We start from the raw sequence: 144,179 nt of genomic DNA, 5'->3' as shown, positions 1-144,179 counted from the left end.
GCCGGAAGAATACAAAACTTGGCCTCAACTGTCAGTCTCGCCTCGTTGTAAGTCGCAACGGTTCCCTCCTTTGTTTTGTATAAGAATTACATTCCTAGAAATTAATTACTTTTTGTGGAGTTCAAAATTCAAAGAATAAAGATGTTAATAGCATCAACTTCTCTCCAAACCCTAATATATGCATAATTATAGAACGTTTTGTGTACAATTTTGCTCAATTTCGAACTTCGATGCTTCAATTTTTGATGTTGTATGTTCTGTTGTGAGCATTCACATAAAGGAAGGGTGAAATGTTGCTTTTGTAAGATATAGGTTAATTCTTCTGAAACAATCAGTTTGTAGCTTGCTTTTGCTTTTATTATTGTCAGCAGAAAACCAAATTATGCTATTTTATGCAAAACCTCACCATAACTGTGTACTTAAGTTTCTGGTTGTTGATTTTCTCGCAGTTGAACTTTGTTGTTTTGTTGGGCATAATGAAAGGACTTTTCTGGTTTTGGTAATGCCAGGATTAGGGATTTCCGACAGTAAGATTAGGGCAGAAAAGAGAAGAATAGAGAAAGAAGAGAGAAGGTTAGAGAGAGATGGAGTTAAACAGAGAATGGAGGGAACAGAGAGAGAATTTAGAAGAAAGAAATAAAGATTTCATTAATCAATTGAATAATGATTTAGAGAATTTGACCGATAACGACCTCAAAATGAAAATTTTCAAGAATTAAACTTATTTGGCATGGAATCATATTCTTAATTTTTCAAAATCATCATTTTTGGAGTTTTCTCTCTCTAAACATTATCTTTCTCATAAAAAACAACACCTAAATGACCTCAAATCTAAAAAGTTGAAGAATTAAAGTTGTTTAAAATATCATTTAACTCTTGAAAATTGTCATTTCGAAGTCGTTATCGATCAAATTTTGACAAAGTGAACTCAAATGCAAAATTTTGCAAATCACAGGGTTGGGTTTGCACAAAAAAAAAAAAAAATACCAGGCACCACATGTTACTTTTTTTTTTTTGTAATTAACCCTATTTAAAATTACTTTAATTATTACCATCACTATTGGTTAACCATTTAATTATTGTTGAATCTTGGGATTTTTAACAAAAATAAATATTTTAGAAATAACAGAAAAATATAAATTTACAAATATAGCAGAATAAATAGAGTATCAGTTTAGTATATATTTGTATATGAGGTATCATGTCGGTATTTAAAGTATATATGCTTAATTTTTGTTTGTTGACAAAGGAAAAAACACAAAACAAACCAAAAGAAAACTATTTGAACATCAATCTTCAAGCAGCAACGTATATATCATTTTCCTATTAGCGAAATTATATTTGTTAAAGTTTCTAAAAAACTGTCACTCTAGCCAATGCACTCACAGCAATGTGCTAGGTTCTTGCCCTGTGTGGTTTTAGGCTTTTCTTTCTTCTCTTCTTCTCCCAACCCGTGTACCATTGGTTTTTCTTCTCAAAACTTGCCTTATAGTCTAAGCTGTTAACCTGCTGTCTAAATATTTCCTTTCACTACATACCAGAAAAGTAAACCCATGGAAAACCAGCTAGAAACATTGATGGGAAAAATAAAACTTACTGACTCAGAGGATGCAGTTTTAGACCTTAAGTCCACACCATCGACCACATTACAGGTGGACAGTAAACCATGCTTATTGGGGAAGGTCTTAACACACAAGCCCCTGAATCTGAGAGGGATGGCTCAAGCCTTTCTCGGAGGATGGAAAATCAAAGGTTTTAATCTTAAGGAAACAGGGAATGGCCTATTCCTCTGCGAATTTGAATCCGTAAGAGACAAGGAGAAAGTGCTTAAGGAGGGGCCGTGGCAGTTTGAGCGGCAACTTGTGATCCTGCGGAATGTTGAGAAGGAGGAACTGCTCTCGGAGATACGAATGGATCTGTGCGATTTCTGGGTCAGAATCAGCAACATGCCATTGAACTTAAGAGATGAAAACTCCATAGCTGCAGTGGCAGGACGCATAGGTGAGGTTCGGGAGATTGACAAGGACGGAATAGGATCCTGGAATAGCTACGTGAGAGCGCGAGTAACTGTAGACGTACTCAAACCACTGCTAAGGGGTGCAAAAATCAGGAATGAAAAAGGAAGAGTGAACTGGGTATCTTTCAAATACGAAAGGCTCCCAAATTTCTGTTACTGGTGCGGAGTTATCGGTCACACCAAAGAAGATTGCGTGGAATTGCCTGAGGAGTATAGCAGGGAAGACTGGCCGTATGGGCAAGGCCTAAGGGCCACTCCGCTGAAGCTAAGGGCCATTGTGGTCGACACTACGGCTCCAAAAGTAGTATCAGACTATAACCAAGGAAGGACAAATGCACACAGGAAACTACAGTTGGATGAAGACCCGATGGACACTGAAGACAGCCCAGGAGAGGGCATAATTCAGCCGGCGATAGAAGGTCCGATGAAAGGAGGGAAGACTACAGTAAACCACAATGGTGACAAGAAGCTGCTAGAAGGTCAAGGGGATACAAACAAACAATTGACTGCAGAGGCTGCTATGGGGATGTAGGAAAATACTGACCCAGAGAGACAAGGGGACAAAACAGGGAGCAAGGTCAGCAAACCAATACCCACATTTAATATCCACCCACCACTAGATGACTTAAACCGACCCATGTCAGCCAATGTGAGAAAATCAAGTCATGCAACTCATGCATTGGAGCATGCATATATCCCACTAACCCAAACCAAGAATCTAATCAACCCTACCTCTCCTGAACTACTTTTCCAAAATCAAAAACCAAAAGAAAGGATCAAAGTCAAAGCAAGGGGAAAAAGAACTGTACTAGACACTGTAGGTGAAAATATGAAAATTGACGAAAATGTAATTGAGAAAATTAAGAAGAGGAAAGCTTGGCAGGAAGAAGAGATGGAAGACACAGAAATTGGGAACAGTGACCATTTGAAGAGAATGTGCTACGATAAGGAAAGATACTGCACTACGGAAACGGCGGAGGCTGAGGTTCAGCCCCGCCGAGGACCATGAAAATCCTCAGTTGGAACGCCCGAGGACTGGGCAATCCTCGAGCGATCCGTGCCCTTACTCACTTAGTGAGGAATAATTGCCCGGAGGTCGTGTTTGTGATGGAGACAAAGCTACATAGAGATGAGGTGCGAGGTATTAGAAGGAGGATCTATGGTTATGATGTTTTCAGTGTAGATGCTAAGGGGAGAGCAGGGGGACTAATGCTAATGTGGAAGGAAGAATTTCGGCTTCGAAATTTTGGATACTCACAACACTACATCGACTTTGGGGTTGAAGACGATGACAAGAAGGTTGTATGGAGAGGCACCGGGATATACGGGTGGCCGGAAGCAAATAGGAAGCAATGTACATGGGAATTAATGAGGGAGCTCAATAGGAGGGAATAGACACCATGGCTATGTTTCGGTGACTTCAACGAAATAATGTATTCCAGGGAGAAAGAGGGCGTCTCAGAACCCGATTACAGGAGCATGGAAGCTTTTCGAAATTGCTTAGATGAGTGTGACCTGTTCGACATGAAAACAGTTGGTTCAGTATTTACATGGACAAATGGAAGAAGAAAGGAGGGAGTCATTAAGGAGAAGCTAGATCGTTTCACTTGTCAAGTCCCATGGGAAGTCCTATTCCCGAATGCAGTAGTGACGGTACTGGCCCGCATAGCTTCTGACCACTCCATTGATCCTTGATACTGAAGGTTTAGGAAAACGCCATGGGAAAATCTTCCGCTACGAAGAGATGTGGGCTCTTGACCCAAGATGCTGGGAGGTAATTGAACAGGCTTGGCAAGCTCAACCTAGAGGATCAAATAGCTCCATTTGCAACAGAATTAAATCAGTGGGGCAAAGCTTACAAAGGTGGAATAAAACAACATTTGGACATGTGGGAGCACAAATAAAATCCCTCACCAAAGAATTGATGGAAATAGAAAATGGTTCTAATTCGGGCAACATGGAGGAGCAAATTAGAAGTCTCTCAAATCAGATTCTCAAGTTACAAGAGATGGAAGAGGTCATGTGGAAACAACGGTCAAGAGTAAACTGGTTACGAGACGGTGATCGGAATACAAAATATTTCCATTCTAAGGCGAATGCGAGGCGGAGAGCCAACACGATCAAGAAGCTAAAGGATGAAAATGGGGTCTGGCAGGAGAAGGAGGAGGATATTGAAAGGCTAATCACACAGCATTATGAGGAATTATTCAAATCATCCAACCCGGAGAGCGTGGATGAATTTATGGAGGCAATTGATATTCGACTGTCTAGGGATCAGATTGAGGATCTCTCTCGACCTTTCCAGGCGGAGGAAGTTGTAGAAGCTCTGAAGAATACAGACGGTTCAAAGGCTCCGGGGCCGGATGGCTTGTCAGGTATGTTCTACAAATCCTTCTGGGAGATAGTTGGAAATGATGTCATTAGCTGCGTGCTGAATATCCTAAATGGCCATCGGATCCCTGAAGGTCTAAACCACACATGGATTACCCTCATTCCTAAAGTCGAAAGCCCTAGCTCCTTAAAACACCTTCGTCCCATCAGTTTATGTAATGTGATATACAAACTGGTGTCCAAAACTCTGACAGGTAGACTTAAGAATAATCTGGCTCCCATCATTCACGAGTCTCAGAGTGCCTTTATTCCAGGGAGACTTATAACAGATAATGCCTTGGTTGCCTTTGAACTGTTTCACTCAATGAAACACAGGATGAATGGACGTACCGGTGTTTGTGCATTAAAATTAGATATGAACAAAGCTTATGACCGGGTCGAATGGGATTTTCTGTTAAACATGATGAAGACTATTGGCTTCCCATTACATTGGACAAAGCTCATTCAGGAGTGTTTAGCTTCAGTCTCCTTCTCGTTCCTTATAAATGGGGTGCCAAAAGGCTATGTAAAGCCATCAAGGGGGCTCCGACAAGGGGACCCACTTTCACCCTTCTTGTTTCTCATCTGTGCGGAAGGGCTTTCAGCATTGATTAGGAAGGCTGAAGTTAACCGGAGTATTCATGGTATTAGGGTAAGCAGGTATAGTCCATCGGTTACGCATCTGTTCTTTGCGGATGATTCCCTCATCTTCTTTAGGGCAACGACTACAGAATGTGAAAATTTAAGGAGAATTCTTAGTACCTATGAGAAAGCCTCAGGACAGCGGATCAATTACGATAAGTCAGAAATTAATTTCAGCAAGAAAGTGGATGAAACTCGAAGGAACAGGTTAACGGAGATTCTCCAGGTTAAGGAGGTTGGTCAGTTTCCAAAATATTTGGGGTTACCGACAATGGTTGGCAGATCAAAAAAGGCCGTATTTGGATTCCTTAGGGAAAGATTGTGGAAAAGGGTAAGTGGGTGGCATGAGAAGCGACTATCTAGGGGTGGGAAAGAAGTGTTATTAAGGCTATTGCTCAATCAATCCCCCAATACGTTATGAGCTGCTTCTTGTTACCCAAATCCTTTTGTGATGAATATCAACAAGTAATCGCTCGCTTCTGGTGGAATCAAGATACAGACAAGAGTAAGATTCATTGGTTGAAATGGGAGAAGCTGTGTCGCACAAAGGGTGAGGGGGGCCTAGGTTTTCGGGATATATATTCATTCAACCCTTTTGACGAAACAAGTTTGGAGGATGCTAACACAGGCAGACTCCTTATGTGCTCAACTATTCAAGCATAAATACTTTCCACAAACTGATATTCTTAAGGCAAAATGCGGTTACAACCCCAGTTTTATGTGGCGCAGCCTTTTACAAGCCAGGAAGGTAATTGAGGAAGGTGGGTGTTGGAGGGTTGGAAATGGCCAAAACATCGACATTAGCCAACACAGATGGATTCCAGGAATACCATGCAATCGACCTCTTACACTCGTCAATACGCCTCCAACTAGATGGGTCTCCTGTTTAATCAACCAGGAAAGGTGTTTGTGGAAGGAGGATCTAATACGGTTCTGTTTCTCGCAAGATGAAGCTGAGGCGATCCTTAGCATACCCCTAAACCAAAGAAGAAGCAAGGATACAATCTTTTGGATGCACACAAAATCAGGCATCTACTCGGTTAAAACAGGATACTGGATTGCACAAACACTGAATGCTAGCTACAATAACCACGCGACAACCTCATCCCCAAACCTCATTTGGAAAATAATATGGCAAACTAGAGTCCCGCCTAAAATTATCCATACCGTCTGGTGTGCCATTAAAGGGATACTTCCTTGCTATGAGAGACTCAAACAGAGAGGGTTGGAGATTTTATCACAATGCAGTTCTTGTGGAGTTCACGAGGAAAGTCTACTTCACATCTTCCGTGATTGCTACTGGGCAAAAGAGTACTGGAAACTTGCAGGCCTGACACAGAAAGTGTATAAGATGGGGGGCAGTTCAGTACTAGAATGGCTAACTGAAGTTGTGAGCAGAGTCACACAAGCTGAGGTTCAAACTGTCTGTATCTTCATTTGGATACTCTGGACAGAACGAAACAAGACTGTCCATGGAGAAAAGAAAATGGGTTGTGTTAGAGCTGCAGAATGGGCTGCACAAATTGCCCAGGAGATGTTGACATACAAAAAAAGGAAGATATCATTTGGCGAAGAACCAAGGACTTCGGTGCAGGCAAACGAGCTAAAATGGTCTTCCCCAGCAGAAAATTTCATCAAAGTTAACTGCGATGCAGCTGTTTCACCAAACACCAGGAATGGTGCATTGGGGTTCCTAATCCGGGATCACAAGGGCTCTGTGCTGAGGTCGGGAGGATGTCCGTTGGTTTCAGTTTGGTCTGTCACTCACGGAGAGCTCCAAGCCATCCTTTTTAGCCTCAAGCAATGCCTGGAAGCAGGTTTCAGGTCTGCGATTCTCGCTTCTGACTGTCTGGAGGTAATACAGATGATATCCAACAAGAAGATCCCTACGAACTGGATGGGAGCTATAGTTGAAGACATTGTTGAAGTGGCTAATAATTTTCAAGCTTTCTCATGTGTGCATGAAAGACGCCTGGCAAATGCTGCGGCTCACCAATTAGCTTCCTGGGCAATGTCTTTAACTCAAATGGAAATCTAGGTTGAAAATGTCCCACATTCTGTTTTTCCTTTCTATTCTGAATGTAATGGACTGATGGTTTAATGCAAGTATTTGATTATCAAAAAAAAAAAAAAGGAAAGGTTTTCTTAGATATTACTTAAACTTGGTCAAAATCAATTTTGGTTCTAAGATATTGATTGTGTAGTTTCTATTATATTTCCTATAAATTTAGTTACAATTTAATATCATATCGTATATGACAAAAATCAATTTATAATTTTTTTCTACCAAAAATAGTTTATCTTATGTATGTGTATATATATTTTTTGGTATACAATATTATGTCTTTTTATATTTCAATAATTATATATTGTTTCATGCATGCTATTAAACAGAGATCACATGCGTGTCTTGATATGAGCAAAAGCATGGGTTTTTTACATTGGCAATTGACAATTGCATGTGCTGCCTTAATCGTGTAATTGTAAAAAACATACCTAGTTTGATGGGTGTGGCTGTGTGTGAACATAAAAGGAGATATTGCTGATTTTTTTTTAATTGAAAGCTTCGAGGTGGATGAAAAGAGCCAATGAATTTGAATATAAATTAGTATGAGAAATCCAATGAAAGCTGAGTCATTAACCACTAACTATCGGAATGCAGGTCAACTTTTATTTCTTTTTCATTAGTCACTAATCCCCATAATTAATTTTAATCACAAGTATTGGAATGCTGGTTATCCATTTAATTAGTTAACATGCTGGTTTCAGTAAAAAACTGTTCTTTCTGTGTCCATTACCATTTGTTACTCACTCTTCACATTCATTCTGTTTGATCTTTTGCTTGTCTTTTCTATTTCTACTACTTTCTTCCTTTCTATCTTCCATATCATCTACTTTTCCTCAGTTCATCCTTTCCCATTAATCTATTTTGTATTCTCTTTCAGTTCAACTACTCCCTTCCTTTTTAACTATCTTCACTTTCTCATTTGTTACTATCCCATTCAAAATGGTTCTGGAGTTCATTCTTCCAATTTTTATGGAGTTAATCACAGATCCCATCAAACAATACATTGTTACGCCTATCACACGACACATTGGCTACGCTTTCAAGTGCAACAGCAAAGTCCAGACTCTTCAGGATGAGGTTGAGCAGTTGAAGAACAAGCAAGTCAGGTTGCAGCAGTCCGTTGATGATGTTACTAGAAACGGCGAAAAGATCTATCCCAATGTGACCAAGTGGCTGGGCACTGCAGATAAAGACATCGAAGAGGCAGAGAAACTTCTCCAGCAGAAAGAAGAAGCCAAGAACAAGTGCTTTGTTGGATTATGTCCCAACTTGAAGTTTCGCTATCAGCTGAGTAAAAATGCTGAAAAGAAAGCTTCAGCAATTGATAAGCTTCGAAATGAACAAGGACTAGATTCAATTTCCTTCCAGTCCCCTCTCAAACAGATAGTCGAGCCTTCTGTGTACAGCCGCGAAGCCTTGCCTTCAAGGGTCTTGATACTCAACCAAATTATGGATGCTCTGAGAGATCCTAATCTGAATATGATAGGGGTCTATGGTATGGGTGGCGTTGGTAAAACCACGCTAGCCAAGGAGGTCCAAGCAAAAGCAGTAGAAGAGAAGCTGTTTGAGACTGTGGTAGTGGTTACTGTTTCTCAGACACTAGAATTGAGAAGGATTCAGGCAGAGATTGCTGATTTCTTGGGCCTGACATTTGATGTTGAGGAACTCCCGGGGAGAGCAAGTCAACTTTATAAAAGGTTGGAGAACTCCAAAGTACTCATTATTCTTGATGATCTCTGGCAAAAGCTTGATTTGTATGCTGTAGGAATTCCTTTTGGGGATTTATTTAAGGGCTGCAAAATAATGCTTACCTCAAGGAACAAATATCTATTATCTAGTGAGATGCGAGCACAAAAACTATTCTCACTTGAAGTTCTAGGAGAAGATGAGACATGGAGGTTGTTCGAAATATCTGTAGCTGATGCTAAAGATCCCAAATTGCATGCCATAGCAATTGAAGTTGCAAAAAAATGTGCAGGGTTGCCCCTTTTGATTCAACTAGTTGCCACGGAATTGCAGAACCAAGAATCTTATGTATGGAATGATAAGCTAAATCAGCTGTCTACCTTTGGCGATGAAGAAATATACGAAAGAGTATACAGAGTCCTTGAATCAAGCTATGAGAATCTACCCGGAAAGGAAGCAAAGTCATTTTTCTTGCTTTGTGCTCTATTTGGGCAGTCCAATATTCGAATCCAGCACTTGTTGACTCACACTATCGGTGTGGGTTGATTTAAACACATTCGTAACATTGAAGCTGCAAGGGAGAAAGTGTTAACCTTGATCGAAAAACTCAAAGCTAAGAGTTTATTGCTGGATGGCGACATTGATGGATGTGTGAAAATACATGACGTTGTTCGTGATACTGCTCTCTCAATTGCATCTAGAGTGCAACATGCATATATTGGAATAAATGGGGTTGGATTCAGGGATTGGCCAAACAAGAATTGCACCAGAATCTCTCTTCCATACTGTGATCTCCATGAGCTTCCTATAGGCCTAGATTGTCAAGAGGTAGAATTGTTTTTACTTTTCACAGAAGATCTTTGTCTCGAAATCCCCGATTCATTTTTTAGAGGGATCGGGAAACTGAAGGTTGTTGATTTTACTGGCATGCGTCTTCTGTCTTTGCCCTCCTCGATTGGTTTACTTACAAACCTTCAGACATTGTGTTTGCATAGGTGCCGGTTGGATAATGTAGCTAACATTGGAGAGTTGAAGCAATTAGAGTTTCTTAGTTTTGCAGACTCGAAGCTTGTTGAATTGCCTAGAGAAATAGAGGCATTGACTCGACTGAAGCTATTAGACTTAAGAAATTGCTCCAATCTCCAAGTAATTCCTGAAGGTGTGTTATCAAAACTGTGCTCATTAGAAGAACTATACATGCTTAATAGTTTTGTTCAATGGAATGCCAAAGGTAATGTGAGACTTGTTGAGTTAGAGAGTTTGTCTCACCTTTCAACTTTAGAAATTCAAATTGTAAATGCTAAGTTGATACCACAAGGCTGCAGGTTCTTTCATGGGTTGAGAAGTTATAAAATATCCGTAGGCGATGAATGGGATGATTGGGTAGAGAACAATAAAAGGCCGAGGACGCTAAAGCTAAAGCTAGATGCAGGTGTTCATTTGGAGGGTGGGATTGAAGTGTTGTTGAGAGGTGCTGAAGATCTATATTTATCTGCAGCTAGGGAAATTGATAGTGTACTGTATGATATAGATCGAGAAGGCTTTCTGCAATTAAAACATCTACATGTTCAAAATGATTCTAGTATTCAACATCTGATCAAGTCGACAATGCGGGCTTCTTGTCATGCCTTTCCCATCTTAGAGTCGTTGCATCTGAATTATTTAGTGAGCTTGGAGAAGATCTGTTACTGTCAACTTGAGATGGGGTCCTTTGGAGAACTACAAATTTTAAAAATCAGTAATTGTGATAAAATGAAGCTGCTCTTCTCGTTTTCATCTGCCAAATGTTTACGAAAGCTTCGAGAAATGGACGTTGAATCTTGTGAAAACATGGAAGCTATAGTTGGCGAAGGAAGCGAAGAAGAGCATTACAACATTAAAGTGATTGAGTTCATTCAATTGAGTTCCTTGAAGCTGAATTATCTACCAAATCTCACAGGCTTTTGCAAAACAGAAGAGGGAACTGCACCAAGGGAACTCCTTTATGTTGAAATGGTATGCACTCCTTTTTTAGTCAAATTTGACGTTTGATTTCTTTTTTCTTTTTGGTTGTATAAACAATTGAGTGGCCCCTATGCTTTTATATATTACACATAGTTGTTAAAGGCGCGCCTCAGTCAAGGCTCCTGGTATTGAGCCTTGAACCTAGAAAACAAGGCTCTGTAGGAAAAAAAAAAACTTCTACAAACACAGAGTCAAGAAGAAACATTGTGTTGATCTTGATGATGATGATTATTAGTTTTTGTTGTATGTTCTTTTTGATTGACAATGAATGGTTATTAATTTAGTAGCATTAGTTATGGTTAGGTATTTTAGGTTAAGACGTTAAGTATATGTTAGTGTCTCTATGAAGTATGAACTTAATTTGGTGTTTTTGACATTTATGATGTAGTATTATATTTTTATGAGTTTTGTTTTGTTTGTGTGGTTAGAAGTGTGTTTTTTTGGTTTATGCTTAACTAGTAAAAGAGTATATATATTTTTATTTTATTTTATGCGCCTCGCCTTGAGCCTAGCCTCCAGGATCCCTTGGCGCCTTAGCGCACCTTGCGCCTTTAACAACTATGATATTACATTAGTCAGTTTTGTGTATTTAGAAATAATTATATAGTCCCTAAGTTTTTGTTTCCATCAACTCTTTAGTTCTTTTGTTAGAGTCAATGATACAATTAGACTAAATAAAGACAATATTTGATGTGCAGGTTTCTATCCCTAATTTAACAAGCTTAGAGTTGTATAATTGCAAGAGTTTGAAACATGTATTTACAGCTTCAATGGTGAAGTGCCTTATGCAACTCAAAAAGCTTGTGATAGAGAGTTCTGAGTTGGTAGAGATAATTCAGAGTAGGAAAGGTGAAGAGATAGAAGAAGAGAGCATCAATACAATTGTGTTTCCTAAACTTGACTATCTTCGACTTGAAAATCTTCCAAATGTGAAAAGATTCGGTGGTGGTTATTCAATTGAATTTCCATTGCTCAGAGAATTCAGTTTAGGAAGATGCAATGCAATGAAGAATTTTGTGTCCAAATTTTCAAGCAATGAGTTTGATGAAGAATACCTCTTCAATGAAATGGTGATATTTTGCTTCTCTTCTTTTCTACACAATTATTTGGTTATTTCTTCCTTTAACACCTGTCATGGTCACGGCGTATAACATTGATTCGACATTCATAATTCACTTGTAATAGTAAATTGAATTCTATTTTCATCTAATCTCTTATTTGGGAAGCAAACAAAATGAAAGGGATAAATTATTTTTGCTTAGAAAAGAAGCTTATCTGAGAGTTGGTCTAATACATGTATTGCAGGTCACTTTCTCCAACCTGGAGACAATGGAAGTCAGTCACATGAAGTTCAAATATATATGGGACGAGAAATTCACAGCTGATCATGATTCATTTTCTAAGTTAAGATCATTGAACATTGAACATTGCTCAAAGCTTTTACTTGTTTTCTCATCCAATGCATGTAGAAGATTCCAGAGATTAGAGGCACTTCACGTATCTGATTGTGATGTAGTTGAAGAGATATATGAATATCAAGGGGTCGATTTTAAAGAAATAAATAATGTACAAGCATTTTCTCTACGAGATTTGCAGATATCGAAACTACCCTCATTGAAGCATATATGGAGTAAGGATCCATGTCGAGCTTTCACTTTTGCAAATCTGCAATCTGTTTATGTTGAATCCTGTAAGCAACTGAAATATGTATTTCCAGCATCTATTGCTTGTGATCTTCTCCAACTTCAACAGCTGGAAATATGTTATTGCAATAATATGGAAATAATTATTGCAAAGGAAAAAGATGAAAGTTCTGATCCTTCCCTTCAGTTTCCTGAATTAACAATGCTGAAACTTTCACATTTGAAGAAAATGAGGAGCTTGTATGAAGGACCCCATACTTTCGAGTGTCCAAAGTTGAAAAGTTTGGTAGTGGAAGGTTCTAATATCTCTGTCGAAAAGGTAGGAAACAAACTTCTCACTTCTCACTTGTTTTATTTTCAAATTTAATGTTTAATACTTATAGGATTCACATTACACTATTTAAAAAAAAATACAATATAGAGCACACACGTTTTGTAAAAATCAATTACTTAGTTCCCTCTCTCTAACTTAAACTTGGTTTTATCTCAGTTTATTCCTAACTTGGAGGAATTGACAGTAGATGACCAAGGTTTTAAAGCAATACAGCAGAGTGGTGAGTGCTGTTCCAAACTGAAAAAAGTTACTCTGCATTCTTTAAAAGAGGTACCATCTATTCCTATAGTATTTGGTTTAGTTAGACAGCTCAAATCTTTGGAAATGCTCGTCTTCAATGGGTGTTCTTTGGAAGATATATTCTTTGAATTAGATGATGCTCTTGATAAAAGACCAAGTGGAGAGGAACGACTTCATCATCTAAGTCTAAAGCACTTGCAGTTAAGCTATGTAACGAAATTGAAACACATAATAAGAAAGAAAGACTGCCAACTGAATCATATTCTTCAACATCTTCACACTCTGAATGTTTGGGGTTGTTATAATCTGATGAATATAGCACCATCCTCATCAGCTTCTTTCCAAAATCTAACAACTCTCTGTGTGCAATCGTGTACAAAGATGACAAACTTGGTAACAACATCAACACTCAAAACTATGGTGCAGCTCATCGAAATGAAAGTTGTAGGTTGCGAAAGGATTGAAGAAATTGTTACAAAGGATGGAGATGACACAGAGCATCATGTGATTATTTTCAATAAGCTGAAGCGTTTGGAACTCCATGGTTTACCAAAATTCAACAGTTTTTGCTCTAACAACCACACCTTTGATTTCCCACTGTTAGAACAAGTAACTGTGACGCATTGCCGTAGAATGAAGATTTTCTGTGGCGGAGTCTTAAGCACACCAAAACTACGGGGAATTCTATTTGAAGATCAACAACAATGGGAAGGAAATCTTAATGCCACCATAGCATCTCAATTAAGAGAATGGGTAACACCACTTTATATATTCTTATTGCTCTTGATTAATTATTAATTTGTCTTTTTTTTTTTTTTTTTTTTTTTTTTTTGCTTTTGAGTAATTCTTAATATATCTAAAAAAATATATTGCAATTTCTTTGTGATTTAAAGGTTGGTGAACAAGTTGAAGAAGGGAGACTCTTCCAAAATATAGAATCTCTAGAAGTGGTGAAAGATGCATTTTGCTCAAAAGCTATATTAGCCAACCAGATGCAGTTCTTGAACAAGTTGAGAAAGATTACTATAAGAGATTGCGACACAGTACAAGTAGTTTTTGACTTGGAAGGACTTTCTGCTGAAGATGGACATGCTTGGCTGCTGCCACAACTAAATGAACTGAAGTTGCTTAATCTACCCCTGTTGACCCAAATATGCAACAAGGCTTCTGCGGGTATTTTGGGCTTCAGCAAACTGAAAGTGCTGAAAATAGACAACTGTAGCAGGTTGGAATATGCATTTACTTGGTCTATGGCTTCATGCCTCTTTCAACTCCAAAGGATAGAAGTGAAAGATTGTGAGATGATGGAAACAATTATAAAGGAAGAAGACGCAGAGGATACAGCACAAGTGATATTTGGGTCACTGGAATCTATAGTTGTTGATTGTTTGCCAAAGTTTTCAACTATTTATTCAGGAAGTGGTGTTTTGGAATGTCCATCATTGAAGGAGATTAGCATAATAGATTGTCCAAGTATCAAGTCATTCATTTCAAGATTGACAAGGGAAGATAGAGAAGGCAAGGAAGAACTCAATTATATTCATTTCAGTCATAAGGTTAGTATGGAGCACAATTTGAAGTATATGTTCTAAAATTTCTACTTTTACCAAAATAATAAGAGAATAAGGGAATGATAACTAATCTGAAAAGATAGGGATTTTAAACTAACTTAATGTTAATTTTGTGTATTACAGGCATTTCCCAATTTGGAAGTGTTGACATTAGACATCAAGTGCATCGCAGCAATACTGCAAACTGAATTGCCCATAAACTTTTTTTCAAATGTCAAAAATCTACAGTTGGGATATTACTCTGCCACAACCAAATCACATGTTTCACTTCTTCATTTCCTTTCAAGATCAATGAACATTGTGGAACTTGGGGTCTTTAGTTCTTCTCTTAAAGAGCTCTTTAAATTTGACGGACTCAGCAGTAACGTGGAAGAAGCTACAACTACACTGCCAAAGATAAGAGTTTTAAGACTACTAAACATTGATTATTTGAAGCAAATATGGCGGAAAAATTCTCAAATACACGACTCCTTATTTCAATCTTTAGAGACCTTGGTAGTAAGTTACTGTGGAAATTTGATTAATTTGGCATCTCCCCCTGCATCCTTCCAAAATCTGACAACTCTTTCAGTACGTGAATGCAATCAATTGAGGAATTTGATAACATCATCAGTAGCCAAAAGTATGGTGCAACTTGAGACGTTAAAAGTTGAATCTTGCAAGATGTTGATGGAAATAGTAGAAGATAGAAATGAGGGAACAACTGAGGAGATTGTTTTCACCAAAATGAAAATGTTGGAACTTGCTGATTTGCAAAGTCTTAGAAGCTTCTCCTTAGGACATTGCACGTTCAAATTCCCATGTTTGGAGCAAGTTTCCCTACGTAACTGCCCCAACTTGAGAATTTTTTGTCCTGGATATATAAGCACACCGATGCTAAACCGTGTAAAAGAGTACGAATGGGTGGAAGATTGTTATTGGGAAGGAAATCTCAACAGTACCATTGGACAAATATACAAGGAAATGGTAAGTTGGTAGTCATAGATCCTGACGGTAAATAAGACCAGAACAAACAAAGGATAAATAAGGAAAAAAATAAGTTTGACCACTTTTTTATTTCATAATATAGTATCAATTACATTTTTCAGTACATATTTATAACAGTCCTTCCAATACAGAAGTCATTTCATATTCTACAAAAGTACTTTTTACTTCTGGATGCAAAAGGTCAATAGAATATTACTTCAACATGCATTTAAAGTATTTGAATATCAAAACAATAAACTAGATATAAAGAGTATTCTGGAAATTCACATTTGCTATGTAGATCCTTCTGCTTGTGTTTTGTTTCTTACTTTATATATTTACTACTGTTGTTTTGTTTTGCACTTTTAGGTTGGGATTAAAGGTCTAAAGGACGTCAAACTCTCTATATTTCCTACACTGAAAGATAAATGGCGTGACCAATTTCCATTTGAGTACTTTTTCTTATTGAAAAGATTGGTGGTGGATGATTGTGCAATAATCTCAAATGCCATATCGTCACATCTACTTCAGCATTTGAAGGAGTTGAAAGTACTGATAGTAGAAAAATGTGATTTAGTGGAAAAAGTGTTTGATTTGGAAGGACTAAATGCTATCAATGGTGGAATTAAGCGAATGGAGAATTTAAATGAACTGCACTTAATTGATCTGCCAAAGTTGAGCCATATGTGGAGCAAGGATCCTCAACAAATTCTGAGTTTCAATAATCTCCAATTGCTCGAGGTTCATAATTGTGCCAACTTGAGTTATTTATTTAATATCTCAATGGCTTTGAATCTTCCAAACCTTCAACATGTGCAAGTGAACAACTGCAGTCTGGTGGAGCATATAATTGCGAAAGCAGAAGAGGAAAAACTTGTTGAATATCAAACAGTTTTTCCATCTTTGCTGTCCATGAATCTGCAAAATTTGACTAACTTGTTGAATTTTTATTCTGCAAGCGGATTTCTAGAGTGTCCATCCTTGAAAATGATTGAAGTAGTTGAATGTCCAAGTATGGTATTATTTGCTTCAGCAATCCCAAACGGACAAGATTCAGGGATGATTGTTGAAGAAAAGGAAGAATTGATTAGCAATGACATCATGTTTCTTGGCAATAAGGTTAGTTTTCTTAAAGAATTTTTTTTTCTTTCACTTGCCATTATTGGAAGAATACAGTTGTTTATGCTGACAGTTCGGTACAAGCTTTGTTGCCATTTTCTGTTTGTTCGGTACAAGTTGACAGTTCGTCTACCCCCTGTTCAGCTTGAGGGGGGGTATTGGAAGAATACAGTTGTTTATGGTTTGGATTGTGTAGCTTGTATTAGATTAGGACTGAGTCTTGAACTTGGTTTCCTTGAGATAGTCATCCACACTTGATGTATATATGTAGGGGGTTCGTGAATGTTAATATGGACTGTGTAAATACATCAGATATATATTATTCTTATAATCTGATATTTCATTAGGAAAATAAGTAAAAAGTCTTCAAGGTTTCTCATCTATCTGAATCATAGAGAGATTCTATAATACTAATGGAGTATAAAAATAACATATATTTGTTTTTATTATACCCTAAAAACTCTTGACAACAACCTCTTTAACCCTTCATTTTATTAAGAAGCACATACACCGGGAGTACACTAGAATTTCACCTGAAACATAAATCCAACCAATTATGTTATATTTTTCAATTTTAATCTGACCTTATAAAAGGTCTATTCCATTCTGCAAAACAGTTACTTAAACATATTTTTGTCTTTTGTATTCACAGGTTGCATTTCCAGGACTAGAAGAATTGAAAGTAGAATGGAGCAGGTTGAAAAGTATATTGTACAGCGACGATCAACTGGAATTCCTACACAGACTGAAGTGCATCGAGTTAACAGGCTTCCAAGGTGAAGAATATCCAATTTTTCCATCTAATTTCCTTCAACATTTTCCCAAATTGGAGAAGCTTGCTTTAAGTGATGCTTCAATTGAAGAAGTAAACCTTCAAGAATTGAGCATTCTCAAGGGCGAAGATGCAGAGTCACTTGTGTTGTTGTCAAAATTGAAGCTATCAAATCTGCCAAAGCTCAAGCATTTAGTCCATGATGATTCCCAACTAGTCCCCTTGTTTCAGAATTTGGAAGATTTAGAAGTAGTTGAATGCAACAGATTGGAGATTCTCGTGTCCTCATCAGTGTCATTTCAAAATTTAACAAATTTAGAAGTGTCAAAATGCGATGGGCTGAAAAACCTCATGACTGCCTCAACAGCTAGGAGTCTTGTGCAGCTCAAAAGAATGAATGTGAAGGATTGCAAAATGATGCAAGAAATTGTAGCCATTGCAACGGATGGAGTGGAATACGAGATTCGGTTCAGTCAACTAGAGTACCTAGGACTCGATGATCTGCCATGCCTCACAAGCTTTTGTTCAGGAAATTATGCTTTTCATTTTCCATCTTTGAAAGAAGTGATGGTTACAGGATGTCCTAACATGAAGATTTTTGCTGAGCAAGTTCCAACCGCACCAAAGCTAAGGAAAGTTAAAACGGGAAGACAAGAGTATGACTGGGAATGGGAAAGCAGCCTTAGTAACACCATTCAAGCACTATTTCTTGAAAAGGTATGTATTCTTCATTGACAATATTCAGAGTAATTGGCAAGTTTATTTCAAAAGACTGAATTTGTTTCTTGCAGGATGTTGAAGAGATGACATGTGCCAACAGCGACTGAATGAGCTCAAACAAGACAATGGTGAAATTCCAAGTAATTTTTTTACATAGGTGCAACAGAATTTTTTTAGTAGCTGAGCCTTCCTGAGCTCTCCTCCACAAAAGATTTAGTAGCTGAGCCTTCTTGAGCTCTCCTCCACAAAAGAACCGCGGTTGCTGCCACCGCAGCTACTTTATTCTGTTCTCTCTTTTTTTTTTTTTTTATTATTCTTCCATTTTAACCTTCTAACAGGTTTACTTAGAGGAGGAACTTCTTTCATCTATGTTTTTGGTTTAGTTTTTAACTTCACATTTGCCGTTTTAGTTTTTTTGGTTTGAAATTTATATACTTATCGAACTTCTTTTTTCCATAATATCTACATCTGTTAGTCATACTTTTTTCATTTGTACTTTTTTCGTTGTTAGTAAGACCAGAAATGGTTCATCTTGTATGTAGATTTATAGATCTGTGTGGTTCTAACAAAAGAAAGGAGAATGTATGAAAGAGTCTAAATGATAAAGAATGAGTTGTAGCGGTTTTCAATAGACTTACAAGAAGTATATGATTTATATCTTTGTTGGGCTAACGGTACCTCTTATGGTTTCTATTGCTCTTTGTAGTCTTTTTTTTCTTTGCGTTGTGGATCTTGTACTGACTATAGTATATATTGGTGTGATTCGTGTTGTATTTGTAGTTTTTCATCTAATAAAATGATATATGACATAAAAAAAAAAAAAATTAATTGAGGCTCATTCAAGAGTATACCTCAAATCTCTAGAAATTATGCAAATTATTTGAGTAAATTACACTAATGGTATCTGAATTATATCCCAGATCACACTTTGGTACCTGGATTACATTTTGTCCCAAAAATATATCCCAAATATGGATGACTTAACAATTATGTGCGGTTTATGTCTGGTCAATGTCTGTTTCACCATTAGTAACTTAAAAAATGGGATCCACCATAGACTCCAACAACAACAACAAAGCCTTAGTCCCGAAATGATTCGGGATCGGTTAACATAAACCATCATATAAAACCATGAAATCAAGTCGTGTCAGCGACACAAATTCTCTCCCTCCACTCTTTCCTATCCATACCATATTTTCTTCAATCCCGAATAAACTCATATCATTTTCGATCACCCTCCTCCAAGTTTGCTTAGGTCTTCCCCTACCCCTCACTATATCCCTTTGCCACTCTTCAGTCCTCCTAACCGGCGCATCAAGCGCTCTTCGTCTTATATGGTCAAACCACTTTAGTCGGTTTTCTCTCATTTTATTCTCAATAGATGTAACCCCTACTTTTGTCCCAACACTGGTGCGTACACTCGTGCATGCTCCCTCATACATGTCCTTTATGATGTCAACATATTTCCGCGAAATACCTTTCCTTATTACCAAAGTACTTCCTTTGGTACCTTATCATACACATTCTCCAAGTCAATGAAAACCATATGCAAGTCTTTTTTCTTATTTCGATAGTGATCCATTAATTGTCTCATTAGGTGGATGACTTCCATAGTTGATCTTCCCGGCATAAAGCCAAACTGGTTTTCCGAGATCTCCACCGTCCTCCTTAGCCTTTGTTCTATCACTCGCTCCCACAATTTCATAGTGTGACTCATTAATTTGATTCCTCGATATTTGACACAATCTTGGACATTGCCTTTGTTCTTATACAACGGGATTATGATACTTTTCCTCCATTCGGATGACATCTTATTGTTTCTCCAAATTTTGTTGAAGAACGTCGTCAACCATTCGATTCCTCTCTCTCCACCATAGACTCCACTTACATAAAAAATATAATAATGCCCTTTAACTAAGATAAATATTACCCTATCTTTTTAATTCCCAAATTCTAATTCTCTCTCTCTCACTTTCCCAGAATCCTTCTCTCTCTAGGGCTGTAAATGAGCCGAGCTGCTCATGAGCAGCTCGGTGGTCGGCTCGATAAAATCTCATCTCGATTCGGCTCGATTTGTAAACGAGCCACACGTGAGCACGATTTACTGGCTCGGTTCGTAAACGAGCCGAGCTTGAGCAGGCCAAAACTCGGCTGGAAAGCTCGCGAGCAGGCTCGGTTAGAACATTTATGAATAAATTTTAGTTTTGTAAAAAACTATATAGTTTTGTGTTAGTTTATAAATATCTAAACTTAATATTATTTAATTTGCTATTAGGTGAGTTCATTCATAAACATAATAAATGAGTAATAGATGAACTATTTGTAAGCATCTTATTTATTTATTCACGAACTTTACTGCTCACTATGATTAAATTTATTAATCGAAATTCATAAGTTGGACCTAATGACCATTTAGTGTGTCTTATTGGTTTTCCAAGGTTTTTCATGAATCTTATTACAAATCTTAGATTTATTACTTGAGTCGGACCAAGGGAAAGTAATAAATCGAGAATGTTTGGAACTAAAAAAACTTAATGATTCTTTGGATTAATTACTTGAGCCGGACCAAGGGAAAATAATTATTCGAAAGTTTAGAACTAATTACTCGAGCGATTTTTCTTGAATATTAAGTAATCATTTTAGCCGGCCCATGTAAAGTAGGTTAAAAAGGTTTAGATTAATAAAATTTAATGCTTCTCTAGATTAATTACTTGAGCCGGACTAAGAGAAAGTAATTAATCGAGAGTTTAGAGTCAATCTCGAGAATCTATTTAGTTAATAAGAAAAATCGTCATCTTAAAAATGATAAAACAACTTAAAAGAGGTTAAGTGTTATTTCCAAACAAAGAGGTTAAGTGAAGCTAGAAGCCTTAGTTTCTTTCAATATAAGTAATCGCTTACCTAATTTGTATAATTTTTATTTCATTTCTTGCTTAAGTCTTAACTTGGTTGTCCATCAAACTCTACATTTCGATTGTTTAAATAATAGATAAAGAGTAAAAAGATTAGTACTTATAATCACCATCCTCGTGGGAATGATACTCTACTTTCATTTTATTACTTGATACACGATTAAGGTACACTTGCCTTCACATGTATGTGTACGTAAAACGCAGTTGCTTAGTGCTCTCATTATAAACTTTACTAACTTAGGCATTATAGTGGGGTCGTCGGCAAATAGCCTCATCTTAATCTTTTTTTTTTGGGTAAATTTCATTAATGGTGTACAACTTTTGCCTTGTTTCACACTTTGGTGTACAACTTTCAATTTGTCTCACTAATATGTATGAACTTATAGGTGACCTCCCACTTTGGTGTACAACGGATAAAAATGACCGGTCAACTCGAAGTCAACGCGCCACATCATCACATTTCATCATATTCATTAATAAAAGTGGGACCCACAAAATGTAAAAAAAATTAATTTTATTTATTTCTCTTTTTTACCCTTATACATCAATTTCTTCATCTTCTTTCATCTATTTCATTTTCTCTCTCCAAATTTCTCACTCTAACTCTCCCCCCCCTCTAATTTCTCTCACTTTAAATCTGTGACTCTAATGCATTTAATATTAACAAGAACATAATTTATAATGTTGGAACAAAAAATAGCAGATAGGCATCTAAACGTAATACATTTTAAATAGAATTAAAATTATAAAATGTAATTAGATAAAAAAAAAAGTTCTTCATCTTCATCCTCAAAATGGCGAATGGTAAAGATGGAGGAATAAAAGGATAAAGAAGAGTGAAAAAATGGCAGCTTTACACACACTCACTGTTTTTCCTCTTCAATTTTCTCTAAAACCCTTCTTCTTCTTCAACTTGATGTAATTCCTCAATTAAACCCTCAATTTCTCTAACCATTCATTTCCCCTCTCTCTCTCTCTCTTAATTGCGCCCCACTATTTCATTGCCTGTTGGTGGGTTTTTCTAGGCTCGTCCCAGATAAAATCCTTTTTCTCACTCCATTTCCAATTTCTTGAGGTTTAGTAATGGATCTTTAGGGGTTGCCGTAGCTTCAAAAAATGCTTTATCTAAGGGATTTTTGGAGAAGATAGGAGGAAAATTCTAATTACATCAGGTGCTTTGGCAAATGGGTATTATTTGTATAAATTATACAATGCACACAAGGAGTAGGCTTGCTAATTTTGAGAGAGAACTTCATAATGAATTGAAAACATGATGAACTCATCAAGGCTCAAAAGCATGCCCATTTCGAGAATATCCAAAGAATAGCTGAAGGAAGGTTTTTGCAGTACATCGAACTATAAAGGGAGAGGGAGAGGGAAGGGAGTTAGAGAGAGAAAGGGAAAGATAATGAGATGAGTGAGGTTGATTTTAGAGAGAGAAATTGGAAATAAGAAAATGGGAAAGGAGGAAGAAGGGTATAAAAGTAATTTTATATTAGGTGAGTCGATATTTGATTTTTTAACCGGTTAAACAGGTCATTTTTACCTGCCGTACACCAAAGTAGGAGGTCACCTATAAGTTCGTACATATTAGTGAGACAAATTGAAGGTTGTACACTAAAATGTGAAATAGGGCAAATGTTGTACACCATTGATGAAATTTACCCCATTTTTTTTATCTTATTTCAAGCATAAAAGGAGTATGTGCCCAGATATCGAGGCAAACCTACTAGGCATGAGATTCACGGGATCAGACATGATTGTTATAATAGATGGATCCTTGATTGGGTCTTTTGAGACTTTCTGAGTCGAGGTCTATAATATGAAGTCGTATTGTCCAGTTTGGCTATGGAGGAGCCACATGTTTCCTTTCCGCAAGTGCTGACTTGGATCTCTTAAGTGTCACATGGTGAGTTCATATTTTCCTGATATCAATTTGTATTAAAAATAAAGAATTTAGGGTCAAAATGATGTATGAATTTTGTAAACAAGATCACTTAGCCCCAAATCAAAAGTTTATATATCAAGTTGATAATGTTTATCAAATTAACTCCAATACAATTAATTTCAATATTTAAATTTTGTTAAAGGCTTAATACATTAATTAAAGGTAAAGTAAAAGAAAGCCCATGTACTATCATATATTATCAAACGGGTATTTGGAAAAAATTTGTCCAAAATGTGACCGAGCCTTTTCATTTTGCTAAAAACAATGCTCTTTTAGTTTAATTTTTTTTTTCAGATACCAGTTTGACAATACGTGAAAGCATATGGTTTTGTTTTTGACTTTATCCTTAATTAAAACCCTCCCGAACTTGTCACAAAAGGTTGATTGGTCCCCTAAACTTACATAGTGTCTTTTTAGCCCTCTCAACTTGCTTAAAATAACCTATTTGCCCTTCAGATTTGTTTAAAGTGGCATATTAGCCCCTAAACTTGCTTAAAATGATCCATTTTTCCATGAACTTGTTAAAGTGATATACATTTCAATTTGTTTAAACCTGTAAAAAACACGTATAAAATAAAGACATAATTCGCGATTCTTAATCTTTAAAACAAATTAACTTTCTATTTCTTACACTTTTATGACATTTTTATAATTTAGAGACTTAATCATAACACAGACTAATAAGACACCATATAAGTTCATTAGGCTAATCAAGCTTTTTGGACAAGTTTGAAAGTGTTATTTGTAAAATATTATCAACTTCCAACTTATTTCTCCACTAGTTATCACCTCCCAAACTTGTCCAAAAAGTTTGATTGACCTCTGAACTTACCTTGTGTCTCATTAGCCCATAAAACTTGCTTAAAGTGTCATGATTAAGTCCTTAAATCTATAAACACGCTATAAAGATGTACAAAATAGAAAGTTAATTTGTTTTAAAGACTTAAAATCACGAAATAGGCATTTATTTTTCAAGTTTTGAATTTTTTTTACGGATTTAGACAAATTGCAATGTATATCACTTGAAACAAGTTAAAAGTGCGAATCGATTACTCTAAGTAAGTTCAGGGGGCTAATAGGCCACTTTAAACAAATTCAGGTGGCCAATAGGTTTTTTAAGCAAGTTGAGGGGGCTAACGAGGTACTATTTAAGTTCAGGGACCGAATCAAACATTTTGGACAAGTTCAGGGAGCACTCATATACTAAGCCAAACTTCTATCATAAACCATTATTTTTTTTATTAAAAGGGAGGCTAACAGCTTAAAAGACACTATATATTACATATTCTTGGAAAAGAAACACCAGCTAAGTCATCAACAATTATATCTCTAACAGTCTGGGAATAAGTAGACAGAATATGACAGCCAAGAAAATTATGATCAGCTAAGTTGGTGAGACAGTCAGTAGCTCTGTTTCATTCTCTATACGAATGACATATTTCCACTACCCACTCCCTTTGGAGCATCGATAACAATGGTCATGTTAGATGTCAATGTTCATTGATATTAACAAAGAATCTTTACCACATTTGCATTATCCATTTCAAGGATCACCTGTCGGCAGCCTAATTCCCAAGTAAGACAAAGACCGTAAAATGCGTCCCATAGCACAACAGTCATGGAGGAGCAGGAACCAAAAATTATAGTAAATCCACTACAACCAGGCCCCATTGTCATCTCTGATTAAGCCACCTATACTTCCCATCTTCCATTAGCCTTAGAGGCTCCATCAGTGTTGATCTTAACCCAATTTTGAGGGTGGAGTTGCCATCCTATAAGGTTTTCCTCTTTGTCCAATTTAACAAAATCTTATCGGAAGTTCTCAATGGCAAAGATTATTTCTTTAGCTTTAGCTTTGATTTGAGGAATAACAGTAGAAAATGTGATTGAAGCATTCCAAATGATGGAACCATTGTGCCATGACCAGATCATCCAACAAGAGACACCGAAGATAGTATTCCAAAGAACGCCATTCACTATACTGCTATTGGCTAGGTTGAACTTAAACCAATCATCAAAATGACTCTCGAAGAATAGGACTTTATCTGGAGTAGGCACAAGCTTATGCTAAACGAAAGAGGCATGTAGACACCCTCGAAAAACATGAGTAATTGATTCTACCATATCATCATAGATTAAACAGATGTTATCATTTGAAATGTGTCGCCTACACCTTTCTTCATTTGTTAAGATAGCCTTATGTAACAAAAGAAAAAAAAGGTTTTTATGCATTCTGGTCCTTCCCAATCCCAAGCCAGTCTCTATTTACTATCCTTACCCTTCCAAAGATGCCTAGTCAAAATCTCAAAAGCTGATGAGACAGAGAACTTACTAGAAGATGAGAGACCTTAAATGCAGTCATGACCATCTTATGTACTCGGGGCCTTGATAATGGCAATAGAGGCTAATATCGAGTCAGGAAGCCAATGTCTAAGAAGTTCCCAATCCCATGTGCCATTGGTAGCAACCACGTCTCTAACTTTCCAAGACAATATCTCCTCAGGAATAGTCTAGTTGGAACAGAGAACAAGGGGCATATTAAGACTAGTCCAAATATCATTCTAGAATGACACGGATGTACCATCACCCAAGACCTAACGCATACCACGTAGCGTAGATTTCCAAACTCTTTTGAACCCACGCTAGAGACTTGGCCCAGGCCTACTCATCAAGTTGACAGGAAGAGTAGAGAAGTTAAGCTTATATTTGGACCGAAACACATAAGTCTAGAGAGAACTAGTGCCATTAAGGAGGCCCCACACTAATTTCATTAGTTGTGCATCATTCATATCCCTCGTTCTTCTCAGTCCTATTCCTCATCCATTCGTAGGCTAACATAAAGAATTCCAACTAATTAAGCTCATCTTGTTAGAAGATCATGAGGTACCCTAAACAAAATGCCAACAAATACCATCAATATGGTCATTTGTTGCTATCGGAAAGGTAGCTGAATGCTTTGTGTAAAGAGGGAGAGTAGCCAAAATCGATTTACAAAGAGTGAAACAACATGCTAGAGAGAGAAGATGCGGGTTCCAAGCCTTAGTCTTCCCTACGATTTTCTCCATAATGCTATTATATGTTGACTTTGAAACCCTGTCATGAACTAAATGGACGCCAAGATATTTCCCCAAATCGTATATGAGGTTAAATTCCAAAAACTCAGATAAGGCTACCTTAACATCAGTATTGATAGTTGTAACCACACAAGGGTTATTTGAAAGTGTATTATCTTATTAAGGCTAAAGGTATTACAAGTATATATATATATATATACAAACAACCATTAATACCCAACTACTTACTTAAATGCCATCTACTAACTATATCTACTTAATATTGTAACACTCCCCCTCAAGCTGGAGCATAGATATTTATCATGCCCAGCTTGTTACAAATATAATTGACTCGAGTTCCTGGTAAAGCCTTGGTGAACACATCTGCTAATTGACTTCCGGTTCTGACATATGGAGTTGTGATTGTACCATCCTCCAACTTCTCTCGAGTAAAATGACAGTCAACTTCTATATGCTTTGTTCTTTCATTAAACACATAGTTCTTTGCAATATAGATAGCTGCTTTATTATCACAATATAACTTCATGGGTTTTATCTGGTCAAACCCAATTTCGCCAAGTAGACGACGTAACCACACAAGTTCACACGTAGTCTGTGCCATAGCTCGGTATTCAGATTCTGCACTGGATCTAAAAACTACACTTTGCTTCTTACTCTTCCATGAAACTAGATTTCCCCCAACAAATACACAGTACCCAGTAGTAGAGCGTTTGTCTGACAAATCTCCAGCATAGTTTGCATCTGTGAAGCCTTCTGCCATGTGATGTCCATGATTTTGATATAACAAGCCTCGTCCAGGAGCTCCCTTTAGATACCTCAGGATGTGAGTAACAGCATCCCAATGCGTTGTCCTAGGTGTGGACATGAATTGACTTACCACACTCACAGGAAATGAAATGTCAGGACGAGTAATTGTGAGATAATTCAGTTTGCCTACAATTCTCCTGTATTTCTCAAGTGCTTTGAGTAAGTCACCATCATCAGACTTCAACTTCACATTGGGCACCATCGGAGCATCACAAGTCTTTCCTTCAATTAGACCTGCATCTTTCAACATATCTAAACAGTATTTTCTTTGATTTAAACAAATTCCTTTCCTACTGCGAGATACCTCTATTCCCAAGAAGTATTTCAAAGGACCAAGATCCTTTGTCTGGAAGCAAGTACCAAGGAACTTCTTCAACTCCTTAATCCGATCAACAGCACTTCCTGTAATTATGATATCATCAACATACACAACCAGTAGAATGCATCCAGAGCTAGAACTGAAGTAGAAAACAGAGGGATCATATGCACTTCTGTGTAAGCCGAATTCTATTACTTTGGCACTGAATTTACCAAACCATGCACGAGGAGATTGCTTCAAACCATACAGAGACTTTCTTAATCTGCACACCTTTCCAGACTCCCCCTGAGTAACAAAGCCAGGAGGTTGCTCCATATAAACCTCTTCATTCAGGTCACCATGCAAGAAAGCATTTTTAACGTCCAGTTGATGAAGCTCCCAATTGTAAGTGGCAGCTAAAGAAATGAACAGACGGACAGAAGTGAGTTTGGCAACAGGAGAGAAAGTATCGAAATAATCAAGACCATAAGTCTGAGCATAGCCTTTAGCAACCAGACGAGCCTTCACTCGAGCAACAGTACCATCAGGATTCATTTTAACAGTCCAAATCCACCGAGCACCAATTTTCTTTCGATCTTTTGGTAAGTCCACAAGGTCCCAAGTGTGATTTTGTTCGAGTGCCTTCAGTTCTTCTTTCATTGCCTCTAGCCAATCAGGATGATCCATAGCCTCTGAAATGGATTTTGGAACTGCAATGGAATCTAAGGTAGCTACAAAACACTTGGAAGGGGGTGATAAGGCATTATAAGAAACAAAGGAGGAGATAGGGTAAGTGCAAGACCTTGTACCTTTCCGAAGAGCAATAGGGATATCAAGACTGGGTTCAGAGGAAGGTGTAGGATCTGGAGCCGAAACAGATGAGGTATCATTGGTGACTGGTCCTGGAGCAGGTGCCGTAACCGCATGCTGCACACGCCTAGAATAAACGTGACGAATAGGAGGACGCGGGACAACCTGTTCACTTACAGTATAGATCAAAAAATCATCATCAGATGTATCAGCAGGAAAAGAGGGTGAAGGGGAAGATGGACGAAAGAAAGACGTATTCTCAAAGAACGTGACATCGACCGACACAAGATAGCGCCCCAAAGATGGAGAGTAACAACGGTACCCTTTTTTACTTCGAGAATATCCCAAAAAGACACACTTGAGAGATTTGGGGTCAAGTTTGGAGACTTAAGGACGAATATCGTGTACAAAACAAGTACACCCAAAAATACGAGGGGCAAGAGAAAATAAAGATTGAGAAGGAAACAGGATAGAGTATGGAATCTGACCCTGAAGGACAGCGGACGGCATACGATTGATGAGGTAACAGGCAGTGGAAACAGCATCTGCCCAAAACACTTTCGGGACTTGCATTTGGAACATGATCGCCCGAGTGACTTCAAGTAAATGGCGATTCTTCCTTTCAGCTACACCATTCTGTTGTGGTGTAACAACACATGACGTTTGATGAATAATACCATGTTGTAGAAGGTATGACTGAAAAGTACTGGATACATATTCTTTGGCATTGTCACTTCGCAAAATACAGATATTTTTATTAAATTGAGTTTTAATCTCAGCATGAAAAGCACAAAAAATAGTAAATAAATCGGAACGGTGCTTCAAATGATAAAGCCATGTAACTCGAGAAAAATCATCCACAAAAGTCACAAAATAACGATAACCAAGTTTAGAAACAATAGGATAAGGACCCCACACATCAGTGTGAACTAAATCAAAAACAGACTCAACACGTTTATTTATTCGAGGAGAATACGGGACTCGATGCTGCTTAGCAAACTGACATGCTTCACACTCCAAAATAGAGTTCCTTGGAAGACTCGGACACATTTTCTGCAAGACAGGAAGAGATGGATGACCAAACTGACAATGAAGCTGCAACAAAGAGGAGCTTGTACAAGCAATTGGTCTTGGTACCGCTTCAGTGGAGTCAAGAACATACAACCCATTCACCAGTTTCCCTCTACCAATATTCTGTTTCGTCCCAAGATCCTGAAAAAGGCAATAATTTGGAAAGAAAACAACACAACAATTAAGGGTTTTGGTGAGTTGACTAACAGATAACAGATTAAAAGGAAATTGAGGAAGACATAAAACAGAGGATAAAGAGATTTTTGAGGTGGGCTGAGCAGTTCCATGACCATTTACAGGAGCGGTGGCTCCATTAGCTAAAGTAACATATGGCAGATTAGCATTAGAATCAAAAGAAGAAAGAATACCTGTGTTACCAGTCATGTGATCGGTAGCACCAGAATCAATAACCCAACTACGGGATGAGGTGGAGAGACAAGCAGCCCGATTACCTGTATCAGCCAAAGCAGTAGAAGTGGACTGGGAGGCACCATGATCAAGAGACAGCTGCTGAAGTCGAGCATATTCATCAACAGAGATAGTGACAGTAGGAGTAGAAGACGAAGATTGAGGGGATGGTAGGATACCATCACCAGCAGCAATGTGAGCAAACTTCCGATTGTTACTTTTCTGAGGTCGACCATGAAGCTTCCAACAATTCTTCTTAATGTGTCCTTCTTTGCCGCAATGATGGCATACTTGAGAACCACTTTGAGAGATACGATGAGTAGTGGAATTCTGACCACTTTGAACTCCATGAGTCGAATTGCTCACCAGAGCCATTGTCTCTTGAGACACCACATCAGACGTCTTTTCAATATCCCTACACACGGGAAGAAGTCGACCATAGAGGTCAGCAAAGGAGGGAAGTGTCCCACTGGTCAATATCTGGCTGCGTGCTATCTCAAATTCAGGACCAAGACCCTCCAGAAATCCAAGAACAAATATACGATCATCATCCTCTTGCATCTGCTTAACATCAGCTGTCATAGGAAAACGAGTTCGCTTCTCCTCACAAATCTGCTTACATTCATTATAATACTGAAAGAAGGTGCGACCCTTTCTCTGAGGACGATAATATGAAGATAGCAAGTTATGGATATGAGTCAAGTCTTGTTTACTAGCATACATAGACTCTAAGTATTCCTACATTTCTTTGACAGTATCACAATGAGTCACAATGTCATCAATAGTAGAGTCCAAAGTATTCTGAATCAGATTAAAAAGTTTATAATCTACCATCATCCATTTCTTCCTACTTCCCTGCTCATCTCTAGGTGGAGGATTATTACTCAAATGATCCCCCAAATCGACACTATTAATGTACCGAGTAATAGTACGTTTCCACTGAGTGTAATCTTTAACTCCAGTCAATTTTCTATCCGTAATGCGAGTGGTACCAACAGTAATTTCAGTCATGACTTTCTTATTATTTTCCTCAGTCATTGTCAATCCAAGCAAATGACAAATACCACAAAAAAAAATTCAATTAACAGTAAATGCACTACTGTGATATTTTAACCAAAAACCAAGGTAAGGATAAAATAGCCCAAAGGAATCAGAATATTGTCAACTTCAATTGAAAAGACAAATCAGATCAGAAAAAATAGGTCTAACCGAACACAAGCCGGAGTAACCACAAAGAAGAAGGTTGACCGGAATTATCACCAAGGGAAACCGACCATACAGATGGGCCGGAACAGAAGAGACGAGACCGGCAGAAGAAAAACGACGCCGAACGGAGCTGCCACGCGCTCTCACGCGCCGGCGAGTGGGTGGCGCATCGGAGAAGGCGGTGGCGCGTGGGGCCAACTTGCGGCGATTCAGGCGACCGGAAACACACGGCCTGATAGATCGGCGGCAGAGGAGACTGATGGAGGGGGCGGTGAGATGAACGGAGGAGTTGAAAAAATCGACTTCCAACCCGGGACCGCGTTAACAGTCCAAACTCCGAGAACTAATTTCCTAGTCCAAGCTCTGATACCATGTAACCACACAAGGGTTATTTGAAAGTGTATTATCTTATTAAGGCTAAAGGTATTACAAGTATATATATATATATATATATATATACAAACAACCATTAATACCCAACTACTTACTTCCCAACTACTTACTTAAATGCCATCTACTAACTATATCTACTTAATATTGTAACAATAGTGAAACTGAGTTTTCTCATAATTGATTCTATGCCCCGATCTGTCATAAAAATTTCCCAATATCCGAGAGATGACCCGAGCCTGGTCTAAATTAGATTCAGTAAAAAGAACAAGATCATCAGCAAAAAAAGAAGATGCGAGACACCAACTGATTTATGACCGAAGTAAATAGGCCTTTATATCTTGTCCTTAACATCCTTCATAATAGCTTGAGAGGGACGTTCCATGTAGAGAACAAAAATGTAAGGGGAAACAGGATCGCCTTGGTGTACCCCTCTAATCGGATGAAACGAATTTGCCAATGGACGGTTCTATAACACTTGCATAGTACTTGTTTGTAGACTACTCATAATAACTTTGGAGATAAAATCAGGAAAATGTGTCAGGGTTAGAGTCTCTTGAATAAAGGACCATTTCAATCGATCATAAGCCTTCTCTAGGTCTTAATTGCCATCCATCCAGTTCTGCCATTCTTCTGATGCATGGAGTGTAGAAATTCCTGGGCAACAATAATATTGTCATGAATGTTTTTCCTTGCCACAAAGCAAGTTTGGGACGGGTGGATCAAAAGTGGCATAATTGGTTAACCTATTGACAATTACTTTTGTAATAATCTTGTAGCTCACATTACAAAGGTTAATGGGTCTTAAGTAACCAAAAAGAGAGATGATTTTGGCATTTTGGGAATCAGGAAATAATAGAACCGTTAATCAATGGGTCAACCACGCTATCTCTGAATGTATTATGGACCAGCTCACATATAGTCAGACCAACCACACTCTAGTTATGATGGTAAAATAAAGTTGTGAACTCATCCAAGCATGGAGCCTTAGCTAGAGCCATGTCGGAGAGAGCTCTAAGGATTTCTTCTGAGGTGACTGCACTTCCCAACTTATCCATAAACTCCCATTGAATATTCTTTCCAATTTTGGTGCATAGTCCAAGCATTGATAAATCTGAAGTGAGTTTGTTGCACGGCCTGCCAGAATTTATTCGAACATGTGCAAGTAGAGGACACTGATCAGACATCACTTTCGGAAGATGAGTGACTATAGAAGATGAAAATTGTTGAAACCAGTCCTAATTATCCACTGCACCATCAATTCTCTCTCGATACAAACCTCTGATGATCCATATGTACTTTGAGCATGAGAAGCCCAGTTCAACCATGTCGCATTTCATTATCCATTCTCTAAAAAAATTACAACCCTGATTTTTATGCTTGGTAGTTCCAATATTTTCTTTTGCGTGGAGAAAATGATGAAATCACCCGCTGCCATCCAAGGTCCATTAAGAGACAGTGCCAAGCTAGAGAGGTTAGACCATAGCTTCTGGCGAATAGATGGATTTGGACTACCGTAAATCTCAGTGAAAAAGAACCAATCACCATTATTCATACTCATTATGGAGTGAATAAATTGTCTGTTATTAACCAGAATAGAGATCTCTACTCCTGATGTCCATAGCAGCCAAATGCCTTCAGAAAAACCCATCGATTCAACTCTGTGAGATTTCCAGAAATGAAGTTTCGCAATAGTTTTCTCAGTTTTCGACCCACTGATTCTAGTTTCAACCAATACCAATATTTTGACATGATGATTTTTAGTAAGAGTGAGTAATACCTGAACAAACTTAGCACCTTGACAGTTCCAGATTAGCATAGGGAGATCCATAATAATAGATTTGAGAGAAGGAATTAAGGGCAACAGACTAGCAACCATGTTGATCGTTAGCCATTTGACTCCTGCTAGGAACATCTTCAATGTGATCGTCAAACTCTAAATATTCTCCTTATTCTACAAGGCGACAAATGTCCTTGCCCCTCGTTGAGTTTTTTTTTTTTTTTTTGCCAAAGATGCATTTGCTTTGAATTTTGCACGTATTTTAACTGCTTTCGTCTGGTTTGTAGATTTTTCGCCTTTAATAGAGTGTCGTGGAGAGGAAGAACTGGTTACAGGGGCAATGTGAAGATCCTATATCACTCTTTGAAATTGGTCGGAGTGTACCACCGCCACTGAATGAAAAGAAGGGTCAATAAGGTATTATTTTTTAGGGAGTTGTTGGATGAATTAATTGGACAAATGGAAATGGTGCAGGACTTAATGGAAGAAACATCCATTAAACAATTGGGATTAAAGTTTTCAATGAGGTATCCATGTGTGAAGGGCTCGTGGTTTAGACAAGGGTATTGAGAGTAATGATTTTAATGGAATTAATAGGTTCTTTTTCTTTAGTCTATAGTATTATTTTTTTCTGCCCCATTTTCTTTGCATTATTTAAAGAGAAATTTATATATAAATTCACATTTGAAAAACTATCTACAATTATGTTAATTTTCAATTATGTTAAACTAATAAAATCATTACTTTTAATCTATTTTAAGAATTGGAGTTTATAAATTAAAGGTCTAGGATATATTGTCTAGGGTTTAGAATTTATGAATTAAAATTTAAATTTTTTAAATTATGGTGTAAAAGCATACTTTATTTGTTATATATAGAAAATGACATATTCAGAATTAAGTTTGATAGTCTGATTTAGTTATAATTGTGTAGTTAATTATAATATCATGTAACTAACCCTTATTTAAATTTGCCTCACTTAAGCTTAGGTCCGCATAGTTCTTAGGGTTGGAATTGAATTGATTTCGAGAGTCATCTTCTAGATTGGATAGGATTTGAAACTTTGAAGCCGCCCCATCGTTAATACATTTATCTTCTTTTTCCAATTTCAACGGAATGGGTCCTCTTGGCTTTGTTGGTCCCGTGTAATTAGTTCCAAAGGGGGATAGGAACTAATGTAACTTTTTCGCTAATTTAATTATACTAACTTGATAATTTTGATGAGTTTGTTAACTCAGCTTTTGGTCAGCACGACCGATCTTAATGTAAGACAGCTTTGGTCAGATGTTGACTAAGGCTGTTTTACCGTGAGTTGGGAATTGACACTTTCTGTGGTCAGCTTCCAACTCAGCACTCTTATTTACTCAGTATCTGCTTAAATGATTTATATGCTGAGTAAATTCAACAGACAACACATGCAAATATATATATATATATATCGAGAGAGTTAGAAATTACTCAGTACGACTTATCCTGGTTCGGCCTCTCTGACTACGTCCAGTCCCCAGAGTCCTCCGGGCTTTTAGAATCCAATACTGAGCTCTTTAAAGGTAGAGCACAAACCGTTTACAAGGCAGTTGAATATGCAAGAGTACCGTCCTCTATTCTTCTACTCAACTCCTACTAAGCACCACAACCTAGTACTTAGATTTCTCTACCACTGAGTGTTTACAACCAAACACTGAGCACAACACTCTCAATATCACGATTGATACAATTTGTTCTTTTTCAAATGAAGAACACTTTAGATGATTACAAACAATCAATCTAGCATTTACACAGGAATAGAAATGAGTGTAAGATATCTTTCTTGTTTTTTAGTGCTTTGAACTTGTATTTTTCTCTCTTGTATTTTTCTTATTGTAATTCGGCAATGATCCAAGGATTTTGATTGTCCTTATATAGACGAAAATCTGGAGGTGGATCATTTGAAATGATTTAGCCGTTAAGTCCAAAACGGCTCTTTTGGGAGACAACTTCTAGTCAGCTTCAGGTGTCAGGCCAATCCTGTCTTCTGATTTCTTCAGACGTCAGATTTGTCTTCTTGCTGCAGATGTTGTCTTCTTGTGACAGTTTGTCTTTTAGCTAAATTCAGTTGTCCCATGTTTCTCAAAATTGACTTTTGCATAATTCCGAGATTTCTATTATTGGTGCAGACAGTTGTTGGATTTGTCTTTTAGCTAACGGAACACTTGTGAATTACTAAGCTTTACTCCGAGATTTATTGTCGGCCAGTTTTCATACTGAGTTCTACTCACTCAGCTTCACTCTGATAGAACCTGTCATTGTTTGCTTGCCAAACTTCCTGCCGAGTCTTCTTTCACTCAGCTTTCCTAGGTCAGCTTCGTTCCGCAAGACTTTGTTATGAAAGCAGAGTTCTCTTCTTTGATGCTGAGTTCCAATCTTCACTTAGCTTATTTGACCCGCTTCATTCTTCAGCAGTTGTTCAAATGATGACTTTATCTTTTCTTATGCCGAGTTGCCCTTCACTCAGCTTGTGTTCTCATGCTGACTTGATCCTGTCTTATTCTTTATTTCTTTTTGCATTTATATTTATACTCAATATTGAACAAACGGATTAGTACAATTAAATCAAAGCACTTAAATTTAATTGTCTCTTTAATCATGGATTAAACTTAAATGATTTTGTCAAATCAAAATCTTGTGGAAAGGTGTTTCAACAAACTCCCCCATTTTGATGTTGGCAAAATATTTAATTTATGGAACTCAGTATTCCCATGATCGAAGTACATTTTATCTTTCTGAAATTACTCCCCCGTAAGGGTTGCATATACTGACTCAACCTAACTTAGAGTTTTGATAGATTAGGATAGTATTTAGAAGAGTTCATTTTGAACTTAGCTTAATATGTTCTGAGAATATTATTGTTTTGATTTTGTTTGTTCAGGTTTAGACATATCAGTATCTCATACAGCTAAGTCACTTTTAATGAAAAGATGCTTAACATATATATTCATGCACAAGTACAGAAGCACAAAACAAAATTAGCTAAGTCCTAGGTTGACTAAGCTATTACTTTCTATGGGCAGCTCGATACAATTTTCCCTTGCCTTTCCGCTGCTTACTTCCTGAAGCCCTTGTGTCCTGCTGAGTTTCATCCTCTTGGCTGTTCTCCCCCGTTTTGCCATCATCAGGCTTAGGAGCGATGAAGGTTTCATTGAGAGCAGCACGAGTTAGTTTTATAGAATAGGCTTTGAAGCACTTGGTGCTTTCAAATAGGCCATCAAGGACAGGAACTCCATCATCAAGAACTTCTCTAGGAGCACGAAGGGTTGCACTGATCATGCTGAGCATGTATTCGTGGGCCTTAGTTAGCCAGGATATGGCTTCTGTGAACTGGGCATACAATTGATGATACATCTTAAGTACTGCATTGTCGTAAATCTCACGTTGGTCAGTTGTGTAACGTACATGCCGAAGTATACTCTGAGTGGTCTGAAGGATAGTATTGGTTTTGACCACATCAGTTTCCATCTCCTCTTTGCTCAGATTCAGAAGACGAACAGCTTCACTTATTTCGTCCATGGTACACTGGGAAGATGAAGAGAGAAGGTCATGAGCACCCGTTAGCTCTGAAGATACTTGTTAAAACAGTGATTTAACTCGGCAGAGGTAACATAACCCGTGGTGATGGTAGGTAAGGCATTGATCTGGCCTTGGAGTGAATTCATGTGGTTCATCAGCATCAATATCAACTCAGTTGGCTTGGCAAAGGAATCTTGCTTGGGTTGCTGGAGTTGGATGGAAGTCATGACACTGACTAAATCTTTGAGATGCTTGATCTCATTTAGAAGCTGAGTGACAGATGTCAATTCTTGTGACTCAGCATGTGTAGTCCCAGCAGCATCGATATGAGATGTGTTTATATCCTGTAGGAGACGTTGAGCCGAGTCGATGATGCGACGTTCGGACTCAGTTGCATTTAGATAGGCAAATTGTGCCTCATGATGTACCTCAGTGGTCGTAATTCTAGTGCCATCGGATTTAGAAGGTGTTTGATGCTGCCCTTCAGTTGAGGTGCCAGTGTGGTCAGCATCGGAATTTTGATGTTGATGAGCAGTAGGAGCTGACTGCTCAATGTTCTGCAAAACAGGATGTGAAGAGATTTGTGGATCTACAGAAGTGATTACCTGCTCAACATGAACGTTAGTGGGTGCAGGAGGAGGCACTTCAGGTTGGGAAGGATTTTCCTTAGCTGGCTTTATTTTTGGATCAGCCTGGACCTCAAGTTCTTGCTCGGCTTGGTTTGGATTTTCTGGAGTTTTGGCGTGTTGCTCGGTATGAGTAACAGAGGCTTGATTTTCCTGTATGGACGGCTCAGCATAGGATGAGAAGAATTTGAAGTGAGTGGTGGTAAGGTCCATGATTTCATTCATTGGAGGCGAGTCATCTAAGAGATCAATGGTGGGAGTTTTGTTCGTCTTCTTCTTGAGCCTCCTTAGCTTTCTTGCCTGTGGAGGAGGTGAGTCAGCAGGAATAGAATCAAGTGATGATTCAATTCCAAGATCAACATTGAGCCCTTCCCTGATGATTTGTTGCTCTTGGAGCTCAGTATCACCTGTCATATTCTGTTCAGCTTGACTTTCAACTCTGTCAGCATGCTCTGTTTGGTCTTGCTCGGTATAAGTTTCTTAATATTGCTCAACATCCTCATCATGATCATGCTGACCCTCATTGTCACTTTGTTCCTCTTCGTCTTCTTCTTGATGAGCTGGAGTTTGCTCAAGGTCAATCCTTGGACTTGTGATGAAGTGAGCATTATCAGGTACAGCAAACCCAAGAGGAACAGCTTCAACTGGACTCAGCTAAGCTGTTTTCTTCTTCTTTTTCAGAGGAGTTCCCTCACTTTCTAGCTCCTCAGGCTCATCTTCCCTTTTTCTTTTCTCTGCTGACCTTCCTTGATCAGCATCGACATCCTTTGTATTGGTTTGGATTGCCTTGCATTTCTTTTCTTGCTTGGTTTGGATAGCAGCTTCGACTACGGCAATATCCTCATCCTGAGGAAGCTCATCATCCCCTTCTTCCAGATTTTCCTCCTCAACTTCTTCCTCAGCTTCCCCTTAAGTTCCCTCAACGACCCCTTCTCCCTTCTTGGGTTTGATAGGTTGATTATAGACTAACCTAAACAGTAACGCAGCAGTAATTTTGGTTCCCACTATTTCTATTTCTGTTGTTACGTCGACTTGGTGGTCTTCAAGGATTCGTGTAATAAGAGAGCCCAGCCTGAGCTTGATAGTACTCCATTGAAGTGCTCCTACCAGAAATACTGGCATGTTGAGAGGGGTGTAGGTCAGTATGTGCCAGATGAAGCACTGCTCGAAGTTTGAGGCGGATGATGCTGAGTTGAACTTCGAGAAGATGAAGTTGGTCAGTATATAGTGCACCATCTTTTGGTTTTGTCCCATGCACGTGCTGGGTATTTCCCCTTTGTGTCCTTCTGGCTTACAGAATGTAGCTACGTGATCCAGCTTTCCTTTGTAGTTCTAAACTCCTTTCCAGTGTTTGGAAGGTTGAGCAAGGTTGCGAGATAGGAAGGGGTAATGGTGCGCTTCTTACCCTTAACGTGAGTAACTAGGTGGTCAGCATTACTCCCATCAACACAGAGGTTGGAGTAGAATTCATGTACTAACCTAGGGCAGGCTTTCCCCGGAAGCGAAAAGAGTCCAGTCCATTCGTTTTTCGCAATCCATTCACAAAACGGTTGCTCATATGATATGAAGCTTGGGGAGAACCACCTATATCGGAGGACCTCATGATTCTTTACTTTCGGGTATACTTTGATGAAGAATTTTTCATTTGGCTATTTAGCCTTCTTCTTCTTTGTTGAAGAGGTTGCTAGGTTGGTTTGGGGGTTTTTGTTTGGAGTTAAGTCGTGCTGACTGAGTTGAGGCAGAGATTTAGGGTTTTCATCTTCATTGTTACCACTACTAGAAGGATTATGGGTTTTCGCCATTGTTATGATCTTTAGAAAGAATTTTGAGATTGAGAGAGAGAGAGATTCGAATGCCAAGGGTTTTCGTGTGTAAAGAGTGATAAGTGGGAAGACTTCCACTTTATAGTGGTGCTAATGAATCCTAAATGTTGAACTATCCTTTTTACCCTCGAGATTGTCAATCGACAGGGATTCTGTCATTTATGACATGTTCGGCGCATGGGTTTTGCCATTATTGCTTACGTTATCCTAGGTGCTATTTATTACACGTGCTAGCATTTAATGGTGCAAGTGGGCTTTAACTCAGTTTTGCTAGAATGCGAAGCGTTTGTGATACTGAGTACCTAGTTCTACGTAGATGAATGTCTTATCTCTTAGTAACACAGCATAAGATTATTACTCAGCATGTACATCTACTCAGCATAGGGTGATTTTCTACGTTTTAAGCTCAGCATGCAGTGGTTACTAATACTCAGTATGGCAATCATTCAACATTCAATTTTTCACATGGAGTTATTAAAGAGGATTAGACATACCGATTGCTTCCCTTAGTATGTTGAATTGTTCACGAGCCAAGGGCTTGGTGAAGATATCTGCAAGCTGTTCATTTGTTGGTACGTAGGTCTGCTTGATCTCTCCTTTCAGTACGTGATCTCTGATGAAGTGATGCCTTATGCTGACATGCTTCATCCTGCTGTGTTGAATTGGATTCTTAGATAGATCAATGGCACTCTTGTTGTCACATTTGATCTCTATTGTCTCTGTTTTTACTCCGTAATCCTTAAGTTGTTGCTTAATCCATAAAACTTGGGCAACATAGCTTCCAGCAGCAACATACTCAGCTTCAGTGGTAGACAGGGCAACTGATGACCGCTTCTTGTTGAACCAAGATACTAGACAGCTTCCAAGGAAATGACATCCTTCTTACGTTCTAGCTTATCTCGTCCATAGTCAGCATCAGTATATCCAATGAGTGTGAAGTCATTTGAGGTTGGATACCATAAACCTGCATCAACTGAGCTCTGCAAATATCTAAAAATTCTTTTGACAGCTATAAGGTGAGATTCCCTGGGGCCAGCTTGATATCTTGCACAATAACATACTGAGTACTGGATATCAGGTCTACTAGCAGTGAGATAAAGTAAGGAGCCTATCATACCTCGATATAACTTGCTATCTACTGACTTACTTTTCTCATCTTTGCATAGGACAGTATCAGTACCCATTGGGGTTGATATGGGCTTGCAATCTTCCATATCAAATTTCTTTAACATCTCTTTGGTGTACTTAGACTGACTAATAAAGATGTCGTTCTTACCTTGCTTGATTTGAAGTCCAAGGAAGAAGTTGAGTTCTCCCATTATAAACATTCAAACTCAGTTTGCATCTGTTTACTAAATTCTTTGCACAAAGATTCATCAGTAGCACCAAAGATTATATCATCTACATATATTTGTGCAAGTAGGGTATGTTTACCTTTTTTCTTAATGAACAAGGTTGTGTCAGCTTTTCCTCTGACATAGTTCCTGGTCAGCAGGAAGTTGGTCAACCTCTCATACCAAGATCTTGGAGCTTGCTTCAGGCCATACATGGCCTTTTTGAGTTTATAAACGTGGTTTGGGAACTTTGGATCTTCAAACCCAGGAGGTTGGTTAACATATACCTCTTCGTTTATAATTCCATTAAGAAATGCACTTTTGACATCCATTTGATATAATTTAAAGTTCATAAAACTGGCATAGGCACACAATATACGTATAGCTTCTAGCCTAGCAACTGGTGCAAAAGTTTCACCATAGTCAATACCCTCTTGCTGACTATAGCCTTGAGCTACAAGTCGAGCCTTGTTTCTGACTACATTTCCATGCTCATGTAGTTTGTTTCTAAAGACCCACTTAGTTCCTATGGACTTTTGATTTCTAGGCTTAGGTACTAAATCCCATACCTCATTTCTTGTGAATTGATCAAGCTCTTCTTGCATAGCATTGATCCAATATTCATCGTGCTCAGCATCAGCAAAATTCTTTGGCTCATGCACTGAGACGAACGCAACATTGCTGAGATACTTCCTAAGCTAATCTCTCATCATCGGCTTGTTGTCAGCAGCATCAAGAATGGACTTTTATGAATGTCCTCTTGGAATTTTTATTTCTTTGGGCAATGTTGAGTTGTTTAGAACAAGTGTTTCTACAATCTCTACAGGAATAGATTGGTCAGCAAAGGTTATTTCCATCTCTTGCTTACCTTTGGTCAGCCCTTGTATTGATGACTCAGAGGCTCCATTTTGATCAGCGGAAGCTGAGCTTGGTTCATCTTCAGTGTGCTGGGTTGACTTTCCTGCAGGGTCAGCTTCATCGAACTCAACATGGACAGACTCTTCTACAACCTGAGTTCGCTTATTATATATCCTATATGCTTTGCTGTTAGTTGAGTACCCCAAAAAGATCGCTTCATCAACTTTGGCATCAAATTTTGCAAGATTGTCTTTCGTGTTGAGTATATAACATTTACACCCAAAGGCACGAAAGTAGCCAATGTTGGGATTTCGTCCTTTCTAAAGTTCATATGGGGTTTTCTTAAGAATAGGTCTAACTAAAGCCCTATTGAGAATATAGCATGCTGTGTAGACAGCTTCACCCCAGAAATACTTTGGAAGCCTATTTTCACTCAGCATGGTTCTAGCAATTTCGACAATTGTTCTGTTCTTTCTTTCAACAACCCCATTATGTTGAGGTGTTCTAGGAGCAGAGAAATTGTGGTCAATACTACTGGTTTCACAGAATTCATCAAACTGCTGGTTTTTGAATTCTCCACCATTGTCGCTTCTAATATGAGCTACTCTTAGGTCTTTGTCAAATTCAAGCTTTTTAATCAATGTAGTAAACATCTCAAATGTTTCATCCTTGCTACTCAGCAAGATGATCCAAGTGTACCGAGAGAAATCGTCTACAATGACCAAGGAAAATTTCTTACCTCCCAAGCTGAGTGGCTGGATAGGTCCGAAAAGATCCAAGTGTAATAATTCCAATGGTCTTTTGGTTGAGACAATATTTTTACTTTGAAATGACTTCTTAGTTTGTTTGCCTTGCTTACAAGCTTTACACAATTGATCTTTTTCAAATTTAAGTTTGGGCAATCCCTCAACTAGTTGCTTTCTAGCTAATTTGGTAAGAAGGTCCATGCTTACATGACCAAGTCTTCTATGCCATAGCCAGGAGTTATCCTCTTTAGACATTAAGCATATGTTTTTAGAAAACTGTTTTTCTAAACTCAGCATGTATACATTTTCTACACGAGGGGCAGTTAAAATCAATTCGTTTGTTTTTCCCTTGAATATTTGACACTTAGTATCATCAAATACAACCTTTCTGCCGCTCTTGCAAAGCTGAGCTACACTCAGCAGATTGTATTTGAGACCTTTAACTAAGGAGACTGACTCAATAGTTGGGTTACCTCCGATAGTACCTGAGCCGACTATCTTACCCTTCTTATTGTCTCCAAAGCTTACACTTCCACCTCGTTTAAGCTCTAGTGTGATGAACTGAGTTTCATCACTAGTCATGTGCCTCGAGCATGCGCTGTCTATATACCACAGTTTTGATTTCTCCACGCATCTCAGGCTCACCTGCATTTTAGATTATTAATCTTTAGGTACCCAATTCTTTTTGGGTCCTCGTTTGTTAGCGTAAACAGGTGCAAAGTCATATTTTAGCTTGTGACGGCATACTTTTACAGTGTGGCCTTGTTTACCACAGAAGTCACAATATGTTACCCTTTGAGGGTGATGCTGAGTGTGGTCTGCATTATTATGCTGAGCGTGCCAATATACCTTAGTGGTATGTCCTTTCCTTCCGCATAAGTCACATTGGACAGACCGCTTGTTAAACCAACACACATCTCTTGTGTGCCCCTTTTTCCCGCAACAGTCACACTGAGTGAACTGTTTATGCTGACTAGTACTTGGGTACTCAGCATGGGTTTTATTTTTATTTGAGCCTTTTATTTGACTCTGTAGGGTTGTAACATCCTTTCTTAGTTTCTTTGACTCAGATTGGACCTCCGTGACAAACTTATGCATTATTTCCATGTTACTATGTAAATCTGAATTGTCTTGGAGGAGATATGGGAGGTCACTCAGCTTGACCTCTTCAATCTCGTCACAGCGCCTGTTGAGTGATTTTATTTTCTTGTTACATTTCTTAGTTAGTTTATATAAATCACTCAGGGCATTGACCATCTCATTTCTAAACAAGATTAAGGGTGTTACCTCATTATTGTGTACCTCCTGGTCAGTTTCATCAGAGAGGTCAGCTTGCTCAGATTAAGAATGATCAGCATCATCGGTCATGAAGCATATGTTTGCCGTTTCATTTGCATCAGCTTCGGATGATGTTGACTCATCACTGTCACTCCATGTTGCTACCATTGCTTTCTTGTTTCCCTTCTTATCTCTTTTGAGGTTTGGGCAGCTTGACTTGATGTGCCCAGTTTGGTGGCACTCAAAACATGTGACAGACTTGGAGCTGTCCTTCTTGTATTTGTCACTGGACTCAGCTTTGTATCTATCATTTTTTTTTGAATGGCCTTCTGTTGTTCTTTTCATTCTTCCTAAACAGTTTCTTCATTTTTCGTGTAAACATGGTCATTTCCTCATCGTCTGATGAGTCAGCTTCGGTCGAGTCAGCTTTCATGACAAGTGACTTTTGTTTCTTGTCTTCTGACTTTTCTTTCTCTTTAGCTTCAAAATTTTGCATTGAGATCTCATGAGTCAGCAGAGATCCGATTAGCTCATCATACTTGTAACTAGTCAGGTCCTGAGCTTCTTCTACTACAGTTTTCTTAGCTTGCCAGCTCTTGGGTAAGCTTCTCAAGATTTTCTTCACTTGTTCTTCTTCGGTGAAGTTCTTGCCGAGTCTTTTTAGCTCATTTATGATATTAGTGAATCTAGCATTCATGCTGGAGATGTCCTCGTTGTCGTTCATTTTGAACAGCTCATACAATCTCATGTGTTGATTCACCTTTGACTCTTTTACCTTGCTTGTACCTTCGTAGGTCACCTCGAGCTTTTTCCATATCTCCTGTGCTGACTCACAACCTGATATTTTATTGTATTCTGCAGCATCTGAAGCACAGTGAAGCATATTGATAGCCGAAGCATTATTTTGAAGTTTTCTAAGGTCATCTTCTGACCACTCAGTTTCACTCTTAACAACTTTCTCATTGTTAACAGTTTTATATGGCACGTATGGGCCTTGAAATATTGCAAGCCATGCACTCATGTTTGTGGCTTGAATAAAATTCTTCATCCTATTCTTCCAGAATGTATAGTTGGATCCAAAGAATAGGGGAGGTCGACTAATAGATAATCCCTCAGGGAGTATCTGTGTTGTTTGGTTCCCTGGAAGGAAACGAGTGCTGTTCTCAGCCATTTATGGGGATTCGCTCAAGATATTTATATCTTAGAGTAGTGAGCTTAGGCTCTGATACCACTTGTTGGTCCCGTGTAATTAGTTCCAAGGGGGGGATAGGAACTAATGTAACTTTTTCGCTAATTTAATTATACTGACTTGATAATTTTGATGAGTTTGTTAACTCAGCTTTTGGTCAGCACGATCGATCTTAATGTAAGACAACTTTGGTAAGATGTTGACTAAGGCTGTTTTACCGTGAGTTGGGAATTGACACTTTCTGTGGTCAGCTTCCAACTCAGCACTCTTATTTACTCAGTATCTGCTTAAATGATTTATATGCTGAGTAAATTCAACAGACAATGCATGCATATATATATATATATTGAGAAAGTTAGAAATTACTCAGTACGACTTATCCTGGTTCGACCTCTCTACCTATGTCCAGTCCCTAGAGTCCTCCGGGCTTTTAGAATCCAATACTGAGCTCAAACCATTTACAAGGCAGTTGAATATGCAAGAGTACCGTCCTCTATTCTTCTACTCAACTCCTACTAAGAACCACAACCCAGTACTTAGATTTCTCTACCACTGAGTGTTTACAACCAAACACTCAACACAACACTCTCAATATCACGATTGATACAATTTGTTCTTTTTCAAATGAAGAACACTTTAGATGATTACAAACAATCAATCTAGCATTTACACAGGAATAGAAAATGAGTGTAAGATATCTTTCTTGTTTTTGAGTGCTTTGAACTTGTATTTTTCTCTCTTGTATTTTTCTTGTTGTAATTCGGCAATGATCCAAGGATTTTGATTGTCCTTATATAGACGAAAATCTGGAGGTGGATCATTTGAAATGATTTAGCCATTAAGTCCAAAACAGCTCTTTTGGGAGACAACTTCTGGTCAGCTTCAGGTGTCAGGCCAATCCCGTCTTCTGATTTCTTTAGACGTCGGATTTGTCTTCTTGCTGCAGATGTTGTCTTCTTGTGACAGTTTGTCTTTTAGTTAAATTCAGTTGTCCCATGTTTCTCGAAATTGACTTTTGCATAATTCTGAGATTTCTATTATTGGTGCAGACAGTTGTTGGATTTGTCTTTTAGCTAACGGAACACTTGTGAATTACTAAGCTTTACTCCGATGATTTATTATCGGCCAGTTTTCATACTGAGTTCTACTCACTCAGCTTCACTCTGATAGAACCTGTCATTGTTTGCTTGCCAAACTTCCTGCTGAGTCTTCTTTCACTCAACTTTCCTAGGTCAGCTTCGTTCCGCAAGACTTTGTTATGAAAGCAGAGTTCTCTTCTTTGATGCTGAGTTCCAATCTTCACTTAGCTTCTTGACCCGCTTCATTCTTCAGCTGTTGTTCAAAGGATGACTTTATCTTTTCTTATGCCGAGTTGCCCTTCACTCAGCTTGTGTTCTCATGCTGACTTGATGTTGTCTTATTCTTTATTTCTTTTTGCATTTATATTTATACTCAATATTGAACAAACGGATTAGTACAATTAAATCAAAGCACTTAAATTTAATTGTCTCTTTAATCATGGATTAAACTTAAATGATTTTTTCAAATCAAAATCTTGTGGAAAGGTGTTTCAACAGGCTTGACGTTTTTTTGTTGCGTGAATCCATAGACCTAACTTAAGGTTCGACGATGGTAAGTCTGTTTACTCGCGGATGTCGCCCAGAGTTGCCGGAGCTACGTTGATGTTTGCTTGAGGCCCGACGTCGCTTGTTTTCTGTATCACAGGTTGCCTAGGGATATCCATATCCTCACTCTTCGACTCCTTACACGACCCACTGATTTGCCCGTACTGGTCGCACTTGTAGCAGATGAATGGTGAGTCTTCGTATTCTATCAGTTGTAGTCTTCTGTCGATGGAGATTTGGGATATAATGGGTTTTGTTAGATCCAACTCCACTACCATACGTGCAAATTTTCCACGCTCCGAATAGGTTGTGTTATAGTTAGCCTTGATGAACTTACCCAAGGTTCTAGCAATCTCCTTCAAAACTCATTTTTTATAGTATTGAATTGGTAAATCGGGAAATCGAAGCCACACAGCTACCGTAGAGATATTATTAAATGAGGGACTCCATGATTGCACAGTCAAGTAATGTCCCATTTGCCACAGAATTGTGCTCTACAGACGCAAGCTTTACTAGATAAATATCCATTATCAAGGTCCGCCGCCTTAATATCACTGGCTGGTTTCCATAATTTCATAAGTCTACTTTACATAACTTTGTACCCGATCCATTTGCCCAGAAGTCGAACAACTACAATCCTTTGCACAGCCTGCGCCAACAGATTGTGTACTCTATCTGAGAAAACAATTGTGGGAAGATCACCCTCAGTCTCTAGAGCAACATCCTCTTCATTAACTTCAAAATCATCTTCTTTATCACGACTTCCATTCTCATTGGGGTCTATTTGAGAGAGCAAAATATCCTTGAAGGAGGATGAAGTTTTCTGTTCTCCACTAATGTCAACTCTATTTTTTTTACACGCTTTGTAGGTCGTAGTTCATCGTCTGGAATCAATGGCAAATTTCCTTTCTCTAGAGGGACTGAGAGACACATCCTATTTTTCAATAATTGAAATTCTATTTAAGGCTTATAATTCAAACAATAAAAGCAACGACTTGCTTATTAATCGTGATAAACCATTATTAAACATCACAAACCATTATTTTATATAAAAAAAATATACAGTTCACAAACCATCTTGACTCTTAATGCATCTCCAATGGTTTTTTTTTGTAGGAAAGGAAAAGAAAACAAACAAACAAAAAAACCTAACCCGGGATCAGTCTAGGACGGCTGACCCCAACCCTATCCTCAAGGAGGATGGGTAACAGAAAGGAGGGAGGAACAAAAAGGGTAGAAACACCTAAAATCCCCCCATGCCCAGCAGCTGCCAAGCGATCCGCCACGCGGTTTCGCTCCCTAAAGATATGGGAGAAGCTAAGAACCTCAAAGGCAGGACGAAGCCTCAAAATAGCCTTGATAAGATTCTGGTTCTTCAGACCAACAGCCTGGCAATCAGAAATCCTATTGATCGCCTCCAAATTATCAGATTCCACCGAAAGCCTTCTAACACCCATGCGAATGGCCAATTTAACTCCCGACAGAATACCCCAGAGCTCCGCAGAAAAGGAAGAGCCCGTCCCCAAGTTATGGAAAAACCCAGTAAGCCAAGCGCCACCAGCATCCCGAAGAACTCCCCCAGCAGCAATTCTGCCATTGCTAAGGCAAGAGCCATCCGAGTTCAACTTCACAAACCCTTCTCTAGGCTTAATCCAACCAACTAAATGGACCACTTTATCCGAGACCGGTCTAACAATGGGCTCACCTTCAAAGCTCTTTGTAATAACAAAGAGTTTTTTCGAGAAGTAACCAAGTAAATCAGGAATAAGGACAGTCTTCTCAGAAAATAACTCTTCATTCCTCCATTTCCAAATTTGGTGACAGATAATGGCGAAGAAAATGTCACCGTGCTCCATATTGGCCAACAACTTCCCAATGGCTCCATCAGAGAACCAGTCAGCATCAGCATGAGCCATGAAAGAAGGAATGGTGTGGCGAGGGAGAATCCCCTCCCAAATCTTCTTACTCTTAGGGCAATCCCTCAAAGCATGGCACAAGGTTTCCACATTGCCACTGCATCTACTATAGGCTCCAGACTCAGCCAAATGCCTTATGTGTCTATCCGCATTAGTAAGCAGCCTGTCCTTGACTCCCAGCCACAGGAAACTTCTGATGCGATAAGGGATTTTGAGGGCCCAAATGGACTTCCAAATCTCCACCGGGGGCTCAGCCCTATAAGGGGTAAAAGCTTCATAGGCTCATTTACAAGAGAAAATGCCATTATTCGTTAAGGCCCAGCAATGTCTGTCCTTGTCCTCCTCTTGATTGCTAACCTTCACTCCCTTAATGTTCAGGAGGGACTCCAGGTTGAAGAAAGAGGCGAACTTAGACCAGATCCAGTCGCCCTCCGAGTCCACCACATCAGTAACCTTCCAGGGACGGATATCACTAGGCGGAGGGGCTCTGCAAACTTCAATCAGAGGTTTGTCACCAACCCAGGTATCATACCAAAAACTGGTGGATCTACCATTACCCACCTCTAGGCCAACCCCCGAACAGAACTCATCAAAAACCGCGCTAAGCCCTTTCCAGAGGAAGGAACAGCTGACAACCCTCTCCTTTGGACCTCCGAAAATTCTGTCCTTTCGATATTTGCCGCAAAGGAGACGAACCCAAAGAGAGGAGGGATTTTGCCACATTCTCCAAAGAAGCTTCATTAAAAGGACTTTATTATTGTCCTTGGCTTGCCTGATTCCAAGACCCCCCTTGCATTTAGGCTGACAGGTCTCCTTCCAAGGGACCAGGTGAACCTTCCTCCCAGCTCCAGACTCTCCCCACGGGAACCGCCGATTAACCCTATCAAGGTCATTAAGAACAGGTTCAGGAAGCTTACAGGCCTATATGATATGGTTCGGAGCAGCACAATTGACAGATTGGATTAAAGTAAGGCGATCTGCAAGGGAAAGAGAATTAGCTTTCCAGCTAGCACACGAACCGTTAGTTTTGTCCAAAATGTCTTTAAAATAAGCTTTGGAAACCCTGTCACTGTGAAGCGGGACCCCAAGATACTTTCCCAACGAGTGAGTCAGGGGGATGCCAGAGAGCTCACTCAGTCTTCTGCACAAGCTATTGTCCATATTCTTAGAACAAAGCATACGGGATTTTTGGATGTTAATCTTCTGGCCAAAAGCCTCACAAAAGCCATTAAGGATATCCATCGCCACCTGAACTTGCTCCTCATTACCCTCCACGAAAAGCATTACGTCGTCAGCAAAGAACAGATGGGTAATAGATGGGCAGTGTCTGTTGATGGAAATAGGGTGGAGAGTCCCCTTACTCACCGCCTCTTGGATCATGTGAGATAGTCTTTCCATGGCAATCACAAACAGGAAGGGGCTCATAGGATCCCCTTGACGAATACCCCTAGAGGGAGAGAACTCATCAGACATATCCCCATTGATCATAACCTGAAAAACAGGAGAGGAAATGCACCTCTTTATCAAATTCCTCCAGTTATCCGGGATACCCGCTTTACCTAAGCTATCCAGAAGAAAGCTCCAGTTCAGTCTATCATAGGCTTTCTCCAGGTCTAGTTTAAGAGCCACGATCCCTTTCTTGCCTTTCTTAATCTTCATAGAATGGACAACCTCCTGGGCAATAACAATGTTATCCATCATTTGTCTTCCAGGAACAAAGCTCCCTTGGTTTTGGCTGATAATATCAGGAAGGATCTTCCGGATTCTATTAGCCATAATCTTAGTAATAGCTTTATACAACACATTACAAAGACTGATCGGCTTCATCTGAAGAAAGGAGGAAGGCTTCTCGACCTTAGGAATCAGAACAAGGAGGGTTTTATTAACCAAACTGATATCGTTAGAACCACCAAAAACACCTAACACAAAGTTATAAATGCCCTCTTTCACAGTGTCCCAGTGTTTATGATAGAAGCTAGCAGGAATACCATCAAACCCAGGAGCCTTAGTGGAACCAATGCTGGAGAAAGCCAGATCAATTTCCTTAAGGTCCACAGGATGGAAAGCACCTCTAATAGCATCCTCCCCTAAACGAGGAAAGGAAATACTAGAGTGGGCACTCTCCAAGTCCACCACTTCCTCTCTGAAAAGATCTTGGTAGAACTCAAGGGCAAGGCGCCGAATGTTTTCCTCCTCAAAAATCCACTCACCATTGGTATCCTTGATAGCATCGATCCTATTCCGCTGCCTTCTGATGATCGTTGAAAGGTGGAAAAACCTGGTATTCCGATCCCCGTCTTGAATCCAAGACTTCCTTGATTTCTGGAACCAAAGAAGCTCTTCCTGTCTAAGGACAACCTCCAACTCGTTCTGGAGGGATCTAAGATGACCATTCAGGCTGTGGTCAAAGCGAATCTCCAAGCGACGTTGAACGCCTTCCATCCTTCTCAAAAGCTTGTTTTTTCTCTTGATAATATGGCCAAATACATTTTTATTCCAGCCAACCACATTCCTCCTGAATTCCTCAGCAGCGAGAAGGACATCAGAGTGAGGATGCCAATTGTTTTTAACAAAACCCTTAAACTCTGGGTGGGAATCCCAAGCCACAAGATACCTAAAAGGTCTATTACTTCTCAGCCGGTTCCCTTTGACCATTTTAATGAGGATGGGGCAATGGTCAGAATGACGGAAAGGGAGGTTGAGCACATTGACCTCATGAAACCTACAAATAGCAGCAACATTAGCATAAACCTTATTCAACCGGACAAACACACTATTCCTTTTCCAGGTAAACTTGTGACCAGCAGCACCCAAGTCCGAAAGACCACAGAGATCCATACTATGCTTATGGTTAAGGCACCGGTTAACATAATGATTACCCCCTCCTCTCTGATCACTCAAAAGGGCAATGTCATTAAAATCCCCGGCCACCAACCAAGCCTCTGTCATATTTAAACTAATAGAATGAAGAATCTCCCACAGCCTTCTTCGATTAGTCAAAACAGGATCGACATAAACAAAGGAAACAAAGAAAGGTTTATTACCAGGGTAACATACCTTACTATGGATGAATTGACTGTCCATACTTATTGTATCAATATTGACTTGACTTGGCTTCCAAAAGAGCCAAATCCCCCCTGCTCGGCCAGTAGCCTCCGATCTAACACACTTCCAGTTCTTAAACTTTTTAACAACCTCATCAGCTTTGGGACCACTAACCTTGGTTTCCAAAAGAACAAAGCAAGACGGGTTAAACTGTTTAATGAGATCATTAACATGAATGTGGGTAGCCTTGCTCGCCGCACCTCTAACATTCCAAACAAAGAAGTCCATAAGAAAGGAGAGCAACTGACACAAGCCCAAACCTTAGATCAGGTATTTATTCGGGGCTCCGGAGAGCCTAGAGGAGGAACCAGAAGGCCCCCTTTTATCCCAAGAATCCAACCTACCAGGGATCTTTTTAGGTTTTGCTTTGGGTTTCTTTATATTTGACTTCATCACTCCTAAAGTTTTTCCAATAGGAACATCAGCAAGAGGATTCAGATTACTAACCTCAATACTCAAATCTTCCCTTGCAGGGAGAAGGGCCTGTGAACTCCCTTTGGACTCAACATTGGCAACAAAGAGAGGGTTAATAGAGTTACCCAGATTTGAACCCGGCTCAGAAGATACCAGACCTGGCCTGCTCAACTCAATCTGCTCCTCAGGAGGATCCGAGTTCTGTCCTTCCTCCATAGGCAGAACCTCAAATCTTGACCCGGAGCCAGAAACTAAATCCACACCCGCCTCTCTGACCTTCTTGGTATCCGAAGGTTTGACCTTGATCTCAGGAGCAATCTGGAGAGAAGTCATCTTACTACTGATATCCGGAGAGTGACTAGTATTAGCTTTAACACGTGGCTTCCTCCTTGTTGTCCTTTTGGCAAGCATCCAAGGACCAAAGCTCTTATCCTCCCCCTGACCCTTCTCAACTCCACCTATAATAGGTTGAACCACCTCATCCACCACCTTTCTTTTCCTAGGACATCCCTCAAAGGTATGGCCAAACATCCCACATTCATAGCATATGTTGTGTAAACCTTCATATTCAATATGAAAGACTTTATTCTGAACACAGAATTGAGAAAGAAGAGGTTTAGCGAGATCAATATCAATACACACCCTGTCAAACTTGCCCCTTTCAGCCCCAACGGTTGTTTTATCAATATGGTGAACCTTCCCAACAAGGCTACCTATCTTATTCAAGAATCTCTCACTGTAGTATTCAAGAGGGAGGCCTGGGAATCTGACCCAAGTCAGGATCCTGTTAACAGAGCAATCATGGGGATCAAAATTTGGGACCCAGGGTCTCAGTGCCAAGACATGATTGGAGATAATATATGGTCCACCATTAACAACAGCCTCATAATCCTTAGCACTAGTAAATTTGATGACATAATAGTCATTCTCAAGGTCTGTGATGGTGACCTTCCCTGTCTTTGCCCATTGGGCCTGGATCCTCTGGGCAAAGTAATTGAATCCAATTCTTTTCCCTAGTACTGTGACAATAAGCGCCAATTTCCATTTAGATCTTATAACCCGTTTGTCTTCCGAGGAAAGACGGATTCTGGGACAAAGCGGATTTTCAGGCTCTCCATCCTCAATATCAGAGTCGGAAAAGAAGTCTTCAGAATCATCCTCAATAGAGTCTTCCTCCATCATGGGTTCCTCCTCAACCACCCCTAACACCTTATCCCTCCAAGAAGGATTTCCCCTATCTTTTTGAAAACTCTGGTTATGCTGGCTCTGAACATCATTAGGGCATGGGGACAAAGCCTGATCCCTAATAGGCCCTGGGTACAAAATACTCAAATCCCCTGCCACAGGACCCAAGGTAGGGTTTAATATGGAGAAACAGGTCTGTGTCGATTGCACTGTCTATAAAGCAGTCTTGTTATGAGCATCCTGCGGGGTCAGATTTGCCTGGGCAGCCATGAAGGAGGGGGCAGCCATCTCAATATGCATCTCCAATGGTTAATACACACAACCACTCAATATGCATGATACATAATTTTGTTAAATAAATTTGATTTTATTAAATTATTACTTTCAATAGTTAAATTCTATAACCACTCAATCATAAAATATACCAATCATAAGAGCTCCACCATTTAATTAAGGTAAAAAGCATCCTGAGGCCCCTGATCTTTCATTGTTTGGTGCATTAAGCCCTCGATCTTTCATTTAGACACATTGAGCCTCTGATCTTTCATTGTTCTGTGCATTAAGCCCTCGATCTTTCATTTAGACACGTTGAGCCCTCGATCTTTCATATATGGGTGTATTAGGTCCTTTTGTAAATCAATTCATATATGGATGTATTAAGGGCCTGTTTGGTTCAACTGTTAGCTAGTAAATGTTGTTGTTGATGTTAGCTGTTGTAGTAAGCTGTTTGTTGTTGCTGTTGGTTGTTTGTTATTAATTGTTTAATTATTAGTGTTTGGTAAAATTATACTGAACTGTTACTGTTAGTATATATTTATTTCTAATATGGACATGTTTTAAATTAATCTATAAATAAATTATAAAATAAAAAATATATTATACAAATTAATAAAAATAGTAAGGTGTGTTACCCTGGTAATAAACCTTTCTTTGTTTCTTTTGTTTATGCCGATCCTGTTTTGACTAATCGAAGAAGGCTGTGGGAGATTCTTCATTCTATTAGTTTAAATATGACCGAGGCTTGGTTGGTGGCCGGGGATGTTAATGATATTGCCCTTTTGAGTGATCAGAGAGGAGGGGGTAATCATTATGTTAACCGGTGCCTTAACCATAAGCATAGTATGGATATCTACGGCCTTTCGGACCTGGGTGCTGCTGGCCACAAGTTTACCTGGAAAAGGAATAGTGTGTTTGTCCGGTTGGATAAGGTTTATGCTAATGTTGCTGCTATTTGTAGGTTTCCTGAGGTCAATGTGCTCAACCTCCCTTTCCGTCATTCTGATCACTGCCCCATCCTCATCAAAATGGTCAAAGGGAACCGGCTGAGAAGTAGTAGACCTTTTAGGTATCTGGTAGATTGGGATTCCCACCCAGATTTTAAGAGTTTTGTTAAAGACAATTGGCATCCTCAGTCTGATGTCATTCTTGCAGCGGAGGAATTCAGAAGGAATGTGGTTGGCTGGAATAAAAATGTTTTTGGCCATATTATCATGAGGAAAAACAAGCTTTTGAGAAGGATGGAAGGCGTTCAACGTTGTTTGGAGACTCGCTTTGACCACAGCCTGAATGGTCATCTTAGATCCCTCCAGAACGAATTAGAAGCTGTCCTTAGACAGGAAGAGCTTCTTTGGTTCCAGAAATCAAGGAAGTCTTGGATTCAAGACGGAGACCGGAATACCAGGTTCTTCCACCTCTCAACGATCATCAGGAGGCAGAGGAATAGGATCGATGCTATCAAGGATACCAATGGTGAGTGGATTTTTGAGGAAGAAAACATTCGGCGCCTTGCCCTTGAGTTCTACCAAGATCTTTTCAGAGAAGAAGTGGTGGACTTGGAGAGTGCCCATTCTAGTACCTCCTTTCCTCGTTTAGGGGAGGGTGCTATTAGAGATGCTTTCCATCCTGTGGACCTTAAGGAAATTGATCTGGCTTTCTCCAGCATTGGTTCCACTAAGGCTCCTAGGATTGATGGTATTCCTGCCAGTTTCTATCATAAACACTGGGACACTGTGAAAGAGGGCATTTATGACTTTGTGTTAGGTGTTTTTGGTGGTTCTAAAGATATCAGTTTGATTAATAAAACCCTCCTTGTTCTGATTCCTAAGGTCGAGAAGCCTTCCTCCTTCCTTCAGATGAGGCCAATCAGTCTTTGTAATGTGTTGTATAAAGCTATTACTAAGATTGTGGCTAATAGAATCCGGAAGATCCTTCCTGATATTATCAGCCAAAACCAAGGGAGCTTTGTTCCTGGTAGACAAATGATGGATAACATTGTTATTGCCCAGGAGGTTGTCCATTCTATGAAGATTAAGAAAGGCAAGAAAGGGATCGTGGCTCTTAAACTAGACCTGGAGAAAGCCTATGATAGACTGAACTGGAGCTTTCTTCTGGATAGCTTAGGTAAAGCGGGTATCCCGGATAACTGGAGGAATTTGATTGAGAGGTGCATTTCCTCTCCGGTCTTCCAGGTGATGATCAATGGGGATATGTCTGATGAGTTCTCTCCCTCTAGGGGTATTCGTCAAGGGGATCCTATGAGCCCATTCCTGTTTGTGATTGCCATGGAAAGACTGTCTCACATGATCCAGGAGGCGGTAAGTAAGGGGACTTTCCATCCTGTTTCCATCAACAAACATTGTCCGTCTATTACCCACCTGTTCTTTGCTGACGACGTAATGCTTTTCGTGGAGGGTAATGAGGAGCAAATTCAGGTGGTGATGGATATCCTTAATGGCTTTTGTGAGGCTTCTGGTCAGAAGATTAACATCCAAAAATCCCGCATGCTTTGCTCTAAGAATATGAACAATAGCTTATGCAGAAGACTGAGTGAGCTCTCTGGCATCCCCCTGACTCACTCGTTTGGAAAGTATCTTGGGGTCCCTCTTCACAGTGATAGGGTTTCCAAAGCTTCTTTTAAAGACATTTTGGATAAAATTAACGGTTTGTGTGCTAGCTGGAAAGCTAATTCTCTTTCCCTTGCAGGTCGCCTTACTTTAATCCAATCTGTTAATTATGCTGCTCCGAACCATATTATGCAGGCCTGTAAGCTTCCTGAACCTATTCTTAATGACCTTGATAAGATTAATCGTCGGTTCCAGTGGGGGGAGTCTGGAACTGGAAGGAAGGTTCACCTGGTTCCTTGGAAGGAGACCTGTCAGCCTAAATGCAGGGGGGGTTTTGGAATCAGGCAAGCTAAGGACAATAATAAAGTCCTTTTGATGAAGCTTCTTTGGAGAATGTGGCAAAATCCCTCATCTCTTTGGGTTCGTCTCCTTTGTGGCAAATATCGGAAGGATAGAATTTTCGGAGGTCCGAAGGAGAGGGTTGTCAACTGTTCCTTCCTCTGGAAAGGGATTAGCGCGGTGTTTGATGAGTTCTGTTCGGGGGTTGGTCTGGAGGTGGGTAATGGTAGATCCACCAGTTTTTGGTATGATACCTGGGTTGGTGATAAACCTCTGATTGATGTTTGCAGAACCCCTCCGCCTTGTGATATCCGTCCCTGGAAGGTTGCTGATGTGGTGGACTCGGAGGGTGACTGGATCTGGTCTAAGTTCGCCTCTTTCTTCAACCTGGAGACCCTTCTAAACATTAGGGGAGTGAAGGTTAGCAACCAAGAGGAGGACAAGGACAGACATTGCTGGGCCTTAACGAATAATGGCATTTTCTCTTGTAAATCAGCCTATGAAGCTCTTTCCTCTTATAGGGCTGACCCCCCGGTGGAGATTTGGAAGTCCATTTGGGCCCTCAAAATCCCTTATCGTATCAGAAGTTTCCTGTGGCTGGGAGTTAAGGACAGGCTGCTTACTAATGCGGATAGACACAGAAGGCATTTGGCTGAGTCTGGAGCCTGTAGTAGATGCAGTGGTCATGTGGAAACCTTGTGCCATGCTTTGAGGGATTGCCCTAAGAATAAGAAGATTTGGGAGGGGATTCTCCCTCGCCACACCCTGTCCTCTTTTATGGCTCATGCGGATGCTGACTGGTTCTCTGATGGAGCCAATGGGAAGTTGTTGGCTAATATGGAGCACAGTGACATTTTCTTTGCCATTATCTGTCACCAAATCTGGAAATGGAGGAACGAAGAGTTATTTTCTGAGAAGACTGTCCTTATTCCTGATTTACTTGGTTACTTCTTGGAAAAACTCTCTCTTATTACAAAGAGCTTTGAAGGGGAGCCCCTGGTTAGACCTGTCCCGAATAAAGTGGTCCAGTTAGTTGGTTGGATTAAGCCTAGAGAAGGGTTTGTGAAGTTGAACTCGGATGGCTCTTGCCTTAGCAATGGAAGAATTGCTGCTGGGGGAGTTCTTCGGGATGCTGGTGGCGCTTGGCTGGCTGGGTTCATCCATAACTTGGGGACGGGCTCTTCCTTTTCTGCGGAGCTCTGGAGTATCCTGTCGGGAGTTAAATTGGCCATTCGCATGGGTGTTAAAAGGCTTTTGGTGGATTCTGATAATTTGGAGGCGATCAACAGGATTTCTGATTGCCAGGCTGTTGGTCTGAAGAACCAGAATCTTATCAAGGCTATTTTGAGGCTTCGTCCTGCCTTTGAGGTTCTTAGCTTCTCCCATATCTTTAGGGAGCAAAACCGCGTGGCAGATCGCTTGGCAGTTGCTGGGCATGGGGGGATTTTAGGTGTTTCTACCCTTTCTGTTACCCATCCTTCTCGAGGATAGGGTTGGGGTCAGCCGTCCTAGACTGATCCCGGGTTAGATTTTTGTTTGTTTGTTTTCTTTTCCTTCCTACCAAAATAAAAGAATAAATTTTTTTTATTAAACGCGATAAAACTTTGTTCTAGAAATAAAAATAATGTCAAAAAGGAAACACATTTTGTGGAAATAAGAAGGATAATTTTGTCAATAATAAATAACTACAAACAACTATCCATGAAAAGCTCTAAAAAAGAGCTTTTCGTGAAAAGCTCCAAAATGCTGCAGTGTCCAGAGAAAATACTAAACGCTGCAACTTAACCAAATGCTATGTTTCCTTCGGTTTGGAGTAAAACGCTAATAATTAAACAACTAACAAACAACTTACTACAACCGCAAACAGCTAACTGCAACATCAACATCTATTAGCTAACAGTTGAACCAAACAGACCATTAATACACCCATATATGAATTGATTTACAAAAGGACCTAATACACCCATATATGAAAGATCAAGGGCTCAATGTATCTAAATGAAAGATCGAGGGCTTAATGCACCAAACAATGAAAGATCAGAGGCTCAATGTGTCTAAATAAAATATCGAAAGTTTAATGCAGCAAACAATGAAAGATCAGGGGCCTCAGGATACTTTTTCCCTTTAATTAAACTCCATCATATTGTTTTTAAAATTAAAAATATATTATAAAAATAGATAAAAGTTTAATAATATATATATATATATATATATATATATATATATATATATAGTGATTAATAAATGATCAATTCTTCGCGACTGTAGTAAAGCTACTGATATTTGGCGAAATTTAATTCCAACAGCAGATTAGTTGATTTTTGATAGGTTAGAGTTTGTGGATTGGATTCGCAATGGTTTGAGTAGGAGGGGGACTTGGCTCGGGACTGAGTGGTCGATCCTTTTTGCTGCCACGGTTTGGTGGATTTGACGCTGGTGCTGTTCGTTGATCTTTGAGCCTAGCATCCGAATAAGCTGGATTTTTTTTGTCTAAGGCGAGAGAAATTACCAAAGCACTCCGTATAGAACAAAGGTACTGTGATCGGCCTATTAGAGTGGTGTTGGTTAGATGGGTTCCCCCTGGATGCAGGATGAGTTAAATTTAATAGTGATGGTGCAAGCAAGGGGAACCCAGGGCTCGCTTCGGCCGGAGGGATCCTACGTGATGAGCATGGTGAGTGGTTAGGAGGTGTGGCGGTGAATCTTGGTTTTTGCACTGCAGTAATGGCACAATTATGGGTTTGTATTTTGGTCTCAAGTACGCATGGGCTAGACATTACTGCAAGGTAGTATTCGAAATAGACTCTTTGGTAGTAATTCGGCTTGTTAGTCATGAGGTGGTTCAACGAGATCGTTTTTCTTGGCTTATTATAGCGTGTCGTGATCTATATGACAGAGATTGGGAGGTGCAACTCGTTCATATCCTACGGAAAGGAACAAGGCAACTGATTGGATGACAAACTACACATGGAGTTTGAGTTTACGTTTTCACGACTGTGATGCGCCTCCTGCAGGCATACCTGTTTTTGGTGTTTTACTGGGTTTAGCCCCTCCATTGTAAAAAAAAGGGTTAAGGTGCAAAAATACCCCTAACATTTTGGGTCAGGAGCAATTTTACTCCTAACGTCTAAAATAGTACAATTTTATCCCTAATGTTGCAAGCCAAGAGCAATTTTACCCTTAACGTTGATAAATTAGGTCAATTTGAGAAATAATTCATCAAACTGTCTCTCGGTCATGAATCTTGTCATCTACACTTCACACATGCGTTATTTTATCACAACAAATCACAAACATATGTTTGAATGTGAAAAAAATAAGAAAAAATATACTGTCTTTTGCACGAATTAGACAAAAAAAATTTAAAAAATTCACTGAATTTATAAATATTACTTTCCAATTTTATTATTAAATTACAAAAAACATTATATCATTTTTTTTAGAACAAATTGATATGCAATTGGTGCAAAATAAAGAAAAAAATGACTGTAGTTTATAATAATGTCTGAAATTGATTCAATTTATCAACGTTAGGGGTAAAATTGCTCTTGGCTACAAACATTAGGGGTAAAATTGCACCATTTTAAATGTTAGGGATAAAATCGCTCATGACCCAAAACGCTAGAGTATTTTTGCACCTTAACCCTGAAAAAAATAAAAAAATAATAAATAATAATAAACTCACCCCGATCATCAATGATTCATTGCGGATGCTCTAAAAAATGCAAATGACACCAATTAATTGAGATGCTCCGAAATACCATAGTATAGAATATCTCGTCAAACTACATGGCATCTACGTCGGCTTCTAGTGGCAGTGGTGCTGCCGGAAGAATACGAAACTTGCCCTCAACTCTCTCCAGCGAAAATGCACATGTCATCTACCTCGGCTTCTCGTGGCAGTGGTGCTGCCCGGAAGAATACGAAACTTGACCTCAACTCTCTTCAGCGAAAACCAATCTCTCTTCGCTGTAAGTCGCAGCGATCTCCCTCCTTTGTTTTGTATAATAATTACATTCCTGGAAATTAATTACTTTTTGTGGAGTTCAAAATTCAAAGAATGAAGATGTTAATCACATTAAACCCTAATATATGCATAATTATAGAACGTTTTGTGTATAAGTGTGCTCAATTTCGAATCCCGATGCTTCAATTCATATGTTATCTGTTCTGTTGTGAGCATTCACATAAAGGGTGAAATGTTGCTTTTGTAAGATATAGGTTAATTCTTCTGAAACAATCAGTTTGTAGTTTGTTTTGCTTTCATTATTGGCACCACAAAACTAATTATGCCATTTTATGCAAAACCTAACCATACCCGTGTACTTAAGTTTATGATTGTTGATTGTCTCGTAGTTGAACTTTGTTGTTGTGTTGTATTGAAAGGACTTTTCTGGTTTTGGTAATTAAAAAACTTTTGGGCTTAAAAACGGCGATGTTCCTAAAAAGATTCTAACTAAGCGGTGCCTAAATCCCTCTAACTCTCACCCAGATAAGTTTCCAAACAAGAGGAAGTACCTTTCGTTGCTTCAAGGAGGAAGAGTGGAGAAAAGGAATCACTAAAATTGCAAATCTTCAAACCATAGGCTGTGGATATATGTAATGGTGTTATTTATGAGTATCAGGTACTTTTTTCTTATTAGAAATTGGATGAGGGCTTGATACTTTGAAGGGTTAAAATTGATTTTCTCAAATTGCTTCTAACCGGCGTGATTATGCAATTCTGGATTTTTGCCCACTAATGCAAGTTTGTACAAGCTCTGAATACGATGAAGGGAATTGCAGTTGATTTGGAGAAAGATAATGAATCTGGATTTTCTGAGACACCTTGGATTTTCTGTCACGGTTTACATGTATTTATTCTTGCTTTTGGGCCTTCGTTGATTTTTTTATTTGTTTGTTCATTTGTAGTTATCCTTCAGAAAATTACAAATGTGATTCAGCACTTGTGTTTTTAGATGCTTGTATTTGCTTTCATTTTACAATTAACTTTTGAAGAGGACGAATTCTTATTTTTTGCATCTTCAACTTATTGATACCTTAATCCTTCCAGCTAAAGGAATTTGACAATGCTGTTGCTGAATTGCTAGAGCTTATGACAACTGTGGACACCATACATCGGCAATTGCATCAGTAGGACATGCATATGAGTCTCCGGAAAAGGTGTTAATATCTTTTTCCTATTCTCATACTATTTATTTATTATTTGATAATACCTTTGCTGTTGGTATGATGTTTGAATCACAGTTCTCTGATTTTGACAAGTTGCTTGAGGCTGAGTTTCAAAAGCTTACGTCAAGTTCTATTTCAAATAATCACCTCAATTTAGAGAAGCCATGTGGGTATATGTTAAGAATGATGACCAAGGTAAGGTGGGACCAAAGGTGTTGAGATTTTACACTAGGAAGAAGGGTAAAGGGGTACTCACTAATTTGTCTGTGGCGAGTAGTAAGTTAGCTTAAATAAGGGGAGAGCTGAATGAGAGAGTCGGTTGTTGTTTTGCTATTTTGGGTACCACCTGCATTGTGGCAGCAGTGGTGGGGGCAGTGTCCCTGGGTCTTTACTTTGTAACTTCCTAGTGAAGGAAGGCCTATTCACTGTTCTATTGAATCAAATATCAGACTCTCGTGCTCTTATTATCTTTGCTCTCTTATAGTTTAACCTAAATCTGTTGGAGTTGAAGTGATTTCTATCAGTATATTTTCCTGATATTATGAGGCAAATTCAAAGATATTGCTTGGTTTGTACCTATTGGTTCATTGGTCTTATTTCTAGTTAACTATTATCACCATTTTACTTTTCATATCAATTAAATAAACTACAAAAGTCTAGTCTTTGACTAGCAGCATGACTATTTTACCATTATGAATTTGTAATCGAACTACAAGGCAATTCATAAAAATGGTGCATGAAGTTCCAAAAAGATAAAAACCTAAGGAAGTAAAGAGAAATAATTTCCAAGTAATAGCAAACTGACAAAGTTGTAAGCTTTTCGTCATTGCTCATGATTGTAATGGTTTTGTTGATAATCAGAAATCCTTGCTGTTATCTTAAGTTTAGAATCATAGTTGTCAAATCGAGATTCGACTCGTGAATCGAAATCCTCATTTTGTGAATCGTGACTTAAAATATTTGGTTCAAATTCATTATATTATAAAAAAGAAAATATTTACTATGTTGAACTTAAAATATTATAAAATATTAGTCTAGAAATGAAATTTTATTGTCAAAAAAGAATTCATATCAATTCTAATGCAAATGCGATCCTAATAAAACTAATTCACAAATTGGAGACTGTTTAATAACTTAGTGGAGATGGAGAGTTTGAGTTTCTCACTCTGTTTGTTTGCCTTGTTGTCAACTTGATAATGATGGAATGAAACTAGTTTGAGTTTGATAACTAGATAAATAACAATCAGACTAGAGGAGAGTGAGTTGAGTAGTTAGTGTTGTTGAAGTTTTTGATGAACTGTGGTGAAGACCCAGCTTCAAATAGAGCTGAGTTGAATTGAATCGAATCGTATGATTTGAATTGAGAATCGTAAGATTCTGTTAGAAATTAGATTCGTCCTATAGATTCGGCTCGAAATAGAGCTGAATCAAATTGTACGATTCGAAGCAAATTCTAAGATTCTAATAGCAGTGTTTAGAATTATACCATTTCTGAGACCCTGAATTTTGTTGAAGCTTGTGAAAGCCTAAAAATCCAAAATGATTCTAACTGCATTTTCTTCTGTAAAAAATCAAGGATCAACCATTTATGTCAGTGTAGGTTTAGATCATTAAAAGACCTCCGCAAGAATATTTGTCTGACAAGGAGGATTTTTGTTTCTAAGTTAATCGCTATGGACTGATGAGATTTGTAGCTAAATCAAGTACCATGATTTTGCAGAAACTAAAGTCATAGTTGATCTGTTTGATTGGTCCATATGTGTTAGCCTGGTTTTTACTGCATAACTATGGTCCTATGCGCATAAACGCTCTCCTTATTGTAATGTATTTATTTTTCATGAATAATCATTTAGTGCGTTATATTTCACTTCTACAGAACCTTCATCGTGAAGGGAAACCAATGCCAGCTGAAGAGCAGGAGGACATTGTCATGACTAGTACACAGTGCAGCCTTTTGAATAATGTTTTCCCAATGAGTGGAAAGCCCATTATTGAATTACCAGAGCCACTTCACAGGTATTTTTTCTTTCTTGAAAATTATGTTAACTTATTTGTTTTAGTAGTCTAGTGTTTTACTTTTGATTAACTGCTTAAGTTTTGGTTGGAATTCAAGCCAAAAGAAAGAGAATGAGTGGCATTACTTATATGGAAAGCCATATGCCTGCCTATATAGGCACATGGGTTTCTCCGTGCAAACGATATCGAAGTTACTTAAAATAGCCTTCATACGACTTAACTGTTACATGTTCCTTTTCTCTGCATGTTGCTATCCAAATAGAGAACTCGGTTGTGTTTGTGACTGTTTGTTGATTGAAGCAGATCAATATAACCGATCTTGTATTAGGAAAGACGATTGAAGGAATAAAGTAGGAATCTACTATGTTTTCCTAAGAGCTCCTCTCTTGACCTTGATTATTCTGGCAAAATGAACTTCCTTTTATCATGCACTAGAAGATTTCATATTGTGTGCAGTAGTGTCATTATTTGAAAGAGGCAAAGTTGCATGTAGGGAAAAAAATCACCTTAGGGCAGGTATTGTTTGATTGATAGCAGACATCTTTGCTAAAGAGAACGTTCTCAACATAATTAGATCATTGTTAAACTTCAAAACATGTACTCTTATAACATTAGGTCTAGCATGAAGATTGAAATATCTGGTGCAACCTTGACTTCCTAATATTTTTATCATGTGACTGAATGCAATTTTCTCTTGAAATGTTATATCAAAATAGGTTTTCATTCTTATAGGCATTAAAAACGTTAATCAATGTTGGCTTTGATTCAAGGAGAGTAAACACAGTATTTAGATGTGAAATATATCACTTGTTAGTAACATATCACAAACATATGATTAAATATGAAAAAATTAAGAAAATATATTGTATTTTGTACAAGTTGGACGAAAAAAATCAAATATTTCACCGAATTTAAACAATATTAATCTCCAATTCTATTTGTTAAATCACAAAAAATATGAACTCTTTTTTTAGAATCAATAAGGAACAAAATCTGTGTGTTTTATAATAATGTTTGAAATTGATCCAACTTGCCAAAATTACGGGTAAAATTGATCTTCGCTTTCAAAGTTAGGGGTAAAATTGTACAATTTTAGACGTTAAGGGTAAAATTGCTCATGCATGTAAACATCCCTAATTTTAATGTTTTGTTTTTTGATCAAAAAATGAATATATATATTAAGCCTGAAGGCAAGAAATGTCATTACAGACGAGACTCCAAATGCTAACTGGGTAATCCTCCATAAAAACAATTTTGGAGTTCAAATCCCTTGCCCACCTGGCCAGAGCATGTGCTACTTTATTCCCTTCATGATGAATGAATAGGAAGTTACAAGAGGAAAAATCAAAACTCAGAGATATGACATCAGAATATAAAAAAGCTAAATTAGATTGTGGAATGTCTCTCGAAATTAGGCGTTTGATTACCCCTTTCCCATCCGATTCGATTACTACCAGGTTGAAACAACAATCTTTTGCAAAAAGAATACTTTCATAAATAGCAAACAGTTCAGCCGCCTCCGCCAATCTACACTCCGCACTTGGTATCCCTGCAGTCGCTAGAACTTGACCCTGTGCATCCCTTACAATGATCCCGAACCTAGTCTGCCCATTTATCAGATCCGAGGATGCGTCACAATTTAGCTTGTAAGTTCCGGCGGCTGGTGCAATCCAGCTGATGTTATTCCTATCAGCAGCCACGGTCCTTGCAGCTTGCAGAATACAGTTTGATGGACGTTGGGCCTCTAAGTGATTCCATTCCGACTACAAGTCTTCAAATTTTTTGCTGCAACACTTCGGAATATCCTCACTTGTATGAATCCAGCGGTTTCGTTTCTATCAGCTCCACCACAACAACAACAACAACAAAGCCTTAGTCCCGAAATGATTCGGGGTCGGCTAACATGAACCATCATATAAAACCGTGAAAATCAAGTCGTGTCAGCGACACAGATTCGCTCCCTCCACTCCGTCCTATCCACTACCATATTTTCCTCAATTCCCAATAAACTCATATCACTTTCCAGCAAAGGGAAAAAATCCCCAATTGAATTCTGCAACATAAAAAAAAAAAAAAAGGGCGGCCCGGTCGCATTACGCGTCCCCGCTGAGCGAGGGTCCGGGGAGGGGTCCCACCACAAGGGTGTATTGGGGGCAAGCCTTCCCTTGCCAATTTAATTGGCAAGAGGCCGCTCCTAAGACTCGAACCCGTGACCTCTGGTCACACGACAACAACGTTTTACCGTTGCGCCAAGGCTCGCCCTCGAATTCTGCAACATAAACTCAAATAAATCCCACAGGCCAGTAATTAACACTTTGTCCAAGCGAGCCGATAACGGTAGTGAATGCCACAAGTCTTTGACATATGGGCATTTTAGAAGAGCATGTAAAACGCTTTCCAGCTCTTGACACCGTCTACATATTGGATCCACGTTTAAACCCCGTTTGTGTTGATTTAACATACAAGGCAGATTATTCTTCATAGCTTTCCACATGAAATGCTGTACTTTTGGTGGAACATTGAGTTTCCAAATAGCACTCCATTTCTTCAGCTTTACTTCTCACTTCCTCAACTAAGTAATAGAATGATCTGACTGTAAACAAACCGGATTTCTCACGTGCCCAATACATCTCGTCGGGTGGCCTCCTGTAACTTATTTTGATTTGCAGGACAGCCTGAGCCTCTTCTTCAACAAAGACTTCACGAACCCGTTCTCTCCTCCATACACAACCATCAGGATCAATCAATTCACACACCATATTCGGCTGTGGAGCAACCAAGGAAACCAACGACTTTTTGTAATTGACTTTTTGTAATTGAGAGCAGGGATCCAATTATCATTCCAAATATGTATCCATCCTACTTCCGTCTCCAACCCTCCACATTAAACCTTTGAGAAAGACTTTTCTAGATTCCCATATACCACGCCAAAAGAAACTTGGATTGGATCCCAACATAGCATTAAGGAAGTTGGCATTAGCATAGTATTTTGCTTTAATTACCCGAGAGCAAAGTGAAGTGGGACCTTTGTATAATTTCCAACATTGCTTAGCAAGTATGGTGATATTAAAAGACTGCAACCACCAAAAGCCTAAACCTCCATTGGATTCGGATGTACATATCGCCTCCCACGCAAGCAGAGTATAGTGGGTGTTTATCATCTCGGCCCCCCACCAGAATTTGCTTATAATACTCTGAATCTCCCCGCAAAAAAAAATTGAGTAATAAAAAACATGACATAAGGAGGAAAGTCAGATTTAGTTCTTCCATTGGTGTTAGAAGAATCTGAAACTTCCTTCTTATTCTTCTTGTACTTCTGCCCTTTTTCTCCCTGACTGGAATGACCCTTTGCAAATAATGCACCTTCAACAAAATTCTCAGACCTCAAAAGTCTCCTTTGCTCTTATGCCTGCAAAGCATTCAACAACTCTGCCAAACTAATTTTTGACAGATCCTTTCAGGAACGGTCATAAGAAGCTTTTGAACTAATCTAGAATCAGGAAATTCAGTACCAAGTAATCTTACTTTGTTAGCAATGCTAAGCAATTTGCCTGAATACTCTTGGACAGTTTCTGAATCCTTCATCTTTTGAAATTCAAATTCTCTGATCAAGTTAAGAGCCTTCATTCCCTTGATCTTCTCATCTCCTTCAAATTCCTTCTTCAAGAAATTCCAGACTTCAAAAGCTGCTTTCATTGTCATGATTCTGATAAAGATACCAGACAACAAATAACGTAGCTCTGGCCTTCGACTTTCCTGATTCTTCTCCTTGTGATTTTTGCTCTGTGCCATAGTTGGATTCTTGGATAATGGAGGAACTTTGTAGTCCTCTTCAACAGCTTCCCAGAGATCATTAGCCTCTAGATGTGCTTCCATCCGTGCTGCTCAAATATAATAATAGCCTTCACCGTTGAAAACAGGTGGTGCTAATGCAGTAAATGGAGTTTCTGACGAATCCATAAAAGAAGAAGAGAAAAAGAAATAATAACAAATTCACAAGTCCCTCAAGAAGAGAGCTGTGATACCAATTTGTTGGAATGTCAGACTTAATAAAAGAGAATGAATGAGATGATTTTATAACAACTCAATTTGTTGTAATTGCGTACGTATTATTGATCTGATACTGAGTTTAAATACAGCAGGAACAATTACAGAATAACTGTTGAATAACCACTCCCTACAAATTAGTGAATTAATAACCACTTCAGCAACCGACTAAATCAAACTTACAGAAGAAGATATGCTAAACATAATATAAAAATAATGTAGCAGTTACTAAAGCATAAATTCAATAAAAGATGTTGTTGGGCCTTAATGCGTTGGACTTAGGATTTTTTTTGCCTATTAAAAATGTTGAATGTTGGGGCTTTTAACAAAGAAAAAAGTAGCTAAGAAACATTTTACAAATTACAAAAATAGGAGAAAAAAATATAAAATTACGAATATAGCAGAGTAAATGAAGTATCAATTCAGTGTATATGAGGTATCATTTCGATATTTGAGGTTATACTTGGACATATTTTTTTTTTTATTGTGGCTAACCAGGGAACTGAAAATTGCCAAAACAAAACAAAACTAGTTCAAAACTATATTTGTTAAAGTTTCTTGAAAAACTCACTCTGGATAAATTTTACGCATATTTATTTTTTTGGTATATAATATAATGTGTTTTTTTTATATTTTAATAATCATATATTGATTCATGTATACTATTGAAACGGAGTTCACATGCTTATGTCAAAAAGATATACTAACAATGAAAATTGCATGTGTTATGCTATCATTTAAGGTTAGACTTGAGTGGTTAAGAGCATCAAGTCGCTTAACTTAGATTTCGATTTCGAGTCCTAATGTGTACAAAAAGTTTTAATTGGGAGAAGGATCCACCTTAAAGCATGTCTGATGAGCCTCGAACCGAGAAATTGGACAAACTATCAATTTTTTTTTTGCATGCAGCATTAATATTGTAATTATAAATAATGGCAAGATAAAAAATATGTATGTGGTTTGTCTTATTTGCAAATACATTACACATACTTTAAAAGCAGGGCTGTAAAAGCTCGATCATGTTCGGTTCTATTTATAAACGAGCCGACCTTGAGCACGGCGAAACTCGACAACAAAGCTTGCTAGCAGGATCGATTATAGATTCATGAACAAAACTCATGAGCAAACTTGATTATATTTTCATGAACACATCCGTAAACAAGTTTGTTTCGATTATTTTTTTAATAATAATATTTCGATACTGGGGATAATGTAAAACAACAAAACTAAAATTTAGTTTTATATGTTTTAAAACTATATAGTTTTGTATTAAAGAAATTTCAAATCTATACAATTAATGAATATAATTAATGAGTTGTCGTGAGCGAAGTTCACGAACCGAATTAACGAGCTGCTCGCGAGTAAAACTCGTGAACTAGCTCAACAATAATATTGAGCTTGAGCAAGTTAATTTTCTGCAATTCTGAACAGGCCAAAACTTGGTTCGACTCGATTATAACCCTATTTAAAAGTTCGCTAGATGTTTGTAGTACGTTTTGTTAACGAAAAGGTAATATTTTAATTACACTATTAGTTGTGATGATGTGTGCATGTGACAATCAAGAGTATTTTAGTCTTTCTAAAAACAAAGTTAGATATTGACAAAATACAAGTCTTCCAAATCAAAACCATAAATCATACTTGTATTACTAATTTTACCATTTTTGATATTTGAATTTTATATAGATATGTTCATTGATATTTATGTTCATGTTCAAATTGATGTTTTAAAATACTATATTTTATTAATAAAACATCCATCAAATCTTCATAGAGATTTGCAAACTTTTAATCACATCATTATAAAGCAATCCACAAAAATTTGATGGGTCGGTCTGGCTGAGTGTGAACATTAAAGTAGGTACTGCAGTATTTGAATATGAATTAATGTGAGAAAATGAAGGCTGAGTCACTAACCACTAACTTCTTCATTTGAAATTACTTTCATTATAACCATTTGATTAATGTTTCTGTATTAACTTTTTTCTCTTTATGGTTTCTCTTTTTTATTTTATTATTATTTTTAGGATAGAGGATAAAAATTTTTATCCTTGTCGGCCAATATAATGTTACCTCAGTTTCAAAACAGGTTTGGGATAAAATATTTTTAAATTCGACAGGATATTTTGATTTTTTTTTTTTTTTTTGTTTTCAACATGTGCTGAACAGGTTATAAGAATTCGAAAAAGATAGAACTCACATAGCTCTATAAGAGCATCTCCAATGCAAGGTGTTTGGAAGGGTATTTGATGAGGTGAAGAGTGCTTGAAAGAGTGTCTTGCATTAGAGTAACAAAGATTGCTTAAATGATTATGACAATATTAATTTTTTTTTGCATCCCTTTACCCTCTTATTTTTTCTTTTTTAATATAAAAAATGATTTAGTTGGCTACTATTAGTGGAATTTTATGACAATATTTTTAAATTATATTTAAAATAATGATTTGTGGGACCATGGTGACAACTTTTATAGTTATTAGCATTGGAGTTTTTTTTAAGTTGCCAAATTTGACGTGGATGAGAGAGAAAATAAAATAATATATTTTGAAATGGTATGTTAAGTTTTGGCAACTTTGAAGGGTGCTTGCATTAGAGAGTACCTAATAGGTCCAAAATATTAAAATTTTGAATTTTGGACAAGTCTGGGCCATTCCACACCCCGATAAAAAATTTTGAGACAGGAGGCTGAATGTCTACCCCCTATGTTTATTCAATCTTTAAAGTTTAATAATAACGATAGTGAAGCCAATGAGGGTTGGTTCGAGTGGTAAGGCGTTGAACCTCTGCTTGACAGGTTTGAGGTTCGATTCCCCACTCCGTCAAAATTTAGCCCTCATTTGGACAATTTTATCCTTTTCATAAAAAAAATTTCTAAACTTGGATTTTTGAGAGAATCGTGTCCGCCTAGGCCAAAATTTGGCCTATGTAAAATCATGATGAAAAATATGAATTATTTGTGATGAAAAATGCAAAATTCTCTAATTTTTTGTCACAAAAAATGCAAAATCGTCACAAAATTCACGATTTTTTTTGATAAAAAACGTAAATTTTAATGTTTCCAACTCATATTCATCTATTTTTGGGGTTCGGGTTGTCAAACATCAATTATTTTCATAATTTTAATTATTGTTGTTCGGGTTTGTGATTTTAAAGAGAGAATTTTCAGTTTTTTTTATCAAAATTATGAGAAGGGTAAAGGGGCCTTTAACTAGTAATTTGAGGACGATATTTAACAATCCACATTATCTATTCCCTATTCATTTCACATTTCTAATCAAAAGCTCCCAAAAATCACCAAAAATCATTTCAGAGTGGGAATCTATTCCTTACCTTTCACATTGTCAATCCACATCATATAATTATAGTTTTCACTTTCGTCTTTCATCAGATCATTTCTACTACTTTCTTCCCTTTCTATCTTCCAAATCATCTACTTCTCTCTCTCTCTCTCTTCACTTTCTATCATGGATTGCATTCTTTCATTTTTGGGCAACTTAATTACAGATCCCATCAAACAATACATTGTTACGCCTACCGCACGACACATTGGCTATGCTTTCAACTGCAACACCAAAGTCCAGACTCTCCATGATCAGGTTGAGCAATTGAAGAACAAGAAAGACAGGTTGCAGCAGGCCGTTAACGATGCTACTCGAAACGGTGAAGAGATCTATGAAAATGTTACCAAGTGGCTGAGCAGTGCAGATAGAGCTATTCCAGATGCTGAGGAACTTGTGCAACAGAAAGAAGAAGCCAAGAAAAAGTGCTTGGTGGGATTATGTCCCAACTTCAAGTCTCGCTACCAGCTGAGCAAGAAATCAGACAAGAAAGCTTCAGGGATCGAGAAGCTTCTAAATGAAAAAGAACTAGATTCGATTTCCTTCTGCCCCCCTCTGCAACCGATACCGGTGCCTTCTGTGTACAGCCGCGAAGCCTTGCCTTCAAGGGTGTTGCTGCTCAACCAAATTATGGATGCTTTGAGAGATCCTACTCTGAATATGTTAGGGGTCTATGGTATGGGAGGCATCGGTAAAACCACACTAGCAAAGGAGGTCCAACGAAAAGCACTAGCAGAGAAGCTGTTTGAGACTGTGGTGGTGGTTGCTGTTTCTCACGCACCAGAGTTGAGAAGGATTCAGGCAGAGATTGCTGATTTCTTAGGACTGAAATTTGATGCCGAAGAACTACCGGGAAGAGCAAGTCAACTTGATAGAAGGTTAGACAAATCCAAAGTACTAATTGTTCTTGATGATCTTTGGCAAAAGCTTGATTTGAGTGCTATCGGAATTCCTTGTGGGGATGCATTTAAGGGTTGCAAAATAATGCTTACCTCAAGGAACAGAGATCTATTATCGAGTGAGATGCGGACACAAAAACTATTCTCACTTGAAGCTCTAGAAGATGAAGAGACGTGGAAGTTGTTTGAAATGTCTGTTGCTGAGGCTAAAGATCCACAATTCCATGCAATAGCAACTAAAATTGCAAAAAAATGTGCAGGGTTACCTCTTTTGATTCAACTAGTTGCCACCGATTTACAGAATAAAAAATCTCATGTGTGGAATGATAAGCTAAATCAGCTGTCTACCTTGGGGGATGAAGAAATAGAGGAAAGAGTATACAAAGTCCTTGAGTCAAGCTATCATAATCTACCCGGAAAGGAAGCAAAGTCATTTTTCTTGCTTTGTGCTCTGTTTGGGCAATCTAACATCCGGATCCGGTACTTGTTGACTCATTGTATGGGTTTGGGTTTATTTAGAGGCATTAGTAACATTGAAGATGCAAGGAACAAAGTGCTAACCTTGATAGGAAAACTCAAAGACAAGAGTTTATTGCTGGATGGCGACATTGATGGATGTGTCAAAATACATGACCTTGTTCGTGATACTGCTCTCTCAATTGCATCTAGAGAGCAACATGCACATATTGGAACAAATGAGGTTGGATTCAGAGATGGGCCAAAGGAAAATTGCACCAGAATATCTCTTACGTACCCTGATCTCCATGAGCTTCCTGCAGGCCTAGCTTGCCCAGAGGCAGAATTGTTTTTACTTTTCACAGAAGATCTTTCTCTAGAAATGCCCGATTCCTTTTTTGAAAGGATCCAAAACTTGAAGGTTGTTCATTTCTCCGGCATGTGTCTGGTGCCTCTTCCTTCATCAATTGGTTCACTTACAAAGCTTCAGACATTGTGTTTGCATGGATGCCGGTTGGATAATATAGCCACCATTGGAGAGTTGAAGCAACTACAGTTGCTCAGTTTTGCAGGTTCGAAGATTGTTGAATTGCCTAAAGAAATAGAGGCATTGACTCAATTGAAGCAATTAGATTTAAGAAATTGCTCCAATCTCCGAGTAATTCCTGAAAATGTGTTATCAAAACTGTGCTCGTTAGAAGAACTGTACATGCTTAACAGTTTTGTTCGATGGAATGCCAATGGTAATGCGAGACTTGTGGAGTTAGAGAGTTTGCCTAAGCTTTCGACTTTAGAAATACAAATTGAAAATTCTAAGTGGATACCACAAGGTTGCAGGTTCTTTGATGGGTTGAGAAGTTATAAAATATCCATAGGTGATGAATGGGCTAACTGGGAAGAGAACGATGATGAAAGATCAAGAGCGATAAGGCTAAAGCTAGATGCAGGTATTCATTTGGAGGATGGGATTAAAGTGTTGTTGAGAGGGACTGAATATCTATATTTATTTAAAGCAATGGGAATTGAGAGTGTATTGTATGATCTAGATCGAGAAGGCTTTCTGCCATTGAAGCATCTATGCATTATTAATTGTGGCATTCAACATCTGATCAAGTCGACTATGGGGGCTTCTTGCCCTGCCTTTCCCAACTTGGAGTCGTTGGATCTAATTGATTTAATGAGCTTGGAGAAGATGTGTCATGGTCAACTACATATGGGGTCTTTTGGTGAATTACGAATCCTAAAAATCAATGGTTGTCATAAATTGAAGAGCCTCTTTTCATTCTCATCAGCCAAATGTTTACTTCGACTTCGAAAAATTGAAATTTGCTCTTGTAATAACCTGGAAGCTATAATTTGTGAAGGAAGTGAAGATGAGCATTACAACAATGAAGTGATCGAGTTCAATCAGTTGAGCTCTTTAAGGCTCGCGAATCTCCCAAATCTCACAGGCTTTTGCAAAAGAAAAGAGGGAACTGCACCAATGGAATTGCTTTTCAATGAATTGGTATGCTCTTTTTCTAGTCCAAGTTAGATTTTTTTTTTTTCTTTTTTCTTTTCATATATAAACACAACATTTGATGTGCAGGTTTCTTTCCCTAATTTAACAAGCTTGAAGGTGTATAGATGCAAGTGTTCGAAATATGTATTCACAGCTCAGATGCTGAAATGTCTTAATCAACTCAAAAAGTTTGACTTAAGGGGTTGTGAGTCGGTGGAAGAGATAATACAGAGTAAGACAGTTGCAGAAATAGAGAGCATCAATAAGATTGTGTTTCCTAAGCTCCATTATCTCCAACTTAAAGGACTTCCAAATTTGCAAAAATTCAGTGGTGGCTATTCAATTGAATTTCCATTGCTCAGAAAATTGTGGATACAAGATTGCAATGCAATGAAGAATTTTGTGTCCAGATTATCAAGCAATGAGAGTGAGGAAGAATACTTCTTCAATGAAATGGTGATGTTTTGCTTCTCTTCTTTTCAATGTTAACTTAATTTAAGAACATAGTTATTTTTAATTTTTTTTTTTTTTAATTTCATTTGAATTCTTTTTTCATCAAGTAAAATTAGTATTTTTTTAGAATAGAAGTTGATCTAAATACATGTATTGCAGGTCACTTTCTCCAACCTGGAGATAATGGAATTCTATGGCATGCACTTCAAATACTTATGGAGTTATAACTATCCATGTGGAGCTTTCACTTTTGAAAATCTGCTAACGGTTTATGTTAAATGTTGTAAGGATCTGAAATATGTATTTCCGGCATCTATAGCTTGTCGTCTTCTCAAACTTCAAGAGCTGTTAATAATTCATTGCAAAAATGTGGAAGTAATTATTGCAAAGGAAAACGATGAAGGGTCAGAAGGACCTCATATCTCTGAGTGGCCAAACTTAAAATATTTGCAAGTATATGGTTGTCATCCAATGATGAAATTTTACCACCAAGAAAATGAAGAGGGGAATGGCCATCTTCCATTTCAACAAACATTGTTTTCTGTTGATAAGGTAAACAATTTTTTTTTGCTTTACATATAGGGAAAATTACACTCATGACCACTGAACTTTATACATTTTAACATTGTAACCACTGAATTTCAATTCTTAACGCTATATGACCACACTTTTTAACATCAGTAGCCACTTAACTTCAACTAACTCCTCAAAATGACCTCAAAATAAAAATATTTGAGAATTAAAGTTGTTCAAAATGACATTTACCATGAAACCATATTTTTTGTTTTCCAAAATCACCTTTTTTAGAGTTTTCTCTCTCTAAAAATTCACACGCCCTCTCCTAACCAAACAACATCTAAATAACATCAAAACGAAAATTTTCAAGAATTAATCTTCGAAATTTTTTATTTTGAGACCGTGAACGGTTGTTTTGAGACGTTGAGTGGCCACCGGTGTTAAAAAGTGTAATGTTAGTGATCATACCGGTAAGAATTGAAGTTCAGTGACCACAATATTAATATATGGGGGTAAATTACACCCATGGCCACTGAAGTTTACCCATTTTCATATTATGGTCACTGAACTTTATTTCTTCCCACTGAACTTTACACTTTTTAACAACGGTGGCTACTCAATTTTAACTAACTTCTCAAAATGACCGTTAACGATCGTTAACGACCTCAAAATGAAAATATTCAAGAATTAAAGTTGTTCAGAACGACATTCACCATGAAACCACATTTTTTATTTTCGAAAATCACATTTTTTGGAGCTTTCTCTCTCTAAAAATTCACTCTCTCTCTCCTAGCCAAACAACACCTACATGACCTCAAAACGAAAATTTTCAAGAATTAAAGTTCCTTAGAATATCATTAACGCTTTGTATTTTTTATTTTTAGCTGTCAACGGTCGTTTTGAGACGTTAAGTGGCCACTGGTGTGAAAAAATGTAAAGTTCAGTGGCCATACTGGGAAGAAATTAAGTTCAGTGGGAAGAAATTAAGTTCAGTGGCCATAATGTGAAAATGGATAAAGTTCAGTCCCCATGGGTGTAATTTACCCTAATATATGGATAAAATTTAGTGGCAATGGGTGTTTACCCGTTACATATATCATATTCAATTTATTTATACTTGGCTCAATGCATAAGGATTCACCCTAGTTTTTCAAATACGTTGAAATCAAAATTATAATCTAATAATATCCATAATTCAATAGATAACTTTATGAAGATCGGAGTTAATTGGAATTTTGATGTACTTATTTCTTCTTCTATGAAGCATCGATACAAGTACAGTGGGGTTACGACAAATTTTATATATGAAGTTATTATAAAACCACAATAGCACTCATAAGTTATTATAAAACCACAAATCACATTCATAAAATCATTATAAAACCACAAATAGCACTCATAAGTTATTATAAAACCACAAATAACATCTATAATATTAACTAGGGAAAAATACAAAAATAAACTTTGTGGTTACACCTGTTTTCGATTGGCACTCTTGTGGTTTAAAAATTTACAAAAGTGTACTTTGAGGTTCATTCCGTTAGCAAACACATGCCAAATTGACTAACGGTGTTAAAAAAACTCAACAGTTAAAAGGAAAAGGAAAAGAGTTAATTTTATCCTTATATTTATTTATTTTATAAATTAATTAAACCCCATTATTACCTAATTATCACAAACCAACCCTAAAATAAAAAATAAAAATCAATTAGACCATCTTCTCTATCTCTTTAATTTCTTATTTCTCTTCTACTTTCTCTCTTTTCTTTATTATTTTTTCTCTCTCTATAATCAAATGCATGTATATGTTCGGGTATACTCAAAACTCAACATCCCAACAGCATTAGCCAAAAAAGAAGAACAATCACCTGAATTCAAATCCCCCAAACATGAGCATAACCTTCAACCAAACCAGAACTACTAACTATAAACCTAATCGCGGTCTGCAAATCAGCAAGAACATCATCTCTCCATCGGAAAAACTCAACATCATTATTCGCACTCCTACTACATTTCTTAAATTTCACACCTGTATCAATCTTCCCCAAAAACTCACCATGCTAATATCTCAAATAGCAACCCTCAAGTTGAAGAGCAGCACCGTATGAATACGGACAAACAAGGCCGATCTGATTAACCGCACTTTGGATGTTGAAGTTTTTGGTATACCGGGAGACTTACATTCATTGCTCTTATATTCCATTGTATTTAGAGAGAGAAAATTAACGAAGAGAAGAGGGAGAAAGTAGAAGAAAAATAAGAAATTAAGGAGACATAGAGAAGATGGTGTAATTGATTTTTATTTTTTGTTTTAGCATTTGTTTATGATAATCAGATAATAAGGGGTTAATTTATAAAATAAATAAATATAAAGATAAAATTAACTCTTTTCCTCAATCGAACGAGATTTCAATCGAACAAAAGTCGAAATCGAACAGAACCTACAAGAGATGGAAGTTAGGGTCGAGAGAAAACTAAGAAAAATTTGGGTGCGTTTTTCAATTTCTTATATCTCTGTATGTTTCAAAAGGTGAGTGGGTGGTGGGTTAATATTACTTTATTTAATTTGTCATATAATCCTTATATCTTTAATGTTTTAAAAAAAAAACCTTACAATTTAACTAATTAATTATGAAAACTATCCTCGAAAATATACCCAACATATCCTTGAGTATCCCCTCTAATCAAAAAAGAAAAAGAAAAAAAAGATATTTCATAGCCGTATCCCCGCGTATCCCCGCCATAACCCCGTACTCGGAGTATTGGATACGCATACATTGACCTCCTAGAAGTATCCATGCTTCATAGCAAACAAATCATTTTAATTAGCTTAAATTATACACTTTGGTTTGCATAAATTTAGTTTTTATTAAATTTTTTAGGTTAATTACAAATAGATAGTATTGTGGTTTTATAGATTTGCAGATGGTACTTGTGGTATTTTCGTTACAAACGCAACTGTGTTTGTAACTAACCCTAAATTTTTGTATGGATGTTGACTTGATATTATGGTTTCTATTTTTGGTCAGTTTATTCCCAACTTGGAGGAATTGACAATAGATGAGCAAAGCTTGAGGGCTATACATCAAAGTGGTGATTTTTCAGTTGAGTTCTTTTCCAGACTGAAACAAGTTACTCTGGAGTCTAGGAAAGAAGAACATATTCCTTCTCTATTTGGTTTCCTTAGACGACTCTGCTCATTGGAAATGCTTAACTTAAATGTTTGCTCTTTGGATGGGATATTCGTATCAGATGATGAAAGATCAATTGGAGATCATCTAAAATTAAAACACTTGAAGTTGACTGATGTTAGGAACTCGAAGCTATCAGGCGACTCATTACTCGATCCCATCCTCCAGTATCTTCAGAATTTGGATGTTAATTGGTGTTCTGGTCTGATAAATATAGCGCCATCCTCTGTTTCTTTCCAAAATCTAATAACTCTAAATGTGTCATTTTGTTTTAAGATGACATACTTGGTAACGGCATCAACAGCCAAAACTATGGTGCAGCTCATGGAATTAAGAGTAAGTGGTTGTGATATGATGGAAGAAATTGTTGCAACTGATGCATATTGCACTGAGCATGATGTGATTATTTTCAATAAGCTGAAGTGTTTGAAACTTGAGGCCTTACATAGACTAAACAGCTTTTGCTCTGGCAATTACGACTTCAGTTTCCCATTCTTAGAAGAAGTAAATGTTAAGAGGTGCTCTATAATGAAGTTTTTTTGTGGTGGAGAGTTGAGCACACCAAAACTACAGTGGGGAGGAAATGGGTATGTAACTCTGATTCACTTAATTAGTAATAATTTTTTCACCCTTTTATGTAATAATGCTATATCTTGGTATTGAAATTAAGGTTGGTGGACATTTTGAAGAAGGGAGAGACTTCCGAAACTTGAACATTTTGAAAAGAAGCAACCAAACATCCCTTAAATCTACCCTCGTATGTGTTCCCAGAATTCATTGCTTCTTGGCCTTCCGAAACTTGAACATTTGGAGATACATATCTGTTACGTGGGAGTGTTTATTGTAAAGGCAAAAGATAAAAAACTCAGAAGCCAGCTCTTCTTTTAGTTTCCCTCAACAGGTGAAAAAGGTACATACCAACATTTCTTGCAGTCCTGCAAAGCCAATGCCTTCTGGTTCTTCAAAGTCCGCAAAGGGAAAAAGAACATTAAATGGCGACGACTCGAAAATAGGAAGAAAATGGTTTGTGCTATTGCAGTAAGTTTGTTGGTCATAGATATGCGTTTTCATCGAGTTTGCTGATCTTATATTCAAATGATGAAAATGTGTTATTTTTGGTAGATTTTTTTTTTTTTGTTGGGCTTCTAGTAATTCATCTAGAATTGAGGAAGGCTATGCAAATGCTTAATATATTGCCTTGTTTATGCATGCTAAGAGGAATTATATTACATCAAGAGTATTTAGTGAAGGCTATGCAATGCTTGTGTTTGAAGAATGTATTTAGTGGAAAGTATTGGTGACATGAATCGAATAGTACTATAAAGGGCGGCCCGGTCGCATTACGCGTCCCCGCTGAGCGAGGGTCCGGGGAGGGGTCCCACCACAAGGGTGTATTGGGGGCAAGCCTTCCCTTGCCAATTTAATTGGTAAGAGGCCGCTCCTAAGACTCGAACCCGTGACCTCTGGTCACACGGCAACAACGTTTTACCGTTGCGCCAAGGCTCGCCCTCGAATCGAATAGTACTATGCAAAAAAAAAAAAAATTGTAGGCCGAAACTGTATTACAAAATTGGCTTAATACATCAAGAGTCTCTGAAGTTGTCTCAAAAGTTTGATTGACCCCTAAACTTACAAAATGACTTTTTAGCTCTCCCTCAACTTGCTTCAAATAACCCATTTGCCACTAGGATTTGTTTAAATTGACTTATTGCCCTTGAACTTGTTTCAATGAACCATTTACCCCATGCACTTGCTTAAAGTGATATGCATTTCAATTTGTCTAAACTTATAAAAAAAAAAATCAAGTGAACAAGTGATAGAGTTCCCTAACTTGTGCTCCCTTAAGCTGACGAAACAGAACAGAAAAAGAAAGGATCATATACATAAGATTATGTTTTCCAAACTCAACTATCTTTTCACTTTAAGAGCTTCCAAATTTGAAAAGGTTCGGCTGTGGATATCCAATTGAATTCCCGTCTCTCACAGAATTGAAGATACAAGAATGTTATGAAATGAAATGGAGAACTTTGTGTCCAAATTTCCACACAATGGACGTGATGAATGCATCTTCATTTACATATAGTTTGCACCAAAAATAAAATTTTCCTAATACATATCATGATTAGAGGTATCAAAATAGGTCATAACCCATTTATTGACCCATTTAACCCACATTTAATAGGTTAGGATTGACCCTTTTATGAGTTGGGTCATAAAGAAATTGAGTCATTCAACCCATATAATAAAAAAGTTGAATAGGTTTTTGGCAGGATGAACCCCATAACCCATTAATTTCTTATTCATCTTAAAACAACCACAAATTTAGAACACTCAAATAAGACCATGGCGGATTCCACTGTTCCGATTTCACCGCTTAATTCCGCCGTTCTCCCAAATCGGACCTCCTTCTGCTTCTTCTTCTTAGCCGCATAAGGAGTAACTTAAATAGTAAGGATATACTGTAGGGGTTTGGAACTTACTGAGTTAGGTAGACTCAACGGTTTTGGCTCTGGGAATTACATCTTCAGTTTCCCATTGTTAGAGCAAGTAACAATCAAGATGTGCTGTAGAATGAAGATTTTTTGCAGAGGAATCTTAAGAACACCAAAACTACAGGGAATTATGCTATTTGACAAAGAACAAGAGTGGGAAGGAAGCCTTAATGCCACAGTAGCATGTCAACTAACACAATGGGTAATAATGCTTTCTGTACTTGTTCTTTCACTTTCTTATTAATATTACTATTTTTAGTAATCCTATCCCTTGGGATTGAAAGGTTGGTGGACATTTAGAAGGAGGGCAACCCTTCCGAAATTTAGAGTCGTTGGAAGTGGTGAAAGATGCAATTGCCTCAAAAGCTATATTAGCCAATCAACTACAATTCTTGAAAAGGTTGAGAAAGATTATTGTGAGAGACTGTGAGTCAGTTCAGGTGGTTTTCGACTTGGAAGGGCTATCTGCTGAAGATGGACATGTTTGGCTGCTCCCACAACTAAATGAATTGGAGTTGATTAATCTACCCCTGTTGACCCAATTATGCAACAAGGTTTCTAGGCATGTTTTGGACTTCAATAAATTGACTGTGCTGAAAATAGAGAACTGCAGCAGGTTGAAATATGCATTTACTTGGTCCATGTGCCTCTTTCAACTGCAAAGCATAGAACTGAGGAATTGTAAAATGATGGAAACAATAATGAAGGAAGAGGAAGTAGAAGATGAAACAGGTAAAGTGATATTTTGTTCATTGGAATGGAATCTCTTATATTCTGAAAAGTTTATCAAAGTTTTCATGTTTTTTTTTTCAGGAACAGGTGATTTAGAATGTCCATCATTGAAGAAGATTAGCATAAGAGAGTGTCCAAGAATCAAAGCATTCATTTCAACATTGGAAAGGGAAGATACACAGGCAAGGAAGAAAATATTCATGCCAGCTATAAGGTCAGTATTAAATCTATAATCACAATAGTTAATGCATTTTAATTATATGATAATGATTATATATTATACAGACAAATATGATCATACTTGATCTGTGAGATTGCTGTGTGACCTACAACAGACCAAATTTAATAGACTGCAAAATTACATAATAATCTCTAAGGAAGAAAAATCTCATTGGAAATAAAATGATCTTAGATTAAATGAAAAATATTAAAAATGTTTCTTATATGAAGCAATCCCAATCTAAACACTGTAACATCATAATCAGTTGGTGAAATTAATTTGTGTTGACTCTTTAGTGAAGTAAAACAGGAAAAAATTAAGCAGAAAGAAGTAGATAACAAGAGTTTTTAGCAATTCAACATTTTCATTCATTTTTATATTTTTCGAATACATATAACTCTTTTATATAGAGAGATGTAGAAATAGGAGCCATATATTCTTTGCTACTTAAAGCAGTACAGGTCACATCTAATGATGAGATTTTTGTTAACACAAAATTCTATCTTAACCAGTAAGTCTGATGGTTTGTACTTTGTAGGTTCTTCCCAATTTTGAAGAGTTGGTTCTAGACATCAAGTCTATCACAGCACTCATGCAAATTGAATTGCACAGAAACTTCTTTTCTAAAGTAAAAAAGCTTGAGTTGGGATGTTACTCTGCCACAACCAAATCACATGTTCCTCTTCTTCATTTCCTTTCAAGATCACCCAATCTCGAAACACTTCATATATGTGATTCTTCTCTTAATGAGCTATTTAAATTTGAAGAACTCAGCAGTAACTTGAAAGAAGCCATGACGCTGCCACTAGTAAGAGCTTTAAGGCTATACAATCTTTATGATATGAAGCAAATATGGTGGAAAAATTCTGAATTGCATGCCTCATTATTTCAATCTCTGGAAACTCTAAAAGTAAGTGATTGTGGAAATTTGATTAATTTGGCATCATTCTCTGCATCCTTGAAAAATCTGACAACTCTTGAAGTATATGGATGTAATCAATTGATGAGTTTGATGACATCATCGGTTGCGACAAGTATGGTGCAACTTAAGAGATTAAGGGTAGAATCTTGCAACAGTTTGATGGAAATAGTAGGAGATGGAACAGATGAAATTGTTTTCACCAATATGGAAACATTGGAGCTTATTGATTTGCAGGGCCTTCAAGTCTTCTCCTTAGGATTTTACAAGTTAAGCTACACAGCTGCATCAACTTGAGAATTTTTTGTCCTGGAATCATATTTGCACCAATGCTGAATGATGTATATTATCAAAGCAATTATTGGATCAATTTTGGAGAAGAATATTGGGAAGGTGACCTCAACACCACTATCGAACATTTGTACAAGACCATGGTAAGTATTTGTTAGAAACTATTGCTTCTAACTTCTACTTTTTATATTTTGCTTATAACTCTATATCGATTAATTTATGTGTTCATTCACTAGCAATGCATTTTTTTTCACTGTTAGGTTGGATTTCAAGAATTTAAAGATGTCAAACTCTCCATATTTCCCATGCTGAAAGAAAAATGGGGTGACCAATTTCAGTTCAAGTGCCTTAACTCATTGGAAAGATTGGTTGTGGATGATTGTGCACTATTCTCAAATGCCATACCTTCTCATCTACTTCAGTATTTAGATAAGTTAAAAGTGTTGATTGTAGAAAAATGTGATTTGGTGGAACAAGTGTTTGATTTGGAAGGGATAAATGTTTACCAAGGCAGAATCAGAAACGTGAAGAATTTAAATGAACTGCAGTTATTTGATCTGCCTAGTTTGACACATGTGTGGAGCAGAGATATCCAACACATTTTGAGTTTTAATAATCTCCAATTGCTGAAAGTTCATAACTGTGGAAACTTGACTTATATATTAAGTCTCTCTATGGCTGTGACTCTTCCAAACATTCAACATGTGGAAGTGAAAAATTGCAGTTTGGTGGAACATATCATTTTGGAAACTGAGGAAAGTACGACGCAGGAATGTCAAACAATTTTTCCATCATTATAGACCATGAATCTCCTGTGTTTGACTAACTTGTCAAGTTTTTATTCCACAAGCGGATTCCTAGAATGTCCATCCTTGAAAATTATTGAAGTAGTTGAATGTCCAAATATGAAATTATTTGCTTCAACATTTTCCAAGGAACAAGATTCATGTATGATTGTTGAAGACAAGGAAAAGAAGATCAGTGTCAAAGTTCCTGATTTAACCGTTGCTTTTTTGGGCAATATGGTCAGTTTTCTTATAGCATTTTTGTTATAATCTGATATTTTAACTTTCAACTCATTTGGTAAAACACAAATGTAATTATATATGTTTCGATAATCCAGTTTGTGTATTTCTTTTTCAATTATGATGTTCATATTCTTTTCATTTTCCATGGTATATTTTTTATTTTGTTTCCTCAGATTGCTGTTCCAAGATTGGAAGAGTTGAAAGTAGAATGGAACAACTTGAAGGGCAAATTGAATGACAACAATCAACTGGAATTCCTATCTAGACTGAAGCTCATTGAGTTAAGTGGCTTCGAAGGTGAATATGCAATTTTACCACCTAATTTGCTTCAAAAATTACCCAAACTGGAGAAGCTTACTCTGAGTGATGCTGCAATGGAAGAAATAAACCTTGATGAATTGAGCATTCTCAACAATGAACATCCCGAGTCACTTGCATTGTTAACAAAATTAATGCTCTCAAAGCTGCCAAATCTCAAGCATTTGGTCCGTGATGATTCCCAACTAGTCCCAGTGTTACAGAATTTGGAAGATTTAGAAGCATTTGAATGCAGCAGATTGAAAATTCTAGTGCCTCCCTTGGTGTCATTTCAAAATTTGACAAATTTACAAGTGTCAAAATGTGATGGGTTGATAAATCTTATAACTCCCTCAACAGCTAGAAGTCTTGTGCAGCTCAGAAGAATGAAAGTGAAGGATTGCAAAATGATGCAAGAAATTGTAGCGATTGTGTCTGACGAAGCGGAATATGAGATTTGTTTCAGTCAACTAGAACATTTGGAACTTGAAGATTTGCCATGCCTCACAAGCTTTTGTTCAGGAAGTTATGGTTTCTACTTCCCATCTTTGGTAGAAGTAGTGGTTATTGAATGTCCCAACATGAACAATTTTGCTGAGAAAGTCCCAATCACACCAAACCTAAACAATGTTAAAACAGGAAGTCGCGAGTTTGAATGGGAATGGGAAGGCAGTCTTAATAACACCATCCAAGCACTATTCCTCGAAAAGGTATGTTCCCAGGATGATCGAAACTTGTGTCCGAAAGAGATTGGATGATTTTCCTGTGGATATGATTATTCATTTTTACTTTTCACATGTGCAGTGGCGATAGATCTTCAACTTTTACTTCCAAGGATGTCATTTGAAGGCCTTTATAAGGTAATCAGTAACTCCTTTTGAGTTTGTTGTATTTATTGATGCAGTTGAAAGAGCATGTTTGCAAGTTTATGGAAAGATTTGATGCAATAGAAAATTAATAATTTCTACCAATTTTGAGGCTTCGGATTTTGACGTTTTCAGATTTTATTTTCATTGGAAACGGATCAAAAATCAAGTCATCGGCTTTGTTCATGAACTATGTGCCTTTTTTTTTTGTCAAATTCCATTGTTTAGGCCTTCAGAAACGCAATTTTCTGTTTTAGCTTTATTTTCGTATTTTCTTTTTTTTTGTCTTTCCTTTTCGGCTTAGCATTCGGTTTTCTTTTTCCGTTTAGGATTCTGCTTTAAGGTTTTGCTAATTAAAGGCTTTGTTTTGATTGTAAGAATCAGCTTTTAATATTATTAATGGAGCGAATTCTATTTTCTAAAGTTCTCTGAATAAATTTCTTACAACTCTATAAATCTAACTCTGAATTAGCCCCGTATATATAAATTTCTGGCTCCGCCACCATGTAGATTCTCTCTGTAACTTTCAGCGACCAAATAACCTTCCACAAGCTGTCCGCAATAACTCCATTCACGGCATTAAAAAAGCAAGCATTACCCCGAGGCCACCATGTAGGATCCCGATGCAGAGTGAAGCCAATATCAGTTAACTATTTTTCGTAGAGCCAAGGTGTTGTATTTGATTATCTCAAATTTTTTTTTTTTTTTGTAGAGTCCATCTATTTACATAGAGACAACTCTTTAGTGGTTTAGAACAATTTTGATTTTGTTTAGCACATTTTGAAATTGTATACTTAACTACTTTGTCTTTTTCTCCATTGCCTATTAATAAAATTAGATCTGAGTGTTTTAGGGGAGTTCGTTAGGAGTACCAACCTGGTTGGGAAGTCCGACAACCTCTATTTTATATAGGTTCTATTCTTCAACTTGTAAGGAATTTTTTTTCTTCTTGAATTTGTGTATGAAAAAGTCCAAATTTATTATGACGGTAATTTTTAGAACACTGTCCAGATTTCCACTAATCGGACGGTATAAATCGGTTGACTGATGTTTGGCCTTCTAAGCGGTCTCAGACGGTCCTAGGCAGCTCCCAAGCGGTCCAGACCGCTTTTTTGAAAAATTGGCTCTTAAATTTTATTTCAATTTTTTTTTAATTTGAAAAAAAATATTAAATAACCAAAAAAACTAAAAAAAAAACTCATATGTATTTTTAAGAATATTAATTTTATTTTATTGATCTATTTGTTATTTTTTTAAGGACATTAACGTAAATAATATTAAAATATGTATATTTTTCTATCCTAAATTTTTTATTTTTTTTTATTTTTACATAGTATAATTCATATATTAATTTTATTTATATAATAAAAAATAAATAAATACAAAAAATGCAAATCCGATTAATCAATAAGGGTCATGTCCGTCCGATTAGCGCCTAGCGTCTTTTACAACCTTTGGAACCACTTTTAACATGGATGATTTTCGTAGCCCCGATCGTTGGAACTACCATTATCTTTCCGATAAATTAAGGTTTAAAGTGGTTAATTAGCTCATTGAGTTTGTATTTAATTACAAAATTCAACTTAATTAATATATGATAATTGATAAATTTCTCAATGTTTATTTAAAGCGATTGAATCGTACTTTTGTAGTTCAAATCTAACTTAATTTTGAATAATTGTTACATAAAAATTGGTTCCGGACCACTAAAATGATAACACATATATTTATGGAAAAAAATTAGGGTAAATTAAAAAACTATGTCAAATGGGAGGTCCATTTACATATTTAACTCATTTACTCAACCTACTACATATCTAGAATGTTTTTGTGTAACTTTCCCATAATACCCTCAATATTTACGCGCGTCTGTCTCCCATTTTACCTATTTTTGTAATTTTTCCAAAAAATTAAGCAAATTCAATTTATTAAAAATTTATTTTTAACGCATTGCCCTAGAGAAAAAAGTCGATTCAAGCTATCAAGCTTCTTGCAAATGCTCAAGGGGATGGTTGTCGTCTCCATAGTGTAAGTAGGAATAGAAGATGTAACCGCTTACACAAGAGTAGTTCTTCCGGCAAAAGAAAGACAATTAGCACACCAGCCAGAAAGCTTCGAGTTAACGCTATCGCTGATATAACCATAAATATCATTGTAGAGGGTTAAATCAAGTCTGCAAACAACTCTGATCCGAAGAGTAGAGCTTATGTACCAAGTGAAGCACAGACACTTAAACCCAAATCAATAAACTTCATATCGTTAATCCAATCAACAAAAAAAAAAAAAAAGGAATATCAATCAAGGACCCGCATTGACTCCCTTGTTTCTGGCCACGAATTATAATGGCTTTTGGCCAGATTGATATCAAGTTTAACTAAGTTTAGTGCCATTCTTGTTATAAATGAACCTTTTTATGACTTTTCTATAGTATGACCAAAAGTTAGAGCATAATTGTTATATTTATTATTTCACTTCATCTAACCAAATTTCACTTACCAAACAAATGATTGGTTTACAATAAATCTATAAAAAAATAAAATATCTGTTACTTATTAATTAAGATAAAAATTGAGTCTTGAAAATTAAAACTGACAAATAATATGAAATAAAAAAATTTCGTCAAATGTAATAATTATTTTGAAGTTGAGAGAGTAAAAATAAGAGAAGTGCTCAATTTAAATATATGAACTCTTGTGAGGAATTCAGTTAAGTCTTTAACCATTAAGCTATATTTAAAATTTCATTAGAGTTGTTAGAAAACAGATTAACCATTAAATTAGGATGTTGCTATTTACCACCTCCTAATTATTAGTTACCACCACCCATTGGACAATTTTGTCCTTTTCATAGAAATTTCTCAAACCTCTCATTCTCTCTTTCATAATCCCTCTCAAAATCACCTTTTGGGACGAAAATCATGTCAGGAATGATGCCGGATAAAGGAAAATGATTGATTACTCTCATGCTACGTTTTTTTTTTCAATTTTTTGCTTCAAAAAAAAAACGTCTCCCAAATGGGAGACATAAGTTAAAATCGTCTTCCCAAAAGGCAGGCGGTCCGGTTTTCCCCATGCCCTTTGGTAGGGGAAAAATCGGACCGCATGCCTTCTGCGCATGCGAATTTCCCAACTGCCTACCCAAATGGCAGATGGTCAGAGAGGCACAGAGGCAGCAGACGGGAAGAGAGGCACAGAGGAAGCAGAGGTCTACTAAGCATCCGAGATAACACATTAGAGCTACTAAGAAGGAGCACATAGCTTGTGAGGAGCATGTGGATGATGTCGTCAGGTTACGAAGGGGGGTTACTGGAGAGTCGTCAGCCGATAAATAATTTACATTCTTGTTTTATTTTGTTATTAGTTTACATTAGCTATTATTATAACGTTGCAATCGTTTACATGTATATATGTAATATAATTTTAGGGAGCAACAAACGCTCTAGGGATGTTAACAATGATGCGTTGCTCATTACGGAGGTGCCCGACAGTCTAGTAGATGGTAGCATGATTCCCAGCTTTAATGGGCACGTTACCGCTAGTATATAGAGAGAGCAGATGAGGAGCCTCCTCAAGTGCCTTATTAGATCGGTCGATTGTAAAAAATTAGCTAGATGGTACAGACAATCGACCTGAGGGGTTTAGTAGATGATAAAAGCGTTTATCATCTACTAGACTGGTCGGGTGGCATGCATGTACCGTTTGACCAATTTTACAACCGGCCAGTCCAATATGGCACTTGAGGAGGCTCATCATCTGCCCTCTGCATATCCCAGCGGTAACGTGTGCATAAAAGCTGTTAATCATGCTACTATTGACAAGACTGTCGGGCACCTGCTCCATCACGAGCCACGCATCATCCTCAGCATCTCTAGAGCGTTTGTTGCTCCTTGAAATTTTATTACACATATAACATATAAATGATTACAATGTTATAATAATAACTGAGGTAAACTATAACAAAATAAAACAAGAATGTAAATTATTTACCAGCTGACGACTCTGCAGTAACAAAATGACTGACTCTCCCCTTCTTCACCTGACGAAGTGGGATCTTATCGGCTGCCTCATGATCCGAGTTATGCATGTCAGTCTCATCCATGTCCATATGAATGTAGATATCATCCACATGCTCCTCACGAGTCGCGTGTTCCTCTTCAGCAGCTCTAATATGTTGTCTTGCCTGCTCAGTAGGCCTCTGCTGTCTGCTGCCTTTGTGCCTCTCTGTCCCCCCGAACATAGGCAGTCAACAACAACTGTCAAACTGGTTGGGGGTTACTGTTGGTGATATATTTTAATTGACACGTGATTTCAGATCAATTGAGTTCGTACATGAGAGACGACAAACGAATAGTGTAGCGCATAATTTAGCCGCTTGAGCATGCTCTTTTTCTCATTTGGAAGTCTTTATTGAAGATTTTCCATTGTGTATTTCTGATTGTATTCGGAATAATTGTGTTGCTTTTTCTCCTTAATGCAAGTATCGTTTTATAAAAAAAAAAAAACATTATTTGTCTCTGAACTTGTACAAACTTCTTGATTGACCTTCTGAACTTTTAAAGTGTTTTGATAGCTCTTTCAACTTGCATAAAACAATCAGTTAGTTCCTGAACTTGTCTAAAATGTAATCAATTAATAACTCAAATGTAAAAAAAATTAAGTTAAATATAAAAGATGTATTACACTCATCTTAAGAAAATAAAATGACTAAGATCAAAAGCAAATTGAGAAAGCCACCTGAATATTTTATGCATAACCATTGAGACACCTTAAAAGTTGTTTGGCTAATAAATTTTGGCAAAAAGCATCATGAGCCTCCTGATCTTTCATTGTTTGGTGTATTAAGCCATTGATCTTTAATTTAGACACATTGAGCCCATGATCTTTCATTGTTTGGCGCATTAACCCTCGATCTTTCATTTAGACACACTTGATCTTTTATATATGGGTGTATTAGGCCCTTCCATAAATCAATTCACATATAAGTGTATTAAGAGCTTGTTTGGTTCAACTAGAAGTGTTCAACGATCGGTTCGGTCAGAAAACCGAACCGAACCGAAACAACCGAATACCGAATAACACCTAAAATAAAAACGAACCTAACCGATTTATATTAACAAACCGAACCGAATCGGTTTGGTTCAGTTTGGTATTCGGTTTCATCATTTATAAAATAAATTATTAATTAATTATTAGTTTATATTATATTTAAACTATGTACATTAAAATTTCATGATCCTAAACTAAATAACCACTTATACTACTAACTAAATTCATGAATATTATTAAACATTTAAAGGTAATTACTTACAGTATGTTTTTTAAATAATTATGGTAAATTGATAATATCCTATTATAATTGATAATAGATAGCTTTTTTTTTTGAAAGGGTTAATAGATAACTAAATTATTGATAATTGATAACTAAACTAGTAAGATAATTAATATTGTAATATTATCATAAAATATTAATTGTTTTAGTACAACAGTATAATTGAACAGTTGTTTACCTTAAAAATCTTAATAATCAGATAATTGCTTCAAAAAAAATCAGATAATTAATATAGCTAATAATGATTACTAAATTTAATGAATCTTAAATTCGGTCGGTTTGATTAATTCGGTTATTTTATCATAAATACCCAACTGACCGATATTACCGATATAATATTTAAGATCGAAACCAAACCTAATAGACTGAAAAATCAAATTGAAAAACCGAAATTCATCGGTTCGGTCGGTTATTTCGGCCCGGTTTGGTTTTTGAACACCCCTAGGTTCAACTGTTAACTAATAGATGTTGTTGTTGCTGTTAGCTGTTTGCGGTTGTAGTAAGCTGTTTGTTGTTGCTGTAGTGTCTAGAGAAAACCAGTTAGGTCCATTTTTATTTTAGGTGTTATTCGGTTACTTCGGTTCGGTTCGGTTTTCAGACCGAACTGGTCGTTGAACACTCCTAGTTGAACCAAACAATCCTTAATACATTCATATGTGAATTGATTTATGGAATGACCTAATACACCCATATATGAAAGATCAAGAGCTCAATGTATTTAAGTGAAAGATCGAGGGCTTAATGTATCTAAATGAAAAATCGAAAGCTTAATCCATCAAACAATGAAAGATCAGGGGTCTCATTATGCTTTTTTTTTTTTTTTTTCCATAAATTTTGTATTAAGCCATATAAAAAAGATAAAATGCATGAAATGTAATAATGGGTTCCATAGATATTCATTGAAGAAGTTTGGTGTGTATGTACATCAATCGATGGATTGGAATTTCAAATCACATTTTGAAACTAAAAATAAATAATTATGATTTTGAAATTTGTTTTAATGTTCTCTTAACTTTTCTCACAAACAACCAAGTTTTCTATTGCCAATAATTCACTTCTTTTGGAGCGGACGGCTGATCTGTGTTTTTCTGCCAACTCATTTCAGTATCGTATAATCTTTTTAATAAAGTCATTGTATAGCAAAGTATTTTATTATCAATTTTACAATATAATATACGGGATAAAGCAATAAAAAAAATTCGTTAACTGTTTGACACTATAAAAATAACTGAGAAAATTTTAAGATTAAAATTGGTAATTTTTCATTTTCTAAAATTAATATTTTTGAAACTTTGTCTCTCTAAAACATTAACTTTTCTTCCCCGCACCAAAAAATACATAAATAAGTTCAAAATTAAAAAGCTGGATGATTAAAATTGTTTAGAATATAATTAAGTATTTGAATATTTCAATTTTGAAGCTTTCAAGGTTCATTTTAATTTTAAGATCATTGTTTTTAGTAAAATGAAAAACCTCAACCATATCCTAGTCGCAAACGAAAACATCAGTTTCCGTTTGGACAAATTTTTTTACTTTTTTTACATTACCCTAATATATAAGGGTAAATTACATTCATGACCACTGAATTTTGATTTTTTCTTAACGGTGTAACCACTAAACTTCAAAACTTAACATAAGTCACCCAACTTTACGATTTTTAACACTTTAACTAACTCCTCACAATAACACCGTTAACGATCTCAAAATAAAAATATTCAAAAATCCAAATTCACCATTTTTTGGAGCTTTGTCTCTCTAAAAAAATCACACTCTCTCCTAACCAAATAATACATGAATGACTTCAAAATGTAAATTTTTAAGAATTAAAGTTGCTTAGAATATATTAATTTTTAGAATTTTTTATTTTAATGTTGTCAACGATTATTTTGAAACGTTGAATGGATACATATATTAAAACGTACAAAGTTAAGTGATTTTTATATCAAGTTTTCAACTTCAAACACAATACTTAAAAGAAAAAAGAAAAAAGCAAAGTGCAATGGCGTGTGATTTACTCCTTCTTTTATATATATATATATATATATATAATATAAAGATCCATTTCATGTGATGGGTCCATTAATTCAAGAAATTTAGATAAGGGTTAAATCCAATCAATCAATCAACCAATGGAATTCAAATTACATTATGATATGTCTAAATTCATTTCACATGTTTCTAATAATCATAATAATGGCACTCAATATTTCAAAAGGCTCTCATAGTGAAAATAAAATAAAAAAGAATAAAAATAAAACTCAATCCTATATATTCATGTGGACCTATTATTATTATGTCATGAGTCTCGTCTTTTTTATATATATATAAAAGATAAAAGGCTCTCGTGTGTTTCTTTTATTTTTAACTCTCTATCTACGATTAAGCATATTTACTTCCTTAAATTTGGTAAGTTTTGTGTATTGACATTTTGAACTTTTTAAATAATCTATCATACACTTATAGTTGATTTTAAAAATCTATCACACACCTTTAAAACTTTAAATATCAATGTTATCAGGCTCGGACCGGACCGGCCGGTCCGACCGGTCGAACCGGAAGCCGGTCCGAGCCTGCACGGTTTTTTGAAGGATAGAAAAACCGGAGAGACCCGGGTAGAACCGGGACTCGGCGGTCCGGTCGAGAACCGGTGTGACCCCGGGTCTCTACAATTGATGGTAAAAATTTTGAATTTTGGGCGGGGTGGGCAGAATTTAAGGCGGCTGTGGGAAAATTTAGACGGGCTGTGAAAACAATGGTGGACTGATAAAAATTTAAAATTAATACTAATATAGCAAAAACAATAGCAAAAGTGGTCAAGCTAAGGGACCCTATTACGATATGGCATCCGCGTCGCCCACGTCGTGCGGGTAAATATCATTTACTTATAAACTAGTTAAGTTTCTACTTTCTTTCCTATGTGGGATGTGAATGCTTAGTTTCCCTTCATCTTCTTCCAAACCATTTTAAGTCGTTCACTTTGAGCATCAACTTCTCATTCATTACTTGTCCGTTTTGAGTTTATAATATATTTTTAAAAAGATCTCATGACATAGAATACGTTGATATATTTCAATTTATTCTGAACTTAATTTATTCGTCATATATTTAAGACGCAAATTAACAAAAAAAAATAACAAACCAAATGTTGTTTATAATTTATTTTGGAAATATATAATGTATAAAAATAATTTTAAATTAGTTATATATATTTAATATGTATAAATATTATTTATTTATTTATTACGTCATCCGGTTCGACCAATCCGAGCCATTCGGTCCGACCAAGTGACTCGTGACCCAGTTACCAATTCGGTTTGATGTGCGATCCGATTCTGATAACATTGGTAAATATACATTAAGCCTTTATAAAAATTAAAAATATATCCACAATGCCATCATTAATTAATGGAATTCAAATCACATTTTACATATGTACAAGGTGCCATCATTAATTATATATTCCTTATATGAATATGTCTGGATTCATTTCATATTCCTAATCTTATATATCTAATAATCATAATGCCACTCATATTCAAAAGGCTCTCATAGTTTTTTTTTTTTGACAAGGAAAAAGGCTCTCATAGTTAAAATAAAAAGAATAAAATTTCTTATGGTTTGATAAGTTTTTTTTTTGTGTGATTAGGACTAATTTTGTAATTAACCAAAAGGATGGGGCAAATTTGTAAATAAAAGGAAAGAGAAAATTGTTTTATTTTTTTTCTTTCAAATGCATTTTTCCGACTTTTCCAACCTCGTTTTTCAAAAAAATTTATACCGTTGGACTCGTCTTAATTAAATGGTCATTTTAAGATCCATGATGCTCAAGTTCCGGTGAACGGAATCCGGGTGAGCGTTTTCCGGCGAGCAAAAAAGTATCCAGAAAATTTTCAAAAAATTCCAGAAAATGTAAAACATTATTCTAAGAAACTTTAATTCTTGGGTCAAAGCGAGATTTCTTACGGTTTAGTCCTAATAAAACTTTTTCTTTAATTTTATCCATTTTACATGCTTCAACAATTTGTTGGGTAAAAACTGTAAGGAATCTCGCTTTGAGCCAAGAATTAAAGTTTCTTAAAATAATGTTTTACATGTTTTAGAATTTTTTGATAATTTTCTGACACGTTTTTTATCCTATTTATATTGTTGCAAATTAGTGTACCATTTGTTCCAAATCAGTGTACATTTGTTCCAACATAATACTTGTATTGTTTCAACATAAAAATGTTTTATTTCTTTTCTTTAAAATACATTTTCCCGACATTTCTAACCTCGTTTTTTGAAAATTTTTATACTATTAGACTCGTCTAAATTAGACAGTCATTTTAAGGTCCCTGAAGTTCAAGTAAAAAAAATTCCGGTGTACGGAATCCGGATGAGCGTTTTCTGGAGAGACAAAAAGTGCCCAGAAAATTCTCAAAAAATTTCAAAAAATTTAAAACATTATTCTAAAAAACTTTAATTCTTGGGTCAAAGTGGGATTTCTTACGGTTTAGTCCCAATAAAACTTGTTCCTTAATTTTATCCATTTTACACGATTCAACAATTTATTGGATCAAAACTGTAAGGAATTTCGCTTTGAGCCAAGAATTAAAGTTTCTTAAAATGATGTTTTACATGTTTTAAAAATTTTTGATAATTTTCTGGGCATGTTTTTTGTCCTACTTATATTGTTCCAAATCAGTGTACCATTTGTTCCAACATAATACTTGTATTGTTCCAACAGAAAAATGTTTTCCTTCTTTAAAATACATTTTTCTGACATTTCTAACCTTGTTTTTTGAAAAATTTGATACTATCAAACTCGTCTAAATTAGAAGGTCATTTTAAGATCCATGAAGTTCAAGTAAAAAAAATTCCGGTGAACGGAATCCGGGTGGGCGTTTTCTGACGAGAAATAAATTGCCCAGAAAATTCTCAAAAAATTTCAGAAAATGTAAAACATTATTCTAAGAAACTTTAATTCTTGGGTCGAAGCGATATTTCTTACGGTAAATTCCCAACAAATTGTTAAAGTGTGTAAAATGGATAAAATTAAGGAAAAAGTTTTATTGGGACTAAATCGTAAGAAATCTCACTTCGACCCAAGAATTAAAGTTTCTTAGAATAATATTTTATATTTTTTGGAATTTTTTAAGAATTTTCTGGACATCTTTTTTCTCGCCGAAAAACGTCCACCCGGATTCCGTTCACCGGAACTTGAGTTTCATGGATCTTAAAATGACCGTTTAATTAAGACGAGTCCAACGGTATAAAATTTTTTGAAAAACGAGGTTGGAAAAGTTTAGAAAATGCATTTTAAAGAAAAAAATAAAATAATTTTCTCTATCATCACTTTCATTTTATTTACCAATATGCCATCTTCCCTTTTTAATTATTATCAAAACTACGTAGTTTTGTTATGTAACACAATAAGGTCCTTGTCACAACTTAAACCCTTGTCACGCTAGATCTCACCCATATATATATATAGTGTATTTAACGAGGATAAACTTTATTCTCGTTGATACTTTTAGTAAGGAATTCCAATAATAAAAAACCCCATAAATATAATTATTCTCATTAAAAATATTTTTGTAAGGATATTTAGGCTTCTAATGAGAATATATCCCCTCCTTAAAAGCTGTTTTTTTTTTTGTAGTGTTTGGCATCCTGAACTTTTTAAATTACATATCACACACTTATAGTTAGCTTTAAAAATTTAGCACACCTATAGTTGACATTAAAAACCAATTACACACTAAAGTTGGCTCATTCGGACTTTTTGCATACAAAATCATTGATCTGTCATCTTTGACATATGAGGTAACATACAGAACAAACTAATACGCTTTTCTTTTTTCTATGCACTCGCATGCGACCTCGTCTGTCAAGGATGACAGTTCATCGATTTTGTATGAAAGAGGTCCGAATGAGCTAACTTTAGGTGTGTGGTAGGTTTTTAATGCCAATTATAAGTGTGTGACAGGTTTTTAAAAACAACTATAAATACGTGATAGAATATTTAAAAAGTTCAGGATGCCAATAGGTAAAACTGGCCGAGTTTAAAAATATAAATATACATCAAGCCATATATATATAAAAGACAAAGATGAATTAAATGTAATGGTCCCATATTCATTGAAGAAGTTTGGTGCAGGAGTTAACATCATTCAACACTAGTACTCATTATTTCACATGCATATGTAATATTTTGACATTTCTAATCCTATATTCACATACTCATTATTTATCATATACCATCAGATTCATGTCTCAATAAGTTTTTAGCATGTATTATTAAAACAGTACCTTTATTCATAATTATAGCTCAATACACATTATTAATACAAATTACTCCTCCGTGACATCATAAATATTACTTTTTGTTACATATTATGATGCGGACATCCTAACTGGGATCACTGATCACACGCGTTTTGGTGGATCCTCAAACATCAGGCCCACGGAGGTTGTACCTAGGAGGGCGGATCCCCAGGACATACAAGCGGGACGGATCTAGGAATACACCAGGAGGCGTATCAACATCTACCCTGGACGGATCTCTAGGTTTACTTCCTCCCGAATTAATTCACCAACAACCCTGACAATCCGTACCTGTACATTGTACTGATTGTCGGGGCGTATCACCTATTTTACCCTTTTATGGATAGCCTTATTGAAACCCTAGTAGGGGTAGTCCTTGTCTTTTATTATCATTAGGAGGATGTATTTAAACCCTCATTTTGTAAGGATGAAACAACTTTTATCAATCAAATATTATTCTCTTTGAGAACCTAAGGTTTATACCTTGTTATTGGGATTCACTCCTTCTAGTTTAGCTAGAGAAGAACCTCTTTGTTGGTTTACGATTAAAACCTACATTTATCGCTTTCAATCTGTATCAGTTGGTATCAGAGCCGATCATTTCCTGACCCGAAACTTCTTTTGGCAATGGTTCAACCCCGACAACCGCAAGATTCCATGGAAACCAGTGACCAGAGTTATGAGGAGCTGAGGGAGCACCTCGCAGAGCAGATCCAAGCCAGCCATGAGCGACAGAGGCAAACCGACCAACGGTTCCTGGAGCTAGCCACCTCCCTAGAAAACTTCAAACTGGAGGTTCTGGCTCTAATCCGACCAACCGCGGGAGGATCAACCCAGAGAAAGGAAGGAGTCCCTGAACAACAGCTTCCACAAATGGGTCCTAGGGATCCTGAGGTAAGAAGACCCAACTTTGTCCTTGTGCATAACATTGATAGTGATAGTGATGACTTTGAGGGTATCGGGAATGATGATACCGTTAGAACTATGAGGGATGTTGGGCCTGTTGACAACCGACGTGTGGAGGTTGCTAGAGTATACCCAGGTCTAGGAAACTTTGATAGAGATGATGCCTTTAAGCTAAAAATAGACTTACCATCTTTTAGAGGCGAACTGGATATAGAGGGATTCTTAGACTGGTTATCGGAAGTGGAACGTTTCTTTGAGTATGTTGGGATTCCTGATGAGAGGAAAGTGAGGCTGGTGGCGTATCACTTGAAGGGTGGCGCATCAGTTTGGTGGGATCAGATGAGGGAAGAGAGAAGAAGATGGGGCAGAGATCCGATTCGATCTTGGCTACGGATGAAGGCGATGTTAAGGGAGCGGTTCTTACCGCCGGATTATGAGCAGTATATTTACAGCTCCTACAGGGGATGCTCTCAAGGGACCCGAAGTGTCCATGAGTATACCTCCGAGTTCTTGAGACTTTCGGCAACGGCCAACTTGTCAGAAACGAAAAGCCAAAAGACCTCTAGGTATCTAGAAGGGTTGAGATACAACATCCAGGATCGTATTGGCACACAGATGGTGGTTCAAGTACAAGATGCCAGGAATTTAGCCCTCAAGGCTAAATCCCAACTAATCGGGAGATCCAGGAGATCCGCCACTACTGAGTATACGCCTGGAGGAAGAGATAAAATGAAGCCTTATAACAAAGGCAAGCAGGTGGCGAGTGCCAGTGGGGCCAAGGTCAATAGTGTGGGAAGGGGATCTGTCGGAGATACTAGGTCGTACAAGGAAGCACCTATACCACCTAAGAGCAACAATCTGTACGCAAGGCCAGCACCTTTTAAATGTTTTCGGTGCAATGAGCCAAGCCATAGATCCAACGAATGTCCTAGGAGGAAGAGCGCCAACATGGTGGAGAGGTATGAAGATGACTATGACGAAGGGGATGAAGTATTTTATGAACCCTTAGGAGAAGATGATGACGAGGCGGATGAAGAGAGATACGCAATTCATGTGGTACGGCATTTGTTAATCTCCAGCCGGATAGAGGGAGATCAGAGGCACCGGCTATTCAGAACCCGCTGTCTTGTGAAAGGTGGGCGATGCAATGCGATAATAGATAGTGGGAGCCAAGAGAACATTGTGAGCAGTAGCGCCGTTCGGAAATTCGGGTTGTTGGCGGAGGCGCATCCTGACCCCTATAGGGTGGGATGGATCAAAAACGTGGGAGAACTTAGGGTGACCCAGAGATGCAGGGTACCTATTGTGATTGGTGATTACAGTGATGAAGTCTGTTGTGATGTGGTCGATATGGATGTCTGCCACCTATTGTTGGACCGACCCTAGCAGTTCGATAATGACGCCATCCACACAGGAAGAGAGAACACTTACAGATTTGTGAAGAATGGGGTGAAGTTCGTCCTTACGCTAATGTTGAGAGAGCCAAAAGCCGATGAGAAGTCTACCTTAGTAGTCTATCCTACACACAAATCATTTGTCAGCGAATGTGAAGAGAGCCAGATGGTGTATGTGGTAATGGTTAAGGCGAATCACGAATCCACCCAAAGGGCCGAAAGGGAGATGCCGAATGAAGTGACCCACCTACTTGGCGAATATCAAGATCTGTTCCCTGAAGGGCTATCGAGTGGGTTACCACCTTTGAGGGACATCCAACATCATATCGATCTTGTGCCCGGGGCTAGTTTACCAAGCCTTCCTCATTATCAGATGAGTCCAAAGGAAAATGATATCATAACACAGAAAGTGGAAGAGCTCATTGAGATGGGATACGTTAGAGAAAGTATGAGTCCATGCGACGTCCCAGCCCTACTTACGCCCAAGAAGGATGGATCTTGGCGGATGTGTGTGGACAGCAGGGCTATCAACAAGATCACTATCAAGTATAAGTTCCCTATTCCAAGGCTGGATGATATGCTAGACAAGCTTGGCAGATCCCGAGTTTTCTCCAAGATTGATCTCAGGAGCGGTTATCATCAGATACGAATTCGATCTAGGGACGAGTGGAAGACCGCCTTCAAAACTAGAGATGGATTGTATGAGTGGTTAGTTATGCCATTTGGGATGACTAACGCCCAGAGTACTTTCATGAGGCTGATGAATCAGGTACTTCGCCCGGTGATTGGAAAATTTGTAGTTGTGTATTTTAATGACATCCTGATTCATAGCGAGACCTTGGTGGAGCATGTGGAGCACTTACGGATAGTGTTTGACCTATTAAGGAAACACCAGTTATACACCAACACTAAGAAGTGTGACTTCGTCATGGAAAGCCTGGTTTTCCTTGGATTCGTGGTTAGTGGCGATGGGGTCCAAGTTGATGGGGAGAAGGTAAGAGCCATCCGAGAATGGCCTACTCTGAGGAACGTAGGGGATATCAGGAGTTTTCATGGGCTAGCAACATTTTATCGATGATTCATCAAGAACTTCAGTTCCATAGTGGCCCCGTTGACAGAGTGTTTGAAGAAAGGAAAGGGATTCGCGTGGGCGGTTGCCCAAGAGGAGAGCTTAGCCCTGATCAAGGATAAGCTGAGTACAGGGCTAGTGCTGGCGTATCCCAATTTTGATAAACTGTTCGAATTTGAGTGTGATGTCAGTGGAATTGGGATTGGTGGAGTCTTGATGCAAGAAAAGAGGCCCATTGCATATTTCAGTGAGAAGCTCTGTGAGGCACGGCAAAAGTGGGCAACGTATGATCAAGAGTTTTATGCTGTAGTGAGGGCGTTGAAAGTGTGGGAACATTACTTGGTGAGGAAAGAATTCATCCTCTATACTGACCACCAAGCTCTCAAGTACCTGGGAAGTCAGAAGCAACTTCGAAGCTCCATGCATGTCCGGTGGTCCGCCTTCATAGATAAGTTCCCCTATAAGCTTATCCATAAGGCTGGAAAACAGAACAAGGTGGCGGACGCCTTGGGTCGAAGGGTGTCACTAATAAAAACAGTCAACCTGGAGACCGATTGTTTTGAACACATCAGAGGAGAATACTTGGCGGATCCTGACTTTGGCAGTATCTGGGAGAAGTGTCAACACCAGTATGGGGATGGGGTGTATCATCTGATGGATGAATATCTCATGAGGGGCAACCAACTTTGCTTACCCTACACTTCCATCCACGAGAAGGTTATTCGTGATCTACATGGCGGATCCCTTGGAGGACATTTTGGGCGAGACAAGACATATGAAGCAGTGAGTTCCTGTTATTTCTGGCCTAAGATGAGGAGAGATGTTTCCTACTTAGTAGAACGATGCTATATTCAGACCGCCAAGGGACGCACTACGAATACTGGATTGCAGTTACCTTTGCCTATGCTAGAGACCATATGGGAGGATCTGTCCATGGACTTTGTCCTAGGGTTACCCAGAACTCAGAGGGGCATGGATTCCATCTTTGTCGTGGTTGATCGGTTTTCAAAGATGGCTCACTTCATACCATGTTGTAAGACTAATGATGCCTCAGCGACTGCTGAGCTATTTTTCAAAGAGATTGTCAGGCTACATGGCGTACCCAAGAGCATCGTCTCAGATCGTGATACGAAGTTCCTCAGTCACTTCTGGCGGACGTTGTGGGCTTTGTTTGATACGTCTCTGAAGTTTAGTACCACCGCCCACCCTCAAACAGACAGACAGACCGAGGTGGTCAATAGAACTTTGGGTAACCTACTGCGCAGCAAATGTAAGGATAAGCCCAGGATGTGGGATGTGGTTTTAGCCCAAGCTGAGTTCGCCTACAATGGCTCTGTACATTCAGGAACCGGGAGATCCCCATTTGAGGTAGTGTACACAAAGACTCCGAATCACGTCCTTGATATAGCCCATCTTCCTAAAGGAAATGTGACTGCCAACCAGCTAGCTAAGGATTATGTACAGATGCACCAAGAGGTGAGAGAGACTCTTGAAGAGAGAAATCAGAAATTAAAGGCTAAGGCGGATGAGCACCGCGGGGACCTACAGTTTGAAGTCGGGGATGAGGTTATGGTATATTTGGGCAAAGAGAGACTCGCCAATGCCCCAAGTAGCAAGCTTTGGCCTAGGAAATACGGGCCATATAAGATCACTAAGAAGGTCAATGCCAATGCCTATCATATAGCATTGCCGAATTGGCTTGGTAAAATCTCACCAGCATTCAACATCCGTGACCTTAGCCCATGGAAGCCGGATGGTCCTTTGGAGTTCAACCAGGGCAAATCAGTGTCGAGATCTTTTAAAGAATGAGAGAATGATGCGGACATCCTAACTGGGATCACTAATCACGCGCGCTTTGGCGGATCCTCAAACATCAGGCCCACGGAGGTTGTACCTACGAGGGCGGATCCCCAGGACATACAAGCAGGGCGGATCTAGGAATACACCAGGAGGCGTATCAACATCCACCATGGGCGGATCTCTAGGTTTACTTCCTCCCGAAGTAATTCACCAACAACCCTGACAATCCGTACCTGTACCATTGTACTGATTGTCGGGGCATATCACCTATTTTACCCTTTTATGGATAGCCTTATTGAAACCCTAGTAGGGGTAGTCCTTGTCTTTCATTATCATTAGAAGGATGTATTTAAACCATCATTTTGTAAGGATGAAACAACTTTTATCAATCAAATATTATTCTCTTTGAGAACCTAAGGTTTATACCTTGTTATTGGGATTCACTCCTTCTAGTTTAGCTAGAGAAGAACCTCTTTGTTGGTTTACGATTAAAACCTCCATTTATCGCTTTCAATCTGTATCATATTACTGACGGTTTTATTCAATCCATGTATATTAATTAACTTTTATCCAAAATACATTTCTATTTAAGTTGTTTTTTTACTTTGTAAATACATAAAAAATTATTAGTAGTTACAATTAATATAAGAATAACAAAGTTTTTTAGTAAAATTAATTGTATTTCTCAATTTTTATTCATTGAGCTTAAAAGAAATGTATTGTAAAACAGAGGAAGTATGGTTTTCATTTCAACCCTAAAAACATATTTTATTCTTTAAGCTAAATTATATAAATACATTCCTTAGCTAAAAGTCATATGCTTACCATAACTAATATTTTTAGATAAGTTACGAATAAAATAGTTATTTTTCGATAACCACTATTTAGGGATGACAACGGGTAGGGTGTCCGCGGGTAGTGCCAATCTCAAACCCTTGTCTGTTTATTTTTTAATTACTCGTACCCTTCCCATTACCCTAACGGGTATATATTTTGCATCCAATACCCGTCCCATTTAATTCACGGGTACCCGCGGGTATCCTTACCCGTTAAGAATCAATAAATAAAACAAAAAATATTAAAATTTTAACAAAGTTTAAATTTAATAAATCATCTATCTAAAAATTAAACAAATTAAACCTTAATCAATAAAAATAAAGTAGTTTAGTGGTATCACTTAATGGTGGAAGAACAAAAGGTTTGGTGTTCAAATCTCACATTTTACATCTAAAATACAATAATATTTTTTAATATATAAAAAAGTTAAGACAGGTACCGGGTACCCTAGGGGGTCTTCCTATACCCGTCCCATTACCCTAACGGGTAATGGTTTTGATCCCATACTCGTCACATACCCTTTTATACAGGGTACGGGTAGTCCCATTAGGGTCGGATAGTGTCGGGTACCCGCGGGTAGAGTACCCGTTGCCATTCCTATCACTATTCCATAACTAATATTTTCTTTTAATTCTAAAATTACATCTTTCATATCTAATGACTATTTGTTTCACATTTCACTTAAAAACTGGTAAAAACGTGAAAAACGAAAAAAAAACGTGAAAAGTAGAAAAAATGGTAAAACATAAAAAATGCAAAAAACAACAAAAATAGGAAAGCGTGAAAAAGGTGAAAACGGTAAGAATGCGAACAATGAAAAAAAAAGGTGAAAGCCGAAAAACGAAAATGTAAAAAAACAAAAAGTTGAAGAATTCAAATTATTTATAATATAATCGAATCTTTAAATTTTACAATTTACAATTTATAATATAATGCAGAATGAGGAGGCCTCATGTGGTGCAAGAGACAAAGTGATACCAGCGAATTCCTTAGAAATGGTATTACACGATCCGGATATGCAAAGGAATGGATCTACTGCTGATAGATCTGATACTATGGCTCTGGGTGAATGCAGCAACGGTGGCAGCCTCTCTGCTTCAGACTCCGAGGGATTCGTGTTTAATCTGTCGACCGCTCTGCCTAAGGAGGTAAATTTCCTTTCCGAATCACATGAATGGACACAAACACCTTCTTAGAACTACAAACAGAGATATTTGTATTGAGAATGAATTTGATGCTGAGGGAAGTGACTGGATTACTACGCGTAAGAAACCGAAGGCTAAAACTACCGACTTCGGCTGAAAGGGTGAGTTCGACCGTCTGTTAAGTACACATGATCATTTTGTACTAGAATTGTAGGGGTATTCAGAATTTGTGTACCCAAAGAGCTCTAAAGATGATGTGTAAAACCAATCATCCAGATTTAGTTTGTTTATCACAACCTATGGCTGATTTTGATAGAATTTCTGCTCTCTTATGGACCTCTCTTAGGCTACAGCTCATCTTCCAAAATGACAACAATTTCATTTGCCTCTTTTGTAAAATTGGAATCAGTAATCGTAGTCAAACCATTCTCAGTCGTGAGCAACATATCGCCATTAGGTACTGTTTGCTCTCTCAGGATTTTCAGATTACCTTTGTCTATGGGAATAACAGTGCTGGAAGGCGCTGTTTGCTTTAGGACTCTATTTTAGCGATTAGAGGATGTGATAAACGGATAGTTCTAGGGGATTTTAATACAATAAGGGGAGCGCATGAGAAAACTGGCAGACATCCTTCTGAAGACAGCTGTAGAGATTTCATCCGGAATGGAGAATTGACAGAGGTGGAAAGCATATGTTTGCAATTCACCTGGTCGAATAGTAGAATGGATGATGCGCATGTTGAATGTCGGCTAGACAGAGCCTTAGTTAATGACACTTTTATTGATTGTTGGGACATAATTCATTGCTCAATTCTTCCTCGCTCAAATCGGATCACTGCCCGATCCTTCTCTCTTACGCTTTTGGCATTGCTCGAAAAGGAAGATTTCATTTCCTCACGATGTGGACAACACATAGCTCCTTGCACAAGCTAGTTTCTGATCACTGGAGCTCCTGCTCTCTTTCTCTCATGCCGACTCAACTGCTCTGCCACAAACTAAAAAATCTTCGCCCTAAGCTCAGGGCTTGGAACATTGAGGTCTTTGGGCGGGTGGAAACCAATATTGCCACTGCTTTGGTCAAGTTGGAGGAGGTACAAGCTAGTATTTCCAAGGATGGTTTAAATGAGATCCATTTTGCTCAGGAAGCGGATGCTCGGCAGGATCTTGAGCTTCAGCTGTACATACAAGAACTACTTCTCAGGGACAAAAGCATGGAAAAATGGCTTAATGCAGGGGATAGAAATTCCAATTTCTTTCATCGCCCAGCTAAAATTAGAAAGGTGCAATATTCTCTGGATAGCCTTTTAATCAATAACTCTATGGTGAATGATGAGAGGGTGATAGCTCAGCAAGTTGTTAATTACTATGAATCGCTTTTCACTGGCAGTTTAAGACATGTCAACTATGATGCTGTTAACTCTGTTATTCCTTGTAGTGTGACAGATTCTGACAATGAGCTTCTTACTAGGAGACCGTCTACTTTTAAGATCCGAGATGCAATCTTCAGTATGAACAAGGACAACTCACCTGGGCCTGATGGTTTCGGAGGGGGTTTTTACCAGCATTATTGGGATATTGTGGGACCCGATGTGTGTCAAATGGTTCTCAGCTTCTTTGATTCTGGATATATGCTTTCCGGTATGAATTCTAGCCTCATGGCGCTTATTCCCAAGGTTGAAGGAGCTAATGAAATTCACTAATTCTGTCCTGTTGCAATGGGAAATTTCACAAGATCATTTCCAGGATTCTCTTAGACAGACCGATGCCTATTGCTTCTAGAATAATCTCTGATAATCAGTTCAGATTCATAGCTGGCAGAAGTATTCATCATTGCATAGTTGCGGCTTTTGAAGGTGTCAATTTGCTTAAAAAGAACTGCTTTGGGGGCAACATGGCCTTAAAAATTGATATCAGGAAGGCCTTCAACACCTTAGACTGGAACTTCTTGTTAGTTGTTCTGGACTCTTTTGGCTTCTCTCTGAGGTTCAGAAACTGGATTTTGGAAATTCTGAGATCAGCTAGAATCTCAATTGCTTTGGGAGGTGGTATTAAAGGATTCTTCAGCTGCTCTTGTGGAGTCCGACAGGGAGACCCGCTCTCTTCCACGCTCTTTGGGCTTGCCGAGGACTTTCTTGGGAGATGGATTACCAAATTGGCAAAAGAAGGTAATTTTGAGTCTATGAGCTATACCAAAAATGCTGCTTTTCCCTCTCATCTTCTATATGCAGATGACATGATGATTTTTTTACCGAGCTTCGCTAAAAAATATGAACTGCATTAGGGATATATTCAATTTCTATGAATCTATGTCTGGTCAAGCAGTAAATTGGGATAAATCTCAAGCTTTTTTGGCAACTTCATCCCCTCTACTCGCAAAAATCTTTTTGCTGGTATTCTGGGCATTAAGACTGCGTCTCTCCCTTTTAACTACCTCGAAGTTCTGCTTTTCAGAGGGGCCCCTAAGTCTCGATACTTACAGCCTCTTATTGACAAGTTTCTCAACAAATTCAGTCTTTGGCAAGGTCAGTCTTTATCGATTGTTGGGTGGCTAACTTTAATTAAATCCTCTTTAACTGGTGCTCTGGTGCACTCGTTCATGGTTTACAAATGGCCCTGTGCTTTAATTTCTCGGATCAACAAAGCGGTTCGTAACTTTCTCTGCACCAGAGATAGGGATAGACGGAAGCTCATCACTGTGCCATAGATTATCTACTGTCAGCAAACTAGTTATGTAGGTTGGGTATCAAAGATTTTAGGCTCTTTAATTCGACTTTGCTTGCTAAATTCAGTTGGGATTTACTGCAGGGTCATAGTTTCATCATATCCCTGCTTCGGCTTCGGTTCCTTGATATCTCAGGTTTGGCGAAAAGGTTCATTACTAATTCTTCAATTTGGTCCTCTTCGATGTCTATTTTTAAAATTGTCAGGGCTGAAACAGTTTGTTGGTTTGCAGAAGAGTCCACTCTTAATTTCTGGACTGCTAAATGGATTGTTCCCGCTGTTGCAGATCAGCTGGGTATTCCAAGGAAGACTCAGGCCAATCTTTACAAGCCTTTACACGATCAAAGAGAATGGTAACTTGACAAATTTGTAGACTCTTCCTACCCAGGTTCAGAATAGCATCAAGCAATTTGAGTCTTTTGGAGATTCTGATAGTTGCATCTGGCAGCCGTCCGATTCTGGGAGGCTTACGGCTAAAAATTTCTATCTTGAGCTTCAACTGGGGGCTCCAATAGACTGGAGCAAATTTTTATGGAACTCCTTTGTGCCTCCTAGATGAGTTTTTACCTACTGGATGTTATTTCATGCCAAGCTAGCAGTGCAGGCTCAACTGCAAATCTGAGGGTTTTCGCTGGCTCAGCGTTGTGAACTCTGTAAAGCGGAAGGGGAAACTATAGAGCATATGTTTGTTAGATGTTAGGTAGCCGTAGTGCTGTGGAACCTGGTCTGCAATGTGCATGAGGTTAGCTATTGTCTTGGTTTAAATCTTGACGATTTCCTCAGTCGGATCAGAGCTGTGCGGGTCAGAAAAAGTATGAGGAAACGATGGACGTTCTCTGTAATTACCTACAATTGGTATATTTGGTTCATCCGTAATAGAGCCATTTTTTATAACGACCTCCCTTCAATCCAAAATCTAAGATTCCAACTGTTGTATTTAATCAGAGAATGCGCGGGGTTTGCTGCTGTTCATGTCCGCCCTCCGCCTGAGCCGGACTATGCGATCGTTCGATGGCTTCCTCCTCTGCCTAGCTGGATTAAAGTTAACACGGACGGAGCCTCGAGTTCAACTGGAAGCACTAGCACGGGAGGAATCTTTCAGAATTATAGAGGTTTCGTGGTGGGCTGTTTTGTGTTTCCAATCCAGGACTCGCCGACTCATATTGCTGAACTAACAGCAATTATCTTTGCGATCAACACTACATGGGAGAGAAACTGGAGGAATTTTTGGATCAAATCTGACTCTACCTATGCAGTTCATCTTCTTAATAACATATCATGGGACGTTCCGTGGAAGATAAGAAAAGATTGGCTTATCTGTTTAAGTAGGCTTGCCAATATGACTTGGAAAGCGACTCATAGTTTTAGAGAATGTAACCATGCAACTGATCGGCTAACTAGTATCGGGCAATCAGCAGCTTCTAGCCTATGGTGGCACTCCGCACCTCTTTCTTGTCAGGCTTTTGCGTTTGATGACTTGTGCAATGTTGCTCATATTCGTTTTTTGTAATTTTTCTTTTCCTTTTTTTTTTCTCTCTTGTACTCTATTTTCCTTTTTTAATAAATTCCGGGTTGTTGGCTGTGCTGGGGGTGCCAACCTAGTTGGGACGTCCGGCCTGCCTTCGCGTCCCAACCTTCATTGAAAAAAAAATTACAATTTTGAAATACTTGTTTTTAGAACCAAGGCAAGATGATACAGATTAGCCATTTTTTGTGCAAAAATTCTTACCATTTTGGAAGTTGTTTTTAGTAAAGTGAAAAACTTTAATTATGTCCTAATAGCAAAGTTCCTATTTGGAAAATTTCTTTTTCAAGTATCCATTTAACAAAAAGCGAAACTTTTTTTTTTTGTTTTTTTTACATTATCCTAATATATAATGTGGACCTATTATGCAAGTCTTCTTTTTCTTTTTGGTGCATATATAAAATACTTTGAGAAAATTAGAGAGAAAAACCCATGCCATGATAAATTTATGGTTATGTTAAATTTTATTTTGAATTTTTGTCATTAGAAAAGTTATTAATAACTAATTATTTTGAAGAATGTTAAAAGGTGGTGGTTACTTTTTTACTTTATGATATTTTTAACATAAAAATAAAGATTTATGATATAATACAAATAAAGATTATCAGTTTGATTAAAGCTAAAATATTATTATCATTCATGATGTTTACGTAAAAACCCAAATTGCTTTTGGTACATATATAAAAGATAAAGATGCATTTCATATCGTAAGTTTCATTCATTGAAGAAATTTCATTACCATCATATAGTAACAATAGAGGATTTGTGAAGGGTTGTTTTTCCATCAATATCCCTAATTCTTTTGCTCACATTGCTAAATTAAAGGTGGTCATTTCCACAGTTGAAACTGCTTGAGAGAAAGAATGGTATGATCTTTCGATTGAATCTGACTCTACCTATGTGGTAAAGATGCTTCACAGTAAATCCAAGGAGGTCTCGTGGATAATGAGACAAGACTGGCTGAAATGTCTTGAGAGGTCAATCAGGCATCGGACAATTTAGCAAACTTCGATAAGGTTTCTTCGAGTATTATTTGGTGGCATATTGCTCCTCATTTTTGCAAATCTTTTATTTTTGATGATCTCTGTAATGTAGTACATGTTCGTTTTCTTTAATTCCTTCTTTGTAATTCTTACATTTTTTATTAATAATATTCAGGTTTGTTGAGGTTCATTGGAGGTGCCAACCTAGTTGGGATGTCTGGTACCTTCAATCGCTTCCCAACCTTTTATTAAAAAAAATTAGATTTTATAATTAAATATAAATCTAATAAGTTAATTAACCATCACCAACTTTAATTTATCGGAAACACGTGGATTGAACTATCGGAGGCATAGTTACAATGATGAGACTGAGCTAGATCCCGTTTTCTCTACACCTATTCAGTCATACGGTGGTTTTCACCTGATCAGTCACCATTAGATCTATAAGGTGTAAATTTAAACTATACATTGTTTTAATCTCCATCCTCTGATTTTAATAAACCTAGATCTAATGGTGACTGACCACTGACCAGGTAAAATTATTACCATACCATATTATATTATGACAGTAATTCATGAATGGAGTTTTAACATCAATCAATAATGGAATTTAAATCACATTTTCGCATGTCTTCGGCACTGGAAATCTATTCTTTACATTTCACATCTCTGCATTCATTTGTGAATTCACACCTAGCATATAATTATTTCCAATCCTATATCTAATCAAAATGCCACTGATATTGAGAGGCTCTTATACTTAAATAAACAAATAATTTATACCATTACATTTCTACTCTTTTGTTTTTATTTAGGCATAACAATCATTTCACTCCCCCCCCCAAACTAAATTTTAAAATTCAATTATGATGTTAAAGTATCAAAATCATCAGTTAGGTCCTTCAAATAAGCAAAAATGATCTATTAAGTCTGCATCATATTCTAAAAACAGAAATTGTGACTATTTGATATGAACTATAATGATCTATGTGTTAGTTCAAAATAGTTTTGGAAAAAAAGAGTTTGAAACTGTTCAACCGAATGATTTTCGATGAGGTCTGAATTAATGATTTTTACTTAAAATGGGAATTCAATTGATGATTTTTATTTGGTTTAAAAACCTAATTGATGATTTTGATAGTTTAACATCGTAATTGATTTTCAAACGGGTGTTATGCCTTTTATTCATTTACCGTTATGATAACATCTAGATATTATCCAATGGTGAATCCGTAAAACTTTATGTAATACAAGGACTAAAAGAATATTTGGACATCGACAGTGAACAGATATCCGTCGGCAATATGGCGTACGAAGCAAGTCATATGCCGCCAAGGGCCCGTGGTCCAAAGGATACGCCTCGTAATGATCAGACAACTTAAAGAGGCTCTCAACCGCCATATCTTGAGAGACCCGTCATCTAACATTAATCCGCTCAAGGGATGTCTCTGCCGTCTTCCCATATGGAAACTGAAACCATTAATGATAAGTAATAGTCCCATGAATGAGCTAACGATCATACTTGAATGAACATAGTAACTATCATTAAAGTAGCATTAATGGAATGCTTTCTAGTTACTAGTTTGATGGTTACAACTATTTAGTATAAATAGCCTCACATCCCAAGGCAGAAGTGCACTTTCCACACTACACTTTGTGCTTACAGTTTATAACTATTTTATACTTTACTGACTTAAGTATCAGAGTGCCCTCCGGCCAAATCCAACGACGCCCCCCACAGGTGGAGCTCCGGTTGAAGTTCGTTCGAGAGTTATCAATTGGTGCGGTGAATGTGGAGCTCTAGTCACAAAAGAGTTTACACCACACACACAAATGACAACGGAAGGACCCAATCCTTCCTCTGGGGGACTACTCCTCCACTCACCATTCTAGTTTCAGTAAGCAACACTCCTGCCATCCCTATTAACCAAATGAACAATTCTCCTCCTCTCACTCAATATGCTCGAGAAATGTCACCAGAGACCTTTGGCGATCAAATTCGGGAACTTGTGGAACAATTATGGCGTGGAAGCTGCGAACTGCTTGAGACCATTGTTGGAAAACCCGATGTTGGCGGACCAACAATAGGAATTATACCACCCCTTCGACGACACCCAAGGACCAGAACAAACAACCAAACCAATTGGGAAAATGTCATCATAAGACCACAATTTGGGCTCTAATCATCATTCCTGGCGCAACCAGGAAATACAGGTGATGCAACGATCAGCCACACGACATCTGGGCTCAATCTATCGTTGAATATGCGATTGTTTAATCTGCTAGAAGGAAGTAGAAGAAATGAGCAACTGCCTCCACAAACTTAAAAAGTTGAAGAATTAAAACGGATTAGAATATCATCAAGTCATTGAATTTTTCAATTTTAAGATTCTTTAACACTCATTTTAATTTTAAAATCCTTGTGTTTAGTAAAAAGAAAAACCTCAATCATCTTCTATTTACAAACGAGAATTTCGCTTGTACAAAAATGTTTTTACATATACCAATTTAATAAAACATAAAAACACATTGATTTTTATTCGACTTCACTCTTTTTTTCTTTTTTTAAAGCTAAACTACATACATATGCTTACCATACTAATGCTTGGCTTAATATTGGGTAAATTACACCCATGGCCACTAAAGTTTATCATATTATTATAGTCCCTGAACTTCAATTCTTAACCGTATAACTACTGAACTTTACATTTTTTAATAGTGGTGGCCACTCAACTTTAACTAACTCCTCAAAGTAACAGTTAACAACCTCAAAATAAAAATATTTAAAAATTAAAGTTGTTCAGAACGACTTTTACCATGAAACCATATTTTGATTTTCCAAAATCACAATTTTTTGGAGATTTCTCTCTCTAAAAATCCACTATCACTTTCTTAACCAAATAACATCTAAATGGCCAAAAAACGAAAATTTTCAAGAATTAAAGTTTCTTAAAGTATCATTAACTCTTCAAATTTTTTATTTTGATATCGTTAATAGTCGTTTTGAGGCGTTGGGTGACCACTCATGTTAAAAAGTGTAAAGTTTAGTGACATTACTGTTAAGAATTATAGTTCAGTGATAATAATATTAAAATAGATAAAGTTGAGTAGTTATGGATATAATTTACCCACTTAATATTATTATCAACTTAGTACTTAATCTTCTTTTGGGTAAATTTTAAAAAAAAACCCTGTGATTTTTACCGATTTCCAAATAAACCCCTATGGTTTGTTTTTACAAAAAAAAAAGGAGCGTGGTTTACGCCGAAAAACGGAAAATGGGTTAACAGTGTTAAAATGAGAGATAACATTAAAAATTCCGAATTTTAAAAATAAGGGGTAACATTGGAAATTCCGAATTTTTATAATCTGGAATTTTCTTCAGATTTCCGATTTCGGAAATCTGGAATTTCTATCCATTATTTACTATCTGAGCTCTCCCTTTTTTTTTTATGAAAGACAAAAATGCATTTCATGTTATGGGTGGGTCCCATTCATTGAAGAAATTTGGATGTAAGTTTAGCATCAATCAATCAAATGGAATTCAAATTACATTTTCACATTTCTAAAAATCATGATGCCCCCAACCCAACAACCTAATGCCACTCGTGTTCTCATAGTTAAAAAAAAAAAAAAAAAAATCAAAATGTATGAAGTGATAAAGATGCATGAAATGAAATGTAATGGGTTCTATATTTATGGTTATCTGAATTTTTAAAAGTGTTTTCGATGACCTCTCAACTTATATAAAATGTAATCAGTTAATCACTTAATTAAAAAAAAATTATGATTAGCAATCAACTCATCTTATACAATAATTTCATCAAACTCACTAAATATAACATTTCATGCCTTTTGAATATTTAATTAAATATTATAGAATATATAAAAATAAATGGTTAATTTTTTTTGAATAAAGGTTAGAACGAGGTTAGAAAAAGCAGTCGGACATTCCAATTATGTTGGCACTTCCTAACACTTTTCCAACCAAACCCGAATATATTAATAAAAAAAAAATAGTACAAAAAAAGAGCTAAAAACAACGAAAGTGAGCTATATTACATAAATCGTGAAAAATAATAAATACAAGTTAACTTAATAAGTAATTAAATAACAATGAAAAAAAAGTTAAAAAGTGTAAAGTACCTATTGGAATCGGTAGGAAAGGTGTGTTAGAGCATCTCCAATAGAGGGTCTAAAAGAGTGCCAAAACTTAACACATAATTTTAAAATATAATATTTTATTATCTCTTTCATCCATATCACTTTTGACAACTTTTACTCAAAAAATGCTCCAACAGAGGTTGTAATTATAATCTTACAAATTATTATTTTATTATAAATATTAAAAATAAAAGACTCAAGATTTTAGTATTTCTAGGAGAGAGATCACATATTTTATATTAAAAAATAATAAACAAGGTTGATAAAATGCTAAAAAAAATTGATAATTTTTTTTTGACACTTACAATCACTCTAATAGTGGGTAAATTACACCCATGGCCACTGAACTTTAACCATTTTAACATTATGGTCACTGAACTTCATTTCTTCTTGGTATGACCATTGAACTTTACCTTTTTTTAACATCGGTGGCCACTCAACGCCTCAAAACGATCGTTGACGGCTAAAAATAAAAAATCCAAAGCGTTAATAATATTTTAAGAAACTTTAATTCTTAAAAATTTTCGTTTTAAGGTCATTTAGATGTTGTTTGGTTAGGAGAGAGAAAGTGAATTTTTAGAGAGAGAAAGATCTAAAAAATGTGATTTTCGAAAATAAAAAATGTGGTTGCATGGTAAATATCGTTCTGAACAACTTTAATTCTTGAATATTTTCATTTTGAGGTCGTTAATGATCGTTAACGGTCAGTTTGAGAAGTTAGTTAAAATTGAGTGGTCACCGTTGTTAAAAAGTATAAAGTTCAGTGGTCATACTGAGAAGAAATGAAGTTCAATGTCCATAATGTGAAAATGAGTAAACTTCAGTGGCCATGAGTGTAATTTACCCTCTAATAGTGGGTATCATTTAAAAGTTGTTAAATCTAATATCACATCGACACTGTTTTTAGACACCGTCTATAGATGCTCTTAGAGCATCCTTAGTGCTGAGAAATTAGTTGTAACTTTGTGATGTGTTGAGAAATTAGTGGTCATTTTAATAATAATTTAGTTGTTATCATTTCAATTCACATTTGTCTAAGATATATAATATGTTACTGTACAGTTACAAAATTATTATTAAAATGATAACAACTAAATCGGTCACGTATAAATTAAAGGACCGGACATTATAATGTATTATCTACAACAAACTTAAGTATTTAATATATTAAAACGCAATAAATTTAAAGGTCAACTAAATAAGAATTTAAATGATGAAGAAAACTTCTAGATTCGTACATCACCTTATTGCCATAAAGATCATAAGAGTGTGTTTGGTGTAGTAAGCGGAGTCAGGACCGAAACTTCGGAAGTTCGAATGTATAAGCAATTTTTTTTAATACAATCGCTTTATTTTCAATACCGATAAAAAAAACTAATCAAAAAAAAAGTTTACTAATAAAAAAAAATACCGATAAAAAATTCTTTTCTCAATCTAACACACTAAATATAGAACTAGTTTTAATTTTTTAAGTTTTAATTAGTTTATATTATCAATTGCATTAAAATTCTTAAATTAAATATCATTAATTCCATTAACCTCTAAAAATATTGTATTATCCCAAAATTGAAGGAGCTGTATGTGATGTTTTTGAAGAGTTGAGGAGGTTGAGAGGTTGTTCCCTAAGTTGATGAAAAAAGTTGATGAAAAAAAAGTTACAAGTTTATGAGACTGGATGTCTATTAAGCTAATAATTAATCCTTCCAATTTATTAAAACTGATTATTAACCTCTAATCTATCGGTCCAATTAATACCCAAAATTAATTTTACATAATGTAATAATCTTATTCTTGACACTGTTCTTGATTTGTTTAATAGCCGCATAATTTTCACTATATGTTTTGAAGAAAATAACAACAAATATGTTAGAAATAGGAATCTAAATTATAAAAATAACAAAAAAATATGAAGAAAATACAAATTTTTATTGAAAACTTGTTAAACAAGAATCAAACTAGAATTCGTATTCTAGTTATGATCATAGCCACTTAGCTAAGTATTCAACTTAACTATTGAGTTTAATAACAACATAATTACATTAGCATAAATTAGCTATTAGTAAATGTATTAGAACTCTAAACATAAGAGCGCATCTGGTGTAGTGGTATCATAGTACCCTCCCACGGTACTGACCAGGGTTCGATTCCCTGGATGCGCAATCTTTTTTCCCAAAAATTGTATTATTCTATTTACACGATACAAAAACACCTTACTCGTTACATTCAAGCTCATTTCATCATTTTTAGGCAAATAAACAGTACAGAATACGTGCGAAAAAGCTACAACAAGAAGAAACTCTAAAAAACGTTTCAGATGAAAAGGCTAAAACAATCAGTGAGCTTTTGGATCTACACCGACGGACTTGAGAGTCTCAACATGAGGCTGATGAGCAAACGCATCTCCATGAACAGTATTAGGCATATAGCTGAGTCCGTTTTCAAATTCCTGAATATGAGCGATTTTCCTGAACAATGATTTCTTCAAAAACTTATCAGCTTCATCCACTACTAGATCTGGATCTTCCACCTCCGGTACTGTTTCTCTTACCTTCTTTTTCACCCTAACATTTGGGGAATAGAGTATTTGATGCTTCACAGTGAATAGACCTAAAGACACTGATACTGCTATCATTCCTATGGCTACATAAACTGGCACAAAATCTCCTTTCACTCCTCCTTTCTTTGTCTGATGATGATGATGCAAATCAGCTGTTGGTGTATACGATGCCGTTTTAGGAGAGGTTGCTGTTGTGTATGTTGCTGAGTTTCCTTTTAATCGACTCGCCATGGATTTGAAGGAATTCTGGATTCATTTTTTAATGTTAATGAAAACTTTTTGAAGGACGAAATGGGAAAATGGAAGAGCTAAGAGTACTTACCAGTGAATTTCTGAGAGCCATTGTTGGATTTGGATAACGATGTGATGAATTATGAGATTGGAAATGTGCAGAGCCGTTAAAATGTTTGATTTCAGATAAAGATATGGGTGTTTTGCTATTTATATTTGAGTAGGTGATGGATTAAAGTTACAGAGAAGAGAAGAGAAGAGAAGAGGATTCTGGAGGCACTGAGAGCAAAAGACACTTGTCAAGATCAGCAGTTGACATGTGCAACCTAGAAGCCTCAGGAAGAGGCACGTCTTGTCCTGCAAACATCACACCTTACTTTTACCCGTGTCACGGGAGAGATTACAGAGTTTGTATTAGGGATGCTAAAAGTGTAATAAATGAGACCTAGTTGTAGTGCTAATCAAGCTTTAAAAAACCCTGACACTTGAAAAAGAAAAATACTGAAACTCTTTTTTCTTCGTTGTGTTCATTAGCCAGTAGTCTTCACTTTCGTCTCTCATTAGATCATTTCTACTACTTTCTTCCCTTTCTATCTTCCAAATCATCTACTTCTCTCTCTCTTCTGCATTCACTTTCTAGTTACTTTTCTTTGATCTCCATTCATTGTCTCTTTTGATAGATAAAATGGTTCTGAATTCCATTCTTTCAGTTTTTGTCGACTTAGTTACAGATCCCATCAAACAATACATTGTTAAGCCTGCAGCACGACACATTGGCTATGCTTTCAACTGCAACAGCAAAGTCCAAACTCTCCAGGATGAGGTTCAGCAATTGAAGAATAGGAAAGACAGGTTGCAGCACTCCGTTGATGATGCTACTCGAAACGGTGAAGAGATCTATGAGAATGTTACGGAGTGGTTAAGCAATGCGGAGAAAGCTATTGGAGATGCTGAGGAACTTGTGCAAGGAAAAGAAGAAGCAAAGAAAAGGTGCTTGCTCGGATTATGTCCCAACTTCAAGTCTCGCTACCAGCTGAGCAAGAAAGCAGACAAGAAAGCTTCAGGGATCGAGAAGCTTCGAAACGAACAAGGACTAGATCAAGTTTCCTTCCCGCTCCCTCCGCAACCGATACTCGTGCCTTCTGTGTACAGCCGCGAGGCCTTGCCTTCAAGGGTGTTGATGCTCAACCTAATTATGGATGCTTTGAGAGATCCTAATCTGAATATGTTAGGGGTCTATGGTATGGGAGGCATCGGTAAGACCACACTAGCAAAGGAGGTCCAAGGAGAAGCAGTAGCAGAGAAGCTGTTTGAGGCTGTGGTGCTGGTTGCTGTTTCTCAGACTCCAGAATTGAGACGGATTCAGGTGGAGATTGCTGATTTCTTAGGCCTGAAATTTGATGTTGAGGGACTCACAGGAAGAGCAGGTGTACTTCATAAGAGGTTGCAGAACTCCAAAGTACTCGTCATTCTTGATGATCTTTGGCAAAAGCTTGATTTGAATGCCGTCGGAATTCCTTATGGGGATGCATCTAAGGGTTGCAAAATAATGCTTACCTCAAGGAACAAAGATCTATTATCTAGTGAGATGCGTGCACAGAAACTATTCTCTCTTGAAGCTCTAAAAGATGAAGACGCGTGGAAGTTGTTTGAGATGTGTGTAGCTAAGGCTAAAGATGCAAAATTACATGCCATAGCAACTGAAATTGCAAAAAAATGTGCAGGGTTACCTCTTTTGATTCAACTAGTTGCCACCGATTTACACTTACAGAGTGAAGAATCTCATGCGTGGGATGATATGCTAAATCGGCTGTCTACCTTGGGCGATGAAGAAATAGAGAAAAGAGTATACAAAGTCCTTGAGTCAAGCTATCATAATCTACCCTCGAAGGAAGCACAGTCACTTTTCTTGCTTTGTGCTCTGTTTGGGCAATCTATTCGGTACTTGTTGACTCATAGTATGGGTTTGGGTTTATTTAGAGGCATTCCTAACATTGAAGATGCAAGGAACAAAGTGCTAACCCTGATAGGAAAACTCAAAGCCAAGAGTTTATTGCTGGATGGGGACAACAATGGATGTGTGAAAATACATGATCTTATTGTGTGAAAATACATGATCTTGTTCGTGATACTGCTCTCTCAATTGCATCTAGAGAGCAACATGCACATATTGGAACAAATGAGGTTGGATTCAGAGATGGGCCAAAGGAAAATTGCACCAGAATATCTCTTAAGCACCCTGATCTCCATGAGCTTCCTGCAGGCCTAGCTTGCCCAGAGGCAGAATTGTTTTTACTTTTCACCGAAGATATTTCTCTAGAAATGCCCGATTCCTTTTTTGAAAGGATCCAAAATTTGAAGGTTGTTCATTTTTCGGGCATGCGTCTGGTGCCTCTTCCTTCATCAATTGGTTCACTTACAAAGCTTCAAACATTGTGTTTGCATGGATGCCGGTTGGATAAAGTAGCTACCATTGGAAAGTTGAAGCAACTAGAGTTGCTTAGTTTTGCAGACTCGAAGATTGTTGAATTGCCTGAAGAAATAGAGGCACTGACTCAACTGAAGCAATTAGATTTGAGAAATTGCTCCGATCTCCGAGTAATTCCTGAAAATGTGTTATCAAAACTGTGCTCGTTAGAAGAACTGTACATGCTTAACAGTTTTGTTCGATGGAATGCCAATGGTAATGCGAGACTTGTGGAGTTAGAGAGTTTGCCTAACCTTTCAAATCTAGAAATACAAATTGAAAATTCTAAGTCGATACCACAAGGTTGCAGGTTCTTTCATGGGTTAAAAAGTTATAAAATATCCATAGGTGATGGATGGGGTAACTGGGAAGGTAACGATGAAAGATCAAGAACCCTAAAGCTAAAGCTAGATGCAGGTATTCATTTGGAGGATGGGATTGAAAAGTTGCTAAGAGTGACTGAAGATCTATCTTTATCTGAAGTAATGGGAATTGAGAGTGTATTGTATGATCTAGATAGAGAAGGCTTTCCGCAATTGAAGCATCTGCACATTCAAAATGATTCTAGTATTCAACATCTGATCAAGTCGACAATGCGGGCTTCTTGCCCTGCCTTTCCCATCTTGGAGTCGTTGGATCTAAGTAAGTTAATGAGCTTGGAGAAGATGTGTCATGGTCAACTAGAGATGGGGTCTTTTGGTGAATTACGAATCATAAAAATCTATGGTTGTGATAAATTGAAGAGCCTCTTTTCATTTTCATCAGCCAAATGTTTACTTCAACTTCGAGAAATTGAAATTAGATGTTGTGAAAACCTGGAAGCTATAGTTTGTGAAGGAAATGAAGAGAATTACAATAATGAAGTGATCGAGTTCAATCAATTGAATTCCTTGAAGCTCTGGAATCTACCAAATCTCACAAGCTTTTGCAGAAGAAAAGAGGGAATTGCACCAATGGAATTGCTTTTCAATGAACTGGTATGCTCTTTTTCTAGTCGAATTTGATGTTTTGTTTTCCTCCTTTTTTTCATATATAAACACAACATTTGATGTGCAGGTTTCTTTTAATAATTTAACAAGCTTGGAGGTGTGGATATGCAAGTGTTTAAAATATGTATTTACAGCTCAGATTCTGAAATGTTTTGGTCAACTCAAAACGTTTAACTTAAGCAATTGTGAGTCACTGGAAGAGATAATACAGAGGAAGAAAGATGAAGAAATAGAGAGCATGAGTATGATTGAGTTTCCTAAGCTCCATTCTCTTGAACTTGAAAAACTTCCAAATTTGCAAAAATTCAGCGGTGGCTATTCAATTGAATTTCCATTGCTCAAAGACTTGAGTATAAGCGGATGCAATGCAATGAAGAATTTTGTGTCGAGATTATCAAGTAATGAGAGTGAGGAAGAATACTTCTTCAATGAAATGGTGATGTTTTGCTTCTCTTCTTTTCAATGTGATATTAAATTAATTTAACCCTCATTTGAGAACATAGTTATTTTTAATTTTGTTGTTTTTCAATTTCATTTAAATTCTGTTTTCATCAAGTAAAATTATTATTTTTTTAGAAAAGAAGTTGATCTAAATACATGTATTGCAGGCCACTTTCTCCAACCTGGAGACAATGAAAGTATATGAAATGAACTTCAAATATTTATGGAGTAACGATCCATGTGGAGCTTTCACTTTTGAAAATCTGCTATCTGTTGATGTTGCATTTTGTAGGAATCTGAAATATGTATTTCCAGCACCTATAGCTTCTGGACTTCTCAAACTTCAAGAGCTGAAAATAGATAACTGCAAAAATTTGGAAGTAATTATTGCAAAGGAAAAAGATGAAGGATCAAAAGGCTCCCTTTGTTTTGCATTTCCTCAATTAAGCTTCCTTCAATTGAGTAATTTAGAGGAAATGAGGAATTTGTATGAAGGACCTCATACCTCTGAGTGGCCAAACTTAAAATGTTTGCAAGTATATGGTTGTCATCAAATTATGAAATTTGGGTCCATAATCTCTACTTACCACCAAGAAAATGAAGAGAGGAATGACCATGTTCCATTTCAACAAACATTGTTTCTGTTGATAAGGTATATAAGTTCTCAATTTTTTTTATTTTTTGTTGTTTTACATATATCATATTCAATTTACTTATAATTAGCTCAATACATAATGATTCAAACTAGAGCTTTTAAAATACCTTGAAATTAAAATTATAATCTAATAATAACCCATAATTCCATAGAGTTAATTGAGATTTTGATGTACTTATTTCTTTTCTAAACAAACAAACAAACAAACTATGAAGCATCGATACGGGTACATGCACGGGTATGTGTACCAGTACAGAAAATGACATTTCTAAAAAAAATACGAGATACGGGTACGGTGGGGATACGAAATTTTTTATAGATAATTAATAATATATAAAAGATACATAAATATATAAACTACAAATTACATTCATAAAGTCATTATAAAACCACAAATAACACTCATAAGTCATTATAAAATCACAAATAATATCTATAATATTGACTAATAAGTCATTAATTCATAAAAAGCAAACATTTAATACTTACAACTATTTGATGTGGAAGTTGAACAGAAGTGGGATGAGATTTCAATCAAACAGAACCTACACAAGATGGAAGTTAGGGTTTGAGAGAAAACTAAAAACAATTTGGGTGGTTTTTCAATTTTTTTTATATCCGTGTATGTTTCAAAGGGTGAGTGGGTGATGGGTTAATATTACTTTATTTAATTTGTCATATAATCCTTATATTTTTAAAGTTTTTTAAAAAATCCTACAGGTTAACTAATTAATTATGAAAAATATCCCGCATATGCCCGCTAATTGAAAAAGAAAAGGAAAAAAAGATACTTTATAGCTGTATCATGTATGTATCCCGCTGTATCCCGGCCATATCTCCGTACGCGGAGTATGTACATTTACCTCCTAGAAGTATCGGTGAATCATAGCAAAAAAAAAAAGATTTTAATTAGCTTAAATTATACACTTTGGTTTGCATAAATTTAGTTTTTATTAAAAAAATTTGGATTGATTACAAATAGATGTACTGTTGTTTTAAGGATTTGCAGATTGGTACCTGTGTTATTTTTCGTTACAAACCCAATTATTTATAATTAACCCTAAATTTTTATATGGATGTTGACTTCATATAATGGTTTCTATTTTTGGTCAGTTTATTCCCTACTTGGAGGAATTTAGAATAGACGACCAAAGCTTGAGGGCTATACATCAAACTGGTGATTTTTCAGATGGGTTCTGTTCCAGACTGAAAAAGGTTACTCTGAAGTCTATCAAAGAAGAACACATTCCTTCTCTATTTGGTTTCCTTAGACGACTCTGCTCTTTGGAAAGGCTTGACTTATATTATTGCTCTTGGCATGAGATATTCCTATCAGATGATGAAAGAGCAATTGGAGAGATTAGATTGAAACACTTGGAGTTGAGCTTTCTTAGAAATTTGAAGCACATGATGAAGAAAGGCTCATTCCTGAATCCCATCCTTCAGTATCTTCAGACTTTGGATGTTTTTGGGTGTTATGATCTGATAAATATAGCACCATCCTCAGTTTCTTTCCAAAGTCTAATAACTCTAAATGTGTCATGTTGTAATAAGATGACAAACTTGGTAACAGCATCAACATCCAAAACTATGGTGCAACTAATGGAATTAAGAGTAAGTGATTGTCGTATGATGGAAGAAATTGTTGCAACTGATGATGCAGATTGCAAAGAGCATGATGTGATCGTTTTCAAGAACCTGAAGTGTTTGAAACTTCAGGCCTTAGATAGACTAAACAGCTTTTCTACTGGCAATTACGACCATCGTTTCCCATTGTTAGAAGAAGTAAATGTCCAGAAGTGCTCTATAATGAAGTTTTTTTGTGGCGGAGAGTTGAGCACACCAAAACTACGAGGAGTACAATATGAAGGTCAACAACAGTGGGAAGGAAATCTTAATGCAACTATATCATGCCATTTAAAAAAATGGGTATGTAACTCTAATTTTTGTATTCTTGCTTCCCTTAATTAGTAATAATTTTTTCATCCTTTTATGTAATAATGCTATATCTTGGTATTGAAATCAAGGTTGGTGGACATTTTGAAGAAGGGAGACTCTTCCGCTATTTAGAAATGCTGGAAGTAGTGAAAGAAGCATTTGCCTCAAAAGCTATATTAGCCAATCAACTGCCCTTCTTGAACACGTTGAGAAAGATTACTGTAAGCGACTGTGAGTTAGTACAAGTAGTTTTTGACTTGGAAGAGCTATCTGCTGAAGGTAGATCTGTTGGACTGCTATCGCAATTAAATGAAATTAAGCTGACTAATCTACCCATGTTGAGCCAATTATGCAACAAGGCTCCTAGGGGCATTTTGGACTTCAGCAAACTGAAAGTGCTGAAAATAGACAACTGTAGCACCTTGGAATATGCATTTACTTGGTCCATGGCTTCATGCCTCTTTCAACTCCAAAGGATAGAAATGGAAAATTGTGAGATTATGGAAACAATAATAAAGGAAGAGGAAGCAGAGGATGTAGCCCAAGTGATACTTGGTTCACTGGAATATATCCATGTGGAATGTTTGCCAAAGCTTTCAAGTATTTATTCAGGAAGTGGTGATTTGGAATGTCCGTCATTAGAGAAGATTAGCATAAGGAACTGTCTAAATATCAAATCGTTCATTTCAAGATTGACAAAGGAAAACCACGATCATATTCGATGCAGTTATAAGGTTGGTATAGAGCACAATTTAATCTAATTATATGTTCTAAATTATGTTTATTAACATTACTTTACCAATTGAAAAATAAAAAATGATAATTAATATGACAACTTTTAAAACATAGGATATTTTTATATATATTATATTCATATAGTAATAGAATCTATGTGTGCTAGTATTTCAGGACTGATCATTAGATTAAAGACACAATAAGTTTATGTTAATTTTCCAAACTCTGTTCTCTTTTTTTATTTTCTCAATTCTAGGATTCAGAGCCGCAAATTAGGGCTGCGCAAAATTAACTGGAAAACCGATTTTCGAAACCGAAACCAAACCGAAAAATATGTTGACCATAACCAATGGATTAGGTTACGGTTTTTCATTTCAAATTAACCGAAATCGAAAATAAACCTATTATATATTGATATATTATGTAGAAATTTAATTATCAATATATAAATATACATATTTATATTTAATTTTTAAGTTAAAAATAGTAAAATAACTAAAATTTTATTTGTTTTAGCGATTTTGCTAATTAAATTTGAAGTTCAATATTTTTATTTAATATTTATTTTTAAGTGAAAAATTATAGATTTAAAGTGATATTTCCTATGAAAAGTCACTAATGATATTTCCTACAAAAAAAATTATACATTTATGAGCTTTACTACATAAGTAACAATCTCCCTATTATCACTCGATTGACAACATACCCTCAATACCTTGACAAGAATCAGTCAATAACACAGGAGTAAGTAGTGAAGTAGTTTAGAAATTCTTTACCTCTTAGCTATGAATCCATTTTTTGAATTCTATAATGTATAAAATGTGCAACTATATGTTAATGCACACGTAATCGTGTTGGTTATATATGTTTTTTCCTAAATTATTAGTTTTATTTTTCGTGTTTATAGAAAGTACAAAATAGCTATTAAATACCCTTAAAAATTAGATTTTATTTTCTGTAAAAAAATCAGATTGTATTATTAAAATAAAATATATAAAATTTTAATGTTATCGTACATTACAATGCCTATACAATACTTTAAAATCTCTTAAGTTTATTTTACTAAAAATATTTATAAATATTAAGTTCACCCGTCCAATATGCGGGTATGCAACTAGTTGTATTTATTGTTGTTGCATCTATTGAGATTTTAATTTTTATATTTTTTTATAAAAAAATTATATTTGGACCCCTCCATCTTTGTGCCTTGGATCTGTAGTGCGGTTTGTTTAGTCTTAGGATTATTTCGGTAACCGTTGTATCTTTTAAGATTTAATTTTTGTATTACTTTATTTAAAAAAAAAATATTATTATTGGTCCTTCCATGCTTTGTCCCATGTACAGATGCCCCTCCTGATATTCTGTGTATAGATTTGATTAAGAGGTTAAGTAATTGGGTGTTAATGTTGATTTTGTATATTGCAGGTATTTCCCAAATTGGAAGAGTTGTCATTAGACCTTAAGTCCATCACAGCAATACTGCAAATTGAATTGCCCATAAACTTCTTTTCAAATGTCAAAAATCTTGAGTTGCGATATCACTTTGCCACAACCAAATCACATGTTCGTCTTCTTCGTTTCCTTTCAAAATTACCAAATGGTGTTGAACTCGGCTTGTGTAATTCTTCTGTTGAAGAGCTCTTTAAATTTGAAGGACTCAGCAGTAACCTGGAAGGAGCTGACACTACACTTCCACAAATAAGAGCTTTAAAACTAAAAAATCTTGATCATCTGAAGCAAATATGGTGGCAGAATTCTCAATTGCATGACTCCTTATTCCAAAATCTGACAACTCTTAAAGTATTTGGATGCAATCAATTGAGAACTTTGATAACATCATCAGTAGCCAAAACTTTGGTGCAACTTGAGACGTTAACAGTAAAATATTGCAAGATGTTGATGGTGATAGTAGAAGACAGAAATGATGAAACAACAGAGGAGATTGTTTTCACCAAAATGAAAACACTGGAGCTTATTCATCTGCAAAGTCTCAGAAGCTTCTCCTTAGGCAATTCCACTTTTGAATTCTCATGTTTGGAGCAAATTGTCCTATGTAGCTGCCCCAACATGAGAATCTTTTGTCCTGGAAACATAAGCACACCGATGCTAAACAGTGTAAAAGAAGAGTCACGGGTGAAAGATTTTTATTGGGAAGGAGACCTCAACAATACCATTGAACACATATACAAGGAAATGGTAAGTAACTAGTCATTACTTTTTCTTCATATAGAATAATAATAATCACAAATATCAGTAATTATACATCAAGATCTTGTCCACCGCCCTAATGGTACATAAGTCATTTTCATATTCTGGAAATTCACATAAGCTCAACTGAACCTTTTACTTGTGTTTCATTTCTTACTTCATATATTTACTACTGTTGTTTTGTTTTGCACTCTTAGGTTTGGGTCAAATATGAAGAGGATGTCAAACTCTCTTTATTTCCTGCATTAAAAGATACATGGGGTAGCCAATTTGCATTCAAGAACTTTGACTGGTTACAAAGGTTGGTGGTGGATGAGTGTCCAATAATATCAAATGCCATATCATCACATCAACTTGAGCATTTGAAGAAGTTGAAAGTTCTGATAGTAGAAAAATGTGATGTAGTGGAACAAGTGTTTGATTTGGAAGGACTAAACGTTTTAAATGATCTGCCAAAGTTGTATGAACTGCATTTAGTTGATCTGCCAAAGTTGACCCATGTGTGGAGCAAGGATCCTCAACAAATCCTGAGTTTCGGAAATCTCCAACTGCTCAAAGTTCACAATTGTGGCAACTTAACATTTATATTTAATATCTCAATGGCTTTAACTCTTCCAAACCTTCAACGTGTTGAAGTAAAAAATTGCAGCCTGGTGGAACATATAATTGCAAGCAGAGGAGGAAAAGATGCAGGAATATCAAACAATTTTTCCATTTTTGGAGTCCATGAATCTACAATATTTGGATAAATTGTCGAGTTTTTATTCTGCAAGTGGGTTTCTAGAATGTCCATCCTTGAAAATGATCGAAGTAGTTGAATGTCCAAATATGGAATTATTTGCTTCTACAATTCCAAACGGACAAGATTCATACATGATTGCTGAAGAAATGGAAGAATTGATTAGCAATGAGATCATATTTCTTGGCAATAAGGTTAGTTTTCTTGAGGATTTGTTTCTTTCACTTGTCATCCCTGATATTTACTTGGGAGAATAAGTAAAAAGTCTAAAACATATGTTTATATATAACAATTTTAATCTGACCTTATAATAGGTTGTATTCCATTTACTAAATATATTTTTGTCTTTTATTTTCCCAGATTGCAATTCCAGGACTAGAAGAATTGAAAGTAGAATGGAACAGCTTGAAGAGCATATTGTATGACGACAATCAACTGGAATTCCTACACAGACTGAAGCGCATTGAGTTAACAGGCTTCCAAGGTGAAGAACATGCAATTTTGCCATCTAATTTCCTTCAACATTTTCCCCAATTGGAGAAGCTTGCTTTAAGTGATGCTTTATTTGAAGAAATAAAACTTCAAGAACTGAGCTTTCTCAAGAGCAAAGATGCAGTGTCACTTGCATCGTTGACAAAATTAAAGCTATCAAATCTGCCAAAGCTCAAGTATCTAGTCAATGATGATTCCCATCTAGTCCCATTGTTTCAGAATTTGGAAGATTTGGAAGTAGTTCAATGCAACAGATTGGAGATTCTAGTTCCTTCCACTTTGTCATTTCAAAATTTAACAAATTTAGAAGTGTCAAAGTGTGATGGGCTGATAAATCTCATTACTACTTCAACAGCTAGGAGTCTTGTGCGGCTCAAAAGAATGAATGTGAAGGGTTGCAAAATGATGCAAGAAATTGTAGCCATTGCATCGGATGGAGTGGAATATGAGATTCGGTTCAGTCAACTAGAGTACCTAGGACTCGATAATTTGGCATGCCTCACAAGCTTCTGCTCAGGGAATTATGCTATTCATTTTCCATCTTTGAAAGAAGTGATGGTTACAGGATGTCCCAACATGAAGATTTTTGCTGAGCAAGTTCCAACAGCACCAAAGCTATTGAAAGTTAAAACAGGAACACACGAGTATTACTTGAAATGGAAATGGGAACCAGAACGGGAAGAAGAATGGGAATGGGAAGGCAGCCTTAATAACACCATTCAAGCATTATTTATGGAAAAGGTACGTAGACATAAAATCGTTAGTCTATAAAAACAACCATAACTTATGAAAACTTACCAATATTGCAATTGGTTAAATGCACCATTGTTCACTGAATTTTCATTCATGGTTGTCTAAATGACCATTCAACTTCAATTTTATCTTAATAAAGTTACTCAGGAAACTTCAAAAGCAAAAAAGATGCTGGAAATATGACGTGGCTTTCATGTTGGCCACAATCAAATCGAATCGCTGATGTGGCCACTTTATTGAGATAAATTGACATTGAGTAATCATGTTGAGAAAACTACGGAAGTCCAGTGATCGTCGTATTTAATCCTATTGCAATTTAGAGAGAGTAGATGTTTAAGTGTTTTTTTCACCGGTGAGAATTTGTATATTGTGATAATAAATGAAAATTATGTAGTTTAATTAGTTAATTGTCAAAACTTTGTTTGATTGTGAAATCTACTCTGTGCAGCATTCTGATGAAAAGATTGAATGAGCTCAACTCAACAAAAGGTGATGTATCCAAGTAATTTTATTACACATACTTCATCTCTGATATGTGGAATTTAATTGTAGTGTCGTTTTCATTATCTGCTTGCGTTTTACTTATGTATTTCCTTTAGTCTCTATGAGACACGTGTCATTCCTAGATTTTGTCTTTGCTGTATTCAGTTAGAGGAGAGAAGGTATGAAGGACCACCTGTAACGGCTATATTACGCCGACCTCTGCATTGCAGAAACCATGCTGATGAAATAGAATCTTAATCCTTTCTTTCTCTATTGTTCTTCTCTCTCTCCCTCTATTATTTCTGGGTACCATTTGGTATCATTGCGGCCGATCCTCCCCTTTCCACCACCTCCCGCCATATCCAACCCCCAGAAATCAGCCATGGCTGAGACCAGAGCTCAGGAGCTAAAGAAAATTGAGGAAAACCTCAAATCAATGGTGAAAAGCATGTTCATAGAAAATAATAAGAAGCAGGAGCAAACACTCACCGAAATGATGAACAAGCAACAAGGATCCATTGTTACGGAGCTCAAAAACTTCATCACTACTCTAAACTCCACCCAAAATAACCATTCACCACCACCACCACAGAGCCACAATGTTAACCTAAACCCCACCCAAAACAACCAACTTCCTTACCAACTCTCAACCAGATTCACTAAGGTCGAGTTTCCTTCCTTTGACGGCACAGATCTGGAGGGGTGGCTTTTCCGATGCGATCGATTTTTCCAGATTGATCAAACACCTCCAGAATCTAAAGTGAAATTAGCTTCATTGCACCTCTCTGGCAGAGCCTTGGATTGGCACCAGTCCTATTTAAAGGGGCGGAAAAGCTTGAATGAACCACCGTGGGAGGAGTATGTTACGGCGGTGACCGGCAGATTTGGAGAAAGGGTTTACGAGAACCCCATGGCAGATCTGAAGAGGTTAGTACAGACTGGTTCCCTCATGGATTATATGGAGTCCTTTGATATATGCTCCCATAAGGTTTCCTTGCCTGATGACTATCTCCTTAGTTGTTTTGTGAGCGGTTTGAAGGACGAAATTGGCTACCCTTTGCAATTATTGAGCCCCAAAACCTTACAGCAGGCATATGCCCTTGCTCGGATCCAAGATGCTAGCTTACAAGCTGCAAAAGGGACCAAACCCCAAAATAACAGAGCTTATTCAACCATCTATTCACCCTCACCCCAGAAATCCATACCACTACTTCCCACTCCAAATCTTCCTAAATTACTTCCAGCTTCCCCAAATAGCTCAATTAGCTCCAGACCAACCAATATGTTGACTCCTAAACCTACTGCTCAAGCTAGAACCAGAAGGTTAACTGATGCAGAAATCTCAGAAAAGAGAACAAAGGGGTTGTGCTTTTGGTGTGATGAGAAGTTTACCCCTGGGCATCAGTGCAAAAAAAAAATATCTCCACATGATTGTAGTGCAGGAATGCCCGGATGAAGGAGAAGGGGAACTGGAGGTTGCAGAAATCCCAGCAGAAAGTAGCAGCGCGGGAAACAACAGTGATTCCCCAATCATTTCTCTATGCGCAATGGGAGGAGCACAAACAGCAGCTCTCCAAACAATGAGGCTCCTTGGACAACATAAGAAGAAGAAGTTGCATATATTGCTGGATTCAGGTAGCTCCCACAATTTTATTGATCTTACTCTTGCTAGGGGATTGAATTGTGAACTAAAAGCTATAACCCCTATTAAGATAACTATAGCTAATGGTGAAGAGATGTTGTGTCCTTATTTGTGTGAGAAGTTTGTGTGGGAGGTACATGGGCAAAAATTTGTTGCTCCCTTCTTAGTGATGAATCTGGGAGGATGTGAAATGGTACTGGGTATACAGTGGCTCATCACCTTAGGTGATATTGTGTGGAACTTCAACAATCTTAGTATGACCTTTAACTTGGAAGGAATAGATTACCATCTTAAGGGGATCAACAATTCCAGGGTGAAGTTGGTAACTGAGAACAGTATGCACAAAATGATTATGCAGGGAGGACCATCTTATCTAGTCCAAATTCAAACTAGTGATCGCCACCATACACCACCCCAACCAATTGATGACAACCACAACACCATACCTATGATTCCACCCGAATTGCAGGACCTTTTGACTGAATTTCAACACCTATTCAACCAAATTACCAGTTTACCTCCACAAAGATCACATGACCATCAGATTCCCCTACTAGATGGCACTTCCCCTGTCAACATTAGACCATATAAACACTCACCTATTCAGAAGGATGTGATAGAGAGAATGGTTCAGGAATTACTAGCCAACGGAACAATACAGAATAGCGTTAGTCCTTTCTCATCTCCGGTAGTACTTGTGAAGAAAAAAGATAATAGTTGGCGCATGTGCATTGACTATAGGGAGTTGAACAGCAAAACTATTAAGAACAGGTTCCCAATACCCATTATAGAGGAGTTATTGGATGAATTACATGATGCAACAGTGTTTACAAAGCTAGATCTCACTACTGGTTATCATCAGATAAGAATGCACCCTGCAGATATTCACAAAACCGCATTCAGGACACACGAGGGACATTATGAGTTCGTAGTGATGCCCTTTGGGCTGACTAATGCCCCCTCAACCTTTCAAGGATTGATGAATGATATTTTCAAACCTTACCTCAGGCAGTTTGTGTTGGTATTTTTTGACGACATACTTGTTTACAGTAAAGATATGGCATCCCACATTCAGCATCTGAGACAAGTCTTTACTAAGCTGCAGCAACATCAGCTACTGGCCAAAAAGAGCAAATGCACCTTTGGCAGTAACTCAGTGGAGTATCTTGGCCATATAATCCATCAAGGGGGCGTCTCCACCGATCCTAGTAAGATAGAAGCAGTTTCTAAATGGCCCAAGCCAGAGACAATCAAATAACTCAGAGGGTTCCTAGGATTGGCTGGATACTACCGGAGATTCATTAAGCAATATGGAGTGCTTAGCAAACCCCTAACAGATCTGTTGAAGAAAGACAGTTTTTATGGTCAGAACAAGCACAAGCAGCTTTTGAAAAACTGAAATTGGCATTAACTTCTGCTCCAGTCCTGGCATTACCATCACCGGACAAGGAATTCATTATCGAGACAGATGCTTGCGATGTGGGCATAGGGGCAGTACTCATGCAGGAATCCCATCCCATTGCTTACATAAGCAAGGCTCTAGCTCCTCGACATCAAGTTATGTCAGTTTATGAAAAGGAGCTCCTCGTAGTGGTGTATGCAGTGAAGAAGTGGGATCACTACATTGCGCATAGGCGCTTTTCTATTAGAACTGACCATAGGAGCTTGAAGTTTCTTTTGGAGCAGAGGATCACCACTGCACATCAACAAAAGTACATTGCTAAGCTATTTGGATATGACTCTAATATTACTTACAAGAAGGGAAGTGACAATACTGCTGCAGATGCATTGTCCAGGTTACCAAGCGTAGAGTTGGCTGTTTTATTAGTATCTTCTCCTGACTGCCAATTGCTACCTGAGATAGAGCAAAGCTGGACAACAGACTTGCAGTTACAGCAGCTTATACACAAGCTGCAACACGATAGCTCGTACAAGGGGCCCTATTCCTGGCATGGGTCCATTTTAAGGAGGAAGGGAAGACTGGTGGTGGGAGATGATCCTACTCTCAAACTGAAGTTGTTGAAAATGATGCACGATTCTGCTCAAGGAGGGCACTCAGGTATTCAAGCTACAGTCAAGCGATTACAGTTGCATTTCTTTTGGAAGGGAATGGAAAGAGATGTTCGAAACTATGTAAGGGAATGCGAGATTTGCCAAATATGTAAGCCGGAAAATGTTGCAACTCCTGGGCTGCTTCAACCTCTTCCTGTGCCAAATCAGGTTTGGAGTGATCTGAGCATGGATTTCATAGAGGGCTTGCCAAAATCTGGAGGAAAAGAAGTGATCATGGTAGTGGTAGACCGCCTGAGCAAGTATGCTCATTTCATTGCTCTTCAACATCCCTATACCGCTCAAATTGTAGCTCAAGCCTTCATGGATAATATATGTAAGCTACATGGGGTTCCATCCTCGATTGTGAGTGATCGAGATCCTGTCTTCACTAGCAAATTCTGGGAGGAGATGTTTAAACTGCAGGGAGTTGAACTGCTTAAGTCAACTGCTTATCATCCACAGACGGATGGGCAGACAGAAGTTGTCAATAGGTGCTTAGAGACCTATTTGAGATGCATGGCAGGGGGCCACCCTAAACAGTGGGTCAAATGGCTTCCTCTGGCAGAGTGGTGGTACAACACCAACTACCACACCTCAACCCAGCTGACCCCTTTTGAGGTAGTTTACGGGGTCCCACCTCCGATCCATATTCCCTATTTTCCTAAGGATTCACAAATTGAAGCTGTTGATCAGTTCCTCCTAGACAGAGAGCAAGCATTGAAGGTTACGAAACAGCAATTGAAGAGGGCACAACACAGGATGAAGCAACAGGCGGATCTGCATAGAACAGACAAGGTTTACAATGTTGGAGATTGGGTTTATGTGAAATTACAGCCTTATAGGCAACAAAGTGTTGCTTCAAGAAGTAACCAGAAACTATCACCTTTGTATTTTGGACCATTTCAGGTGGAAGATAAGATTGGGGAAGTGGCCTACAAGCTCAGACTACCTGCTGGCTCCGCCATACACTCAGTTTTCCATGTTTCACAGCTTAAGAAAAGGGTCTCAGCTCAGACAGTAACATCTGCTAGCTTCCCAAATGACTTGAATACTCCAGGAGACACCTCAGTTCCAGTTGCTGTTCTGGATAGGAAAATGGTAAAAAGGGGAAATCAAGCTGCTACAATGGTGCTTATTCAGTGGTCAGACCGTCCACGCGAAGAATCAACATGGGAATTCGCTTATGAATTACAGCAACGCTTCCCATATTTCAATGTTGTTGAACCTTGAGGTCAAGGTTCTTAAGGGAAGTGGATTGATATGTGGAATTTAATTGTAGTGTCGTTTTCATTATCTGCTTGCGTTTTACTTATGTATTTCCTTTAGTCTCTATGAGAAACGTGTCATTCCTAGATTTTGTCTTTGCTGTATTCAGTTAGAGGAGAGAAGGTATGAAGGACCACCTGTAACGGCTATATTACGCCGACCTCTGCATTGCAGAAACCATGCTGATGAAATAGAATCTTAATCCTTTCTTTCTCTATTGTTCTTCTCTCTCTCCCTCTATTATTTCTGGGTACCAATCTCTACTTTATTTACAATAATACTCATGATTTATTCAAATATTCATTTTTGTTCTGTAATAAAAATCCTTATTTAATAGCAAATATGGATCCCATGAGTAACAAGTTAGAACTTCCCATTTTAGTTTAGACATATAATTCTATCTTTATCCAATAATCTTGTTGATACAAATTCCCACCATTGCTGTAAACAGATATGGATGCCTACTCATGTTTTCATCATCTTTCTCATGTATTTTCTTTCGCCTGATACATATGTTGCCTCTGTATTTAGCTCAAAATTTCAACTCTCTCTCAACCTTTCAAAAACTTCAAATAATCCTCCTATTATTGTGGAATTGCATTTCCTCCTATTCTCGTGAACCAATTTTGCCCCTACATAAAAAAACCCCAATTTTATAAGAGTTCCCTGTAAAGACTAGTCTTACTCATGTGAGTGAACATTTGAGATTAAGAAGACAAGTGAGTGTGATCCTTATTGATGTTTCCGCTTAATTATTACTGCTTCAGTAATGCAAATAATGTACTGTAAAGTCTTGTTTGAAAATGTCTCATGTTCTCGTATTTTTGTATTTTCCTATCAGTGTAAGAGGAAGGGGTTTAATGGTTGGAATAGAACTTGTGACTCACAGAAAGGAGAAGACATCTGCAGTTTTATTTGAGAAACTTAGAGCTATTCAGACACTGCTTCACAAATTAAAGATAGAAAAACAAATGGTATTCGATGCTATGAGTATCGACGAAGTTGGCGGATCAATTTTATAACTCTTGTAATTTTTAGAAGTAACACTTGTAATATCATTTTGATTGGTTAGAATATTTATTGAAAGTACAATATTTACCAAAATTTGATTTTTTTTTTAAATGTTTTGACAATGTTGGAGGTTTAAATTTGAGTCATTAGACGATAATTATTAGGTACAAGATTTATTTATAAAATAAATAAATCACTAATAGGGAAGTATAGCTGAAAGAGGCAAAGTCAGAATTACAAAGGGGACAGATGTTGTCGTAATTCTGTCAATATGATCCTCTTTTGGCGACAGGTTTGTAGAGATTGACACGAAGGTCGTACCATAAAATTTGTGGTGTAAAATTCTGCCGCTAGAGATTATTAATGACTTATCATTTTTCTTAGTTGAGGTGGACGTAATGTGAAAGGTAAGGTGCTGCGTCTTTGTGTCACATTCGTCTCTTAAATTAGATATTATTAAAGGAATTTGAAATAATGTAGGAATAATTAGATATTTTTTCGTTTTCGGGGAAGTTGTCCGTAAGGAACAAGCGTTCAGGGGAAGCAGTCCCTCCAGCTATTCTCATAAGCGAGTATGGATTCCCCTTGTACCCCACTTTTATTTTACTGTTTCAGGTTTCCCGACCCGAGCTGTGGCCGACAAAGGAAAAGCATTAACGACAGACCCACAACACCCAACCGAAAGAGGTCCCCCCTCGTTCAGCTATGAGACGATCAAAGTAGGAGTTATCCTGTGTCGTACGGGAACTAAGTGCTATTTCTTTTAGTCGGATTCTTTTATTATGGCCTCGCCTAAAATCAAGAGCATTTCATCGAAATATACGCTCTTCCTTTCAAAATTAGGCTATTGAAAGTTACCTTTCAAGGGAAATAAAGTTTCACATTTTCTTTTGAATCACCTAGCAAAAAGGCCCGCCTATTCTTCCACGAAAGCTGTTAGGAAGGGGGATTCACAAGAGGAGGAAGGGATAGAGTAAGCGAAAGCCTCGTGAGAGAACCCTCTCTCGTTCTTGAAAATACCCCCACCAACAGCGAGTCCCGGAGCCCTCAAAACTCACCACTCATTCCCATATCATTGTAAAGCCTAAAAAACTCTGAAATAGTTTTCAGGTTTCGAACTTTAGCTTTATAGAAAATCAAAATATCGTCTGCCTATAGCAGATGGGTCGGGAAAGATTATTGTTGACATAGCTACATAAAATCCAAAGAATTGTCAGCAGGAAGCTAAGATATTTTTTTGGAGAAGGAAATCTGCGGCCTTGGAAAAAAGGAGCCGCCAATGAGGATTTCTCTGTCTGACGCCTCTCGAACAACATAAATAACTTTTAATGGTTATGGCAAACCTGAAATCATCCCAAACCTCCAAGATAAAATTTCAACCAATTGTGTCAAAAGCTTTTCTAATATTGATATTCAAATCCATATTGTCTTTGAAACACTTTTTATTTAAAAACATTGATTCCTTAAAAAGCCGCAATGATTCGGTTTCAAATAAAAACCAAATTGATTATGGGAAACAATTCTAAAGGCTATAATCGCTAACAATCAAGAAGAATTTTTGTTATAATTTGAAAAATGAAATTGCCCAGTACTATTGGACGATCATGCTCAATCGGGAAAGCATCATAGGTTTTAGGTAACAGGACTATAATATTGGAATTTAAACTTGGTAACATAGCTCCAGATTCGAAGAAACTCTTCACCGAAGCATAAACCTCCCTCTACTTGAAAATTCCTAATCTCCGACAGCAAATTTCAGCAAAACTACCTAATGCTGTTGGTAGGAGAGTAGGAGAAGGGTATACAAAGAGCTCTCCCGCATAGACCTCCAAATTTAAAGGGATCCAATTTTTATTATTATACAAATATAAATAAATTATTGTTATTAACTATTATGTGAAAAATTAAGTGAATGTTAACTTATTCAAAAAAATTAACGCCCTAAGGGTCTTAATAGGTCCAATTTTTTTTATTATTATTATTATTATTATTATTATTATTATTATTATACAATATCTAATTTAATTATTTTAATTATTTTTATATGTTAAAAATCAAATTAAAAGTATTTTGGTATTTCATTTTATAGAAACATTATTATTATATGAAAGTATTTTTTTTAATGAATAAGACCTAATTTTTTTTCTTTCATTCAACACATGGTCCCAAAAATGTTTGACAGCCATGACTGTCGGTAAAGTGGTTTAACGGAACTGTCGGAAATAAACCATGTGTAAAATTGTCCATGCTAATTTTGTTCAGGTTTTGTCCTGCCAGAAGTTTCCAACTAAATGCTGATGGAATTCCGTCAGACATGCTGACAAGAATTTTACAGAATTGTTTGCATCAGAGTATCATTCCGTTATAATATTTTTAGGGAAAAGTACGAAAAAAATGCTTGTAGTTTGCTCAATTTGTAAACAGAGGTATGTGGTTTAAAAGTTTACAAATAAAGGTCCGTGGTATATTTTATTTGCAAAACACAATTAAGTTCTGATTACAACCAAAGACATTTTTATCTTAAAAAAATTATTTTTACATATCGGCAAAATACAATCCTCGAAAAAAACAACTTTCTAAATCGAAACAATAAATAATACGGTGAAATATTACGTTTTTTACTAATCTGATAGTTTATAGACTGAATTGATATTAAAGTTCATTTTACACCGTTGTAATTTGATTTTGGGATCCGTGTTTTGTCAATATATAAATGTAATTAAAAAAAAATTAAAAAATGCATTTATTGTCATCAATTACTTAAAATTTTAATTTGAAATACTTTGTTTTGTAAAAAAAAGCATACCGCATAGAGGTATGTTTTAATGCAAGAGGAATTTTAAACCACAGACCTCTATTTGCAAATAAAACAAACCACGAGCATTTTTTTCGTACTTTGCTCATATTTTTATTCGCGGAATATCCCGTTCCTTATCATTCCGTTATAATACATTTTTTGATGGAATTCCATCTGAATAATTTAAAGAAAAGTTAATATTAAAAAACAAATATTTTCAATAAATTGTAATTCTGATTTTCATTGTATCATTTTCAAGGTGACTTTTTAGATTACACATAAATATGAAGGGAAAACCAAAAATTTACATGTGAGACTATAACACCAATATTTAACATTTAGCAGGTTCTCCGTGGAGCATAAATCATTCACTAAAGTTCTGCGAGTTTTCTTTTTATTTATTATGAATCTGAACAAATATTATGGATCTTTCGATAATGAAATATAATATTCATGGTTGCATAAATCTTCGGTAGTATTGCTTCGGTATTTAAAAGCCCTCCTAAATTTTGTTTATCTTGACATTTTTGTAGTGTAATTTCAATATTTCAAGATGGTTGAATTTATTAAGAGGTATGTTTTAATGCAAGAGGAATTTGGAAAATTTCCCCAACTTCATAAATCTAAACTCCAACACCATGTAGATATTGTCCGTTGTAGATGTTTTGGCATTGAAGAAATTAATCATTGTGAACCACAATACCATGTAGATATTGTCCGTTGTGGCACAAATCCAACAGCTTGTACCTCACGACTTTAAAACGTGTCTCCATGTATTGATTGTCACTTTTCTAATAAGTCTTAATCACTCTCTCTACATTTCCAACATGGAATTCAGTTCATCTTGTCCATCCGCATTCTTAGAACCACTACTTGCTCAGGCCTTCTATCCCGACACCACCCACTTCCAACTAGGTCGTGACAGGAAGAGCTGGAAAGGGTTAGAGCCATCAAACTTGCATTCAGATGGATTGCTTCCCAATCAGCCTCTGCTAAGATTTCTAGTGACTTCAATGAGCGAAGCCCCGCACCTTGTGATGCTTGTCTACTGTTATCAAAACGGTTTGAAATTTTGGAAAAATGATTTAATTAGAAACTGTTTTTATTTAAGATTTAAAATTATTTTACATCATAAAAAATATAATTTCTAGGGTTACTGTAATTTATTTTTAAATTCTAGAAATTTTACGTATTTAAATCGGATTTAAAAATGTTTCTATTCGAAAATAGGGATCTCATTTTAGGGTCATTGTCGGACTCTTTTGACCAGTTCATACTGAACTAATAACATGCATGGGATGAACAAAACTTTTGTCAAGCTCCACATGATGCTCAAGACGGTTTTACATCATCAAAAAATGCTATTTTTAGGATTACTGTGATTTATTTTTAAATTCCAAAATTTTTACTTATTTAAATCGGATTTAAAAACATTTTCATTCGGAAATATGAAGTTGCCGATTTCATTCTAGGGTCATTGTCAGACTCTTTTGACCAGTTCATCCTGAACAATAACATGCAAGGGATGAACAAAACTGTCGTCAAGCTCCACATGATGTTCAAGATGATAGAACAGTCGGGGGCTGCCCATCAAGGCATAGGGAAAGGGAAGGGCAAGGCGAATCCCAAGAAGAAAGAGAGATCTCTAGCTCTGTGGAAAGATCGTCTAAGGCTCCTTCCAGAGGTAAATGGAAGGCAAAGAGAGACGAAGGATATTTCCATTTGCATGAAATACTGCATTGGAAAAGAATTTGTCTTGTCTTCATTCAAGAAGAGGAATGAAATTGCAGCTTCTACATCAGGTATCTTCGAAACTTACTTTCTATTTCTTACATCATTAATATTGGGGCCTGTTTGGTTCAGCTGTTGCGGTTGCAGTTTCTATTAGCTGTCTGCAGTTACAGTAAGCTGTTAGCTCTTTGTTATTACTAGTGTTTGGTAAAATTATATTTAACTGTTGCTGTTCAGATTTAAAATGGACATGTTTCAAATTAATAAACAATGAAATTATAAAATGGAAAATGTGAAAAAATACCCATAACGTTTACAACTAGGAATAATTTTACACTTAACGTCTAAAATAGTGCACTTTTACACATAACGCTTATAGCTAAGAGTAATTTTACCCCTAACATTGGCAAGTTGGGTCGATTTCAAATATAATTTTACCCAACATGTCAACATTATAATAGGATCATGTATAAAAATACCCTAGGGTAAAATTGCTTTGGGCTGCCAAAATTAGGGGTATAATTGCACCATTTTAGACGTTAACGGTAAAATTGCTTCTAGCTATAAATGTTATGGGTAGTTTTGCACATTATCTTATTATAAAATAAAAAATGTGTTACACAAATTAATAAAAATAATCTATATAAAAAATAAAAAATTTATTAAACGCAACAAAATCTTATTTTTCTGGTAATTATGTTGTAGAAATATAAATAATGTTAAAGAGTAAATATATTTTATGGAAATAAAAAGGATAATTTTATCAATAACAAATAACTGCAAACAACTGTTTATGAAAAGCTCCAAATAGGAACTTTTCGTGAAACGCTCAAGACGCTACAGTTTCCAGAGAAAATGCTAAAAACAAACACCCTCTTAGATACTAGATGATATTCTTACATTTTTTTTTTGTTTAAACGTGCATGAGCCAAGAAGTAGAGTGAGGCAGTGCAAGCATGTACAACATGATGGGCCCAATGGATATGTCGTAAAGATTGTTATTCATGTTTATTTTTTGAATTATATTTATTACGCCTTATGGAGTTTGGTACAATTTTAGTGTTCCTAATTTGGATTAGGACACCGGTTTATATTTTCATATCGGATATTATTATTTTTCAAGTTATTATTTAGAATAAAAATTAGACGTCATCGAGAAGTTCCTTCAACAATATAGTGTTTATTGAATATTTTCCTACATATATGTCCATTCTATAATATGTATGGTTACTACTTTAAAAGTAATAACCAACTTATATTGGCTTGAACACGTTTAAAATAAAAACCGAAATCACACCCTAATCACTAGTGGAAAAAAGGCCATTTGCATCGGTTTTTGAGCGATGCAAAAGGTCTCGACGCAAATGCATTTGCATCGGCCGACGGCCGATGTAAATGGTCGAAGCATTTGCATCGGTCCTTTGAAATGGCCAATGCAAATGAGACTGCATTTACGTCGGTCCTTTAAAAGGGCCGATGCAAATGAGTTTTTAAATGAAAAATCATCATTTGCATGCAAATGAGACCACATAGCTTTGATTCATATATATTACATGGAGAATTTACATATACACAAATTAATTGACTCAAATTTTCTAGAAGAGTTTCCAGCTTTTAGCAGGATTAATTCTAGTTTTTGTTGTCCGCCTGACGAATATAGTCTTATGCTTCCAAACATCTGCAAAAAGCTTCAATTTCTGTACAATAGATAGCTAAGGGTTTACAATTCTAAAATCTGAGAAAAAACTAAGAATTTGAGGAAAGAGTTACCAGCAGAGCAGTAATTGGAACTTCTTCTGATCCTGCAAATCCAAAGATAGTAGCCTCTTTTTAATTAAGGAAATTACATCAGGTCCTTTAACTTGTATACCAAAAATAAAAAGTTGGGCAACCTTACATCACATTGCTGAAGCAAGCATACTTGAAATAAATTGATGAGTACATAAAGTTTGAACAAGATTTTATCAACAATTAAAGCTTACCCTGAGTCTTTGCTTCTCTTCTTCTCTTTCCTGCCTCAGCATGGCATATTCATCAAGCATAGCCAGGAGAGGAACTCCATTGAAAATAAAACCTAATGACTAACAGAATTAGGAATAAAACTATTAAAGCAAATAAAAGAATATGAATCTAATAAAGATTCTAAAAATAGTATGTTTCCTAACAAATACATGTAACAAATCTAAACTCTAGTTTAACCTCTTCTAATTGCGTCTACTTTTTATGTCATTGTAGAAAAAGTTTCCTAACTCCAGCTCCAAATTGTCTATCACATGCAATACATGCTTCCTTAAGGTTATAAAAGAATTTATAAGACATCATCATGCATTTCACCATCCAAATTACCAAAAGTAGACATTAAATGTTTTAAGCCACAAATAGCCTTCAGCTCATATAAACATATGTTAAGGACTAAAACTTACCAAGGGGATCTTTTACATCGATAATGGAATCATGAGTTGACTGATAAGACGAGTCTGACCGTCTCATCCAAATGAAAGTCTTTGGAATCCCACTAGGAAGCATTCTTAAAAATACTATGTCTCTTTATGGTTTCAGGAAATGGCTGACCAGTTTAGAGTCTATTAGACTAAGTAGAGTATGTGATACCTAGACATAACATGCACAATCAGCAACTGAAGTAGTTTGAATTTTGGTCCAAGAAAAGACAATATACTTACTTGCACAACTAGTTGATTACACCATAAGATAGCCTGCTGTTCCATTGACAGCCATACATTTTTCATGGCTATGCTACTTATCATAAAGCCATGAGTGGAAGGCACAATGTTATCCAAGGACTCTAACTTGGATCGCACCTGGAAATACAAAAAAGAGTTAGTTTATGGAATAAATCATTTTTACAATTTCTCTATATGATAAGGCAAGATAATGTGAACAACAGAATGCGCAGCTCAGTTAACACAGTAGCATAACATATTATGAATTAATAGCATCTGTACCTACATAAGGGACTGATCTAGATAACTAATATTGTCTTATGCTTCAAAAAAAAATCTGCAAAATGTGGGAGAGAGATAGAGAACCTGAGGGGTGAGGGAGGCAAGGAGAAAAGCTTATTAATTGAATTGAAAACACACAAAACATATAGACACACAAGATGAAAATGTACTTGAGATCAAATCAAAAGAAAACTAAAGCTGAATCTATCATGTCATGTTCACCTTAACTTTCCAAGAGGGAAAAAAATACAAAAGAAAAAAAAAACGGGGTTGATAGACACTACTGAAATTTGTTCAGTTGTAGAGTAGTGCATCCACCCATTTCCACTACAAATTCCCAGACTGTAACATTAGTAGCAAATAAAGAAAATAAAAAATTGATCAATTAAACATTCTCTGGAATAAAATTTCTCAAGACTACACATATAGCTTACCAGAAGAATACTAGTCGTTTTAGTCCATATTAACAACCAGGGATCATAAAGAGATATAGTGGTTCGGTTGTACTACTACTAATAGCCAAGATAGTTGCACCATAATGACTAGTAACGAGCTATGCCAATCAGTAACCATATGCCAATCAAGAACACTTCAGTCCTACCTTTTGAACCAGATTCAGATTCACCGAGGGACACTGCTCTCATTTCTGAACCGTTTTTCCCTTTGATTTCGTAAAGTTGCCTATGCTGTTGTTGTTTCATTAACTGCTCTTGCTTAACCTTATAACTACAAAAAAAACAAGATTAGATGGCATATTATATAAATGAACTTAGTAATTGGGTGCAAATTAAACAGGGTAAACTTTACTAACTTGAATGCCCTGTATTTGTTCATTAAGAGCTTGCTTAGAATGAAAATCAAGATTGGGGAGCAGTTGTGGATTTTTTATGCAAAATCTCAAATTTAGCTTTCTTCCCTGATTCAGGTCATTCTGCATTCCATACTTTAAGAGAGTGAGAACAACATGAGAAACAGTGATAAAATCAATACTTTAATGGAGTGAGAACAACATGAGAAACAATGATCAAAGCATATCAATCCAATCATCCAACAAGTAGACAGCTGGGTACTTTGTGGAGGTTTGTCTTTGAGACAATCCTGCAATGTTCTCAACTTGCTTGCCAACTGAAATCAATAGGCTCTCAAATGGATTATTTAGACTCAACTCTCATAAACAAGAAATATTATAAACAAATTAATGGAAGCAATATTACAAGTCATCTCCCCATAGAGCAAAAATGGTATGGGAAATAAACATAATGACCTCTAATTTAGACTTTCAAGCATCATCATGCTGACTTATGGAGTTACTAAATGCCTCCGAATGACTACAAACACAGCTTGGAACAGACTGAATAACATGCTTTGACTCCTTAATCCCACATGCTGCCAAAATGGTATGAGTCACAACTCTTGCAACCTCCTTGAATCCATTTATTCTTTCACATTCCATCAAATTGATGACATGTATATTAAGCAACATGCTTTCAGTAAGAGAGATTCGAAGACTCATGGGTTAGTTTTAAGTTTCAAAAAATGGTACACACACTTTCACTTGATAGTTTTTCACAAAAGCATCATTGAAAACGAGAATCAACAGCAGAAAACAATCACTTATTAGCTTAGTAATTCCAATCACTAAGATATAATAAGACTCAAAATAGTAAATTAGCAAATCATCGACTTGAAACCAAATTTATCAAGTTTAATTGCTTCTCATATTTTGGAAATCGGTAAGTAATCAAGTTTATCAAGCTTAAATTGAAATTGCCCAAATACCTTAGCGTTAAGTAGGAATTTCTACCAAATTATCAACTTGAAAACCAAATATGTTAAGTAGGCTAATGACAGCTTTCCATGTCCTTACTTTCTGAATTCCTCCTTCACCTGTTTTCAATTTATTTCATATCAGCATTTTAAGTAAAATGTTAAGGGTAATTTCATCGAACATGTTATGTGCATGCTAAAAAATAAGCCATAAACAGAGAGGAAAGATGAGGATAAGTCATAAGCAAGGTGTTACTTGGTTATCTTCGAGCAATCATTATGAATCTAATAAAGGCTTATACAGAGTTACTAGAAGACTTACCCGAACGGAAATCGAAAATGAGAAACCGAACACAACTCCATTGGTTCTGCCAACGTTTTAATAAAACGCCAGTCTGAACAGGTTCTTTTTGTCGAGGATATGCTGAAGAACCCACAGTTTCGATAGAATTTGAGACATTTGTTTTTTCTTCCCTCAGCTCCGCCGCTCTCATATGAAGAAGCCATTGCTAAGGAAGACGATGAAAAACGAGAGCAGAGAAGAGAGAAAGGAAGGCGAGATCGTAGGGAGCATAAGCTTGACTGGAGGTTTCGAAGTTCATCGTGGATCAGAGGCATGGATTTGAGAAGGAACAATAAGTTGAGAAGGTCGGCTAAATGAAATAGGAACCCTAATATATGATCACAAAGGGAATAGAAACACTACAGAGAGCAGAAAATACCACAAACAGAATATAAAAACTACAAAGACCAAAAAATACCATAAAAGGTACATCTAAAATAAAAGGACAACAAATCTCATACTTTTCTCGAATCCAAATCCACCTGAAAGCAGCTTCAAACCAATCACCATCATCTAATTTCTTCATACTATTCGGATCTGAGTCCTTTATATTGGTGCAACCCCGTAGATCTGTAGATCTACGTATAAGCTTCCGCTTTTGCTAAACCCGGAAAAAGTGTAAATGAAAGAGATATAGCTCACAGATGCAAATCAAACGAAAAAAAATCCAAACAAAAGTATGAACTTCAACTGAAAAAAAGAAACAAAACACCAATAAAAGCTAAAAAAGCAGGAAGAAAGCCATAGATGGGAGGAGGAAGAAGGAAGACAATCTTCCTTCTTCCTCCTCTAGATCTAGTTTATTTTTGTTACTGATTAAGGTTTAAAACGGAAAATGAGACCGGATTTGGTTTGGAAAATGGAAGAAAAAAGAAAAGATGAAGGAGGTGGAAGAGGGAAGGGGGGCGGCGAGGGCTCCAGAGGGATGTGAGGTAATCACGCAGCACCACAAGGTGAGGTGTGAGGCTATCACGCCTCACCACATGGTGAAGCGTGATAGCCTCACGCCTCACCTTGTGGTGAGGCGTGATTGCCTCACGCTCGCGTGCCGAGATGGGGAAAAAATGTTTTAAGGAACAGATTATTCGGATTACTCGAATTAACCTTTTACAAATAAGCTTTTACTCGGATTAACCTTTTAGAAATAAAAATTACCAATATAAACATTAAAATTAATTAATACACAAAACATAGTACATATAATCTCAAAAGTTCTAGTACAATAAAAACAGCTAGCAGTTCGCTCGGCGCCACGCGTCCATGAACTCATCCATCTCTCTCTTAATAACTGGAGCCTCCTCATCATGTCGGCTGGCGGCCGATCGCTGAGTGATACACCACAACCAGCTAACTCACTGTAGAAAAATAAATATTAAAACACAAACAAATGTAAACTAATAATAAATAATAATAAACTTACATATTCGTTGTTGGAGAGAGCAAGCTGGACCGGTCCACTTATGGGGCATGAAGGAGATGAGGATGTGAATATCATATGTACCAGTCCATGTATGCCACATCACAAGCAGTGGGATCGTATCCAACTGGCTGGCATCTCCTCCGATCAATGCCCCGAGCCGATGGAAATCTCCGCCAGGTATCATCAACTATGGCAGATGAATGCG

General features: G+C 37.0%; 4 protein-coding genes, 1 long non-coding RNA gene, 1 other non-coding gene and 1 pseudogene across 18 annotated transcripts; 5 read left to right on the top strand and 2 right to left on the bottom strand.

Moving 5' to 3' along the window:
• Positions 1–7,779: 7,779 nt before the first annotated feature.
• Positions 7,780–18,630, top strand: LOC136202918 (disease resistance protein SUMM2-like). Its single transcript, XM_065993903.1, has 9 exons — positions 7,780–10,778; positions 11,486–11,857; positions 12,093–12,749; positions 12,921–13,757; positions 13,898–14,560; positions 14,699–15,541; positions 15,911–16,660; positions 17,313–18,149; positions 18,224–18,630. Exon 1 carries the CDS (start codon positions 8,037–8,039, stop codon positions 9,327–9,329), a length of 1,293 nt encoding a protein of 430 aa, XP_065849975.1. The 5' UTR covers positions 7,780–8,036; the 3' UTR covers positions 9,330–10,778; positions 11,486–11,857; positions 12,093–12,749; positions 12,921–13,757; positions 13,898–14,560; positions 14,699–15,541; positions 15,911–16,660; positions 17,313–18,149; positions 18,224–18,630.
• A 40,774-nt stretch (positions 18,631–59,404) lies between these two features.
• Positions 59,405–125,394, top strand: LOC136202108 (uncharacterized). Of its 4 annotated transcripts, XM_065992584.1 has the most exons (12): positions 59,405–59,654; positions 60,176–60,308; positions 60,432–60,536; positions 60,737–60,846; positions 62,732–62,871; positions 69,088–73,118; positions 73,200–73,568; positions 73,725–74,117; positions 120,748–121,563; positions 121,662–122,306; positions 123,733–124,503; positions 124,713–125,394. In XM_065992584.1, the coding sequence occupies exons 6-12, from the start codon at positions 70,383–70,385 to the stop codon at positions 125,262–125,264; spliced, it is 6,282 nt and encodes a 2,093-aa protein (XP_065848656.1). In that variant the 5' UTR covers positions 59,405–59,654; positions 60,176–60,308; positions 60,432–60,536; positions 60,737–60,846; positions 62,732–62,871; positions 69,088–70,382; the 3' UTR covers positions 125,265–125,394. The 4 variants fall into 4 exon arrangements, with proteins under 4 accessions (XP_065848656.1, XP_065848655.1, XP_065848657.1 ...); XM_065992583.1 differs by having other exon boundaries at positions 60,176–60,536; XM_065992585.1 differs by lacking the exons at positions 60,176–60,308; positions 60,432–60,536 and having other exon boundaries at positions 60,774–60,846.
• Positions 77,987–84,935, top strand: LOC136202111 (uncharacterized). 4 transcript variants are annotated; one of them, XM_065992587.1, is made up of 8 exons: positions 77,987–79,966; positions 80,049–80,496; positions 80,578–80,710; positions 81,255–82,069; positions 82,187–82,951; positions 83,128–83,961; positions 84,056–84,111; positions 84,628–84,935. In XM_065992587.1, exons 5-7 carry the CDS (start codon positions 82,730–82,732, stop codon positions 84,062–84,064), a joined length of 1,065 nt encoding a protein of 354 aa, XP_065848659.1. In that variant the 5' UTR covers positions 77,987–79,966; positions 80,049–80,496; positions 80,578–80,710; positions 81,255–82,069; positions 82,187–82,729; the 3' UTR covers positions 84,065–84,111; positions 84,628–84,935. The 4 variants fall into 4 exon arrangements, 3 of the variants coding, with proteins under 3 accessions (XP_065848659.1, XP_065848661.1, XP_065848658.1); XM_065992589.1 differs by having other exon boundaries at positions 84,590–84,935; XM_065992586.1 differs by having other exon boundaries at positions 84,056–84,935.
• LOC136202112 (uncharacterized) lies at positions 114,200–115,305 on the bottom strand. Its single transcript, XM_065992590.1, has 2 exons — positions 115,174–115,305; positions 114,200–115,097 (listed from the first exon to the last, which is right to left on the bottom strand). The coding sequence occupies exons 1-2, from the start codon at positions 115,192–115,194 to the stop codon at positions 114,627–114,629; spliced, it is 492 nt and encodes a 163-aa protein (XP_065848662.1). The 5' UTR covers positions 115,195–115,305; the 3' UTR covers positions 114,200–114,626.
• On the top strand, positions 114,383–114,453 carry TRNAG-CCC (transfer RNA glycine (anticodon CCC)). Its single transcript has one exon. It is a non-coding gene; the product is annotated as a tRNA-Gly (tRNA).
• Positions 115,459–118,195, top strand: LOC136202110 (disease resistance protein At4g27190-like; annotated as a pseudogene).
• A 13,610-nt stretch (positions 125,395–139,004) lies between the features above and the next one.
• LOC136202026 (uncharacterized) lies at positions 139,005–143,475 on the bottom strand. 7 transcript variants are annotated; one of them, XR_010674261.1, is made up of 9 exons: positions 142,534–143,474; positions 142,224–142,331; positions 141,256–141,375; positions 141,046–141,170; positions 140,163–140,300; positions 139,905–140,091; positions 139,464–139,555; positions 139,252–139,283; positions 139,005–139,178 (listed from the first exon to the last, which is right to left on the bottom strand). It is a non-coding gene; the product is annotated as an uncharacterized lncRNA (long non-coding RNA). The 7 variants fall into 7 exon arrangements; XR_010674264.1 differs by having other exon boundaries at positions 139,005–139,159; XR_010674263.1 differs by having other exon boundaries at positions 139,005–139,283; positions 141,256–141,387; positions 142,534–143,475.
• Between the last annotated feature and the right edge of the window lie 704 nt (positions 143,476–144,179).

This window comes from Euphorbia lathyris, chromosome 8, assembly GCF_963576675.1.
Source record: "Euphorbia lathyris chromosome 8, ddEupLath1.1, whole genome shotgun sequence".
Taxonomy (NCBI): domain Eukaryota; kingdom Viridiplantae; phylum Streptophyta; class Magnoliopsida; order Malpighiales; family Euphorbiaceae; genus Euphorbia; species Euphorbia lathyris.
This window is presented reverse-complemented; position numbering and strand designations above follow the sequence as displayed.

Excerpts from the sequence above, each read along its gene's own strand:
- LOC136202108 (XM_065992585.1), top strand. The coding sequence starts at position 70,383 with ATGGATTGCATTCTTTCATTTTTGGGCAACTTAATTACAGATCCCATC. Across the intron at positions 73,119-73,199 it reads AATTGCTTTTCAATGAATTG|GTTTCTTTCCCTAATTTAAC; the intron begins GTATGCTCTTTT and ends TTTGATGTGCAG. Across the intron at positions 122,307-123,732 it reads ATATTCGATGCAGTTATAAG|GTATTTCCCAAATTGGAAGA; the intron begins GTTGGTATAGAG and ends TGTATATTGCAG.
- LOC136202112 (XM_065992590.1), bottom strand. The coding sequence starts at position 115,194 with ATGGCTCTCAGAAATTCACTG. Across the intron at positions 115,098-115,173 it reads TGGCTCTCAGAAATTCACTG|AATTCCTTCAAATCCATGGC; the intron begins GTAAGTACTCTT and ends AAATGAATCCAG.
- LOC136202111 (XM_065992587.1), top strand. The coding sequence starts at position 82,730 with ATGAATCTCCTGTGTTTGACTAACTTGTCAAGTTTTTATTCCACAAGC. Across the intron at positions 82,952-83,127 it reads TTGCTTTTTTGGGCAATATG|ATTGCTGTTCCAAGATTGGA; the intron begins GTCAGTTTTCTT and ends TTGTTTCCTCAG.
- LOC136202918 (XM_065993903.1), top strand. The coding sequence starts at position 8,037 with ATGGTTCTGGAGTTCATTCTTCCAATTTTTATGGAGTTAATCACAGAT.